The following is a 144,179-nucleotide window of genomic DNA, read 5'->3' as shown; positions in this document are numbered from 1 at the left end:
GTGCTTAGGGTCATTGTCTTGATGGAAGGTGAACCTTCGGCCTAGTGTGAGGTCCTGAGCACTCTGGAGGTTTTCGTCCAGGATATCCCTGTACTTGGCCGCATTCATCTTTCCCTCGATTGCAACCAGTCGTCCTGTCCCTGCAGCTGAAAAACACCCCCACGGCACGATGCTGCCACCTCCATGCTTCACTGTTGGGACTGTATTGGACAGATGATGAGCAGTGCCTGGTTTTTTCCACACATACCGCTTAGAATCAAGGCCAAAAAGTTCTATCTTGGTTTCATCAGATTCAGGTGTTTTTTTTTTTAGCAAACTTCATGGGGGCTTTCATGTGTCTTGCACTGAGGAGATGCTTCCATCGGGCTACTCTGCCATAAAGCCCTTCTCCCCCGACAGCTCAGTTTGGCTGGGCGGCCAGCTCTAGGAAGGGTTCTGATCGTCCCAAATGTCTCCTATTTAAGGATTATGGAGGCCAAAGTGCTCTTAGGAACATGTAACCATGGCCAGATCTGTGTCTTGCCACAATTCAGAGTCTCTGAGCTCTTCAGGTAGTTTCTTTGACCTCATTTGCTCTGACATGAACTGTGAGCTGTAAGGTCTTATATAGACAGGTGCCTGGCTTTCCTAAGCAAGTCCAATCAGTATAATCAAACACAGCTGGACTCAAATGAAGGTGTAGAACCAGCTCAAGGATGATCTGAAGAAATGGACAGCACCTGAGTTAAATATATGAGTGTCACAGCAAAGGGTCTGAATACTTAGGACCATGTGACATTTCAGTTTTTCTTTTTTAATAAATCTGCAAAAACATCAACAATTCTGTGTTTTTTAAATACAAATACAGATCCAGTTGCATTACAGACAGTGGTTGTTTAGTACATTTTTGTCTGTACAGACATGCAGTTTTGTGGGAAATATTCCATTTGCATATTTGAAAAACAGTTTGTACTATGACTGGCCTCTGAGGCTCTATATCTGTGAATCATTAAAACAACCACCAAGTGTTTATAAACCAGAAAAACCAGTGGTCAGTGGTTAGGATCAGGTTGTGTATCCTAGATAAAGTGAAATAAGTGTGTGGAAATAGCATAAAACACCAGCCAAGTGTCTGGGTGTCCCAGTTACTGTTATTCTAGTATCATTGAGATATTATTATAGTTTTGTTAATATATAGAATTTGTTTTTATTTTTCTATTTTGAGTTTTCATATTAATTTAAGATATTAATTTAGTAGTTTTTGTCATATTTTTTATTTATAAAAATAGTTATATATTATTATTTATTTCAGTTTTTAATTTTAGTTATTTTTGAACATCAATGAGAGCTGTTGCTCTGACAACTAGCTAAAAAATTGAATCAAATATAGGCTATATATATATATATATATATATATATATATATATATATATATATATATATATATATATATATATATATATATATATATATATATATATAAAATAAAAACATGTTTCAGTAAAAGTTCATGTCTTTTTAAATATCTTTTCTGAAGTTATGTCATAGACTGACATAGGTCTCAAGCAACACATTAAATCCAATAACAGTAAATCTAGTACACAGTATAGATTCTTATTCTTATTATTACAAAATAATTATGGTATTTAGATCCGATAATATATAACAAAATAAATTAAAGTGATGAGGAAAAGTATTTTTTAAAAAGTGAACTCACACTGCAGTCATGTCTTATTAAACTGAAGAGAAGCCCATTCTCACGAGTCGACAGGAATGCACTCAACATTTGTGACATCTCAAAATTCGTATCCTCTATCTTTGACGATTCTTTTCTACACTGTGCTTTTTCTGTTTTCTCATCTGCTTTACACTTCCTAATGCAAATACCCTGGTGTCAGGAATACAGAAAACAGGAAAACAGAGTTAGCCTATATTCACACAACACACACAAGTCATTTCTACATTCATACTTCATACTGTACATAAAAAAAAAACAATATTGAGAGGAAATGTTACATTTATTTATTAAATCAAACATCATATCATGTTACAGAGGAGAAAATGTTGAGAGGAAAAAAATCAAAGACCTGTAGCTAAAGAGGTGTAGCTAAAAAAAGAAGCGCATAATCAGTAGTATTTCAGCGTTTGCGTGCCGCCATCCAAAACAACAGTCTAATTTAATTTTAGAATTTAAATTTTACAGTCTATATAAGCATTCCATTGTCCAACTTGATTGAACAGAAAAGTACTTGTGTTACTTAAACAGATTTTTTTTTTCCTGAAGTGTGTTCATAGACACTCATTCTGTAGCATTTTAATGAATAATCTCATATATCAATAAGTGTTTAGTCTATCCCTGCAGTGCACGGTCCAGAATTTGATCTTCCTCTACAGGGTTGGGCATTGTGACTCTCAGCTGACGCTGGTCCTCCATGGTACGTTGAATTGTCTCATAAGCATTAGCATTTCCAGACCAGCATCTCCGTGCCACCTAATGGATATACATACACATCAGTATTTATATATAACAGTATAATAAGTGTATATATAAACACACACATGAAGATACTCACCCCATTAGAGACATCCCAGTTTAACATTAGTTTAGCTCTTTGCCCTGCATCTTCAGAACCATCCAGAACCAATCCAAAACCACCATTTATCACTTCCCCCCTAAAAATAAAAATAAGGGTCAATAATCGACGCCCTACTGATTATTAACGAAAAACTTTTTTCAGGTGCATTTTTATTATTTTCTGCTCAATCAGTAATACACAACTGCAAGCCAATTAGTGACTGAACTAGAAGTAATTTCTAAATGATTATTCAGCAATAAATAGTCAAATCTCTCCTTACCATCCAACTCCTCCTCCATTGTGCAAAGCGACCCATGTGGCACCACGAAATGCATCGCCAACAAAGTTCTGCACTGCCATGTCTATAATAAATGCCCAGACATATTATATATGATCTATCATATTTTAAATACGCTCTCTGAAATACATACTTCTGATTGTAAAATTCTGATTCTTTTTATTCTCTGAGTAGCTGTGTAATAAGCAAGATAATATATATTCAAACAGTCTTTCAGGATTATACAACACCACTTCTGATCACCTTGTCAGGTTTATTTTACAATGTCATTATTGCTACACTTTATCCCTTAGTAAGTAGAGTTAGTATAAGTAATATGAGTTCACTTGTATTTCTAGATGTGTCTGTTTGTACCTGCACAGAAGGCAGAGCCATCATAAACATTGGATGTCTCCCTGAAGGGGCTGTCTGTCCCGCTGACATCATGGTGGTCTCTACTGATGACTACTGGAGCCTGAGGAGGTGAAAACACAGTTGCACTATTATGTTGCAAAGTGTGTATTAATGAACCGTAGTTAAACGAGTACTGAAGTATGCACACTTAAGTAGTTTTACCGAGACTCTGCCCTTAGCAATGGCTTGGTTTATGGCCAAGGCGATGGATACTCTTCCTCGCTGGTCCGAATAGAGTATACGGGCCTGCGAACCCACAACCTAAACACAAAACTCAATTGTACTATGCAAATAGCAACCTAAATATGCTAAGCATTATTATAACACATAACCTAAAAGATCCAGTACATTTTACATGTTTAATCTTAAAGAACTTAATTAAAACGTATGTTTAAAATCATAATGCTATACCTATTATTGGAAACTGAATTAATTTTGTCTTACTGTGAATAGCACATTTTCACAAAGGCATCATTTGCTTTGATGTTATGCTGCATTCACTCCACTTGATGTCAGTATAAATTCAAGATGATCTTTAAATAAATTGATGTGAATACAAAATGAACATTGTGGTGATGTAAAATTGGGTGTCGCACTCGCACCATTTTGTGTTTCCCAGCTTCACGGATCCAGCGGATGTTGTCATTGTACTGCTGTCGGACTTGTTCGGTTACTGAGGAACTTATCTCTTCTAGAACAGCCGTGGCGATTGCGTCAGTCTCAGCCAGGTCAGCAGGGTCACCAGAGGTACAGACCCAACGAAATGGCCCAAAACCCAGTGAAAAAATATCTCTACAGCAAGGGGCAAAGATTACAACTAGACTGTGAGAGTGTGTAGTTAGGACATATATGTGTGTAAACTTGCGAATGGTCACTTACCCCATTATGTGTTGGACATATGAGGGATATTTAAACTCAGTAGCCCCTCCCCCTTTCTTCTCTACCTCCGCACCTTGAAGAGAAAGAAGAACATATTTACTAATGCACTTTTTGTTTTTAATGGATTTGTTCGAGGTTAACTATCCATACTTTGAAGTTGAAAAGGTTTTATTATATGGCTCACTGGAATACGTAATACTGACTGGATAATTATGGCATTTTAGGACAAATTTCTATGGAAGGTTGTTTGCATCATGGCAAAAAAATGTTAGGTATTAGGTTCCGACTTTTTGCTCTCAGGATTGCAAGATATAAATTCAGAATTTTCTAGATATAAACTTGGATATTTGATTTTACATTGCACCGTTCTGATTGTATATCTTGCAATTTTGACTTTTTTTCTCTTAATTCAGAGTTTACATGTCCCAAAATTTGTTGTTGTTGTTTTTGCCATGATATTAAAAAAGGTAATTGTGACATTTGATCCCACAATTCTGACTTTTTTCTTACATTTGCGAATTGCGAGTTTATATTTCAAAATTACACTGACAAAATTAACAGAATTAAACTTGCAATTCTGAAAAAAGTCACATTTGTGTATATAAACAATTGTAAAAAAAAAAAAAAGTCACAATTACCTTTTTTCTCTCTCTGTGTAGCACAAATGAGCTTCCATAAATATCTTTGTATTAAGGCATTAATTTCTTATTAACCTATTTTGCATTTTGCTACATAACTATAGCCTCTTTCTTCTCACTAAATGAAATCTATTTATTTATTTATTTGGTAAGTAGCAATGTAAGGGCAGCTGACTCTTTACTTGCCTGCTCTCTTGGCCTCTAATAGAAAAGCATTTCCGTAGTCCCAGAAGAACATCCCTGCATCCGACAATTTACTGATGGCAGCCACCTGCCTGCGAAGACTACACAAGGAAGTTGCAGCTTATGTAGTTTTAAATAACTTAGATTTATTTGTGAAACCCATATCAAAAGATTTCAGTGTGTACCTTTCATGTACAAGGGTTTTGAAGCGCTCAGGGTCGGTGTTCATGAGCTGATTGGCTTGTCTGAAGGCTAGTTGCACTGGGTAATATCCTCCACTGAACGGATTATGAAGTGATGTCTGGTCAGAACCCAAATCGACCAACAACTCTCCTGTCTTCTTATACTCCTGGTAGAGGCACTCCCTGAAACATATTGCACTTATAATTTACAAAAAAATGGAAACTATTGCAAATAAAATATGAAGTACACAACTTACCAGAGCTCCACAATGTTCCCATGGTAGCCTAAACTCAAGGCCATCTTTGCTTTTCTGGCCTCCCTATAAGATTAAGCATAAATTGAAGATATGTCTGTGTGTTTCAATGTGTTTCTCTGTACGTTTTCTTGCATACTGTACCTGATGCGTTGGATACAGTGGCTCAAGTCACTAGTGATCTCCATCAGCCAGCCCTGCTCATGCCTTTTCTTTAGTGGCACTTCATCAACCTGCAGAGGTCAGATATGATGGATTGTGCACTTACGGTTTTTCACATATGGATCTTTTAGGGGCATAAGGTTGTTTTGCAATTTAGACTTTACAAGAATCCAAACTAATTTTTAAGCGATTTGAGCCACTTTGCTCAAGAGTTTGACTGAGGTTTGCTATAAGTCCTGGACTAAAATTAGACATTTCCATTTCTATGGCCAGGAAAAGTGTGAATGCAAAACATTGGTCCATTTAAAGTTGAGACTGGATTAAAAGACACCCTTAAACAATGTTGGGACATTTTCTTTGTGATTGAATCTGAGGTGGAACTCAAATCAGGGTATCTTCCGTCTATACAAATCCATTTTCAATTAAAAAAACAAAAAACAAAAAGACTCAAGAGGATTCAAGTCTTGTCCATGTTCTCTCACTTGAATCCTCTTGAGTCTTTTCGTTTTTTTATTGAAAACTGATTTGGAATGGATGGACGATACCCTGATTAACTCATTGACTGGTTAGCAAATTTGTTTTTAACAGGAAACTTGAATAAACTGACTATAGAATATATAAAAATGGTGTGCATTTACTATAGCCATTATCTAACCTCTGCAATGACCCCAACACAGCCAGCAATGACCGCTGCCTTTGCTTGTGCTCCGCTCATGCCTCCCAGACCAGATGTCACAAACACACGACCCCTCAGGTCACCTGAGCCCAAGTATCTCCGTCCTGCATTGAGCACTGTCAACTATATACACAGAGATATCCTTGTTTAGATCTGTTTTTTGACGTTTTATACAGCATTTGATAGAGAAGAATGCATTTGTTACCATGGTGCCGTGGACGATGCCCTGTGGGCCAATGTAACAGTAACTTCCAGCGGTCATCTGCCCATACCTGACCATAAACACAGAGAAACATACACACTAGACAACACAGACTATCACCCAGTTCTTCAAGGATGCATTATATTGATTTTAAAGTTACAGTAAAAATATTAATAATGTATTTGTTACATAAATTATATTTGGAACTTTCTATTGAATAAAGAATCCAACAAATGCATCACAGTTTCTACAAAAATATTAAGCAGCACAACAGTTTTACACATTAATAATGTTTAAGAAATGCTTCCAAATCAGCATATTAGAATGATTTCTATATATATATTTGACAATATTACTGTTTTACTATATTTCTGATCAAATAAATGCACAAAACTTATTTAAAAAAAAATCTCAGCACCCTCAAACTGGTAAACTAGATTAGTAAAGTACATATGCACATTTTCAAGAAGAGACTAGTTGAAAGGTATTGGTGAAATCTCACATTGTAATGCCCAAAGCAAACATCTTCTCATATTCCTCTCTGGAAGAATAGTTTGGAATGACCTGAAATAAAACAAGAAGATAAAGAGATGCACCCTGGGTAAAAACAATCCATGCTCGTGCATAAAGGCCTGTGTGTACCTTACCATGCCGTTTGTGATTACACAGCGTGGAGAAGAAGGGAGGCTGGGAAAAAGACCCAATGGATGACCACTATACATCACAAGGGTCTGCTCTTCAGTCATGGTGCTCAGATAGTGAAATACCAACCAGAACTACATGTATACAAACACACACATAAACAGTATACATGTAGAGAAAGGTGTATAAAATATGACATTACAGATACATAAATCTGTAAAAATCTACCTGCGCCCAGTTGCTGAACACCTGTCCGTTTCCTCCGTATGTGACAAGCTCTTGTGGGAACTGCGAGCAGACAAGCATTAAAATGAAAGCGTATTTTAGAAATACAGTACTTTCACCATAAAATATTATCTTCCGAGAAGGAAAGGCAGATCTATAGGTCTAAAAGAAGAGGCCCCCTTGCTGAATAAACATCCCAGCCATTTCTGGATGATCACATATCACATGTGAAAGTGTACCTGTGCTACAGCAGGATCCAGGTTGTTCATTATCATAAGCATGATGGAAGCAGCTTGCCTTGTTCTACATGGGTACTGATCAATAGGATAGGCTCTATAACACACACATACAGTCACAGATACGGTGTGAAATGCCATGGTCAAGACATGGTATATTAATACAGTTGTCCATGTATGCTGTGCAAATGCTTATTTTGTACCTCATACGTAGTGTAGGACAGAAGCGGTACATGTAAATGTGTCCATACTGTCTGAGCTCCTGCGCAAACTCTGTAGCCAGAGTCACATGCAGATTTGGAGGAAAGTATCTCAAGGCATTCCTCAAAGCCAGCTAGAGAGACAGAAAAAAAGACTATGACAGAGACCAAGAACAGGAGAGTTCAGTAGAGGTTAACTGAAGGGACAGACTGAGTGATCATGATGCAATCAAGTTACAAAAGATTTTGGTCTCTGTCCCTCATCCCCCATTTCACTGAGCATTCGATCCTTTCTCTCTTACAAAACTCAGACTTTTATCTTCTCTAATGATTGACAGGGCTCACAGTGTGGAAAGATTTGGAACACTTTGTATTTTTAACCAGTGCGTAGAACTGAAACCAACAGTTCTACACAGCTGAAAAATCTACAGTTCAAAAGTTTGGGGTCGGTGAGGTTTGTTTTGTTTTTGAAATAGTAATATTGTGAATATTACTGTAAAAACTTCACTCTCACAACATTTCTAATTATTATCTCCAATATTGAACAGTTTTGCGGCATAATAGTTCTGCAAACCATGAAATATTTCTTTCATTACTCTTTGACAAATACAAAGTTCAGAAGAACAGCAATTACTTCAAATAGATTTAAAAAAAAAAAAAAATTTAATGTATCCTCGCTGAACAAAAGTATTAATTTCTTTTACTTTTGAAAACGTGTATATTCCAGAACAACATTTCATTATAATTTGCATTTCATATTTTTGGGCTGTAAATATCCATCTCATTACTACTCAACCATAAACGAATAAAGACATTTTAAAGAAATAATATGATTCAGAGGCGTGTGATTTGTCAGAATCAAAAATGACCAGATTTTTACAGAACATCAACATAATCTCAGTCTGTTTCCAACACAAAGTTATTATATCGCTTCTAAAGATTTGTAATATATCTTACAAGTCATCTGCATTAAATATATGATGCTTTATGGTTTTTGTCCTTTTTGGTCATTGTATGAAAGGAAGCAGATAGTATATTCTGCAGATTTTTATTTATTAAATATTTGAATTATAATAAATGACCAAAAAAAATGATACCCACCCGTTCTTCTGCTGGGGTGAAGTTTGGAGTACGGACAGGTGCATGAGGTATGCTGGGGTCTCTGCCAGGGTTCGGAGGAAGAGGATCAAGGGGTAATCCGGCACAGATCTCCTTTAGGCTGGACATCACTCTTATATTCACAGAGGAGGTATAAAGATATGATTTATCTCTGTATCAGTGGTTTATATTTACAAGTTCTCTCAGGATGCGTCTGTAGTTCACAGGAAGAATGAGAGAGGTTTATATGAACACTGCCCGCTGACCCTCTAACCTCCTCCCTATCACTGCATTGGTCAGTTCACTTGGTTTTCCCTCTCGTCTCATCCAATAAGAAACGTCAGATATCTGTCAGGCAATCATTGAACAAGCCAAACATGTTGTGGCACTCTACAAAAACAACCAGTTCAGAAACATCCATTTCATTTTACTGACCTTGGATGATTGACTCAAAGGCGTGGATAAATCTAAAGCTATCTTCTATTTCATTTTTTCCACCAGGTGCAATATTGGCTATCAAAATATATCATTTAAAAAGCCTCATTCCTGTGCTCCTCCTTTTAATAGAACTCATTTATATATGTCACTAGAGCCATGACTGACAGAATTTGCTATAACTGAGAATATTTTTTTTCACCAAAAAACATCCATCACAATTTACTCAGCCTCATGTCGTTCCAAATCTGTATGACTTTATTTAATATCTCATGTAGAATACAGATGTTAGACAGTATGTTTAAATCAAAGATTTTAAATTTAAACTTTTTATGTAAACTCAAACTTTTGGACCCAGTGTGAAAGGTGATTTATTAACCTCATTTAAATTACTTCGATACTGTTTGACTAAAGCAGCACACAATTATATACATGTATACTAAAATGGCCAAACAATATAAAATTTATGAGTTTATAACTTTATGAAAATATGATCTCACATTTTACACACAAGTACAGTAAATCTCAGTAGACTTTAAATCACACACTTTTACAAGTTACACTTGGATTAAGGTGATCAAAGGAACAAAAAAATAATAAAGGAGTATAAAAAAGAAAAGAAAGAAAAACACAATGTACAAACATGTAGTTGATATTTTTCAGAACACACAATCAGAGAGAGTTTAACAAAACATCGATGTCTCACCATTTTTTAAGATATCACTTTATATTTTTTAGAACATCACATTCATCAAAAAATATGTTGGAAAAATATATAGTCCATATATTGTTACTTTCTGCATTTATTCAGTGTCCCTGTTTCCTTTATGTCTCATCTTAAAAGCATATTTAAATATAATAAAGTAAACAAAAAAGTGGAATTAGAGATGGAAATCAGTTGTTCTCCAATTTTAACTAGCTACGGGCAGCTGTGAAGGCATATTGTTCATGTCAGTGGGCAGAGGGTCAGACTCTTTGCTTGTGCTGAAGTCAGAGATGGAAGAGGAGTCTTTTTGTTCGGCGTTTGATTCGGGATTGGCACTTTGAAGATCATCTTCCTGAGGGAAGAGTTCAGGATGAAGCCGAAAACACTCCTGCATGCTGCTGAACTGCTCCAGACAGTCTGAACCCTTCACCTCTTCTTGACTAAAGTGGAAGCAGGTGAATGCAGTCTTAAACTGCTCGCCACACACTCCACTTGCCATCCCCCCCAAACACGGACAGTCCCAATTTATCTCACCGCTTGGCAAGATGAGACCTAAACACAAAGAGAAAGTGAGGTGGATAGAAAATGACAAAGTTACAGTTTCATCTCAAAAAGGAAGCATATCTTTCCATCAGTCACCTTTTTCTTCATGGTCCTCATTTGCATTCTCCTCATCCAGTTTCACAGTGCTAGGAATTTCATGTTCTTCCTTGGTGACAAATATGACTCGGTCCTTCCCTGTAAAGAGTAAATGATGGCAATTCATATTTGCGAAGTACGCAAGTAATTAATAACAACTTAAAAATAAAACATACCTTTATTTCTTATTAATGGTGTAAACAATGTTAAAAACAATGTTTTTTTAAAAGGTTGTGGTAAACTACAACATTCAGATGTACACATTTCACCATCCTATTAATTATTTTTTTTTTGTTATCTTAAATTTTTGTTACACTGTTAGTTTTAAGTTTTGCTATTACATTCATTGTGTAATGTCCATATGACTCTTGTCTATTTCTGTCAATGATGTGTTATTCCTATTATGTACAGTTTATCATGTGTTATTGTGACCCTTGACTCTTGTAATAAAACATTAATAACAAAAAAGTCCTTAATTAATTGGAATAATATGGGTAAACACATATAATCAGCTTTGAGAAGGTTCAAATATTTTAACATTGAGTTTAGATTTCCTTTTCTTTTCTTTTTCAGTGTGGCATCAGTTTTCACGACAAGGTCATCGCTATCACTCTAGTCTTGTGGCTAGAATTAAGTTTCAGAGCTTACTTTAAACTTTAAGAACAGACTGTTGACAACAAAAATCAATTTTGAAAAAAAAAAAATCAATTTTTATCTTCTCAATTACCTTCCTCGTTGACTGTAGTCATGTCTTTCTATACAGAAATTATAAATGTAGCAAAAGCAGATACAAATGCAGTGCTTGCGCTAATTTCCCCGCGCTTTATCATCAATATTTTGCGATATCAACTCCAAAAATATCAAATATCACCCGCTATCTGATCCGTTCCACGGTCATTCATTGGTCATGCCGCTTTCAAACCACGTTATCAAATCTAATATGATGACATCATAAACAGGAGACGAGGACCCCACATTTTTGCCTCTCAGATTGCCTGCAAGAAAATAATAAACCCATAATTATTTTAAGTTTACGCTTTAGGAAATTAATTGAACAGTACTGTTTAAAATGAGAAGTTTAAACTACTTTAATCATGAAGACTAAAATTCTGAACATCCCATCAGTGCTTAAACTAATTTCACAACCGTGACACCCACAGTTTTATACTTGAGTTTTCTAAAACATAGCATTTTCTTTGTAGTTAAACATAGCTAACTAAATTGAGAGGACTTTTAAAGAGTATGATGATGATGTTTGTACAGTAACCTGCATAACAGCTCAAACTTTAACATATAATTTGTGAAAATGTATGGAGCCATTTTTACAATCACAAAAACATTTCGTTTTATAATCTCTAATGTTAAAGGTCCAGTAAAACGTGTTCACAAATAAAACGCATCTTATCTCCCAAAAATGAGTTTTTATTGAGAATGATCAGTCTTTGCTGAATATATTTGTTCGGAACATTTCTTTTTACATAGTTAAAAAAACAAACAAAAAAAAACGTATTTTACACTGTTGCGCACTGCATTTAAATGTCATATATACAGACACTCAATGATACAGTAACAAGGGCTGAGTTTTCAATGCAAACAGACTTCAGGTGTAACCAGTTCTGTCTGCAACCAAGCTCTCACTATAGACCGAGCACTTTCAAAAACAGAAAATCCTTTAAGCCTACTGTGTAAAATGTTTTCTGTACAAAAGGATTCCAGCGTAAATGAGCACACACACACACATACACTTGCGCGCCACTGGTGCCACACTGTGCATTACATTTCCTCTGTTGTAATGTTGCCTTGTTTAAAACTGACAAGCTATTCTGCTGACAGATCTTTTGCCAAATCTAAACCATCACATTTTGTATGATTAAATTCAGTATGAGGAGTCAGAGTGAGCCTAACAGCTATTTTTGGAAAAAATAATCAAGACGTAATAGAAACAGTGTGTGTGTATGGAGTCAAACTTGGAAGTGTCAAGTGTAAAACAAGTCAATCACTCAACATTAGCAATACTTTCTGGAAAATCCTTTATACCTGGCATAACTAGGATCAGACAAGAAAATAAACATAAGGGTGAATGAAGGAATTCAGTGACGCGTGAAGACAGAGGAAGGACCGACTGAGAAGGGAAAACTCCTGAATATTCCTAATCAGAGCTCCCAGAGTCCATCTTTGCAGTACCATCACTGAAGTTTAGCTTCATCACTGAATTTTAGAATCGTTTTGCCACTTCTGACAAACAGGACAACACGCTCAGCTGGAACTAGCGTTCTCCCAAGACAGCACTTGTGACAGACCATTTTAAAACTCACTGAAATAAAAAAATGACAACAATAAAAAATAAAAGTGTTTTATAATGTGTCAGCAAGTATGTTTGTGCGTGTTTGGTGAGTGTCTTTGTTTAGAAGAGTAGCGCTCCCATGCTGCCAATTTCACTCTGTTCCTTAACAAATATTTCAAAGTACTGATAGATGATGGTAACAGCCAAAAGGATCCCTGTTCCAGAACCGATGGCTCCCAGGAAGTCAGCCATTACTGAAAGGCCTCCGATACACAGTCCACCAAATGCAGCCGCTGTGGGGATGTACCTGAATAACAAAGAGAATGTATATTAATGGAGGTCCTGACAAGCAAGTACTTCAAAAGTTATTGTGTTTGTAGCTCACCTGTTGAGTTCATGAACCATGGAGGTCTCTCTGTGTCCCCTCATCACCATCTGCTGTTCTTTCAGCTGCTTGGCCACCTAAAAACACACATACAACCATTACTTCAACTTCATATCAGATATTCAAAAAAAACTCTGATAAATTAACAAGAACTGGTAACGCACATCTTTGGCAGATGATCCAGAAACTTCAATCCAGGTCTTAGAAAAGAAGGCACAGGATCCGAGCATGAATACAATGTAGATCACTGCATGGACTGGGTCATCAAGCACAGAACCAAATGATTCCGGAGGAGACAGATAGTAACACAGACCCCCTACAGGGTAGGCACGGGCTGGACCACCAGATGTGGCATCCTACAATAACAACAAAAAAATAATAATAATTAGGAAGGAAAATCAGGCTATTAGGAAGGTTTATTCTTCCATATCTAGTTCTATTTTGTTTCTGGTCTGCAACCTATAAAACAATCTCTGGATTTGCACTTTTAAATTTAGCAGAAGACATGGTACACAGCAACAAGCACTGGTCACACTTACAGACCAAGTCCCCAGTAGGTTGACCAGGAAATTTCCACTGAAGCGGGTGGAGAGCATCTGAGAAATGACGTAGAGGTTAGAGACCAGAGCAGACTGCAGGATGATGGGAATGTTGGAGGTGTAGAACAGCTTGATGGGATAGGTGTTGTACTGGCCACGGTAACGTGCAGACTTGATAGGCAGGTCAACTCTGAAGCCCTGTGCAAAATAAAATGCATAAATATTTTGTCAGTAATTACATTTTAAAGCACCTTATTGGTAGGGCTGTCTCGGTAACTGCAATATCACAATAATTCGCTATTGACGATCAAACCGCAGAGGTATTCAAGAACAGCCGCAACTGCAATTTTTGCGGTTTTCTTTTTTCGGAAAGTTATTCCCTTCTCGTTTTAGACTTCATGCATGTGGATTGAGTATTAAACAAGTTAGTAATGATAACAATGTGTGCCATGCCGATTTGTACAGAGGCTCCATAGATTTGCACTTAACAAGCCTAAACAGACAATGAATAAGAGACAGCTCGACTGAGCGTGTGCGATTACTTGCGTCTGTCCTCCATATAGATTTGTGAAAATAGGTTATGTTCAAGAAAAGTGAAATCTATGTCCTAGCATCGATGCATTGCAGGTCGGCTGAGCCTTCTAAAGTGGCACTCAAAGTTAAAATGACTTCATTACATTTTAATTTGAATGAATGAACCAGCGTTTTTGAAAGAGTTAACCCCCACCACCGTGAGGCGCAACAATCTAACTGAACTGACTGACAGCCCGTCTAGAACGCACACAGATGGAAATATCAATAGAAAGTATCTTGGTGTCTAGTCAGATTAGAAGATAAGATTAGAAATAACTGTTATACATATAGGCTAATGATAGCCTAACAATCTTATTGCCAGGTTCATGTACTGTTATGTGGACCATAACTTCACTTGCTGTTTCAACGCTATTTGGTTTCGATTACATTGTTTTCTGAATATGCCCTCGTTAGTTATAGAACACAGACACACACAGATTGTATGTATGCATATATAAATTGTGGTATTACCACCATATACAGTAGTCACCTTTATTTATATAGCTCTTTAAAACAGATTGTGTCAAAGCAACTGAACAACATTAATTAGGAAAACAGTAGTCAACTATTGAAAACATTCATCAAAGTTGTTCTAAGACAAGAACAGGTTTTGGTTTTACGACAACTTTGGTAGATTTTGATCCACTTCAAATGTTGACTACTGTACGCATGTATGTATGTATGTATGTATATATATATATATATATATATTTTATATATGGCAATAATACCATGCTATTGACCCACTCAAAATTACAACAAGGGGAATTCCCTCACCGCGACTGCCCTATTTATTGGATTGATTATGTAAACATATTGATATTAATGTTCAATATTGCCTAAGCATTATACACAAAACAAGTAATGACATACAGTGGGTAATATAAGTATTGAATGTCAACAATTTTCTCATTAAATATATTTCTAAAGGGGCTGTTGACTTAATTTTCACCAGATGTCGGTAAAAAGTAATCCATACATACATACAAACAAAGAAAACGAAAAAAAATAAGTTCAAAAATCAAGTTCTGTGTAATTAAATGGAATGACAAGTAGATAAAGTATTAAACACGCTTACTGAAATTGATTTAATACTTGTTGGTAATGACATCTTCAAGACCCTTCTGTATGGACTAACTAGTCGCATGCATTGCTCAGGTGTGATTCTGGTCCATTCATCCACACAAACAAGCTTAAAATCATGAAGGCTCCATGGGCCTCTACTATGAACTGAGAGTTTCCTTTGCTGTGTTTGGGATCATGGTCTTGCAAAAAGGTCCACCCTTCTTTCTTCATCATCCTTAGGTGTTGGGACTGAACCAGCTAAATTTCCACTGACAAGGGGCAGGATTGCTTTCTAATAACTAATAGATTTCAGCTGCGGTCTTGGCTTTCTATCACTTTTGCACCTCCCTTTCTACATGTTACTTTTTCCCTGTGTCATTCCATTTTATTACCCAATTTAGTTTCTGAATTTGGTTTTCTTTTCTTTTTATGTATGGATAACTTGGGTTGTTACTGGCATCTGGTGAAAATTTCAAGTCAACAGCACCTTTAGAAATATATTTACTGAAAAAAATACTTATTTTACCCACTGTAGAAGACTGAAGTAAATAACAAATATGCTAAAATAAGTAAAGAATGCAAAATCAATCATTATAAACAACACAGAGTGAGATAAAAAAAAAAACTGACCTGGAAGTATATGACCACAGCAAAGACGAAGACTGTAGAGATGAGGTTCATGAGATTGGGCAGGTTCTGTCTGTAGAAGGCCTCTCTCAGTGCTCGCACTTTATCGGTACGAGTGGCCAACAGGTGGAACAGAGCAATAATGGCTCCCTCAAACTCAGTACCTGTACATACACAAACAACATTCAGTCAGCATCACTGAAGTTCAAAATATATTTCAAACAGAGATGCTGTGTCCTGAACACAAACCTCTGCCTGTGTTGACTGTGGTTGGGCTGAACGCCTTCCATACGATTGTCTCACAGATGTTGGTGGCGATGAAGAGAGAGATACCAGAGCCCAATCCGTAACCCTTCTGCAACAACTCATCCAGCAGCAACACGATCATACCGGCCACAAACAACTACAGGGAAAGCACACAAACGCAATTACGTCTCTTTTAAAAACAAACAAAAAACTCCTGTGTTGTGTGTGTACATGCTCTCTTACCTGAATGATGATCAGCAGACAGATGCCAGCACCCATCTCTGAAGGGTCACCATACATTCCAGTCATGACGTAGACAATAGCCTGGCCAATGGTGATGATCATACCAAACACTGGAAAAAAATAAAAAAATAAATTGCTATTAACAAAAATGTTATCCATTACAACTAATCTAAAATTATTAACTATTGTTTAATAGCATTTACATGCAACACACTCAAAACAACAAAAACATACATTTCTGGGCTCCATTGAAAAGCGCTCTGTCTTTTGGTGTGTCTCCAACCTCAATGATTTTAGCTCCAGCCAGCAGCTGCATGATCAGACCAGAGGTCACAATGGGAGAGATACCCAACTCCATCAGAGTACCTGAAAAGCATAGTCATTAGTAAACTTCACAAGCCACAATATGTTTGCTTAATAAATGTATTAGACTTACTGACCCCAAAGTTCTGAACGACAGTATATATTACATGCTTGAATAAACTAGGTATGAAAATAATTAAGATTACCCTAATATCGTAATATTCCATGTACATAAAAAGACTTACCTCTGTTGGATGCCAAGATGACTCTCATCCAGTAGAATGGATCTGCGGAGTCTGAAGACATGATCCCAAACAGTGGGATCTGAGATAGGGAGAGACGTCACGTGAGCTCTTAACCTCATTTTATACACTGAGCATAACTGGAGCACTAAAGCACAGGCAAGTGCTATTTTTATACATTAAGAAATCAAACTTACCTGACAGCAAACAAGAAAGATGAACAATGTGATGGCAGTCCATAGCACTTTTTCTCTGAACTGGATCTGAAAGACAGATAGAAGTATAAGTTCAAAATGTAGGTTTGTGTGTAAACTAGTTAAAAACCACACACATAATATATGTAGTGTACAATGTTATACCTTTCTTTCTGGTTTCTGGATTTCTGGCAAAACCACACAGAACGGTTTTATAACCTCTAAGAACTTAACTGGAAATAACAAAAAGCAGAAATGTTAAGGGAGAAATATGGTGCCACAAATTCCAATTACACTTAATGCAGCATATTTACTAAACTACATACATTTTATTTGATCACCACAGTATGAGGAGAAAATTATTAGCAGTAATACAAAATTAAGACTGATGAATAGTCCCTTTCTTCCCAAATCCCGTGTTGAGCTACTTATGACAACAGTAACCAATCTAAAGCGTCGTCATCATTAAACTGATTGGCTAAAAAGCATACTTCCGACCTTTTAAACAATGAAATACTATGTGACAGGAGATCAGATCTAACAATAATACATAAATTTTCTCTGATTGTGTATCATGCGTATTCATGAACTGCCAAGCAATCAAGTTAAACAGAATTAGATTCGTTTACCAGTATTAGTTTTGCATGTCTGCTAGCCTTTGTAGTATTTGATATCTTCCCTCTGGTCTGGCAAGCCAACAAAATACTAAACGTGTTTATTTCCCAGTATTCGCTTTTACATATCTTAAGTATAGTTAGTTGTTTACAATTTTGTAGTTATAAAAAGGCATACAGAAGTGTTAAGAAATTAGCTAACAGGCTAACGCTAGCTGTCCGCAGCATTCAACCATTAACCACCAGAAAAAGCCATGTAAATACTAATTCACATACGAAACACAAGAAACGAAGGAGGAACTGAAATGCATTTCACCTGCAGTAAAACACAGATCTTAATAAATCTTACACCTTGTCTCTTAGGTTTCAACTGAAGAAAGCTACCTAGCTAGTATGGTAACCATGCAAAGAGAACTATACCATGATATAACAGCAGAATCGCATTGATTATCGTTTTAAAACACTTCACTCACTCCCCATGGTGACGGTCTCCTGAATTTACGGTCACTATCTGAAAACCCGGTGAGCTGTAAACGGACAGTCCAGCGCTGCCGGTGCGCTCCGCCGCCGGTGTAAAAGAAAGAGAGAAGCGAGAGAGAGCTGAAGGGAGGAGAGCGCTTAAAGACACGTCAACGTTACACAGACTCTACCACACGTCAGACGAACAGAGAGCCGCGGTTGATCTTCTGTTTCACGTTATGTAATATAATCAAGTGGCCGATATTCTTCTTTTTATAAGTTAATTTCCTATTCATTTTCCCACTTCAGTTGTATTGTTGGGATGCTAAAAGTAAACAAAAATACATTCGTGTTAAAAGTTAACTTAGCGTACAGTTAAAGTGGTTAAAATAGTAATAATATGAGACATATGAGAGTATATGAATACTCATTTATAAATATTAGTATTTATTTTCATTGAATGTAATGAAGTTTATATTTATATTAATACTATCTCTTAATGTCATACATATATATGGTTACAACTGAAAAGGGATCTACTTTTAATTAAGAAAGATCAAATAGGGAACGAAAAACAATAAAATGAATACAATATACTTCCGGGTAAGCTTGGCTTACGCTTTGATCTATCAAGCACAAATGGAAAATGGAATGGGGCACTTTTGATGTGTGAAAAAATTTGTAAGGTCTGTCATAAATTATTTTCCAGTTCAGTTATCAAAAAGTCAAATTCTGCTCTAGTACAGTTGGATATAGTGAAACAGAGAGGAAAGATTCGTTAATTTATCGACTGTCATCAGTGATATGGAAGCTTGATTTACTCACTAGCATTAGGCCTACCTAAAATATAAAAATAAATAAAACAAAAGCTTTTAACGATGATACATGAAATTAATTAAAATCCAATTAACTCAAACGAGAAACTTGGCCAGTAGGGGTCATATAACCTTCAGTGTAAAGTTAAAATAAATTCATGTTTCTCTGTTCAACAGTTTATTTCTCTAACCAACAGAGGGCTCCAGGTACTTGGTATATAAATGTTTGTCTAGTATTTTCTCTCATTACACAAGGGTGGATATTCTCTCACTGAGCTTCACAATCGCATTGCAAGAGTTGGTTGATTTATTAAGAGGCTATATTTGCCCTTATAATTGATTTCATACTATGCATCCCCCCCCCCCCCCCCGCATGTATGTTCATCATCAATAAACAAAATTTTTCAAGCTGTTCACAACATTTAGCTGTTACAACACAGCTACTGATTCACATATTCTACACAACATATTCAAAACCCATAGTTTGACAGGCCTAAAACTGAACAATAAGTACACACACACATCTACTGTATATCACATGACATATAAACAGGAGTTGTATATGGTGCATTTTTTTAGCTCATATGTGGCCAATAATGTTTAATTTCTGACCCTGGTTATTATAAAAACAGGGCCTGTTGTAAATATTGTTGTGATTGGTGATAATGCTTCAATGTGGAATTGATCATAGGAATATATGCTATGTAGTATTTTAGTGAGGAAAATTCTTTCTCTCACACACAGATTTCTGTCTATTTTTGGAAATAGCAATGAGGGTTTCATCCACTGCAATTCTGCACACTGCTTTCTGGCTGCATTTTCCAAATAATGCAGAGTTTCTGCTGTCAGTATATACAAACACACACACACACAGAAAGTGACTGCTGAACTATTGAACTGTGGACAGTTTTGTCCATTGCAGTTACATAACCTAATTTAGCCTTAGAGGACAACATGCCAATGTATCTGTCATTTCTGGATCCCATTTCCCTCTTGTCTTTCTTTCTACAGTCAGACTAAAATTCTGTCACATTCCAGATACTGACACATTCAATCAAACTGAATTTTAAGTAACCAGCCAAGCAATGTCAGACATTATTTGGTCAGTCCTACTTTCTTAAAATGTCAAAGTTGTTGTTATCAGTATTGTTTCAGCCTACACTTCTCCTTGGCAGACATTTATACCTTCTTATGTGTTACATTTGCATTTTCCAAAAAAAAGGGACCACAGATTATCAAAATGTTAAATCTGAGAGATTTATTGGGAGTTCTGAGATCACTGTTAATTTCATGTCACTCTCACTCAGTTTAAGTGACAATAACAAGAACAGTGTTATCTTTCAGCCACGGACTCTCTTATTCATACCACATTATAATGAAAGCATGGCTTGTATGATACACAATAAACTATAAGCACTTAGGCAAGTCATTGATTTGAACTCAGACAGGACAATAGTTACAGTTATTCTCAACGCAACACTTTATTCAACATTTCAGTTTTGATATTAGATATTTTGATGTAAATGATTTACCCCTTTCACTTCAGTGGGATAATTTACAAATGAATGTTTCTATAAATGATTTACATACAGTACAATTATGTATAATCTACACACATTTTCAAAAGTCAGTCTCACTATCTGCCTAAGGAATGTGTGGTGTGTGTTGGTCACACCCTTTTCTTTTCCATGATGTGTGTGTGTGTGTGTGTGTGTGTGTGTGTGTGTGTTTTACAGAGAAGGAAAGGGAGTGACCACCAAACGCCACATGCCAACACAGTCATATTATTCTCAGAAGCAGAATTTCCATTTTAATTTCTTCACCCTCATGCTGTTTTCAGATAAGGAGTAAGGTTGTGATGTCATGGGAGATGTGATGTCATATAATTTGCACAAGTGATGTGACATTTGTGTCATGTGAGATGCACATCTATAAGTATGTAATAGGATCCTGTAAACACCTAAACATTTTCCAGAACAAACAAAGCAGGTTCTGGAAAGCAAAGTACATTTACATTTATGCACTTAGCAGACCTTTTTTTTTCAGTATGTGTGTTCAGTATCAGTATCCTCAATATCATGTGTCAGTTATTGTTTTTTTTATATTTTGTAATAAATTGAAAGATGTCGGATAACAAGGAAGAAGTAATATGAAGACCACAATTGTCTTTTGTCACCAGTTCTACTTGGAACATCGCTCTGAGTAAACAGATTTGGATTATAGCAGATTATTCCTTCTTATAGATCGCACTGCCTCTGATGTCTTACATGACACACACAGCAGTCTCTGTGGGACTTGTGGTGTGTGATGATTCATTAGAAGAAAACTTGGACGTCATGTTGAGTTTGTGAAATGTGTTAGTCATAAATCACAACTGTAAGCTACAGTTTACTTTAAATAGTGTTGAACCTTATGATAAAAAGACGGGGAATCAGTTATAAAGTAGTTAAATATCAGACCATAACAAAGTATACTATTGGTGAAGTTATATGCATATGTGTGCTCTTTGCCCTGCTGGCAATTTATACTTAACCTGTAACATTTGTCAGCAGTTCAGTGAACTTTGACCAGTAGAACTGAATGAACCGAACTCTCTCTCTTCCTTCTCACTGTCAACAATATATCACTTTGTCTTCTTCCTACTTTATTCATCACTCTCATGTTATCATTCCATCTTTATGCCGTTTTAATCTTTTTTCACTGTCATGGAATGGATGGAGGCAATGAACACCTGTCTGCTGTTCTGTGTTTGGTTGAATCATTACCTCAGGGTGTCCAGCTAAATGTACTGTCACTGTGAATAAAGTGCGTACATACTTTCTTTAAAAAAAAACTCAAAGTACTTATAAGGAACAGGTTAAAAATATATATATATACACACACACACACATATATATACATCCTAATGACTTTCATGTTGTTTTTATTCTTATATTAAAATAGAACAAAGCTATGTTAAATTTACAGTAATAACCTAATCATATTTCACAGTATAACTGATTTTATTTTTCAAATAAATCCGGTGAGAATGAGAGACTTCTTTGAAAAACAATATACGTTGTAAATCTAAATAAATACCTTGTATACATCAGTGCTACATATGCATATCAGCATTACATAACAGTGAAGATATGGCCTCTATCTTCTAGTGTACTTGTGCATTTTTCAGCTTATGCCCCCAAAAAGATTTCTGGGTTTTTGGGACAACTACCTTTTCTCCAATCACATTATGCATCTAGCTAAAAATACAGAGATGGTTGCCATAGTAATCCATCATTTATAAGAAAACCCATGCTCACAGCAACAGATGAGGAAAGAGGATGTTATGGGAGTTGTAAAAAGATGATATTCATGCAGACAGCACACAAATGTTCAGAGAAAACTATAAATCCATCTACTTTAGTCAGTCAACATGAAATTACACCCTAATGCCAGCAATTATAACTTTACTAAATTATACTAAAAGTGAATAATTGCGATAAACCAATACTGTAAATAAGTCTAGGTTTCAATCACCACATTTCTGTGGAAAAAAAAAATATATACATGAATGTGAACTAGGCTATTTATTTAACAATCACAATGACTGATTCCAACTATTTGGCATCTTCCATCCACACTGTTTGTATGACTCCTGCACAGCATTCCATGTATATTTTCAATTTAGTGTTTGTTACCTGGTAACATTTTTACATTTCAAACCAGTTGCTCTCTTAGAGAAAGCATTCACATGCCGACTTGATTCAGAATGTGCTGATGGTATTTCCCACTTACGAGTAGTTTTCCGGCATTTGGAATGTAATCCAGAGATTTACTTGGGAATGTGAGTGTTAGAACAGCTGAGGCAGTCACAGACTGCACAAAGGACACAAGAGGGCAAACATACACGGTGAATGACCAATAAAACAAGAAATCTACTAACACATTATTCCACATCCATACACAACATCCTTACTCAAGAGGAGTCACATGAGGAAACACAAACAAGACACTACAGTCTGCATGTACACAGTTCTAACATAAAACCCAGCCCAAATCCCTCGCACTACTGCCCAAATACACCCACAAATAACAGGCTTAGAGCGTGCTTGCAGAAAGCTTTTAGTGAAAGGTTTAGCAAATCTGTAATATGGCTGCTGGGGCTCTGCCAAAGCAATGGTGAGCTGTACATCTGGTGTCCGAATCCAGGGCCCTCTAACAAATGAAAGCGATGTTGCTTATTTATATTTTAGAAAAGCTTTCGCTGCATTGTATCTTGTATCAAAAGCATACAGCCTACATTTGAACCATGCACACTGAGCAGGGTCTGAACCTACTGTACAAGTACACTGCTGTTTACACATAGACAGACAGACATAGCCATAGACTTCGACCAAGCTTAATTTGCTGCATGGTTATTGGTTTCTAGTAACATATTTGCTAACTAGAGTGCTAATATCAGCTAGATTTTGTAGTTGTCAAAAAATTAAGTCTAATGTCAAAGGACCATATCATACACACTTATGCTATAATCTTAAACACACAGGGAAATAAACAAAAATGTACCACAACAAAACAGATTTCTTTTTATTTTGTTTCATATTGTCAAAAACAGAGAAAACCGTGACATAAAAATCATTTTTCTATCTATATCACTTACATCATACGATAGACCTAGAGATGGAATGTCATATTTCCATTCACATTTGATAGAAATATTCTTATAAATAAATAGGATTCTCTTTAAAGTCTCTGGAGTGAGGATGCTAATCTTCAACACGTGGTTATGGAATGAAGAGGAACCAAGTCAATATAATATATATTAAAATGTCCAAGAGAAAAAGTCTTTAAGGATCAGGAATGTGAAAAGGATTTTGTAAACTCCCTTTTCCACACACCCGTCATTCCCTACAAGAGCAAAGTCTCTTTCCTTGAGTCCTGCTTAGTGTTTCTAAAGCACCTTCATGTATGTTGCTTAGTTGCTTGTCATATCAATTTATGACTATGTGCTACCATTGCTACAAACCCACCTCTTTTTAAAGGTGTGTAGGACATCATATTTTGCAAATGTCTTTTTATGTCTCTTTTAATGCAAGCATCAGTTTATTTCCCTTATCTTTCAAAGATGATGAGAACGGATAAAGTTACACGAGCAGATGAGATGTCACAGAAACTCATCTACTGCCGCCCATCTGCGATTCAGGGCGAGCAGAAACAGCAGGCATGGAGAAGGACCACACTTCTTCACCTCAGTGAGAAATTGCAAAAGAGTTCAGTCCCTTCAGCTCCGGAGGATTTCTGGGAATTCGGGATTTTCCTTTGACCCTCGCCTGCATAGCCGCTCTATGCTAGAGCTATGAAAGAGCACAGAAGGGCGAGCTAAGTGTGAACTCTAAACCCTGATGGCATGGTCAGGATGCCCACGATAAGCCTTGGCTTGGCAAATGCACAGTAAGATACCGCACAAGCATTTAGTCGTTGCTGTGCTCTTCAAGCTGTGACAGAATGCTGATGAGATTCTGCAGGCCGAAGATGTAGCCGCTGTCACCACCTTCATGAACAATGCCGTCCTCTCCATAATCACGACACGTCGTGTGAGCGAAATCGATCATTCGGACGTCCACCATTGGTGAAGCGCTGCTGGAGTGATCGCGACGCCCTCCGTAGGCTCCCTCCTCATCGTCTTCATCCTCATCTTCATCCTCATCATCTTCCTCCTCTCCTCCACGAGAGGGCCGGGATCTAGATGGGCCAGGGGGTGGAGCCCCATCGTAGATTATGAGAAGAGAGGAGGAGAAGAAACGGTAGCTCTCGCAAGCCTCCAGCACCGCTCTCATCTCTCTAAGTCTTTGCAGCACGGGGGTCAGAAGTTCTCTGCGCAGAACTCGGCCGTCACTGAAGAACTGGCACAGAGCCTCTTTGAACCCGGCCAGACTCAGCTTACGCCCGTGATACTTGTTCATGAATATCAGCTGCCCTGTAGCGCTGTGATACATCTATTGGGAAAAAAAGACAGATCAGAATTAGACTTGGGGTTGTACTAGTCACTAAAACCAAGACATATCCGATGTAACCCTTTTTAGCACGTCCATGTATGTAGACTATTTAGAAGATATAGTAGTTACCTGCATCCCACAGAGGCGTACTCCAATAGAAGAGGAAGTGCTTTGTTGGCATTTGCGAATCTGGTTTGCTTTCTTCTCCTCAGAGGCATCGTCCCCATGCTGACGTGTTCCCATCTTCAGATCGAGAACGCATGGAACCCGGTACCCGCCATGTTAGATTCTCCAGCAGAATAAATTCTGTGAGGGGTCATGGGTCAAGGAGGAAAAACTATAAAATTGCATACCTACTTGTATAAATGAGTTTAAATGTCTTACAAATGATTATACAGTTTTAATTTGGAAGTGTGTCCACTCGTTAGAAAGGATACTGTGCTGGTTTCTGTGTTTGGAGTTCTCCTTCATCCTCTGTAGGTGTTGCTGGTGACACTGCAGACTCCAAGGGTTGTGTTTGATCTGAGGAACCACGTTTCCTTTCTCCAGACTGTAGGACAAAACCTCTGCCTTATCATCCCGATTACTGTAAGATCAAAAGAGAGAGAGTTAACAAATTACTATCATTATGTGAATGTGAGTGTGCCAACTACTGAATTATATGATAAGGATGTAGACATTACTGTTCAAAAGTCTGGGGTCTGTAAAATTAGTTATCTAAATGAAAAAAAACATACCACCAAGGGTTTATCTATTTGATCAAAAATGACAGAAAAAACGCAATATTGTGAAATATTATATTTTAAAATAACTGCTTTCCATTTCAATATATTAAAAAATGAAATTATCATCTCTGACGACGAATCTGAATTTTCAGCATCATTATTTGAGTCTTCAGAAATCATTCTAATAAGCAGATTTGCTGCTCAAGAAACATTTCTTATCAATCTTAAAAACATTTGTGCTGCCTAATATTTTGTGGAAAACGTGGTACTTTAAAAAAAAAATTATTCAAAACCATTTTTTTTGTAACAATGTAAAGATCTTCACTTTTTAAAATCAATTTCATGCATAATTGCTAATTAAATATATACATTTCTTGTTCTTTAATCATATTGACCCCATACTTTAAATTTAAATTTTTAAATTTAATTTTACTTTTGAACAGTGGTTTATTAGCCATGTGTCTTTCCTTACCTTTTGCCCTTCTCCTCTTTGCGACTCTGTCTGGCTCTCTCGTTTTCTGGTAGTAGGCCTGATGGTTTATTTTTCCCCCACTTAACAAGCTTATTCTTGGGCTCACCGTCAGCAGAGGGCTCTTTGTTTTCCAAATCAGCTGGATCACTGTGGAGCGGGTATGCTATCAAACACAGATTCCCCTCCTCATCTTCCTCAAAACTCACCGACACCACACCTGGAGAGAACATGAGGGAAAGAAAGACAAAAAGAGAAAGACCATGAGCACACTGGACGCTGTATTGACGCATAAACAACATATGATTCAGATATGATGAATCATATGATGATTAAAAAAAATTTGCTCTTACCCACGCCGGCTTAAACTGTAATTTAACACACATAAAACATAAAAGAGAAGCAGGTGGTTGAAAAGGGAATGAATTTGTGTAGACAGAGAATATGTGAGAATGACGGAGAGTGTTTAGCATGCCTTCTAGTGCTAAGCAGAAAAAGACACACAAAAAACACAGGAGGCAGAAGGTACAATTCAATGAGCTTTTTTATTACCACTCAGTGGGCAAACCATCTGCAAGATTCCCACATCAGATATCAAATATAAGAAAGCATTTGACAACTTCATGGTCTGAACGTTACAGAAACCGCATCACTGAAATTTACAGAGAGCAACCACTTGGAAAACTGCTTTGGCACATTCAGAATACAGATCGATACATAACATACAAAGCAAAAATATACATATACACAAGTAGCAAGTGGCCTAAGACATGATTTATGGTGGTATCCCATGATAACCATAGATGGAACTTAGCATCACAAGGGGATTATGGGTAGTTGAGTGGGGTAGGGGGGTAAATACAGAAAGAAAGAGAACTGCAAAACCTTTTCAACATTGAATGACATACTCAGGATTAAAATATACAATTCTTATTTCAAACACATAAGCTTTAACCTGTCTGTAATGGTTGTGTGCAAGTATGTATGTGTGAGATTTGGGCACTAGGACCACTCAACCTCTGCAGTCATGGTAGAACGATGACATCAACAGCGGTGATGTCACGTCTCTGCACCAATGCTCATACACACTCTGGCTTATACTTGCTGTGTCAGAGAACTTGAGGTTAGTCTCTTTCATTGTGTGTCTGGCTTTATGGTGATTAAGAAAAACACAAATGAGTCTTATGTTTGTGTAAGAGAAGCGTGTTAGAATGAAAGCATCGTAAGTATGCACAAACATGCGAGTGTGTCCACATTTACACAATCCTACACCCTTGCCCAGTCAAACACACTGCGACAGATGCCAGTGTGTGTGCGTGAGTGTTTAAATATATCAGACTAAAAGAACTGAACATGATATTCCATCTGATGCCATGAACATAAATCTTTGAGCGACCAAAAGTGTTATGAGAGTGTAAGAGTGTGCATGTACCTTATAACTATCTATGCAACTATGTATCTTTATATGTATGTCAATCCATCTGAAGTTATTTTGATTATCTATCTATCTATCTATCTATCTATCTATCTATCTATCTATCTATCTATCTATCTATCTATCTATCTATCTATCGCAATTTAACTGTCATTCAAAAACGGCCATCCAATCAGTTACTGCATATGATGTGTGTGTGGCCTTGTATAGGAGTCATGCTGCACATTAGGAAATAAGTCAGTGTAATTTATTCATATAAATTCTTCAAAACAATGATTTAAAGCACTTGTTACTAAATTTTATGAATAGAGTGAGAAAAGAAAGCTTGAGAGAGGAAGAAAGACTTGTCACACACAATAGCATCCAAACAAGTAAGTGGCGGATTGGTTGTAATGTCCACCTACCTTTGTACTGGGGCGTAAATTTGCGGATCTCAGGAGGCAGGCTCTTGTAAAACTGGTGTTCTCGGGGTATTAGTGGTTTACAAATGGTCTGTTCCCCAAACCGCAGAACACAAGAGTGGCCGCCGACTTGATGGACAAATGGTTCCAACATCACTCCCTTCTTCATTTCTCCTTTCCCTGGGTATCTACACCCCTTTATCAGCGCTTCTAAAGCCGGACTCATCTTCCGTACACATCTGTCTCTCTCAGGCTGATCTATAGCTTTCTATTTGTCTATCTGTCTTCCTCCTCTGTTGTTCCTGTTTCCTTGTTGGCAGTTCAGGCACAAAAGGCTGAGAAAACCAAAGAAAAAGAAAAATATTCCTGTATCTTCTGGTTAAAGGAATATGGAAACGATAATCCAGAAGGTGTTATGTTATAATTTTTTCTTTTTCTAATGCGTAGCAGGGTTATTTAACACTGCGGACAGACTGTGAGACTGTATCTGTCTCTGTCTCTGCTGTAAATGAGAGAGCTGTCCTAAGCAGGCAAGAAAGATATCACAACAGGTCACATGGTTCCACCCCCCTCCTGAAACTCAGCCAATCACAGAAGAGCAGCTGTTGTTGGGTGGGAAGTGAGAAAGGAGAAACTGAACAAACAAAGGGACAGGAGAGAGAAAGGGAGAGCGAGAGAAAGAGAGTGTGTGTGTGAGAGAGAGATATGTAGGGAGTTGTTGGAGTTAAAGACCAAAACAAAGAGATGAGGAATCAGGAAAGGAAAGTGAAACCCTACCCTTTCTCAGCAATTTCCTCCTGCTTTACTAGGAAACTGAGAAAATGTTGAAGCATGGTAAATATAACCAGAAAGTCCAAGTCTGTATTTACAATGGACATTGAAGGGGATGCGTTCCACTAGTCTTCAGGATTTCTCAATGAGTAATTCATAAAATTTTTACATATGGTCCTCTTAATCTTAAATATTTTAGTTACATCCTTGGAATATGCTTGTCAGGTCTTGTCAGGTCTTCTCTTTGTGCAGGTATACACGACACAATGCGAAATCGAAATTTTAATTGCTGGGTACTTTCACACACACATTATGTTTCAACAAAATCCCTAAATAATAAATCAAAGCTCAGCAATGAGCAGTACTGTAATTTAGTTTAAAAATGAGGCGGCAGGCAAGGATGACGCTGATGGTTACATAAAACACACGCACATACAAACACATTAAAGCATCCCTGAGGCCCTGGGACAACAATGGGACAACCGGAGAGTGAGACAACCATGGCTTTGCACACACACATCTCTCTACACACAAACACTTTAAGTAATCTATTCTGTGCTACTTCCCTAGACTGGGATTAGTGTGTGTGATCAATGAACATTGCATGAAGACCCAATCCTAATCCAAAGCCTTTGACACAGATTATAATCTATTCATCTAGAGGCACTCTGAGTAAATACACAGAAATGTCTTTTAAAATCAAATAATTCAGTTTAAAGTTTTAAATTCTGCCCTCATATAATCTGTGGCATACATTGTACATTTTCTATGTATAGCTTCGCTGTTTCTAATCAGCATTACAATTACTGTACATAGCTGCCAACAATCATCACCTGAGTTTTAAAAATAGTCCTTTTTGATTCAAAGATTGTTCAGCTTCTTTCATGAGCTATTGGAGGTCTGTCACCAGATTTGAACAAATTACTGAGTTTGAGATTATTTTGCATTTGCATTGGATTTCCTTGTTATAATAGATTAACAAATATTGGTATTACAAACGTGTGTGTAAAATTGTGTGTTTACCTTGTATAAATGACTTCAAAAATAAGTCAAAATACCAAACTTTTCATTTTGAGAAGCACTGCACAGACTGTAATCACTATGGGATTTCCAGCTCCACTCTGGGTTCTATGTTTTCTACTGCCCACTAACTGGTGAGAGAATCCTCCCTCAGTGCAAGAGAAAACATAGATGCGCTCCAATCTCCAGGCAAATATCAGACAGCTCATTGCTCTGCAAAGCTCAGAACATACTTCTGGCCTGTAACGCCCAGAGCAAAGACAACCAGTGATACAAACAGTGAATGTCCCAAATTTTTTGGGCCTTTTTGGAATGTGTCCTGAGATTAGAGACCCAGAAATATTTCTGTTTTAGGTCAAGTTCAGTCGTACAATTGGATGAGATTGGGTTTGGTTTTGACCTAGTACTGATGTAGACCTTTAGAAAGCATTCAGCCAGCTGATGGAGGGTGATGGTGACTGTTGGACTGCAGTTGATGTTAAATGTGACAATTATAATTTTGGATCCAAATACAAAGGATGTGAGACCTCGATGATGAAGCATTACTTTGATTATGATTATGAGAGCAGGCTGCTGTCTAAATGTGATTATGAAACATTTTGAGACAAGGTCTTTGGTGTTCTTCGGTTCTGCCAAACCATAATCCACAGACAATGAGAAAGTAGGCCATTGAGCATGAGCCAGTTTGTGCATGACTGACAGCAAGGGGCTTTTTGGTAAGAGTCATGGTGTATGAGCGCATTTGTGTGTTATGTTACTGGATATCAGGCTGGCACCCGGTAGGGGGTGGGGGGCTTACACACTGCTGTGAGCCCAGACAATGCAAGCTGGCATGAATGGAAACCAGCTTATGCAACCAGGAAAGGTCAACATGGACAAAGCCAGATCTTCTTACACCACCTATTCCTGCACTGCAGTCATCCGTGAAACGGTCTGAAACATTAAAGATAATAAGTCATTTCTCATGATAGGGTTTCCACATTTGAAAGATTGAGAGACACCTTATGTAACATCAACAGACAGAAAAACCTGAGGAGATCTTTAGAAAACACAAACATAAAAATAAAGCAGCTCCTTGACACATAAACAGTCATTCGCATAATTTGCAGATACAGGCTAATTGCGGGCACCTATGAAAAATGCAATGCCTACTACACATTCAGAAATATAGTACAAATGTGACAAGGACACGATAAAACAAATGGCTAATATTAAAATGCTATAATACGGCCGAGATCTGGAAATCTCATGTAAATTAAAAATATTTTATCACCATGGGCATTTTTCAAGCTCTAAATTATTTCAGGGAATAAAAAGTACGCAAAATAAAATATATAAATATCCTTTTCATTTTGAAAATCTCAAATCCTTTTCCAGTTCACCACAAACAAATGTATAAATCACAAATATTGTTGTGGACAGTGAAGCTACTGAAGCTACCTCATCACATACTCATAAAACACTTGACACTTGTCATAAACTTGTAATGCTGAGATTGTAAAGTGTGACAGCGAGCGTCATAGACACCTATCATTGTGCGTGCGTGCTGGATTACATGACCCATATGGTGTTAAAATTATTAATGTGGATGATGGACATTTCCTGCAAATGACATTTTCATTAAACCTGTGTCTATGTGACAGGAAGAAGGATGTGACAGAGACACAATGACCAACAGATTCACACCTCTTCTGTGGTCAAATATAAACATGTTGATTGTGTGATGAGGTGAGAGGAGGGTACTGACGCTCTGAAATAACCCACATGATCTCACATTGACACAAACAAGTCAGATCCAAGCCACTGCTACCAGTGTTTACGTTCTCTTTCTTTACACCTATACAATTTTACGAGCCAAAAGTCATGGTTTGAGCCTCAGTAATCCAAAAAGCAACTTTTTGTTTTACATCAAACATTTTAAAATATTCAGTACCAAAAGTCATAAACAGTACTTTAGACATGTTTAAAACCATGCAAACTAACGTGAGATGAAGACTGCAGTTGATGACTTAAAATATATTGTGATGGGACCCTCTATGACCCACTATGATGGAAAATTTTCAGTTGTAGAATAAATCATCCTCAATGTATTCCCCCATATTCCTACAAAAGCAATTTTTGTGTGGTATTTCAGTTTAAGGGCACTACTGCTTCACTCGAGAATTACTCGCTGATGCAGCTTTAATCCAGACCAGATCATTTACATGTGGAAAGTCCAAGTCTAACGAAAATGCAAGATGAGCAACTATCCATAAACACCTGCATACACTTATATTTGGACATTTGAAGTGTTTTACAAACATAAGCAGAAAAAAGTTGTCAAAATACAGACATTTTGCGTCATGGAAACAGATGGGACCGATTTCATGATAAAAGAAAAGCCTCAAGGATAGCACACGCACGCACACACACACACAAAACACACTTTTTTGAGTTACACACACACACACACACACACAAACTATTCTGGTTCTGACAAAGATATCAGTATTTTCCATATAAAGATGAAACGTGATGAATGGCACATGGGCACAAAAACGTTTGAAAGCTGTTTGTCGCTTTAGCAATGAACTGTAAAAGCCCGTATTTAGACTCATCATGTCCACTATTTACATACAACACCGCGTATAAGCATGTGCTTCTTTTGGACAAAAACAAAGTATCTTATTTCAACATAAAAGCGGAGGAAGAGTGATAAAACGTGTGAGGTTGAAAAACAGAGTGAAACACTGTTTAATTTTGTTTTCAAATGCATCATGAGGATTGGAGGCATTATGGGATTTCAAACCTATACACAGAGATGGACAGTTTATAACAGACATTTAAATAAAAGGTCAAGTCAGGCTGGATCAGACACATGTCTCTGCCAAACATTTAAACATTCAGAGAACATAAATACTTTAGGCACAAAGTTCTCAGACATTCAGACTGTTGAAGCAGACCCAAAGCCTGAACTCTGTGTGCGGCCTAGTTAAAGATATTTATTAGGGAACAATCATATCAAGTACATAGTTTAATCACTGAACTTTGTTTTTAAAAAAAAAAAAAAGGGAGTGGCACAACAGATTCCATTTTACATATCGCAATTCCTTCACTTAGACTACATATCCATCATAAAAGTAAACTCACATTACCATTTCTTTGTACCAAGTAGTTTCTTGAAGAAATAGTTTAAAGATGCTTTGAACATAATTTGAGAAATTACATACACAATGTCTAGTTTCAATTATCCAGCTTCATTTATTCTTTACACTTTAAAAAAAAAAAAATGACACCGGCAAAATGATTAGGACATTGGCAATTCAAATTCATCCAGGTATGTTTAAGAATATTACAGATTCAACAATTCACATTAAGGCCATATGGACTGAATATGTACTGCACCTAGGATCAAGTTGTCCTGATCAGACAAAAATAAATAAATAAATAAAATGAACTCAACAGTGGTTTTGAATTTCCACCAAGTTTATCTAAATGAGCCGAGTGAGATGCTGTGATCAGTCTGTGTTGATGCACATCAAAAACCATGCATGTGCATTGTTGTGTCTGGCTTTTGACCCATTTTCAAGTCCTTCTGCATCAATGCCTTTAGCTCTATGTTTAATCACCACAGAGATACCAATGATAAAGTTGGAGGCAGATTTTGACCTCTGTGACAAATGTCTGCAGGGAAAGTGCATTAAGCATGAGGCAAGCAATCATCCCCATGTGTCTCAATGCTAGTGAACTGTGCTCTGTACTATGGCAAGATGATGCAAAGTCAATGCTCTGCAGTGACATTTCTGACAAGGTACTATAAATATACCCCCAACCTCATATATACCCAAGACACTGTTGACATACTTTCCCACACACAGACACAAACAAATCCACCAACTTGTTCTGCACAACATCAGAGATTCTCTCATTTACACAAACACTTTTGTTCTGTTTTTTTTTTCTCAGATTATCATTAAAATATTTTGTTCTTGTGTTAAGATATTTTCTCTTCCTTAACCCCACATCTAATTTTAAACATGACCCATTATATAATTAGACTAATAATCTATAAACCATTTTCTGTATGGGGACTGTTGGATGGTCTTCATAATAGGTGGTACCCAAATAAAAGCTTTTTTAATGTCAGGAAAAGGTTCAGTACTGTCCTCTTTGAGATCCCTGAACATGATGGACCTCTCATACATTTAATCTTGGATGTCATCCATCAGCACCGTTAAACATACACCCCTGCGTTCCTGCCCCACTTCCTGTGAAGTTGAAGGTTACGACCATAGCTTCAGTTACACTGGAGATTCCACACAGATCTCCGTGGCCCCTCACTTGGCTTCTGTAATGGGCTGTGACGTAGTGCTGACGTATATATATTTGTATGTGAAGGACACCGCCCCCTCAATTCACTAGAAACTTGTTGAAATCTTTTCACTGTCTCCCTGGAGACTTTTCAGCAGTACTTCTACAGTGCATACAGTCACACTGTCTAATGCTATATGCTTAAAGTGATGGAGCCTTATTTCAATGCATGTAAGCTATAGTGTGGGACCTACTGTGCTTAGGCATTGTGGTAAATAATATAGTTTAGCTGGGTAAATAATTAAGAGGGGGGGGTGAAATGCTATTTCATGCATACTGAGTTTTTTATACTGTTAAAGAGTTGGATTCCCATGCTAAACATAGACAAAGTTTCAAAAATTAAGTTGTACGTTTGAAGGAGTATTTCTGTTCCAAAAATACTCCTTCGTGTTTGTCACAAGTTTTGGAAAGTTTTTTTCGAGTATGGCTCTGTGTGACGTTAGATGGAGCGGAATTTCCTTATATGGGTCCTAAGGGCACTTCTGCCGGAAGAGCGTGCGCTCCCGTATAGCACAGCACCGAGAGCCAGACATAACAGACATTCACTGATCAGAGCAGGAGCGTCGCGAAATTTCACAAAAGAAGTGTGTTTTTGGTTGCGAGGGCAAGACAACCCTGCACAGATTACCAAAAAAAAACAAAAAAAACATTAAGGGACCAGTGGACGAAGTTTATTTTTAAAGAGCATCAACGGAGTTGTGCAAGTGTTTATGTTTGTTCCCTGCATTTCGAAGATGCTTGTTTTACAAACAAGGCCCAGTTTGACGACGGATTTGCATATAGTTTATTTCTTAAGGATGATGCAATCCCAACGAAAAAGGGTCACGGTCGTGTGTTGGAACCGCATGCGTTGAGTTAAACTGCTTAAAATATCTCTGCCTCCTTGTTAGTGCGTCCGCCTCCCATGCCGGAGACAGGGGTTCGAGCCCCGCTCGGAGAGAGTCGTTGCTGCTGCTGCTCTCGTTCAGTTTCAGCCTCGGGATCTGATTCTGGATCATAAATAAACGGCTGAATCTGACTGTTAGCCATGGTTTGTTTTGGATGATGGTTTTTTTTTTTCCTCACGGTAATGTCACAGCTTCCAAACGCTCTCAATGCAAAAGCCTACTGGCGCTCGTGATTCTTTAGCTCCGCTCACACGTCACGCCTCCAGCGGCTTGTGTTTTTCCAAAAAATATCGGCACAGACTATTTTTCTCTTAGAAATATAATAAAACTAAAGACTTTTTGGAGATATGAAGGATGCAGTACTACTCTATAGGTACTCAAGATTAACAGGATATTGAGTGAAAATGAGCATTTCACCCCCCCTTTAAGATAATAAACTACTACTGGGAGCCTAATATAATTACTTTTATAAAGGGTTGAAAAAAAAATAAATAGTGGGAATGGGTCCCTAAACCAAAGTGTTACAGTATACAATTATCACATGGCAAAATGAATGGATGTTGGTTTATGTGTTTATGCACAGAGTTAAAGATTTACAGTCATGCTGTAATGAGTAAAGGCTTTTCACATTAACTTAAAAACAAGTTCGAAATCTTGATTTTTAGGGATCGCAAATGCTATTCTATGATAGCAGACCTTGTCTATGATCACAGTAAGAATAAATAAAAAAAAAAAAAAAAAAAAAAAATTATATATATATATATATATATATATATATATATATATATATATATATATATATATATATATATATATATATATATATATATATATATATATATATATATATATATGTGTGTGTGTGTGTGTGTGTGTGTGTGTGTGTGTGTTCCTGTAGCTCAAGTGGTAGAGCATTGCGTTAGCAAGGTTGGGGGTTCGATTCCCAGGGAACACACATTAGGTAAAAATTGTTAGCCTGAATGCTCTGTGAGTCGTTTGCGTCTGCTAAATGCACTAATTTAAATTAATTAATATATAAAAAAAGAAGTGCAGTATAAAAGTGAACTACATTAAGTTGCATCCATTTGCATAAGCACATAAAAAAAATTAAAAATCCATTAAAACCCCAAATCCATCCCAGATTAGGGGTTTTGAATGACACATCACTTTGCAATCTATCTGCATGTCTACAACAAGAAGACATCCTGTTCATGCACTCTGTCTAAAACCATGGCTGCTCCTGAAACCGTATGAGGCAATGACTTTGCAGGCAGCATTTTTGAATGAAGGCACCTCATGAAACTGATTTCAGACAGACTTCTGAGGCAGTGTAACGTTTTAATGATCTACATCAAAATAGAATGAGTTTTTGTGATAACTTAACAATTATTTAATTACTATAATACTGATTTTTTGCTAGAACTAACATCAAAAGTGCAAAACGTTAGTCAGAAATATACATTTAGAGACCAACTGACCACCAAACAAATTTCAGATGCCATCTTTCTGAATGGAATGCACAGGATTGTGGACGTAGCAAAGGATACATCTATGCTGACTTCAAAATTTGATAAGAAGAAGGTACCTCCGGAGGCAGGAGGTAAAGCAGGATTTGGATTCAAACGTGCTTTGATGCCTTCCTGCCACAGACATCTTTGCTTTCATTTATTTTCAAAATCTGAGGTAAAATATCTTTTGTTGCTTTCGGTATGGATGTAAAGTTACACAAAATTATAATTAAACTCATATTAGAAATGTTTAACTTTGAATAATGCACATAATCACCTGAGATTATATCTACTGTCATACAGTTTGTATGTTATTGTTCCAACCACGACGTCGCAGAAACAGAAACCGTTTCTAAATTACAAATTTCACATGTCGCTGCAAGTTAGGACAAAAACTTTGATTAACATGGAAAAGATACCTTTTATCGCGTGTTGCGTCACATGTCGTTAGGACAAGGTGTTAAAAGTTCAAGTTCACAAACTTCTGCCATTTACTATGTAACATTTTCAGGCCTGCTGTATCCATTCCATTCCTCTTGGACTCAAGAACGCTCCCTCTGGCCACACCACCCTCCCACTCTCTCTTTGGAACTGTACTTTAATTCAATCCATACGGCCTGAAGGTACTAAAGCAAAATAAGCACGTGGATCAGAAGGGCTCACGTGGAAGCTCTGTAGAGAATCCTGGCCTGCCAAAAAACCCAATCACATTCACAGACAATAATACACATATGCACACACTAATACACACCCAACAATAACAGATGGAGACATATAAGCAGAGCAGCCAAAAGAATACGATCTTACCTTTAGAAAATATATGATACTACATACATAAAAAATTGTTGTAATTATCTGAATGGAGTTAATTTTTTACCTGTACTTGCAATAGGCATCCTAAGTGCATATGCTCTTTTTGTTGAATAATAATTAACTTATGTGGGTGGCTAAATAATTAATAAAGGAAAGCATTTTGCATACTAGGATACATATGTATCATATAATGCCACATAAAAAGAGTTATATTAAGGAAATTATATTAATTTTATTATATTAATGTTTATGCAATATAGCCAACCTGTGGCCTACTGAAATCACAAAATATTACAATGAGATACGCTGATTTTAAGAAAACAAAACATTACGAGCCCTATTTTAATGATCTAAACGCAAAGTGTAAAGCGCATGGTGCAGGTGCACTCAGGGCATGTCCAAATCCACTTTTGCAATTTTAACGATGGAAAAATGGTTGGCGTGCCCGGGCGCATGGTCTAAACGGGTTGTCCCGATTCTCTTAATGAGTAATGGGTGTTTTTAGGGTGTAACGTGCAATAAATCAATCAGAGTCTCATCTTCCATTCCCTTTAAGAGCCAGTTGCGCTCGTGCCATGACGGATTTGCTTTTTACACTGCGGAATTTGGCAAACGCAAAGACAGAAAGCATCTCCGAGATGAAATGGAGCTGTTTGTGTGCGAGCAAATAGATAGCCTAATTCTGATACATGTGATGACTATCCATTATGAGATGTAGGCATATATATACAGTACAGACCAAAAGTTAGGACACACCTTCTCATTCAAAGAGTTTTCTTTATTTTCATGACTATGAAGATTGTAGAGTCACACTGAAGGCATCAAGGGCTATTTGACCAAGAAGGAGAGTGATGGGGTGCTGCGCCAGATGACCTGGCCTCCACAGTCACCGGACCTGAACCCAATCGAGATGGTTTAGGGGTGAGCTGGACCGCAGACAGAAGGCAAAAGGGCCAACAAGTGCTAAGCATCTCTCGGGGAACTCCTTCAAGACTGTTGGAAGACCATTTCAGGTGACTACCTCTTGAAGCTCATCAAGAGAATGCCAAGAGTGTGCAAAGCAGTAATCAAAGCAAAAGGTGGCTACTTTGAAGAACCTAGAATATGACATATTTTCAGTTGTTTCACACTTTTTTGTTATGCATATAATTCCATATATAATTCAACATGTGTTAATTCGTACTTTTGATGCCTTCAGTGTGAATCTACAATTTTCATAGTCATGAAAATAAAGAAAACTCTTTGAATGAGAAGGTCTGTCCAAACTTTTGGTCTGTATTGTGTGTGTGTGTATATATATATATATATATATATATATATATATATATATATATACACACACACACACACACACACACACAATACAGACCTGGTCTCAAACCTGGTCTAAAGTCTGGCGCAATGTTTTTTCTTTTTTATTAAACACAGGGACGCACAGCAGCATACAAACATGCCAAATATAAAACATTTAAGGATTGCAATGCATAAGATTTTTTGTAGGCTATATATATATATATATATATATATATATATATATATTTATTTATATATAAAAACATTGCACCAGACTTTAGACCAGGTTTGAGTTGGTCTATGGCGCAGTCTATTTTCAGCACCAGCAGTGCGCCTGAACACACTTCGTTTTTAGACCAGCTCCCCCATGGGCGCAAAAATGTGCGCAAATGCATTTGCTAATTAAACGACGTGGCGCTGGATGGGAAAATGCAAATGGCACCGGACTGAAACTAGCAAACACGCTTGTGCTGCGCCTTGCGTCACATTTTGCCAGGTGTATTATTGGGCCCTATATTAAATACAAAAAAAATAGTTAATAGGTCAAATGCATGCATCAGTATATGGACACATATCAACAAATATTGTTTAGATAATAAACAAAGAGATACATTTATGAAGCAGATGAAATCAGACAAACTGAAAAGCACATAAAGACAAATTTAAATGCACATAGAAACCAAGCAAGATTTTCCTGAAAACAAATGTAAAAAAAAAAAAAAAAACCTGTCAGATACAATACATCAATTCCAGAGAACATAAAGGAGTGAGCCAAAGTTTATAAACACAAAGTCGCACATGCACACTCTCTGTGAGTTCAGTGAGTGCATAGCCAGCTGATGTTTGAGGCTCTCAATGTTCCTGGACTTCTAGGAGTTCCCAAGATAAAGGCATGTCTACACTTGTGACTTTGTGTGTACTTATGTTTGTGTTATCTTGCAGCTGTGAATGTCAAAAGCAAGAGCTGCAAAACATTATTTATGTGAGTGTTTTCATGTTATGCATGTTGCCTCAAAGAAAAAAAAAAAGTAGTAGATCACATTTAACCAAGTTCAGGGAGTAGAAAACATTCAGGCCAAAGGTCACTGGCCAAACATGAAAAAAAAAAAACATATACAAATGTGCAGCGATCAGCAAATAACAACAAAGAAGGACAATCAACAACTGGTCATCTTATTAAAGTAAACTCCAAATGACATTAACAAGAAAAACCGATACTACATGGCAATGGGAGTTTTTTTTTTTTTTTTTTTTTTTTGGGTTAACGCTGATGTTGATAAACAGACATAAACAGATAAACATATTAACTAGGAATGACTTGAGCATTGAATCTCATAACCAAAAGGGTTTTGCCTGTAATATTTATCAATATGATAAGTATTTTTATTTTGCTGCACAAACAGGTTTAGTATTTTTATTTTATTTTGAGAAAACCAAAAAAAACAAAAAAAACAAATGCAAAATGCATCATGTAGCAACACTGACGCTCTTGGCATTTCATATTCCAGCATTCATTTCAATGCTTGCAGTTAGAGGCTTTTGTGACATTCACTATTTAAAAACTATTTTGGACCAGAAGCCATTTATATGAGAAGCAATTCATGGCCATATTCGGAGAGTCCGGCCTGAGCCCATCAGAGCAAAGATAGCCTGACAGACTGGGGCTTTGAATTACAGTATGAAGCTAGAGAGAGTTCAAATCAGGAGAGGCTACAACTACTGAAGCTGCTCTCCAAGTAACCAAAGCAAACACAAAAACACGAGAGTCCCATATCTCAAAAGAGGTTTACCAATTGCGGCAACCTCAATGTAAGAGGAAGCAGTGTGTGATGGGACCTCATGAGCCAAACAGTTGCCATATAGTGCATAATGGCTTGTCAGTAAGTTCAATAAAGCTCTGTGACTAAGCAGATCTTGGTTACAATAAGGAAAGACAAGGGATAAAAAACAAGGGATAATGCTCATTAAAAATATGCAGTGATTTGCTATGTTGATTAGAATCTGATTGAAAAGAGTACAACATAATTATTTAGTAACCAGAAAATTAATCCTTCAGGTATGGAGACTAGAATGTAATTAGTAAATAAACTGCAGAATGTTATGTGTTCATTCTGACAGCGCTGTGCGATGGTTCAAAGTCCAAAGTGCGAGGAAAATCTGCGTTGAAACAGCATTAGTTGCTCAGTAACATTTTTATTAATTTTTACAAGGCATGGATGTGAAAATGTGAAATGTGCAACAAACATCTTCCCAAATTCGTAATGAGAATCATTTATAACTACAGTATATAGTCATTTATTGTCAACAGCAAGTAGCACTGAGGTCCACCCAAATAAAAGCTCCATCAAAATTTATAAATGTTAATATTGTTTCTGTAAAATAAAATAAAAAATAAAAAAATAATATCAATTAAAACCACTCTGTAAAGCAAGACAAAAAGCACATTTTGGCTATTTAATTTATGCAATGGTGAAAAAATTGTCAGAGTACATTAAAGAAAAACAAAAACATAAAAAACCGTGTTAGGTAATCAGCCTTCAGCCCAGTGTTTCATTTTGTTCACCTTCTGCCAAGAATTTTCATTTTGATGCATCCCTAGTAGCTTTTTAAGCAATGTCACATTCACAAATGTGCTATTGTATTGAATACCAGTATAGATGTGATTCAATCGCAGATCTAGAAAAGGTTAACATTACATAACTTATGCCCCTGCATGTATTTTTCTTTCTCTGCCAAAATATAAAAAAAGAAGCCAATTCATCAACCTTTGCATGTCACCAATAAGTGCACAAAAAAGGAAGTTAAAGACTTGTTATGAGTTTCATCAGAGTTTACCATTAACAAACCACAGTTGACCATTACCAAAAATTCCTTGACATCAAGGCACTGTATTAAACCACATTGCAATGCTTTTAAGGAAACAGTATTTTAAACACAGACTGGAAAGAAACCTGAGAGTCTGACACCCAACAGGAGTTTTCAGAGTGTCTGAGCCAGAAGTTTTCTTAGCTCTTGCCATCTACATCACATTCCTCTGATTCCACAATTCAGAAGCACACAATCATGACACTAATATCAAGGAGAAAACATGGGTGATGAATCAGCAAACACATGCTCAGATGCACACACACAAGCCCTTCAAATGGGAGCTCAGATGGTAAATAAGGAGCCATGAATAGCTTCAAACTCCAGTCACCCCACAGCCTCCCCACCTACACTCTCTCAAACAAACTATTAGATACCCTTTAAACCACCAACCAACTGACATGAATTCATCAACATGGTCAAGAGAACTACGGACTTATAGCTAACACAAACACCAGAACCACAGTAAACTCATTCTAGAATAGGCCTATTTTCTCAAATTTTGGAAACTAGAATTTTGAAAAACTACAATTCCAGTGGACTGCAAAGTAGTCCATTTGAAAACTGCATACAGAAAATCCTTTCAGAAATTTCACTATATTAGCACCAATAGCCTCATGGCAGCACGCTGACATATTACGCTACAGGGATCCCGAATACAAATCCCGATCCCGTCCCCCTTTCTCTCTCCCAATTCGCTTCTGGTCAATACTTTCTGTCCTGTCCAAATAAAGGCAAAAAATACAACAACAACAAAAAGAGAAATTCCCAGAATGCAGATATCCCAATATACATTTGAAATACTAATTTAAAAAAAAAAAAATTCCAACCTCGCAACAGAGTAACCATTCAGGGGGATGGATGGATTGACACATGGACGTTAACATGCAATGAATGATTATGTGGAGTATGCCAACGCTATCTCACAACCAATTCATATTCATACTCTCTCGGTTTAAATCTAGATTAAAAACACATCTCTTTCGCCTAGCATTCAAATAATGCATTTCATAATTTGTGACTGCGGTTGTATCTAATCAAATGCACATTATTAATTTTTTTTGCTTGGGTTATACTAATTAATTTGACTTTGTTGGAACAGTAGCTAGCTACGCTAATTCTGTCTCAATTTACACAAGCTCCAGTCTGGATCCAGAACACCTGAGAAGAGATGATGCCAACCCCTCAGAGCACCTCAGACGATTCTAACCCTAAAACAACATACAGAACTAACAAATATTGCTACAAGTGTGATTGCATCATATAATAATTGCTGTTAATAGTGTTCATCGTCTGGTTGACTATGTATTGTATTCATTTTTTCTGAAAATTCCTATCACATGCACATAAACTGACAGTCACCACTTATAAGCTACTACTAGCTTTGCAATGACTTGTATTGTAAAAAGCGCTATACAAATAAACTTGAATTGAATATGTATTTTCCGAGGAGAATAATTCATAGAAATTCATAAAGTCTCACTCGTATGATTTTAGATGATTTCTGTGAGGGGTAGGTTTAGGGGCATGGGGGTGCTCATTCAATTTTTCACAAAACGTACAAATTTGTACGAATTACATCATACAAATTAGCCACCTATTAAAATATGTATGAATTGCCGTGAGATTAGGTTGAGTATGAAATTTCTGCACTACTATTGTCACTACTAACATAAAGTCTAAAATTAAATCTATCTTTTATTTTACAATTTAGCTATATTACAGCAACTGTAACTACTAACCAATAACTAGAACTATTGTTAGAAACAATAATTGATATTATTTTTATTTATATAACCTTCCTAAATCTCCTGGTTTGTATAACATCTTCCTAAAAGAACACTTTACAAGAACAAAGGGACTAATGCCTGAAAACAGAAGTAAATTACCAGCAAGTACATATGAAGCCTGTCAGATTATACAAAAGAATGATTATATAAACAGTACAACAAAAAGAAATTACAGTATAACAGGGAAAAAAAATAGATAAAATGGTATCCATTGGTTTCAACAAATGGTTATTGACTCTGTTTATGTAATTAACAGCTGTTTGTGGACAGTGCTATATACAGGTGTAAATGTAGCCCATAACATTTCACAACCGATCAACGGCTATTTCTAGCCATGCATGGATCCTATCTAGTAAAAAGTGTCTGTGTAACATATTAGAACTTATAACAGTATTAAACTTTGCATTTCTATGAATCAAATTATTCTAAATATCAGAATTTTCCAGCTACTGCACATTCACATTTTAGAGCATGTGTCAAACTCAGCTCCTTGAAGGGCCACTGTCCTGCAGAGTTTAGCTCCAACCCTAATGAAACACACCTAAACACGCTTATAAAAGTCTCTGAGAGTACTAGAACGTTCCAGGCAGGTGTGTTGGAGTTGGTTGGAGCTGAACCTTGCAGGAAGGTGGACCTCCATGCCCGAGTATGAGACACATGCTCTAGAGTAAGCAAACACATGACTGGCTCTTTTAACTGTAAGGTGTACCTAAATCCATCATTTAAAGCATTATGATGTCTCCCTTATTTCTGGCACGCCTGCTAGTAAATATTGAAGGCAATCCCAAACAATGTGTCATACAGTCTCTACGGTTGCTGGTAATAACAGAAAGACACAGAAACACAGTGAGTAAGACAGTGAGTAACAGTATCTGCAGACATTTCTAGAAGTGTCCAGGCTCACAGTTGGATGAGTAGTCTGCCCTCATTTATAATCTCTCTCCATTTCATTTCATTTCTTGATAACAGTTCACAATAAGGTCGCATTATACAATGCAGTAACTAACAATAAGAAATACATGAATTTTCGCTCCAGTCCATTAAACAACATTAACAGATACATCTTTTGATTGTAATAATGTTTTAATAAATGTATTAATATAAATGTTGAAATTAACATTGTTAGTTCATTCAACTAAAGTAGTTAAAGGAACATTTCACTTTTTTTTTTTTTTGTGAAAATTTTCATCATTTTTCAACTCACCTAGAGTTAAATAGTTGAGTTGAACCGTTTTTGAATCCATTCAGCCGATCTTCGGGTCTGGCGGTAGCACTTTTAATTTTAGCTTAGCATAGATCATTGAATCTAATTAGACCTTTAGCATCTCACTCAAAATGACCAAAGAATTTCTATAGTTTTCCTATTTAAAACATGACTCTTCTGTAGTTACATCATGTACTAAGACCGACGCAGCACCTGAAAATAGTCCCCAGCAACTCTACTACTGCTGCAACTACACAAACTAGCTGGGGACTATTGTCAGGAGTTGTGTAATATTACTGCGCCTGCTGCACCCATGGTACGGCAGCAAAGTTCCTTGATTATTACGCCGAAATGAGAGTATAGTACCTTGCCATATCGGCCTAGAAAATCACATCTTTTTATTTTCTGTTGGTCTTGGTACACAATCATTTTTGAGTAAGGCCTGGTTCACACGGGACGATTTTAAAATTGTCGGCAGATTTTCCAAACCTGAGAGACCCCACACACGGCGATAAAAAATCACGGGTCTAACAGTTTTGGTCGCTCCGTGTGTGGTGTGCAGCCACACGGCAATATCAACACATCACACACGAACCGATTTGACTCCCGAGCATTCCCAGGTCAGACGGGAAATCTCGCAAAATCCCTCGAGATCAAACGTTACTTTAGAGTAAACAATCATGGCGGACAAAGAGGATGCAGTGGCCATAGTTTGTGCTTTGTTTTTAACGGGGAAAAAAACATAAGAAAAATAAGAAAAGGCGATGGTCAAAGAGGTGGAGACGACGCGAGCATGGACTATACTTGCTATATCATGATATGGAGATAAGTTGTTGTTTTATCTCATAGAAATGTTGTTACGTACTACACAGATTAATAACCGTTGAAATAAACGTTCATATATTAGTTTCCATGTACTCTGGTGGACTGCAGTTGTGGATGTAGTTATGCCCATCGACTTTATTTGTATTTGTTATATTATATACGCCGGCTGTTTTGATTTTGTTTCCCGGTACTATCACTGCCTCGTCACCTCGCTTTCTGATTGGCTACACGCCACAGTCCACAGGCTGCGTGATTGTTTGTCCTCGGGGGACACCACACACGAGAAGAAATCGGGCAAAATAAATCCAACATGTTGGATATCCCCGATTTGAGATCGGAGCGGTCCCGACATTCTTCCGAGCAGAGGAGATTAGTCTTAACACACCACACACGGCAGGAATATTTGATCAGATTATTTTACGATAATCGGAGCATCCTAAGATTGTCGGAAGGGCTGAATCGGGGCTAAAATCGGCCCAATTATCCTGCCGTGTGAACCAGCCTTAAGCTAACGGTCTAATCAGATTCATTGAACTATGCTAAGCTAAGCTAAGTGTGCAACCACCAGACCCTGAGATCGGCTGAATGGATTCAAAAACTGTTAAACGCAACTGTTTAACTCTAGGGAAGTTGGAAAATGCCTGTTTTCAAAAAAAGTGGAGTGTTGATGAAACCCTAATGTAAAGTGTTCATTTCTGTGTATCTATCACTTTATAATTCCTTAACACTTGATTGCATATCTTGCCATGTACAGAAAATAAAAAAAAGCAATGATGAACTTTTTCAGAACAGTTACTGCCTTTGGCATGTGTTTCTCGTGCACGTGGACACCCACCACATCCACCCAACCATATGCAATGCACTGAGACTGTGTGCAAATATGCACAAGTGCTGCTATAGGTTGATCAATTTTATTTTCTAATTAACTGCATCTGTAACAGTCTGAAGGGGGAGCATCAGGTGTTGCACAGCTGTTTTAATGTGATTGCTAGGTTATGTCTCTTTATGTGTGTTTCACAATGTTCTAATATCCAACCCCAAAGCCAGCCTCTCTGTTCTACAAATGAGCCACTTTGTAAATTGAGAGTAATGTAGGTCTGCTGGGTTTTTATGTGGGTCACTGGAGATTAGGAATGGAGGATATGAAGTTTCTCTTAAATGCTCTCACTGGGCAAAAGCTGCAACATGCCAGATCACATTAACAAAATGAAAAATCTGCTCTTTGATATAATTTAAGTCCACCTTAAATTAGTTGAAAGTAAACACACTCTTTATAGATGCCCAAAATGGTCATTTGTTTTTGTACGAGTTATGAGTTTTGAGGTATGGGATCAAATTAATGCAAAAAGTAGGTCAACACACTTAAAAATGGTATCCATAGTCTTAGGAGTAAATTAAAGAACGAAATGGCATTCCATAGCAAGTACATCACTAAAAACAAACAATATAAAAGTTAACACTCTTTATTACCTCAATTCATTACAGTAAGTTTACAATAATGATTTATAATTTAAGTGATCTAGTCAGATTTTTTGTCATTCGATCTGGCATATTTTTATGAAATTTCCCTAAACAGAGAAAAGAAGGTCAAGCTACCAAACTAAGGCTGATGATACACAAGGTAACTTTGGGCAATGTTTCCATCAACGGGCAACCAAGTGAGACACAGGCCCCACAACCAATCTAAAGTCTCATGATAGAAATTTGTTCTCAGTGAGAAAGTCCCCAAGCAACATTGCTTGAAAAGGTGACTTGCAAAATTGCTCAAAAGTTGCCCTGTGTATCACCTCACCAGCATTACTCATCAGCAAATTAATGCCTATTTTGTGTTTCAACCACAGACATTGATAGAGGTCAGTTAAGAAGTGCAGCTTTAAAGGCCTTCGAAAGAAATTCGAAAGAACAAACTGGAATGACGTCATTTAGAACAAAATCAAAACAATGTTTGCTTGGGGTTTGTTATGGGGGTTTAAACAGCTTGCCACAGCGAAATTTCTGGAAAACCCTTTGACCTACCATTAGTCTGTGGTGACTGCATACACATGTAGGTGATGATGGTTCTAATTGGAAGCAACACTGGCATTGTTTTTCATTTTTAATATTGTAAAATGCTATAAAAAAATCTACTGAAAAAAAGTGCTGAATATTCATGCCTTTATGATTAGTTCTTTTAACTGTTGTATTCTCACTGCTGTCACTTGAGTTTATTTTGATATTAAGAGGAAAACACGTAACACATAATTAATTTCATACATATCACCAGCATCAGCACACAGCCAAACTAATTTTCAAAAATTCAGTTTAGAGTCCTAGAAATTTAAGGAAGAAACCCTCTTCGTACGAACAAACCCCACTGAGTGCTTCAAACGTTACTGACAATTGCGTTCTGTCGCTTTGTGGCAGCTCATTAGCAAAATTCTCTGGAGAATTCCCTGTTGTGTCTTAGAGAATACAGTCAGATATGGGCTGGTACCAGAGGGATGAGTGAGTCAGTATTGGTAGGCTATTGGAGGGGTACTGCAGAATTTTCACTGCTGCATGTGAGCAGAGCAGCACGTGTTTCTGCAGAGACCACACACACACACACACACACACACACACACACACACACAGACACACACTCTTCTGGTACAAAAAGTAGCAGTTCCCCTCTATCCTCTTATTATGTACTCAATCTATTTGCTTTTCACTCATCTGTCTCTCTGTAGCCTGTAACTACCTTTTAGAGGCATAACATGTTCAATCTCCTGTTCCTTCTCTGCAAAAACATCCACTTATATACAGTTACCTTCAATGACCAAACGGTCAACTGATATGGCTTTTTGATATTAGTGGAAATATCTTAAAAGACTGGCGGCCATTGGCCGATATACTGTAACTGCAACAGGCCTACAATACAATTTCACTAGACATTTGCTAAATTCCTGAAAGTAAATGCACAATACGTAATATTTACTCAAAATCCACAAAATAAACAGATATGTTCCGGTATATAAACATATGTGGAGATGTAATTTAATCAGCCATCACATACTTTCCAAAACATCTGAATCGGATTTTCTTATTGTTTCCAGTGTGATAAATTTTACATAAGTGAACATCAACATCTTTGTCATCAACAAATTTATTTAGAGCAAAATACACTTAAGTATACAGAGTACAACAATTGTGAATGCATATTCAAATCTATCTTTGCCGTTTAAGAAATTAAACGGATTCGCCTAGTTGATTTTATTAGGTGAGAATAAAACCTATAGAGTCAGCATAATCTTTGGACAGTAAATCAAAGAGCAAGCGTGCGGTTCGACCTGGCGCAGAACTAGATTACTCAGACTACCAATGAAAATGGCAAAATTCAAAAACAGGCCAAAATGTTTGAACGGATTTTTCATGAGAATGCTGAGGGAGCAGTGAGACCAGGGGCCTTAATAAACCTCAAAGTAGCTTATTGTTATTTATTCAGGGAGTCAGGCTGTTACTGACTGAATGTTTAACAAATTAACTTGGTCTGCTGTGGAAAAGCAGACATTAAATGACCTGAAAAGCTTAAAACCCAAAAAGCTGTTAAGCAATGTTAGGAGACTATGCAGAATCTAAACACTTAACCCTTAATCAGTGTTTGAAAAGGATAAAGTTTTTGGTGTTTGGGGTCTGATAGAATTTTTTTTTTTATTACATTTTTTATTTTTTAATTAGCCAAGCAACAGTGAGTAACAAAGTTTTATCAAGCCACTCCAGTCATGCATGACTAAATTACTTTACTACAAAAAATTGCTATATCTAGTTGATAAACTAAGCAGAATACTAGAAATAAATAAATAAAATCACTCAAAAACTTATGAAAAAAAAAAGATATTTCCAGAACACTGTTCTATAGTCCTACAGCAAAGAAACAAATGATTTGAAGAGACACTTTCCCTGTGAAAATCATTCTCTGAGTGGCTGCTCTTGTTACCAGAGCTTTCCATTCACATTATGTGCATTCAATTAGATATAAGGGTCGATATGGCCCTCTTTACACCATGGAATGATCTAATCTCATCTCATTACACTCCTCCTGTCCGTCTCACACTTTCTCTAGAACACTCTCTCCATCACATCTCTCATCTTCACTCTCTCCCTCCCTCCTGCTATCTCTCCTTTTCAAGGATGCAGCATGGAATTTTCCAAGCAGAAAGCAGCAATATATGTGACCAGTTACCCGTTGAAAGAGCTCAGGACACAAAGAGGATGCAGAGTGGAAAAATACCAGCTGACAGGGAGACGCACACATAAATAAACTTCAACACAACACCTGCACCATCAATAGAACAGGAGGCACATTTCACACAGACCACACGTAGCCGTTCGCCCATATTTACTGTCAGTCATGCTGTTTCTCTTCATATACATGCCTCCTTTACATCCAAAACAAACTCATATAAGAATGACACAACAATAACGTCTTAGCATAGGAAATCTGACCCCATCTGCCCTTAAAGTGAAATTGGTGTTTTGTAAAGATAAATGGAAAAGTATAGTGCCTTACTTAAAGGGATTTTTTTATGTTAAGATATGTTCTCATATGGCAATTTAATGTGCAGGGACAAATAAACTCTTCATATGTTGTATAAATTAGAAGCTTAACCTTTAAACTTACTCACTTCCAAGCTTTACTAATGACTCGATTCAAATTGTTAAAGCATCTAGATTCTCCTCACGTTTCACATGCTCTCTGTTGTCTATATTTGGTGTAGAAGTCAGAACCATGACTTTGTCAGCAGCAGAGTTGGGCAAAGTTACGTTTAAAAGTAATGCATTACAAAACTGCGTTACTCCATGAAAAAGTAAGTAATTGTGTTTGTGCTTTTTATGGAAAGTATTATGCATTTTGTTACTTTGTCACCTGGGCTGGTCTTGCTTATTTATTTTTAATAACAAAAAACCCAAATGTTATATTTTTGGTGACTGTAAAGACCCTTTCACATCAAGACTGAAATTAATAAGCCTCAGGCTGAAGAAAATGTCTCTTCACTTACTCCCAATTTCAGTTTTTTTAATAACTGAAAGTACACTTTTTTAGCATTAGTCTGTAAAGCATTATAATATGATAATTAAGGATTATTTAAGGGGGGGGGGGGGGTGAAATGCTATTTCATGCATAGAAGTTGAGTTTTTTACACTGTTAAAGAGTTGGATTTCCATGCTAAACATGGACAAAGTTTCAAAAATTAAGTTGTACGTTTGAAGGAGTATTTCTGTTCCAAAAATACTCCTTCCGGTTTGTCACAAGTTTCGGAAAGTTTTTTTCGAGTATGGGTCTGTGTGACGTTAGATGGAGCGGAATTTCCTTATATGGGTCCTAAGGGCACGTCTGCCGGAAGAGCGCGCACTCCCGTATAGCAGAGCACTGAGAACACAACAGACGTTCACTGATCAGAGCGAGAGCGTCGCAAAATGTCACAAAAGAAGTGTGTTTTTGGTTGCCAGGGCAAGACAACCCTGCACAGATTACCAAAAAAAAGATTTGCACATTGTTTATTTCTTAAGAGAAAATGTTTATTTTCAAACGAGTCAGTCTATTGTTCGTTATCTTGGTCGGCTCGGTGTTCATCACAGCAGTTCAGTCAGTGTACTGTTTGAGTAAATGAAATACTCTGGGATATTGTTTTTTTTTTAACTCAAATGGAGTGTCAGCCACATTAAAAAAGTTAACAGCTAAAGTAATTTGTGGATTAATGCGTATTAGAAATGCAAACCGTTTAAAATGATTCAGTTCGATTTGGTGAACTGAATGATTCGTTCGCGAACCGGAAATCCAGCTGCTTTGATTTGAACTCTCTCTCACAACAGACACCGAAGAGAAGACAATGCTGAATAAAGTCGTAGTTTTTGCTATTTTTGGACCAAAATGTATTTTCGATGCTTCAAAAAATTCCAACGGACCCTCTGATGTCACATGGACTACTTTGATGATGTTTTTCTTACCTTTCTGGACATGGACAGTATACTGTACACACAGCTTCAATGGAGGGACTGAGAGCTCTCGGACTAAATCTAAAATATTTTAAACTGTGTTCCGAAGATAAAAGGAGGCCTTACATGTTTGGAACAGCATAAGGGTGAGTTATTAATGACATAATTTTCATTTTTGGGCGAACTAACCCTTTAAGGACAATGCAGTCCCAACGAAAAAGGGTCACGTTGTGTGTTGGAACCTCATGCGGTGAGTAAAACTGCTTAAAATATCTCTGTGTTGTTAACTTAGCTATCGGCGCGTAAGCACATCAAGTAAACAACATGCGATGTTGTTATCAAACTGCACTTTCCACATGTACAGCTAAAAAAAAAAAAAAAAAAAGACGACAAAGTGGAACTTAGTCATTTTCCAAAACCGCTAAGCAAATATATACAGTTTCAGTACATACCACATAGAGACGTCGTTGCTGATGCTGCTCTTGTTAAATTTCAGCCTCTGGATCATAAATATACGCTGAATCGGACGGTAAGCCATGGTTTGTTTTGGATGTTTCTTTCCTCACGGTAATGTCACAGCTTCCAAACGCTCTCAACGCAAAAGCCTACTGGCGCGCGATTCTTTAGCTCCGCCCACACGTCATGCCTCCAGCCGGTCGTGTTTTTTTTTTCTCTTATGAATATAATAAAACTAAAGACTTTTTGGAGTTATGAAGGATGCAGTACTACTCTATAGGTACTCAAGATTAACAGGATATTGAGTGAAAACGAGCATTTCACCCCGCTTTAATGATATAACTTTAATAATTAGAATTAAAACGTGATAACCAAGATTGAATGCATAGAAGTCATTTTAACTGAACATTTTAACGGGACTGGTGGTGGTACTTTTTTGGTCATTCAGTGTTAATGTAAAAAAAAAAAAAAAATACTGATTAGATAATAATGATACGAATTCCATAATAAGAACAATATAAAATGCACTAAGGATTAATGAGCTATTATATTCATGAATATGAATTCAGTTGTGTGCGTTCGCTCAAACTGATTTGCTGAAATTAATACAGGGACGATAATAGGTGAGCGCCAGCCAATGAGATTGCCGTTTGTGCATTAGCTCCGCCTACTACCGGAAAATCCGACAGTTCTTAAAAGCTGAAAAATTCCAAAGGAACAGCGTTATTTTGACGGGAAAATACAACAAAGAATGTAATTAACATGTGGCATGTCAATTCGCTCTCTCTTGCTCTCTCTGCTTGTGTGTGAGACAAAGCGACGGCGAAGTGTTCAGTGCGCCTTCACACTAGAGTTTACCACACGTCAAATACACAAACACAGGTGTGCTGCAAGATATCACATATCACTGATGGAGAGTGAAACTCTAAAGCTCTCAATCAGAGTGTTTGGCGAGTAAAAATATATCTGTGCTAAACTTTTACTTAGCCTCCACACTGGCAAATAAAATCTGAGAATGTATTAGCCACTGGCTAATATTAGACATCATTTAGTTGCCCAGAGTGAAGATTTAGTCGCATATGCGAATGATTTACTCGCAATGTAGAGGGTTGCTTGTAATGCATTACCCCCAATACTGTTCATCATTTACTCACCCTTATGGTGTTCCAAACGTATTTTCTTCCATGGAACATAAAATAAGCTATTTTGAAAAATGCTTTCAAACTGTTAAGTTTTTACCAATATCTACTTTTTTGTTCTCCAGAAGTCATTCAGTCACATAGGTTTTCCATATTTGGGTGAACTAATATAATACACTGAAACTATTTTAGGCAAATTGCCTAAAAAAAGAATAGCTTCACAAGGTTTGGAGTCAGTGTCCTCTAAATGGCCTTAAATGGACGAGTCATATTCTGAAAACCATTCTGCAGTCTCCTGCCAAGGTTATGATAAAGTATGTGTTCCAGTGTAGTGTCACGAAGTGCTGACACTGCCGTTTTGGTGGTTTATTGCTCAATTTACACAGTGTAATTGTGCAGGCATGGCTGTGATTGGACTGTTATTGCACCTGAGGGCCGACTGGTGTCTGTGACGTCTGTAAAACAGCCAGAAGTGACGCAGTTTCAGCTGAGAGTGTGGAGGCATGATTCAGACTGCAGGCTTTCAGCAACAGGAATGAGGTGAATAGGAATCTTACACAGCAACGCTAGTGTAAAAATTACAGAACCTCAGACACTTTGATATTCTGAGACATATAATAGACATACAGTGCATTAACATACAGACATCTGTTCCCACATCTCACTGAGAGAAAATGCCGGAAACGCCTCTCTCACTTGTGCAACAGTTCCTTGATCTCCCGAGAAACAGACAATACAGACATACACAGGCATCTTTGAGACACCCCACAAAGTGGAGGTGCAGGAAACGCCTCTCTCACATATGCAACAGTTCCTTCTCATCCCCTTCCTTTCCTTCACCTAGCTCACTCAGAATGGTCAATAGTAGAATATAATGGTCTACATTAATGCAAGTGATATTTACAGTCATGCTTGCTGTCATTTGAATTGTCCCAGGAGAACAGGTACAATGGTCTCAATTTTACAAGAAGTAAACTAAAAGTTGATAAAGATCATAAGAGTTAAGATATATTTTTCTCACTGTAGAGGGTGTGCCATTTCCCAGCATCTTTCATGCAAAATGCCTTTTGTCTCACAAGGTGATAACTCTACATGATCAATGCAAATTCCAATGGTTCCTGTCTCCATCTTGGGGGATGTTTGTCTTGGTCCGAGGTACTTAAAGAAATGTGGCAAGAGGATCAGGGCCTTCTGTAGCTAGAATTAGCCTGTGAAGTGTGTCCACATACTCAATACTATTTTCTAAAAGTCAGGTATGCATCTTTTACTCTTAGATTCACCTTTGAGAGAAAATACTATTGGTTTATTAGCATGGTTTGGGCACATTTCATATTAACCTCTGGTTATTGTCTCACTATATTCGAGTTGCTATATAATTCAATTAATTATAGGGGGCTAGGTAAAACACAATTGGAATAGCATATTTCACAGTGCTAGTCATGACCTCTAATAATTTTTTGAGCTTTAACTAAGTTGTTACATAGGTGACTGTGGGGGCTAAATAGAACCACTATTTAAAGAATGACAAGCATGAGTTGGTCTATTAAATAGTTAGTCACAACCTCTGACTAATGATCAGACAGGAGAGTTTGTGGGGTACATGTAAATATAAAGTAAAGAGTTAACTAGAATAATCAAATGTCAGAATAATAATAGTAACTAGATAAAAAAGTTCGTCAAGACAAACTTTAAGTTGGCTTGAGAAAGCCTGACCAGAAAGTCTGAAAAAGTTTGAAAAGTTTGAAAAGTTTGAAAAGATTGAAAAGTTTAAGTTTAAAAAGTTTTAAGTTTGATGGTTTTCAGTCTGAGATATATAGATAGATAGACAGATAGACAGATAGATAGATAGATAGATAGACACAGTCAGAAGATAGATAGATAGCTAGATAGATATATAGATAGATAGAGAGATAGATAGATAGATAGATAGATAGATAGATAGATAGATAGACAGTCAGAAGATAGATAGATAGTTAGATAGATATATAGGTAGATAGATAGTTTGAAAATGTGAAAAGTTTAAAAAGTTTAAAAAGATTTAAGTTTAAGAAGTATAAAAATGACAGTGATTAACATATTGTTAGCATTACAAGCAAGTGACTATCATGTGACAAGCATGTACTTAGCATGATTAGCAAGGTATCTAGCATGTCGCTAGCATAATTAGCAAGTGACTAGCCATGTCGTTAGCATGATTAGCAAGTTACTAGCATGTCGCTAGCATGATTAGCAAGTTACTAGCATGTCGCTAGCATGATGTTAACATGATTAGCATGTTTCTAGCATGCGACTAGCATGTTGCTAACATGATTTTAACATGATTAGCATGTTGCTAGCATGATTTTAGCATGATTAGCAGGCGACTAGCATTTTGCTAGCATGATTTTAGCATGATTAGCATGTTGCTAGCATGATTTTAGCATGATTAGCATGCGACTAACATGTTGCTAGCATGATTTTAGCATGATTAGCATGTTGCTAGCATGATTTTAGCATGATTAGCATGTTGCTAGCATGATTTTAGCATGATTAACATGTTGCTAGCATGATTTTAGCATGATTAGCATGCGACTAGCATGTTGCTAGCATGATTTTAAGCATGACTAGCATGTTGCTAGCATGATTTTAGCATGATTAGCATGCGACTAGCATGTTGCTAGCATGATTTTAGCATGATTAGCATGTTGCTAGCATGATTTTAGCATGATTAGCATGTTGCTAGCATGATTTTAGCATGATTAGCATGCGACTAGCATGTTGCTAGCATGATTTTAGCATGATTAGCATGTTGCTAGCATGATTTTAGCATGATTAGCATGCGACTAGCATGTTGCTAGCATGATTTTAGCATGATTAGCATGTTGCTAGCATGATTTTAGCATGATTAGCATGTTGCTAGCATGATTTTAGCATGATTAGCATGCGACTAGCATGTTGCTAGCATGATTTTTAGCATGACTAGCACGTTGCTAGCATGATTTTAGCATGATTAGCATGCGACTAGCATATTGCTAGCATGATTTTAGCATGATTAGCATGTTGCTAGCATGATTTTAGCATGATTAGCATGTTGCTAGCATGATTTTAGCATGATTAGCATGTTGCTAGCATGATTTTAGCATGATTAGCAGGCGACTAGCATGTTGTTAGCATGATTTTAGCATGATTAGCATGTTGCTAGCATGATTTTAGCATGATTAGCATGCGACTAGCATGTTGCTAGCATGATTTTTAGCATGACTAGCATGTTGCTAGCATGATTAGCATGTTGCTAGCATGATTTTAGCATGATTAGCATGCGACTAGCATGTTGCTAGCATGATTTTTAGCATGACTAGCATGTTGTTAGGATAGATAGATAGATAAGTTTGAATAGATAGATAGATAGATAGATAGATAGATAGATAGATAGATGAGTTTGAATATAGATAGATAGATAGATGAGTTTGAATATAGATAGATAGATAGATAGATAGATAGATAGATAGATGAGTTTGAATATAGATAGATAGATAGATAGATAGACTAGCATGTTGCTAGCATGATTTTTAGCATGACTAGCACGTTGCTAGCATGATTTTAGCATGATTAGCATGCGACTAGCATATTGCTAGCATGATTTTAGCATGATTAGCATGTTGCTAGCATGATTTTAGCATGATTAGCATGTTGCTAGCATGATTTTAGCATGATTAGCATGTTGCTAGCATGATTTTAGCATGATTAGCATGTTGCTAGCATGATTTTAGCATGATTAGCAGGCGACTAGCATGTTGTTAGCATGATTTTAGCATGATTAGCATGTTGCTAGCATGATTTTAGCATGATTAGCATGCGACTAGCATGTTGCTAGCATGATTTTTAGCATGACTAGCATGTTGCTAGCATGATTTTAGCATGATTAGCATGTTGCTAGCATGATTTTAGCATGATTAGCATGCGACTAGCATGTTGCTAGCATGATTTTTAGCATGACTAGCATGTTGTTAGGATAGATAGATAGATAAGTTTGAATAGATAGATAGATAGATAGATAGATAGATAGATAGATAGATAGATAGATAGATAGATAGATAGATAGATAGATAGATAGATGAGTTTGAATATAGATAGATAGATAGATGAGTTTGAATATAGATAGATAGATAGATAGATAGATAGATAGATGAGTTTGAATATAGATAGATAGATAGATAGATAGATAGATAGATAGATAGATAGATAGATAGATAGATAGATAGATAGATGAGTTTGATAGATAGATAGATAGATAGATAGATAGATAGATAGATAGATAGATAGATAGATGAGTTTGATGATAGATAGATAGATAGATAGATAGATAGATAGATAGATAGATAGATAGATAGATTAGTTTTAATATAGATAGAGAAGTTTGATAGATAGATAGATAGATAGATAGATAGATTAGTTTTAATATAAATAGATAGATGAGTTTGAATATAGATAGATAGATAGATGAGTTTGATTATAGATAGATGAGTTTGATTATAGATAGATAGATAGATAGATAGATAGATAGATAGATAGATAGATAGATAGATAGATAGATAGATAGATAGATAGATAGATAGATGAGTTTGATTATAGATAGATAGATGAGTTTGATTATAGATAGATAGAAACAGTTAGATAGATAGATAGATAGAGTTTGATTATAGATAGATAGATAGATAGATAGATAGATATATAGATAGATAGATAGATAGATAGATTGATGAATATATATGATATGATAGATGAGTTTGAATGGGTTAGTAATAGTACATACAATATGTACATAGTACATAGACTATGAGTTTAATGGGCTTCAGTGTGTTTAGATTTGAATTTTTGACAGTTGGAGTTTGACGGAATGTTCAGTTGAGCAGAGGCTTTTCAATGTAAGTCTATGGGAGTTTTTATGATTTTTAATCTTCAGTTTTATGAAAAGTCTAAGTCCGATCAGTCTAAAAAGATATAGCAACTAACTTCAGATCAGTCTGAAGAGCTGGGCTGAGTTTGGAGTTTGTAGAGTTAAAGCTCTAGGAGGAGTAGCAGTCAAAAGTTTTAGTCTCAGAAGAATAATAATAAGAAGTTTAAATACAATATCAGTAAGTTGGCTCTCTCAAGCCAACTTAATTATAATTAGGCTCAGACAATCAACCAATTTGCCTTTCAACCTAAATTCGAGGTCATACTAAAATGGAATCAGATTAGTTATTAAAATGGAGTCAGAATTTAGTTTAACCTAAATTGAATAACTCTGTGTGCTAAAAAAGACCGAACACACAGGAAACCTTCAGCCAGCACTGTATACCTTCCTTGGACCAAGTGCATGGACCTTACATGACACTGATGGCTGCACTATTTCTCTTACCTGGACAATATGTTTGTGTTTTTATAAAGATGACAGCTAGATGAGCAGTGTGATGATATTCAGCCTTGCTGCTGCAGCTTTTTCATTCTTTCCTAAATCCTGTCATCATTCCACTCCTCCAACTGAACATCATTCCTCCTCTCTGCTATTCTTTCATGCCTCATGTTTGCCCAGCCCAGTAAAAAAAGAAAATAATTTTTCTAGGACACAATAACATTCCGCTTAACCCGAGGCGTCACACTTCACACACAAAACATTCAATTCCATCCAATATAAACCTCAGGCAGTGTGTCCAGGCTTCATGCTTAAGAGAGTGTATGTTATTGAGTGACCTTTTGTATGGAGCATAGTCTGTTACATAATGCTTAGCATTGACCTACTAAGACTAGAGATTAATGAGAAAGAACAACAACAAAAGAAGGACAGAAGGCACAAAATATGCAAGGTTGAAAATGAAAGACACTGAGAATAGAAGGAAACTCGCTAGTGACCTTCTTGAATACAAAAAAAAAAGAAACCTAGATTTGTCATCAGATTGCTAAATAATAATCAACACAAAATTTGTACAATTTCTAATTCTGTACATTTAAAATGTGTTCATTTCAAGTCAATGAAATTCAAGTTCATTTGTATATTTCGCATTTTACAACAAAATTAATGTTTCAATGTTACAAACAGGAATTACTGGTCAGAGATGTATATAAGCTTGTTTCCGCCACTGAATAAAAAAAAAAAAAGTTAATTGTGTATTTTTTATCTCACAATTCTGACTTCTCAGGTATGAGTTTACATTTGCAACAGTGAGTTATGAAGTCAAAACTGCATGATGTAAAATCACAACTGGACATGCCGTGATACTGTAATATTTTACATTTACATTGTTGATATTTAATAGAGCATGCTTATTTCCCTTGTGCCATCATGTGACAACCACTCAAAAATAGTAATTTAAAAACACTGTTAAATGTAATTTTTAGCACATCTTTAATTATAATTTTTGGTTGAATTTCAGCTTTTAAAAAAAGTATATTTTAGTGTTTTTAAGAAAAATTGGCTTATTATTGAGCTTTAATATCAGTTCATCCCTAGTCATAACAGCCTACGCCCAAATCTAAAGATAGGGTCTGTACACTGTGAAACACACACACAATGAAGTCACTGTAGTGTGAGATGGTGAAATTCCCATTACTGTGGTTAGCGCTCAACAACAACATTAATCATTGACATCTTGTGTGATAACAAATTACAAAAGTTTTCACTGGAGAACATTAGGCAGCGGCCCCCCAATTCCCCCTCTCCCACATCACAATTAATGCGGGGCACAGAAACCTTTTTTTCTCAAATTGAATTAGAACATCTCTTGGGAAACCATGAAAATCGCTTTTCTAAAGACATAAGTGAGAAAAATAAAGATTGCATGAGCTATTACAGCTCTAAACATAGATTGTGTAACTAGCAGAGGTAAGTGCATGTTGCCGCATCATACCAGGGGTTTAATGGTTCTCACTATTCTGTCTGGCATCTTTCAAGGCTCCCCAAAGACCGTCTGTGTGTACTAAGTGTGTGTAAATTAGTGTATGTGTGTGTGGAGGAACTGGAAATGGGATGACGTTCCACAAAGGTTAATGGATCTAATTCCTGCATGAGAATCAGAATCAAATGAGACTTGAGATCCTCAGCCAACATTTTCCAATGCATGCGCAAACACACACACATCAGCAATCAAGTAAGATGTATGGAGATGTGGTGTGCCATGAGTGTAATGAAACTGCTGATCCCCATCAGCATATTTGTCATGACGGCAGAGTTGAGATGCCACAATTTTTGCTGCCGAGAGACAAAGTAGCTCTCTTATATAACCCTGCATGCAAACATACACTCAAAAGTACACACTTAGGTCAGGGAAACTCCAGCTAATGGGTCTCCTCTCTCTACATAATAGGTTCATAGTGCAGAGAGATCATATGACACACTCCATAAATGTCCTCGGAGTCTGGATTCATCACTGATAATAATAAACTTACAAAAATAAGCAGATTATTTTACACCCATATCATTGTACATTATGCTAGTGCATACAAGTAATGTTTGTGCATTAAAAAGTTTTGGCATCTTAAATATAGATGATTCATCCTGCATTTTTGTCCAATCACATGTCTCTAGAATAAGAAACTCTCCTCAATACACACACACATACACACAGATTCCTGGTTTGTTTTAATCGCTAACCAGACTGCATTTATTTAGTAACAAAAAAAATTGAATTAAATAAAACGGTTTTCTATTTTAATATTTAGTTTAATTTATTATTGTGATGGCTAAGCTAACTGTTCAGCCACTAATACTTGGAGTATGTATCCTTCAGAAATCATTCTAATATGCTGATTTGTTTCTCAAAAATATTTATTATTATTGTCTAAGTAATTATTGTTACAAACAGTTGTGCTGCTTAATTTTGTGATAAACTTTTTATCAGGATTCTTTGATTAATCAAAAGATAAATAGAACAGCATTTATTTGTAAAAGATACATTTGCAACATTTTACTGTCTGTACTGTCACATTTATTATTTTTTGTTTTAAATCTTACTAACCCCAAACTTTTGTTTACTGACAATGTAAATGTTTAAATGCAACTTCCTATTGAACAAATATGGAAAAACTATTTAATTTAGCTTTAAGGATGTTAGGATGTTATGAGTCTTCATTTACCATGGATCAATATTCTTAAAATGTGATATGGTCACTCAAAGTGATATCACTGCCCTAGTAAATTTGAGATATTACAAAAAAGGACTTTTTATTATGCTGAAAGACAGTTAACTGCTGTTTTGAAGAACGAATAATGGGAGACCATAAGATTAACCAGGCAAAGAGCCAGTCACGCAGTCGTCCTGTGGAAACTCCACAGACTCACAGACGCACAAACATTCTTCACACATTACGCTAAGCTAAAAGGGAAACCACCTGATACTCCACTTGCTGTAGTGAACAAACGGCCTCCATGACAACAGTTGCATTCCAGTAATATAATCTATGAAAAATAAATGTGGTCAAATACTTGCTGATGGTGGCTCTCAAGGTAGTCATTTTTCTAAAACACAAGCCCTGATATTGATTTCACCAAATACTCTAAGGCTGTTCATATCACAGTTGAAGGTGGCCCAAATCTATTTTTCTCTCACATGTGACATCGATGTATTTTAGTAATATTTCTGACAAACTTGCACGTGTCAGATAAGACCACTGACAGTCAATCTATATCTACAGTAGCTCTCTTCAATACAAGCACAGTAAATCCAGCACAGAGCATAACATTACTGGAGCGTGACCAACAAGACCAGACAGAACAGAATACAGCAATGACACCACAGTCACAAGTCAAAGTTGTGTGACAGTTAGCGAGAGTGAGACCTGTTATTATTAGCGGTGTTATTTTTGTAATTCCTTCTATATTAAAAATAGTAGTAGTATCATACGATCACACAGACACTTTTCATCTCATCACTTATTAAATTGGAAACTATTAGACTTAAAGGGGTCATTTGAGGCTATTTAAATTTTTCCTTTCTCTTTGGTGTGTTACAAGCTCTTGGGACAAGAAGAAGATCTGTAAAGTTGCAAAGACTAAAGTCTCAAATCCAAAGAGATATTAGGCGTTTCTCAATGTCAAGGAAGGATCCTCGGAAGCCAAAATTTCGAGGATGCTACGTCATCGACATCCGTCGAAGGACTGTTCCAATGTCGAGGATCCTCGGAATTTCAACCAAGGACTGAGTCCTTCGTTCGAAAAATATCCCATACACAGGAAAGGATGCATATGTGTATCCTTCGCACTCTCAAATCACCCTCAATCCTATGCGCGCAGCTTTGCTATCTTGTTCAAAAATTCAAAAATGCCGAACGTTAGCGGAGTTAACGGTTTTTATTTGCGTTACCAAACATTTGTTATAACTGTAGTAAATATAAGTAAAGTTTAACGTTTAAATGCCAGTACAAATTACTATCATATTGATATTGTAAATTATACAAATGGATAACTGAACCGAACCTGTCATTTAACAATTGTTAGCTTGGTTGCGTCACCGGCATTTCTTTTATAAATAACTAGTTAAGTTGTCCAAAGTAATTTAATGATACCATTCACAGCGTTATTCAAATGGACCTTTTCACTGACGTAATGACGCAATTAAGTGCACTTGCTAGCCTGTTCAATTTACGTGTTCTCCGAATGCTAAAGAGGAGTCTCGCCTAGCCTCTGAAGGAAGTGACTTGGAAGGACCAGTCCTGCCAAGGAAGTATCCTTGATATTGAGAAACGTCTATTCTTTATCAAAGTTAAGACTTTGCCACACCCCCCTAAATCCTCATTCAAACACGCCCCCACATGTCTACGTCACTATGTGGAAATATTTGTGTAATGCCGCCCAGATGTTCAGGCAAAGAAAGAAGGCATGGTTTCAGTAACCGCAGTAAGTGTTGAAGCAGTCATGTCAGGGAGATGCTGTGTGTATCTCGGCAAAAGCAAAAGCACTTTATATGGCCTTCCGGAAGTAGATGCATTTAGGAATCTTTAAGATGACTTACAACTGAACAGCTACGCATTTTCAGCTTCATCACTGTCTGTTACGCGACTCTGTTCCCCTTTCGGGCTTGAACTAATGGTAAAACTAAGGACATTATTATCGGTCTTTACATTTATTTTGAAAGATGAAGCTTGCGATTATTTCTGACGAGAGCTTGTGGTGTTTGGCCAATCACAATGCACTGGTTCAGTTGGCCAATCAGAGCAGACTGCGCTTGTCAGAAGGAGGGACTTTGTAGGAAACTATGCGTTTGAGAGAGTTGGGGCATAGAGGACCTACAATAATGTACAGTATTTAAAAAATAATGTGTTTTTGAACATTAAAAAGCATTTCAACATATTCATTGTGCCCACAGCATTACAGTCAATCAAAATTAATAATCAAACAAGCGCTGTGCCCTCTCTATTATGAATCTTTTAACTGCTTTTTTATAGCAAATCAATACATTCTGATGGATCATTTCAATGAACATGATTAAAACAGATTAATCTGAATCCCTGTGTGGCATTTTAATAAACTTGTACTTTTTTTTGCTATTTCATTTAACGCTGTTTTGCTGTTTACTTTTTTAAGTCAACAGTATATTTTTTTCTTATATTAAAAATATAGTTTTATTAGTTGTATCTAGGTTTTGTTTCAAATGAACATTGCTAAGGCAAAATAAAATTAATAATACTAGCATTCAAAAGTTTGGGGTTGGTAAGACTGTAATGCCTTTGAAAGGAGTTTGATTAATTTATGTAATTTATTTCTGTGATTTGGTTCTAAATGATGTATTATTATTTTTATTCGTGTTAAAAACACAAAAATTCTGTGGAAAACATGATACCTTTTTTAGGATTGTTTGATCAATAGACAGTTTAAAAGCACAGCATCTTTTTTAACATTATAAATGTCTTAACTGTGCCAGTTTTATGTGTCTTTACTGAATAAATATTACCCCATACAGAAGTGTACAATCCAATAGTTTGTACTTATAATATTAATATATAAATCACTATATTAGCAATTATTAGGTGCTTGAAATGCAGTTGAACTACTTATTAAATGGAGATTTGCCCATTTAAATCTAAAGTAGCTTCAGAAGATACCATCTCCAGCACTTCTATAACGTCAGTAATAACACTTGTTGAAATATACTTGCCTTATTTTATTACTGGAAAAGGGCTTGATGATCCATCAAGCATGTACAAACAAACTGTGAGCAGACCATCACAGAGTTTGTCATTTCCCGTAATGTCTGTGCTTGTGATCGCAGTGACATTTGTCTACAGCCTACAGTTTGTTTGAATTCAAAAGGTGGATCTAATGGGATGAAAGGGCTGTCATGTTTTGCCGTTATAGTTGACTCATTTAACAACACTGTCAGTAAAAGAGATTAAAAAGTATTCAGTGTTAGAACTACCGGAAACTACCCTCTTTTTTTGCAGTTAAAATATTTATGCCAGCTCTTGTTAAGTCAACAACCCTTCCTGGCATCCAGTGTTGTGCTCATTATTGCCTCAGAGCACCATTAAAAAGAGTAAAGCTGAGTCTTTGCCACCTTGCTTTGGTTTTATGCATGCAGCTCAGTGAACAGACTTACAATAAATTGAGTTTGGCTGCCTTCAGGAAATCTTCAGGGAAAGCTAAATAAAGAACAGGATTTCTCTCACTGCCTAATAAGCATTTCAAATCTATTTTGGCTATCATTATTGGGAGCATCTGTATAAACATATTATAGCATAGAAGTGCCCTTAAAGGGATAGTTCACCCAAAAATGAAAATTACCCCATGATTTACTTACCATCAAGCCATATAGGTGTCCTGTATAAGACTTTCTTTTTTCAAACGAATACAATCAGAGTTATATATATATATACACATACATACATAAATATGGCTCCTCCAAGCTTTATATTGGCAGTGGATGGTGTTTAGCCAAAAAAAAAAAACAGCATCTACACAGCTCAGGAGGTGTTAATAAAGACATTCAGGAGTGAATCAATGAGTCAGTGTAAGAAAAAAATTATTATAAAGTGCCGTTCCAGCAAATGATGTAGCATAAGATTGGTGAGAATATGCTAGTGTATATATTATTGCGAGAGAGATTTACTTTCATTTCCAGCAGAGATTTACTTTAAGTAATCTCATGTGCACACAGCTGAAAGAGTTGTGCAAATCTTAAGAGCCCATCTTTGCCTCTCCGTGCCAAACACGTGTGAGCTACATCTCAGTATTCCTTGCAAGGCAAGCAAACACAGAGAGAAAGAGCTGGAAGGGAAGAACAGGATGAGTGATTACTTCTGTTATTCTCCACTTCCTCGGGCTGTGTCTATTCCAAGACAATAGCTAAAGTCACAATGGTATAACCTAACATGAACCAGGTTCCTCAGCTTTGGCAGTTGCTATGGTAGATTGCCAAATCCTGCTATTCTTAGGTCAGCTATCAATGCTGAAAACATTTGTTTGGTTGTTATGTAGAGCACGTTAAGACAGATGGCCCCTGCAGCCAGTCTGGATCACTGCCAGTGAAGCCATTACACATCAAAGATGACATCAAATAAAAGAGGACCTGCACATGCTCACAAACACAAAACACAAAAACAACAGGGCGACAGGTGACCTTGCTCTCCATTAAATCACACTAATACACACAAGGACAGACCACTAACTTTATATATCACTGCAAATGGAACAAAATAGTAAAGAAACCACAAAATAAAATAATTTAACTTTGCATTAATTAAGACAATGAAGTCATCATTGTAGATTCACATTATCAAAACATTATTCCATATATTTCTTTAGGTTTTGGGGTAAAACATGAACCCATATGTTCATGCGATTCAAACAGAAGGAATTTCAAACCCTGCAAAACTAGACAGACCTGCCATTAGAAGATACTTCTGCAAGACTAAAGGACAGTCTTTATCGGTTTCGTAGATCTGTCAGCATCTCTCTCACGTGTTATTACGTGCGTTCTGTCTGAGCACATCTCTGTCATGCTGTCCATCCAGCAAAACATGTCTGGATAGGCAACCAAATTTAAGTTTGTAAAGACTCTCTGCTTCTTAAATGACACCACTGGCTACTGAAAAACAGATTAGATGTTAGCCAGAGAATTAAATATAGAAAAATACTAGCCAAATGATTGTTATTATTATTATTATATTATCTTTAATGGTGATGAGGTAATTTTTCTGCAATTACTTAGAAATTAAGCTTAGTTTTCCAGCCCAAGGCCAAGTTCATGTGCTCTAACCAACTCAAAACATACTCAGGCTACGGGGAAAGAAGGAATAATTTTGACCCTTAACCTATTTTCAACTCCCTCTTCACTCTTTGATGCCTGAATATTGTTGTGCATTTAAAAATAATAAACAGAAACTTCCTGGAATTATTAAACAAAGAAAAAAAAACAAGATCAAGGAAGGCTAAAATGTACGATGGGTGGGGTGCAGTTTCAGTTATAATTAATAATTTAATGATGCTGTTTTTTTTCCAATTTATTTAAGAACAAGTAAACACACCGGGTGAAACATTCAGCATTTCTGTTTAAAGAAGATAAATCTTTTCCTTATTGAGATTAATATTGAGCTTAAATTAGACTAGTAGCATAAAAACAAACCAGATAAGACAAGAATGATATGAAAACAGTGACATATCCTTATATATAAAGAAGCATAAATCAACCTCATATTGAGGTGTGTTTATGACAGTAACTCCACTGGCAATAACAAAACAATAACTCAATTGCAGCTTCCCCGGCAATTTAAACAAAAACAGAGCACATAATACAGGAAAGGGAGTCAGACAACAACATACAGTAAAATACTGCAAAACTAACACTTTATTTTATATATATATATATATATATATATATATATATATATATATATATATATATATATATATATATATATATATATATTAGTTTAAATTGTTTTGAATTCATTCAACGCGTCGGTGCACAAATGTATTGATTTCAATTTTAAAGCTATGTGAATAAAGGCTTTTTCATTTTTTCACACTACTCGAGTGCCTTGGATTTAAGAGTATTTTGATTATACAAAATAATCCTGCATCCAAAGAGCACCGATTTATGGATTTTTACATCCGAGCAGCAGTTTTTTGCATAACTTTGAATGCAAAAGTTGAATCTAAAACTAAAATTAATCAAAGCTAAATCTCAATGTTTGAAAAAAATAAATAAAAAATAAAGTTGTGGCCTAGTGGTTAGAGAGTTTGACTCCTTGTGGGTCCGAATCTCGGGCTGGCAATACCATGACTTAGGTGCCCTTACTTGGTTGAATGTCACTTTCACTTCACGACATAAAAAGTAGTATTTCACACATAGACACCCAAGTTGAGCAGGTTATAATGAATGTTTATCTCTTCATGCATGAGAGAATGCCTTAGTTAGAGCATAAAACCGAGGGTGACTAACTGCTCCACGTATGTCAGAACTATCTGCCTGGCACTGATACTACCTTACAACTACTTTTATGCCACTGCAAGATATCCAAGGGTTATAAAGAACCATAAAGCTTTTAATGAGAAGTCAGTTGGGGACTGGACAATGAAACTGGAGACATTTTATGATGAAGACAGTTCTTCTGGTACATACTGTCCAAACTGTGAAATAACCTACAATATATTCCACTTAATTGTGTCCTGCACTCTCCTAACAACCAAAATTAAAAAGACACCAATGTGCTTTGCAGACACCCGATGCTATATCTACAAGTTGGAAGACAGAAACTTGGAAGTAGATACCAGTCTCACATGTCAAATTAACAGTTCATAGGGTTCAGAAACCTCCAGAGATTATGAGTAAAAATACATTTGTGAAAAACTTAAATAAACTGCCGCAAAGGCATACAGTACAGAATGTCAAATATGAGAGCTTGACTGACAAGAACGTGATGATCGATTTAACATGAACAACAGAAGATGTTTCTGTGTGCAAGAGAGACTGTGGAGACGAGCAGCAGCTTTGGGATGTGGCTGGCCAGTCTTTAGCTACGCAATACCAGTTTCCAAAATGGGTTACTGGGAATTTGTGTATGTGTGCTAAATGTGAATCATTGGACTCTAAAGACATGTTTACACGTGTTGCACAGGAGTTTCAGTTCTATTACAAGTGAAAGTACACTGACAAATATCAAATATTGGATCTGAAATTTCTTGTTGAGGGTTTGCATTTCACAGAATTGAACCCATTCAATAATCTCAACTGATTTATGAGTTTACATTATCACAAGCATATCATAATTACATCCAAGACAACACATACCTGCAGATAATAATACAAACAGAAGAAAATAAGAATTTTTTAATTTTAAAAGAAGAGTTCACCCCAAAAAAAATGATGGACTGAGGTTGTGTGGATTACTTGTGGATTATTTTACCAGCTGTTTGGACTTTCATTCTGATGGGACCCATTTAATACCGGTGGATCCATTTTATCAAGAAATATTTCAATACAATAGATAAATAAACAAAGAAACAGATACCCAGAAGAGAAAACATTTGTGCTGAAAATATGAGATGTCAAAAAACTAAACAGACGGCGACTCAAACTTCGCCTTTTATCCTGTGGTGTTATGGTAGCCTATGTAACAGACCAAACATTTAAGCCAAGAAGCAGCATATTGTGAGGTACAAAGAGGTCTACAGTAAGTTGAGCTGTATTCGTCAAATCAGGTGCACTGTGCTCAATCTGTCATACTGTACGTACTGTACCTTCATGTCACGTAATTTTGAAGTCCTGCTACTTTTCTGGTCAGCACATTTTTATATGGTGGCCTCTCTCGCTTTTTCCACGAGGTAAGACTACTGATTTGTTAAACGATATCGCCCTCTGCTGCAATTACAGCAAAATCGCAGGGGCGATTAAATGAACTAAAGAGCGACATCATCAGGCCACACTACCTAACCGGAGAGAGTGGAAGCCCGTAGGCCGATATACAGCACTCACAGTTAATAGTTTCATTGGCTTTGCCTCTGCATAACATATTTTTTATTTTATATATGCACCAAGATGACATAAAGTTTACTTTTTAGCATTCTGAGACCAGAAAAGCTTTGCCGAAACCCGGGATCGAACCAGGGACCTTTAGATCTTCAGTCTAACGCTCTCCCAACTGAGCTATTTCGGCCTGTGAAATCGCAGATTAATGTGATTGATTTTCTTTGAGTGAGATATACAGTATATGTATTGATGCGTCGATATGGTGGCGTACACCATAATAATATTAAGTATAATAAAAGGGAACAACATTCATATGTAGTATTTTACATGATTTGTTTGATAGAACTAGCCAACCACTAAGTAATTTATTCTTGCTTTTACAGCAAAATACCTGACTGAAGGGTGATGATTGAAAAAAATGATCGATTGAAATTTAATTTAATTAATAATGCATTTAGCAGACGCTTTTATCCAAAACGACTTACAGTGCATTCAGGCTATCAATCTTTACATATTCCCCTTGTGTTCCCGGGGAATCGAACCACCAACCTTGAGGTACAGGAACAATTAAATATGGTTCTGGTTGGATGTTATTTAGCTTCTTTTGGTATTAATGTATTCGCACAGGAAAAGTACAAGCATTTTTGCAAAGGTTAATATAAAACATAAGGCCATATGAACAAGTAAAACCAAGAAAAATAATAAATAAATGAATAAACGACACGAAAACTAAGAGGTCATAACGTTTACATTGTGAATCTATGAGCAACACACACAAGGGAATGTGTGCTTGTTGCCTGATTGAGTCAACATGGGATTCAGCCTTCTGTAAGTTATTCCACCCACACGAATCTCTCTCTCTCTCTCTCTCTCTCTCTCTCTCTCTCTCTCTCCCACTCTCTCTCCCACTCTCTCTCCTGTCTTCCAAGGTGACTTTCCCCTTGCAATGGCAGATCTTCTTTGTTCTTATGCAAGTCTAGAGAAGAGAGGAGTGAAGAAAGAACGAGGGAGCAGAAAGCATGGCAGAGTCAGTGATAAAAAGAAGAAAGATGATGACAGTGAGTGGAACAGATGAGATTTAAAAAGATGCACGTGTGAGAGAGAATGGTGGGGGAGGAAGCAAGAGAGATTTTAATGAATACATGGCAGTATTTTCATATTGCATACAGTAAGAAAAAATATTTCCCACCCACCCTCTCTCTTTTTCCTTTTCTCTCCTTGCTCATGAAGGCAAGCAAACAGAAAGAAACCATACTAATCAACATACTTTACTTTTCAAAATTAAAAGGGGGAGGGTGGCAGACAGAAACAAAAGAGAGATGGGAATAAGATGTTTATTAAACTACTTAATATGTTAAATGTAAATTTGATTAAGTACACTATTTTTCCTCATTTGGAAATAAATGAACAATTCCAATTAGAATTAGATCATTTGAATGCACAGATAATAATTGCCTCAATTCGATGTTTGTACTAAGGCATGTGCATCCTCACATTGTTTTTCTGAATAATAATAATACATTTATTAATTTACCATATTTGGCATGACCTCTCATAAATTAGTGCCAACAGTAGATATGAGCATTGACCAAAGAAATACAATGGAATTTTTGAAATAGTATACACTACTATTCAACAATTTGAAGTCAGTTTGAAGTTTTTCTCCTTTTTCTTTTTGTAAAATATAATAACAGCTTTATTCAGCAAATATAAAATAATCAAAAGTAACCGTAAAGACTCTGTCACACAAGTCAGGCTTGGTGACAGACAAGAAATTACCTGGACTTGATACACATGCACACATCATTACTTGATAATGCCAGCATTTACCATCTTTTTAAATAATCATGGTGTTGTGTAATTGTTCATCTCTCGAGTCCTAGTTTTTTTTCCGCGTCGTTCATTCATCCCCTGACAGACCCATAAGCATAACCAATGCACCCTTGAGCCGGAAAGAGAATGGATTAGTTTATCTTCGGGTTTTTCGAGCCATTAGTTCATCAATTTCTCTATCCAATGCTGTCACGTCATGTGACAAAAAACGAACGATAGGTTAAAGCTTATGGGGCTGTCACGTGATGAAGGAATGATTCAAACCCAAAGACTCAGGATATGAACTAATCAATTCTATTTCCAGCTCAGACTGCATTGGTTAAGTTTATGGGGCTGTCATGTGATGACAACTCAAACTCAAAAACATGTCAGATAAGAGCTGAGGTAAGCTAATCATAGACTGAAGAAGACACAGGTAAACAATGAACTAATCTTTTCTGTTTCTTATAGCATTATAGTTTTGTATTATTTGTAGTGTGATCAACATTTGTGTAAGTAGTAAACGTGTTAGGAAACTAACACATAACATTTTAATTATATTTTGAGAAAATGAACGAAATGACATCCAAATGAGTCTGCAAAATGATTTGGACCTCCCATCCCTAATCTCATGCTGCACCATCAAACAGGCCATGTGGATAAAAATTGTATTTTATCATGCCCCTTATTGGACTGAACCATTAACCACCGTAGTTTTGTCTGGCGAAATGGGCAATAGCAGCTGAACGATTCTTTATTTTTATTTTTTTCGTTTTTCATTTTTATATGGTGTGTTTAAGTACCCATGGGGTTTACACAGATTGTTATTTGTGTATATGTGTAATGTTTTATTATGTTCTTTTCTTCTGTGTACAATGTATTGTATTTATGGACCCTGTTTGTTCATTGGGTGCAGTCTGAAGAGGAGCTAGCCCTTTTAAATAAGGAGCTATAGAGCTTTATCAAGTCAGTCTTGTTTGCCGAAAACCAAAGGAGAGACCCTTTTGCAAATGGGGCGAAAGTGTTTGGTGTAGCCTTTCTTTGCACTTTGCTGCAGTTTTGTTTTGTACAGTTATTTTTTGTTGTACACCTAACAGTAATAAACCATCTTTTTGGGATCCTCTAAATCTCTGACCAGCTTGATTGTAACCACTTGGCCATTTTTTACATGTATTTTCAAAATTGGGATGACCCTGATCATAAACAAGCTGGATTTTTTTCCATCTTCTGTTTCTCCAAATTCCACCAATGACTCAAGCCCAGGGCATACCTTGCTCACCCGAGCAGTGGAGGAAGAAGAGGATTTAAAGGAACAATACTTCCCTGTTCCTCGCCAATCTGCTCAATTGGACTTGAGCCAACTGTTAGAGCATAAGAAACAGCAAGTACTGGACCTAATATCACCGGCTTTATTTAGGGAAATATCTGGTCTGACCAACCTGGTATCACACCACATTACCCTACACAGTTCTCAACCCATTGCTGTTTAAAGAATACCAGAACGACTCCTGCCCATCTTTAAAGAGGAGTTGGAAACCATGCAGAGTGTGGAGTAGTCCAGTCATCTTGATGCCCAAGAAGGATGGCAGCCTTCGTTTCTGCCTGGACTTCAGGAAAGTAAACAGTGTCAGCCAGTTTGACTCCTATCCTATGTCCAGGGTAGATGACCTTGTAGAGCGACTGTGACAAGCTAAGTATATCAGCACCCTAGACCTCCGTAAGGTCTATTCACAGGTCCCGTTGACCCCATAGAGTCAGGAAGTGACAGCCTTCCGAACACCATTTGGACACTCCCATTTCTGTGTTCTTTCTTTTGGACTTCACGGAGTGCCATCCACCTTCCAACAAATGATGGAACAGTTCCTTAGAGGTACCGAAGGGTATGCAGCCATCTATCTTGACAACATTGTCATCTATAGCCTGTCATGGGAAGAACATCTGCTCCGGGTGAAGGATCTTTTAGAGAGGATTAAAAGTGCATGTCTCACTCTTCTTCCTAAAAAGTGCTTTTTGGCCAAGCGAGAGTGATTTGACCTCAAATCAGCAAAATTCAGGCTATTTAGTCTGCTGAAAACCACAGACTAAGAAACAGTCCTTGTGCTGTCCTTCCTAGGCCTCATTGGGTGGTATAGACAACGACATTTTATACCAAACTTTTCTGCATGAGCTGCTGCACTGACCACCCTCAACCAAAAAAGGACAAACCAAACAAGGTGGTGTGGACTGATGAATGTACTTGTTTTTCAGGACTTAAAAGACTCTCTCTGCAAGATGCCAATACTGAACAGTCCTGATTTTGAACAGACTTTTACTATACAAACAGATGCTTCTGAGCACGGCATTGGAGCCGTTTGTTGCAGTAAGATTAAGGACAACTAAGGCCAGTAGCTTTATATATAGATACTCTATGGTGGAGAAGGAGTGTTTGCCTATCAAGTGGGCCCTGGACTCCCTACATTATTTGCTGGGCCGTAAGCTTGGACTAGAAACTCATCATGAGGCCCTTTCCTGGTTGAGTAAAATGAGAGACAGTTTGTTCATTTGGTTCAGTATGAAGAGGGAGCAAGCCCTTTTAAATAAGGAGTTACAGAGCTTATCAAGTCAGTCTTGTTGGTTGAAATACAAAAGATAGAACCTGTTGCAAATGGGACCAAAGTATTTGGTGTAGCCTTTCTTTGCACATTGTTGCAGTTTTATTTTGTAGTTTTTTTGTTTCTACTCCAGTATGTGAAGATGTAGTTGTTCTTAACCTTAAGGTAATAAACCACCTTTTTGGGATCCACTAAACCTCTGACCAGTTTGATTGTAATTATTCCCTCTGACCACTAGGCCATCTCTTACAGACCCCAAACTACTGAACAGCAGTGTAATTACATGCATTACGTAATCATTCAAAACCTCATCACACCACAGTACCATAGTAGCCTACTTCCACCATATTTTGGGTAATTTTTACTTACATATTATGAAACCACATGCTACAATTTCATATTTGAAGTGGTAGGAAGATGCAAAATAATTATAATTTAATTATGGAACAGTAGAAGCAACCTTCATTAACCTGTGTGGTCAAGCGTTCTTTACATGTCTATTAAGACGGGCATCTACATCTGTGTGCAGGACCCCATCCCCATTATGGGCCCTCCAGTTATTAGGCTCCTGCAAATGTCAGTGTGTGTCATCAAACATTAATAAGTGTTAATATGATCATACTTCACAAGTGGAGTGCAGCTTCTATCACGGATAATGAGGAATGATAGTCTCCCATTCACCCCACACATATTGGCTGAACCGCAACCAACTCTTTAAAGATTAATAACATTTAAGATCTCTGAATCAGACAGAGAGAGTTTGAAAGGCTTCCATTTCACTGATTGAACAGGTACTTTACTGAGTATCCCTCATATGGCATTTGATCTTCTGTGTGAGACTGCAAACGCTGACAGAGACACAGGAGGTTCTTAATTGCCTGTATGACTTTTATCAACTGGGATGAAGTCAGTGAACCTTTCTCAGCATGGACTAATTGTATACATTAAAGCAGCATGCACTTCTTAATAAATTCACGTTATGAAAAGACACCAATTAACTATCAGAGCAAGTGGCTCAGACTGATTTTAACTATTCAGAACAGCAAACATTTTTAATCAGGATGAATCAAAATAGAGTTCAGTTTTTGCTTCTTCACTCTGACCTAACAAACATCAACTTCTTTGGGAAAGATTAGGATAACCCAAAATGGATTCAAAGAGATTGCAGAACACTTTGAATTCACTTTTGTTGAAACAATGTTCATTTGAAGAGATAAAATAATAAAAACTGACCTCATATTTAAATATGAAATGCAAGTTGTATTAACTTCAGTATAATGTATGTGTCTTTATAAAAGTAAAAGTTCTTCCATTATACAAAAATAAAATGAAATATGTGCACATGAAATTTTATATGCTTTTCTTTAAGAGGTATGAATTTTGACTGCTGAAGTTGGGAACAAACAATGCAAACAAGCAAAGAGGCTGAATCTTTTTATTACTGTAATTCAGACTTATTGCTCCTCTATTGTAAAGTGATACAATACCCATCTCAAACTGAAATAATATACAGCACTGACAAGATACACATATACGCGACACAGATAAAATAAAATAATTTCAACTTGGAAAAATTTGTTTTGTCAATATTTTCACAAACTGATCGAACCAGTATGCATGCCCTTGGTAGAGCCGAATTCAAATTGGCTGCAGTTTCAAACCACAGGAATATTAGTGACTATTTACATCCCTGATCATATAAATTAATAAACACATGATAAATCTATTATCCTCTAGACATCAGTGAGAAGGACAATGCAAAATATGTGCACAAGTATGTGTACTGGTGGATACATGGTTTCTCTTTACATCACACAATGAATGCCAATAAGTTGGTATTAATTTATATGGAAATCATGCGATGCATAACCTGGATTTGGAATTTATTGCACATGGCCTCTGGCAGACTCACACCTGTAGGTATGCTCTCTCAATCTCGCTCTTTTCTCCTAGCACCGTGGGAATATTTGTGCTCTACTGGTTAATTAGACAGTGCCTTGTTGACCTCAGAGTTCAGTGTGCTTTAGAAACCCTGTGCTGATTAGTTGCCAATGATACTAAACACTCGTGGACAATAGAGACCTACCAATGTCTTTTAATTTCCTTTATAGATGTAAGCAAGTCACACATATCATCTAACACATCTAACACATTAATGGTTTCCTGCACACACCTTTTACCTACAGTCATAAATAGGCCCAGGCGGAATCTGCTGACTTTTTCTTTTTCTTTGACATTTTCTGCACAGATTTGTGGGAGAAATCTGAGAAATGCATTTAAACAGGGCCGTAACCACGGGTCCCCTCAGTAATCAGATATGGCCAAATTGCCAACCTCAGTATTTGATATCCCTTGATGCTGTTTTGCTGTGCTCCATTACACTTTCCTTGGTTTGTTGGTAGGATGACAAAAAGTTACATTTTTAGACTAGTCTGCCTCAGGGGACTTATGGTGCTCATCAATGTCAAAATAACTGATTTTGGCTAATTAGTGGTGAATTTGTACATTTTGTGGTCATTCGTAGTATTTTAAGGGTGGACCTTCATGCTTCCCTTTTTTCTGAAAATGATGTTTTCATGTGATTCACAAATTTTTTTCTATTTTCGTAATTTTCACCATCAACATTGTGCAACATCAGCTGTCCTGATTTTTGTGTCCACACAGATTTTTGTGTAAACAACGGCACATATTTGTGTTATTTGAAAGCTTGAAAAAATGTGTTTGTCTATTAAAAGGCTTGCATGCCTTTCTGTACCTGGGCCTTAAAGGGCCTTAAAGGGATTTTTGGACCAAAATGTATTTTCGATGCTTCAAAAAATTCTAACAGACCCTCTGATGTCACATGGACTATGTTGATGATGGACAGTATACCGTACACACAGCTTCAATGGAGGGACTGAGAGCTCTCGGACTAAATCTAAAATATCTTAAACTGTGTTCCAAAGATAAACCGAGGTCTTACGGGTTTGAAACAACATGAGGGTACGTTATTAATTACATAAATTTGCTATCTGGGTGAACTAACCCTTTAAGTGAATGTGTGTGCCTATTAAAAATAAATAAAATAATATTTACAAATACTTAATAAATTATAGTTCTTCTTTATTTTTCTTTGTTCTCTTAAGTCTCTTTCAAATGTTTAAAATATGGTTATGCTCTTGGTTTTAAACATGCTGAAATATGTTAAATGGAGCTGAACATATAGCAGCTGAAAGCAATTAAATTATCCAAAATATTTAATAAAAAAACAAGAAAATGACAGATTTACACAGATTCCGTGTGAGCCTACTTTTAAGTCACAAACACACAAACACTCACTCTCTAACAGCCTCTGTCAGGCAGCGGTCAGTAGCATCACTGCAAACTGCCCTGTGCTTGCGGCGGATCCTGGTATTAGCGCAAATTCGAGTCTGCGTGTTTTGCGGCCGCAGCCTGCGGAGACGTGTATGCAGAACTTTACGCAGTTTTTGCCGCGTGAACGCATACAGCAGCGGATGTAGCACTACCGTCCAATAAGCAAGCACCAGGAAGCAGATTCTCAGGCGTTCTAGCCAATCAGAGGGGCCAATGGCCAGCATAAGAAGGGGCATTATGGAGAGAGGCGCCCAGCATAGCAGAAATGAGAGGATTATGATGACAGACATGCGAAAAACACGCCTTTGGCGTTCCCGCCGATCTCGGTGGCGCCGAACTGCTCGACGCAAAGCCAAAATGGCCGATACTGATGCTCCCACGCCCATACTGGGCGGACCCTGAACAGGGGCGGGGCTTAGCTGAGTGGTTACTGTGGAAACAGTGGGCATGGGGCTCAGAGGCGTGGCCACTGATGATGTAGCAGGGCTGGGGATGTGAGGGCTACTTATGACGGATACAGATGGGGCAGGGTTCAAAGGCGTGGTTACCATTGAAGCAGTGGGGGTGGGGCTTAAAGGAGAGGTTATCACGGATACAGTAGGGGTGGGGCTAAGTGGCGTAGTGAGTGAGGGAGTGTTCGTCTCAGTGTTGATGGTTACTGTTGTAACTGTATCAGAGGCGATTAGTGGTCCGGTTGAAAGCGGCGGTGGGGAGGTGGGTGTGTTTCTCGTTGTGTGATTGGGTGACCTCGCTGACTTTTTACGCCGTAACCAGAGGCGGTGGACAGGTCGTTTGCTGTCTCGGTGGGACCTGGGTGTGCGTCCGATGCGGATGCGCAGTGCCTGAAGAATTCGAGAGTATGTAAACAGCATCACAGCGAGAGAGCATAGGAACACGGGAACCTGTAGTAAAAGATGAGCCTGTAGAGTTCCTCCCCACTCTGAGCAAAGCACAGTGCTATTGGAGTGCATAAACACCCCTTCGCCTTGCCCCGAAATAAACCCTGCTTCCACGAACGGTAGAAGGGGCATGGCCAAAGAAACTGCCCATACTCCAACAAGTAAAATGGTGGCTCTTCGAGGTGTCAGCAGGCGATTGGCTGGCCGGACGCTGATGTCATAGCGATCTAAGCTGATGAGCAGCAGGTTAAGTGCGGTGCCCACACTGGCGAAGCTGGCTGCCGATTCGTGAAGACAGCAGAGAAGGGCGTGGTGAGGAACCGAGGCTCCGCCCAGAATGAGGAGCGTGGCAGTGATTGGCAGGCAGAGGAGGCAGAGCAGCAGGTCAAGGGTGTGCAGGCTGAGAGTGACGGCATGACTGACGGACTCCAACAGGCTGCAGTGACCACAGTATAACACCAGCACGGTCAGATTGCCACCCACTCCCAGGAGCAGCTCCAGCAGCAGCACAGCACTCACTGTAGCCCGGAAGCCGAGCCACGACCCCTCCTGCTGAGCGAGTCCGGCCCCCACGCTATCTTCAGCCTGTAAGAGGGACAAACCGTTGCCCCCAGTGAAGCTGCCATCTGTCTCCATGGACACCATCGAAACGTGCCTTCAGGCATAGTAACGCCAGCCACTCCTACTGGCCATGCTCCACCTACTCAGGTGTTGTCTTGGGGCGTTGATGAATGATTGACAGCTCTATGATGGGAAGACAAAAACAGAATGAAACACATCCTTTAATGAACAGGCCAAAATGTACAGTATTTACTGGAGCAGGGCACACTGAGATCCACTGTGACCCCTTTTCCACCGACAGGGTGCCAGGCTTTTCTTATATATTATGTTTATTAAACCACATATATTTTTATAAATACTAATAAAAATAAAAGACAAAATGTAAATTCATTTAAAATGTTCCAATATATTATATATATTAAATTTTATAGATTTTTTTTGTTTTATTTTAACAAAATAATTCAAGTTTTATATATTTCTATCTATCTACCTAGGTATCTATAAAATATCTAAAACATCAAAAATACATATTTTAATACATTTAAATGTACTGATGTATTTCTAGTGTTTTTTAATTTTTAATTTGTTTTGACTAAATATTTTAATGTTATCTATCTATTTATCTATCTATGTATCTATATATATATTAAATAAAAGAATAAAAATATATGAAACTAAACATTTAAAGCTTTTTATTGTTTTATTTGAGATTTTGATAAAATAATATCAAAGTAGAATATCTGCCAGTTGAATATCTGTATTTTAATACTGGTGCATCCCTAGTAGTATCATTTAGTCAGTTACGTCATCGTCACTCATTCAAGAGCAAACGCAGGCTGGGACCAAGAGAGATTCACAGATGCAGCCAACCGAGCGCTGGCATCACTTTGGTGGAACAGGGGTATGATTTGTCCTTCTGAAGGGTAATAAGGTATTGATCTAGAAAGACAGGACAATAAAGATGAGTATGATCTATACGTGAGTCATCGTGTATGTGTGATTCTGCAGTCAACCAACTTTTTGTGTCCAAAAAAGAGAACAACTCCAACAGATGAATTACAGCACAAAATAATTGCTCACACATGAACAAGGACACAAACGATTGCTGAAACCTTGATGAATTTGGCTATGGACACAGTGGTAGTGTACACAGTGCACTGCTCAACATCTGATTTAAAGTGTTATTTTTCTAATAAACTAAAAATCTAACATACATGTCATCAAAACAAGCAGCACTCAAATTATAGGCTGCGCAATCACAGCATCCTGTCATTCCCAAAAAAATCATAAATATATAAATAAATAAATGAGTTCAACTTGAGACTGATCCCATTTCTAGGATGGTTGTTACTATGGCAACTGGTTTACAGTTTAAGAGTGGTCAAAATACAAAATTTGAGAATTTCTGCATCCGTGGCTGCTCAAGCAGAGCTGAGACTTTGCCTTTTGAGCACATCTGTGATAATGACCACAGGAGGAAAGTTTTGATGTTTAACACAATGAGACTGCAGACGGGGGGAGGGCAATACGGTTGGCGTGCCAATGCGCCCCATGCATGCCATGCTGGTAATGAAAAGAGGTCAATGCAGTGGAACTTTTTAGTGAGAGTGGAAGACATAGATTTAGGGCTCGGATTCTGTGGTACGAATAACCGAAGCTTGACATCTTATGCTCACAGAAGTGAGACTGAGGCAAAAATAAGCAAGACTGACTTTTGTCAGAGATGGCAGATCACGGCATTGCATGTAAATAACTAAGGAGTAGTAAAAGAGATAGAGAGAGAAGGAGAGAATGAGAGACGAGTGGGAGGCCCAGGTGCACAGTGTGTTGTGAAATCGCTGGAGGAGTTTGTTTCTACCTCCTACCCTGCATCCATCACTATGCTATGCTTGAGATCCATCCATCTTTCTTTAGACTAATCACGCTGTCTCAGCTCTTTCTGCCATTTATCAGACTCTATTTCATTATCGTTGTTTTCCAAGCCAATTTGGTCTGTCCACGCTGGTTTGTAGCCTGCCTGTTAAAGGAATAATTCACCCAAAAATGAAAACTCTTATTATTTACTCACCCTTATGTTATTCCAAAACAGAATGTTCTGTGGAACACAAAATATGTTCTTCATGGAGCTTTTTTCCATACAGTGACAGATTACAATCAAGCTCTAAAATTTAAAGAATACTATCCACCTTTTTCCTGATGTAAAAATGGGCCATTCGCCATTTGTAAATTCTATGGGTCTAGCTTCTGGTCTCATTTGCATCCAGCTATTTTTAGCTGTACAAAACAGTTTGTTTTTCTGCTTGAAATTGACAGTTGATGTGCCTATATATATATCATTTTAGTCTGCTATCTTAATTAAGAATACACTGGTTTGTACTGCAAAGTTTAACCATTTACTGAATGTTATTATTCTATTCGTTATTTACCTATAGAAGCTAATGAAACTGAAGTCTCTTACCCATAGGCTTACTTCCGCATTGAGGACAAAGGTGGATAAAAGTGGTCCATGTGAATTTTTTCTGTATTCCATGCATCTTAAATCATGTGATAGCTTATTGTGTAGAATTTAAATGTGAGCTAAATTAAATGTAAGCAATGAGATATTATTGAGATATATTTTGAATTAGTTTAAATTTTTGTACTTTCTGTTTTTACATTAAATTTCTGTTTAATTGTTTAATTTGTCATTTTTTAAAATATGTCTATGTAGTTTCTATTCATTTGAGTTATTTTAGTACATCAAGTTAAAGCTGCAGTCCGTAACTTTTTTTTGTTGTTAAAAATTCAATCAAAATCAGAAAATTCAATTCAAAATCAATATTTGAGCAAGTACATAACCAGCCAGTGTTTGAAACTATTGCCTTACTTCAGGCCGATTCACAACAGTTAATTTATAATAACGTTTTCTAATTTTAGTGGTTCGGCTAGTTTTTCACAGGAAAATTCAAGCATGGCACTGCGTCATTACGTCATGTCTGTAAACATAAAGAAGTTACCCCAGCTAGTATCGCATGTGAAGATCCTGCAGATGGTGGATCGTTCAATCATAGCCTATTCCAACAGCAGCTGGAATAATGTCAAAAAAATCATTTTGATTGCGGATTGTAATCAAGAAAGATTATATGTGAATTAAATTAAATTATATTCCAGTTTTAAATGTGCTTCTGATTACAGATAGCCTGGGTTTACACAAGATGTGCATTTTAAAGTCAACCAGTTCGATGGGAGCATAGCTTGCTTTTTGGGTTAAAATAATTTCTTAATATGAAATTCGAATGATGTGACAATTAGAGATTAGACTGTACAGAAATCAAAATTTACACACTATTAGTCTACTCATCATGCAATTCTGATATTGTTAACATTAATAATTTGAGAATAAAGTATAACAATTTATTGTAAAGCTTTTTTCCTCAGTTGGTCAGAACAAAGCATCGAAGACCTGTTAATTACTTGTTCAAATGACAATATATGGTGAAAATTCTTATTTGGGTCATAGATTCCAAGACGTAGGCTAGAATCTGTGATTACTAAATTCAGTGAATGTCCACACCAGGTGTGGTGACTGACAGCTACACAATCACCAAAAAACTGATTCATCCGCGCTGGATGACAGCTAAGCTGCAACCTCCCGCTCTCTCTTGTAAAGCCTACAGTAAATGGAAGTGACTTAAACTGTAGTTCACTGACTGGCCGCCAGAGGCTGACTCCAAAAGGGAGTCAATCCCCTAGACTCCCCATGTTAAAATGCCCAAATTTATAGCAGAAAAAAAAAGTTTACAGCCTGGTACAAAAAGTGGTGTTGGTCTATATAGCAAATTTTGCCCTTCATGACAACTGTGAGGGGGGTGATTTTTTTATAACTCATCCATTTAAATTACCGTAATTCCTCAAATAAAAACCGGTAGTCAAATAAATTCTGGGCCTCTTATAGTGGCCGGGGGTGTGGTCAACATGGACAAATAAAGGCTGGTCTTAAAAAAGGCCGGGGGAAAATTTGTTCAGCAGATCCAGATAACGAACGTACACATCCACTGCCGGAGCGTTTCTCGTTCTCAAGTCAAGAACCGGTTGCATCGGTTTTCGGATCACCAGTACACTGAACCGAGAAGCATTTCTGTCAGACGTGTCTGATTCGAGAGCTGACGAGCTGATGATACTGCGCATGTGTGATTCAACGTGAAGCAGACTGACTCACAGCCAGTCCGAACCGAACTGATTTTTTTGGTGATTGATTCTGAACTGATTCTGTGCTAATGTTATGATCTCTGTCCACTGGAACGCTTTTAATTTAAAACGGGTTATTTAAAACAGTTACTTATCAAACAGATGGAATTAGAAATAAAGGCCTGCCTTTAATAAAAGCCTGCTTCAAATAAAAACCTGTTACCTTCTGCAGTTCAGGTAAATAAAGGCCCCGGCTTTTATTTGAGGAATTACGGTATACTAAACCTTAAGATTGTGCATAATTAAGGGCGTGGAAACTTGAGTGACAGGTGGATTGCCGCTGTTGTCACCGCGGTCGAGCTAAGTGGGTGTGGTTTCAGCAACCAGCTCTCGCCTTTAGCCCATTTTCGATTATCCACGAGTGACGCGCAGTGACGCGCTGTCAGCATGCTCTGCCCAATTTGTGCTTCAAAAATGCTCTTCAGGATTCTACGGGTGACGTCATGGACACTATGTCCACGTTTTATACAGTCTATGATCACAACCTACGCTTGGAATAAAATATGGAAAAGAACTGCAATTCCAGGTTTTCAGACATAGATGGCGACAAAGAAGCAAAATTTACGAACTCCAGCTTTAAACTATAGTTAAAGAAATGTTTCTTTGGCTATAGCTGATATAAAAAATAAACTCAGATTGTCTTTGTCTTTGTTTTTTTACATGACAGAAGGCAGCTGTTTGTTATAATTTTATATTTGGTTAACTATAATATCTTGTTCTTTATTTTGCATATTGAAACTGGCACATAAAGGTCAAATGATGATATGAAACCTGTAAAGCCGTATCAAGGCTTTTTACTTTGTGTTGCAGAGAAAAAAATAAAATAATAATAATTTTAATATAGATATATATATATATATATAGAATGACATGACATGTGAGTAAACAGTCACAAAATGTTCCTATTCCTTGTACATTATAGGCATTCGAACCACATATGCATGTGATAATGAATCTGTTGGCGTGTCTCTGTGGATAAAAGGGTCCTACAGAGTCAAAATTGATTTATAACGAGCTATATCAATAGTGGAATGAATATGCAAATCCATTAAATTTGTTTACAGACTATTTGGAAATGAGACAGCCTGACGACACGTGAAACTACAGTCATTACAGAGGGAAGAACCAAAATAACTCCACATCTAAAAGGAGCTAAAATAGCTGATGATCTAGATTCCTCTTTCCTTTCATACACATTTTTAACATATCAGGGACACTTATACCTGCTCCACACTCCATTGTTCCTCACTGTTGCTGCCTGTCCTAAAAACAAGCTGTAGCCTTTAATCTTATTATAAATGTACACAGACCATCTCATACATCCTCTTCTCTTCTTTTCCTTCCTTCAACTGGCTTCTTGCCACCTGATCTGAAGTGCATCTGAAAATCCCCCTTTGACTGCAATCAGTGAGAATGTGCGTGAATGTGGGAGCAAGATGATGATGATGATGGGTGTGATGAATGTCAAATGATTGACGCAGGCTATTTAACTTTTTCCCCCTCAATAATTTGCTGGAGTCACGTGTCTCTGAGCATGTGCATGTGTCCAGTTGTGTTTGAAAGCATGAAATGTGAGAGGACGATGCCCTGCTGCAAACTGAATTGTCATGAAAAGCAACTCATAAGCATAAGAGTCCATTGTGACTGATGATAATGGCGATTCAAACTAATGGGGAAAAAAAACATTAATTTGCAATATATCTATTTAAATTACACCTTGAATTTCACACACACGGACTGACCACAGATAATAGGCAACACATGGATCTGTTCGGTAAACAAATCATCCGTAGTGGCGACATACCCCGCATTTGACATTGCTGCCAATTTTTGCAGTGTAAGGAGTATTAGTCAGATCCAGATCAAACGACACTGCTGATTGTCTCTTATCATTTCTATTCCCAGGCGCGCTTTGCCAAAATGTACCACTTAAACAACCGAAAACGATTGAAGAGTGATGGTAAAATGGAACCGAATTAAGTGAAAAGATCAATAGCCTCGTGAGTAGTGTGGCGATGCATCAAGGAGGTTTTTACTCACCTTGCCCCGCGCGCCGGGAATCCCCGCTACATTCCACTGCGGTCCGTTCAGCGCGCGCTACTCTCTCTCACTCTTACTAGAGTGCGAGCTTCCGTGGGGCTTCAGGACAGTCCGCTGTCAGGTACGTGCCCGGAATAAATGTCGCACCTTCAGTGGTGCTAAACGGTGATAGAAATCGCTGCTGTGCTTCTGTGAGTACCCATGAGTGCCGCTATCCTGTGTACTAGACGAACTGAACCCGCTCCCTCTGAGCTAACGCGCAAACACAAACGCGCATCCACGTCTGCTCTCGCACGATCCTTACAAACCAATTTATAAGATACGGGCTTTGTGTTAACAACACTGTATTACTTTTTTCAATTGTTTAATTTCTTTATTTTATAACAAGCACCACATTAAACATGCGAGCTGTAAACATTAATTTATATAACATTTTTATTTAAATACATTTTTCGAAGTTGTAAATAAAACAAATAACATAATGAGTACTTTTTTACAAGAAAAGACTACCTACACTTATAAAATACTACTAAAACTATCTAGAGAACATTTATACTACCCCCCAAAACATCCAAAAATTCGATTACACAGACCAAGGAAGTTACAAAGGCAGACATATCCACATTCATCCACAAATACAAAAGCACAACATATCTCTCAGTAGAGTGAAAGGTATTTATTGCCTGTTCCAATATTTGGTTATTTTCCAGAAGCTGTATTAACAGATACCCAATTTTATTGTTGTCCTTTAGTTTTATAATGTAGGTTATTCTTTCCAATACAATATAATGTGCCATATATTTCATGATCAGTGGATGGACCGTCTGTTCTTCAGTAGAATGCTACTGAACATCTTGCAACAACTAGACAAAATGTCAATCATTTTAGTGTGATAATAATGATAAACGTACAAAAATAGACCCAAATCACATATTTCAGGGGTCACTGGAATTTTTTTTTTTTTTTTTTTGAGGAAATTAGTGTTACATTTTTGCCAGTGTCTTAATCACCTCACATCCCCAAATACAGTGAAATAATGTTTCCTTATATTTTTGGCATTTGAAACATATATCTGGGATGTTTCAGGGGTGACATAAGTACGCATCACCCAGTCATATTGAATTAACTTAAATCTAGTATTAATTGACTCTAGCAACTCTGTTGAATTCAGATGATTCTTTAGAGCTGTTAACAATTTGGCAATAAAGCAAAGAAATTTGATTGGTACTAAGATCCTTATAAAACATAAGCTTTTGTAGTTCTGATTGTTAAGGTCTATAGTGAATAATTTTGCTTGACATTTATATAGCTGTGAATTTGTAAGTATAAAAAGTGTCATTGCACTTTACAGGACACCAATGTATCACCCTTAAATAAATCCCCAATCTTAAAAACGTTTTTTTTTCGGTGTATACATGTTTCCTCTATGAATTTTAATGCTCAGCACAATAATGAAAGGGCAAAGAAATTGCTTTTCAATGTCAAAATCAGTGTCACCACATCTTTCAAAATGCTATGAACATAGGATATTTAGGAAAGGGCAATTTAAAAGGCATATGTAATGATCTGAGAGAATGAGGAATGCATCCACATAAAAGCTAATTTTTCCAAGTATTCACTGCACTCAAGGCTTGATTAAAACATAATATAAATTATTACATGGTTGACCTCCGGAGCACCACAGTGAATTTGATGCACAGCTGTCTGTGACTGACATTACAATAAATTCATTAAAATCCACAATGAGCAGAATGAGCATAATAAAAATATAGACTGGCACTCAAACAATGTTATTAAGCAGGCATGAAAATATCAAACAAAATACCCTGACAGATGGACTGGCTAAAATGCAGTCAATGAATAAATATGAGTGGAAATGAATATGAAAACAGTGTTTGAGTGACAGCCCTGGAGGAGTAGTAATGACTGTACGTTGGCATCTTAACAAGACGGTCCAGAATCATTACTGAATCATCAGATGTGTGACTAGGATTGATGCACAAAACAAACCCCCTCCACCCCACCCACCTCCCAAAAAGACAACACAACATAGAGTAACACCAAATCAACAGAGAGAGAGAGAGAGAGAGAGAGAGAGAGAGAGAGAGAGAGAAGAGAGAATGAAAAGACTATGTAGTTCTTTTCTAAATAAATTACAGGTGGTTACTGACCTTTTAATGGGGCTCTAGTTGGCATACTGTACAAGTCTAGTCAAATGTAGATCTGCACTTGTTGATATTCATTGTTAAAATGAGAGCTCCAGCACCATTACATTTCAGTCTTGTTTCAGGTTTTTTTTTTCTTATAAAGTTCAATGTTTATTTCAAGCAAATACAGAACACATGAAGAAAATATCACTTTAAAATGTATGAATGTATATTAAGAAAATAACTACTTTTTATGTGCTATTAAAACTGGCAGACAGGAAGTGCCTTGTGCAAAGAAAACGTTAAATTGCTCCAACATCATTTAATACGAACAGGACTGTAGAATCGATATACTATAATGGAAATAAACATGGAATATAACGAACGGAATATATGAAAACATTAAAACCAGTCAACAATATAAAAATATCTTTAAAAATAGCACCATTTGTCCAAGTAAACATGCAACATCTGATAACACAACAACATTCATTCTCATTTTCAAGCAGATAAAAATACAGATCTACATTTACAGTACGATTTTGTACAGCATAGACTTATTCTACGAACAAGTCTAAGATGAATTTGTTAAGAATATTACCATGTGTGTGTTCTAGTTTCTGTTTTTAGCACCTGAGAAAATGTCAGTGGGTGTAACTTTGTGACAACAAGGATTACGTGAGAAAGGAAAGATAATGTGGTGTGCTATTAGTGACTGGACTTATGTACGTGTGTGTGTATGTGTGTGTATATATATATATATATATATATATATATATATATATATATATATTAAACAACATATGTAGATTAATCCAGATTGGAAGGAATATTAACAGATGTTTGGCAGCTCATCAGACACAAAATAAATAAACAAGAAAAACCTTAAAGATCTGATCCATATTTAAAATTTGCTTGTTCCGCTGAGGAAAAGGTGTTGACATCAGTCTTTACCTTGATCTCTTGTGCATGATGGCAGTGTTCAACACTGAGCTTTAGCTTTTTTATATTGCTGATGAGTTAGAGATCCTCCATTTTCAGTCAACTCTTGTCTTCAAGCTAAAACACAATTCTATAAAACATAGAATAGTTAGAATTGAGAGTAAAACACAATAGAGACAGATTTACATAGATGCAGTTCAAAAATCACATCTCTATCCCATCCAATTCATAATTGATTTAGAAATATGCATTAATGCACCATTTGTTACCTTCAGCCTTTTCTATTAATCAGTGTGTGTTAATGTACCTTCTTATTGTTGTAGACAGAGTTTCTCACAATCTTCCTTCTGTAAAAAGCGGTTAGCGTTTCCTCCACAGCCGCTGTAGATAAAAGGTCTACAGACACCCACCTCAGAGTTAAAGTACCAACGCAAAGTAAAGCGGGAACAATTACCCTCTTCCATGGGCAAGATGCAGGAGTCTAAAAAGACACATTAAAGAAAAATAATTAAACGGTTGAATGGTAGAGGATAATCCCCAATTCTTCCTTTGTTCCATGGAAAACACTACCATTCAAAAGTTCTATCCTGAATTAAAGCTGCAGTAGGTAACTTTTGTAAAAATATATTTTTTACATATTTGTTAAACCTGTCATTATGTCCTGACAGTAGAATATGAGACATATAATCTGTGAAAAAATCAAGCTCCTCTGGCTCCTCCCAGTGCTCCTATTGCCATTTGCAGAAATACATCGCTCCCGTTAAGAAACAACCAGAGCTGCGGTCCGTAACTTTGTTTGTGTTCAAAATGTATATAATAAGCGAGTACACCATGAATCCATTTTCCCAACCGTGTTTTTAGCTTGTCCTGAATCACTAGGGTGCACCTATAATAAGTGTTTATATTCGGACTATTTTAGATTGCTTCGGGGGTACCGCGGCGGAGTAACCCAGTACCTTTGTGATTCTTCATGGACATAAACAGAGAGAAGTAGTTCCGATGTTCTTCCGCTAGACGCAAGCAGTTCTGTTTATTAACCGCTAGAGCGTCAAAAGTTACCAACTGCAGCTTTAACGCGATTTGAACAATATGGCAAAAGACACTGTTGAAATGCACAAATGCACACAAGGCAGATTCAACTTTTAAACTTATCATTATTGCATAGCTCTATAGTTCAAAGTGCCACAGAGATCTGTAGAAATGTCCAGCTATTTTCTGTGGCGGGACAGCTGCTTGCAATCTCATACTAAGAGCTGTCATACAGATGAGTCAGCGGGTTGACAGCATGCAGAAGATACACAGAGAAACAACAGGAAGTGAGAACAGCAAAGAACAATAGTATGCAGCAATTACAGAGTGCAAAAATGATGATAATCCATCATCACAGAGTTTTGTTAAGGGTTTGAAGAAGATGACATCTATATAAGTTTAATACATTACCACAGATAGCATTTTTAAGCATTTTGTTCCCAACAAAGACATGGAAAAGCAGTAAAAATGAGGAGAATAAAATATGCTCCATCAATACTTTTATTCCCAGAGTAAAGGCTCCCCAATATATTAATGCGTAAAGATGACTCAACGGAGCCTTTAATCTCCATGATGAATGAGGAGTGGCTGCTTACCTTCACCTTTCACCTCAAATGTTGTCTTTTCAGCTTTTAAAGAATCAAAAGAGACAGTTTGACCTATAAAAATATCCATATATTATAATATACGTCTGCACACGCAGCTACAAACAAACTGTTTTTCTACTGCAAATAAATTGGCATACCCTGGCTTTTATTGACAGTGGTGTCATAGTCAGCAATCTCCACCATTGGAGCATCGTCATCATAGGTCTCTATAGAGTAAATGTGCTCGTAGTCTGGATCATTTGTGTTCATCACAACACGCAGCTTCTGACCTGCAAAATAACGTGCATTGGATACACAAAGAAAGAATATGAGGGCTATTGGAAACCAGAGTTTAGAATGCTGGTATATCGTAGTTTGAGAGAATTCAATGTACATGTGCAACTGGATATGTTAAATACAAACATATATTTAACATATCCTACTTATGCTTAAGGCAGAAACATAGTTTCTGTTTAAAGGGGTAGTTTAAAGAGAAAAATTTAAAATTTGTCATCATTTAATCAGTCTGGTTTCTAACCTGAATGATTTACTTTCTTCCAGAGAACATTATAATGAGAGGTTTTGAAAATGTTGACACTGCTTTTTAAAATAATGCTGAATGACCACCATTGTGAAAAAGAAGCGCATTTTAACATACTTTCAAAAAAAGAGAACTTATTACATAAATAACATACTTGAAAAGAATATTGGAATACTGAAATGGAAAAAAATCATTGTGAACATTCTTCAGAATATCTTCTTTTGTGTTCCAGGTTTGAGTAAAAGATGACAAAATTTGTATTTTTGGGTGAACTGTTTCTTTAAACTAGTCCTTTCATAAATAGAGGACAGAGTGACAGGAGTTTTCAGTTTAGAAGAGAGGAGGATAAACAGAGAAAGAATGATGAAATGAGGATAGGACTCACCCTCCTCGTCCCCTTGGACTAGTGAACGCTCAGGGGACGTGGAGGAGCTTCGGTAAGCCTGCACTGCTACAGCTTTCTCAACTTCCTGAACACCTGAGAACACGCCCATAACGAATCACACAAAGGCAAGATAGTAAAACCCATCAGTGAACACACTCACACGGCATCCATGCATGTAAAGATGCACTCAAAGTTCATGCACTACATCAACAATTTAGCATGCACAAAACCTGGAATTCAGCCATGTGGACACAGACCAGTAATACTCACGAACATACTCAACAATGTTAATACAGACAGAGACCACATAAGACAGTCACACACATGCCTACTGTTAGTGAACTGTGTGCACATGAGCTGCTGATGCAACGATAGGAAAATGTCTAATGGCTATATTGAGGTTTTATAAAAGTCACAACTTACCTCCACAAGCTTAGGGAAAAAGAGAGAAAGATAGAGAATTGAATTCAAGGATACAAAAGAGAAATTAAAATCAAACATCAATCAGAATTTGCAACACACTGTATTTCTGTAAAATGTATTTCCAAGTGTAAAAATTAATGAAAGGGTTAGGATTTGTTTTGAAAGAGGATTTTTTTTGATTTCATGACATTAAAAGGAGTCATTGATGATGATGGAAAATTGTTTTAGATGGAGATAAATGATGATTATCCACTCACCACAATGCAGGTTCATCTCACTTCGAACATAAGTCCGAATCTCATCCTCCTTAAAGAATAGAGAGAGGATTGAGGATTCAATGAGAGACTCAAGTAGCAGAATAAAATATGCATGATGACATTACAATAAATCATGAATCACAAACATCTATTTGTTCTGACCGTCATGCCTGGTTCTCCTCTGTCTCCTTTAGGTCCATCAGGGCCAATCTCACCCTGATACAAAAACACAAACAGACACATTTAGTAATGAAAGATATGCAATATGGAGAAAAAATGCAGAGGACAAGTAGGTGTATAAAGTCACCTGTTCTCCTGTTACTCCTGGGATCCCAGGGATGCCACGTGGGCCGACCATAGCAGGGCCTGGAGGACCTCTTTCTCCCTACAATAAATATTCAACACGTAACATATGATGAACTAACCATGGCTCCTTGTGCATATGAATCAGTGTTTCCCGCAGTGCTATTCAGGAGCAGCACTGCACTGCTGCTGATTCTGCTCCAAATCAATACAAACCATCACAGCAAAAGAGGAAAAATAAATAAATAAATAAATAAAATAAAAAGAACTATACTTTATGTGATGAGAGAAAGACTCTGTAATGAATCTGTCAAACTAATTGGTAAATCAGTCTAAAAAGAACAGAGCAAATGGTCTGAATCATGGACTAAATTGGTACGACAGCTAAAATCCTCAGTGAATCGGCTCTGATTACTCACTTGTTCTCTGAACCACAGGTTATGACACAAAATGAGCACAGAACATTACTGTGCTATGTGATTTTTTTTTAAATGTAGAAAATTCATATTCATGAGGTTAGTGAAAGTTTAATTACTCATTGGTTGTCCATATAAAGTTATAGACATATCCACAGACCTATCGTAATTTAAAAAAGCATGCTGTGTTTTCCATTGTCAATAAAAAAAAACGAATCTATGGAAACAGACATGTATAACAACTCTTACAAGTTCACTCTTACTGATATAAAGTAAGTTTGATACCTTTTGTCCTTGCAGGCCCTCTGGACCTTTACCTCCAGAAGGTCCTTGAGGGCCTGTCAAACCAGGGGGTCCATCCGCTCCTCTTGGACCAGTGGGACCAGGGATACCAGGTTGGCCCTAAAGAAAGCAGGCGGAGGACGTTTTAAGGTGGAATATTGATAAGACGTTTCACTGAGATCAGCAGTGTTAGGCTTAAACAGCAGGGGAGCTTAAGGATTTGGTATACTCACCCTTTCACCTTTCTCTCCTTGTGATCCCTTCGACCCCGTAACTCCATCAAAGCCTCTGTCACCCTGGGCATAAACAGATGAATGTTACATGTTTTTTTTTTTTTTCACGTTACTTTTTGAAATGAGAAGAATTGCAGAGTATTTAGACCCATGTTGCAGTAAAACATTTTGTTTTCTGCTGGTTTATTCAGCAGTGATTTTAAAAGAATGAATACGTTGCTGCATATCAATCTTAGGAAACATTAAATATTTTAATTATTAATATTTAGATATAATTTTTTTTACATGTTCAAAGGCATATGTGTTTCATCAATTATAGTAAAACTTACTTTCGTGACAACACTATTATTCAGTATGACGTCAGACCAATATGTTTCAAATGCTATATGTTCTTACCTTGTCTCCAATGAGTCCTTCCTTCCCTGGACTTCCTGTGGGACCTGGAGACCCGACTTCACCCTGAAATAAAATTTGAAATCAAAACAAGAAAATGAAAAGAATTGCATACAAGCCTCATGCAAAAATAAATGCATTTGAACACATACCTGCTCTCCTTTCTTCCCTGGCAATCCCGGTCTGCCATTAATCCCAGCATCCCCCTATGAACACACAGAAACATTTCATCACTTCGAGCAAAACATGGCGACACAACAAAAACTTTCCTCAAGCTCTCCTTATTACTCACCTTGTCTCCTTTCGCTCCGCTTTGTCCACATGCTCCCTTGGCGCCTCGTTCTCCCTGTAAGCCATTAAAGCTCAGTCAAACTGTCAATCACTCAATGTTTAGGGAGTAATGACACTAGAGAAACGCTCCCTGGGAGGGACTATTTAGAAAGAATAAAGCACCATTCATGTGTCAGTCATGCACACTCACACACAAACTCACACACACCCTACAATTACTGTCTTTCTCGTTAGTGACAACAGATAGAGGTCTGAATCCAGATAAAAGTTCTCATCTGCTATGTGAGTGTGCGCGTCTATGTTGCCGCTGGCTGAAGGGCAGCTAGTACTGTCAGCAGCGGCCCATGTATCCCTCAGAGGAATGATTCATAAGCAGGAGTCTTTCATGTGCCTCACTGCACTCAACAAATCAATTTCTCCACACATGCACGTATGCGCACACACATATTCACACACAAAAACTTTCATACGGTGGCTCTGAGGTACATACGCAGATGAATGTCAGACACAATGGCCTGGAATCCAGACTGTGGCGGAATTATAAGCAGTGTGATCATCTGGTCTGAAGGGCTACTCAAGGTTAGCGATAAAGCTAGCAAGAGTCAGGTTGAGTTTTAATCAAAGAGACACACACACACATACACACACCTTAAGGCCTCGCGAACCTACAGGCCCAAACTCTCCCTTTTCTCCTCTCATTCCAGGCAGACCATCTTTACCAGGTGTTCCCTGTAGAGGACAGATAAAAAAAAGAAGCAGTCATAGGGAAACAGCTGAGTCTGGGGACTGCATGTGCCAGTCATGCGCTGATGTTGTAGGCATCTGAATAAGAATACGCACTGCTTCTCCTGGGACACCAGGCTGCCCTGCTTCTCCCTGCAAATGATAATTAAATATTTGATCAATATGTGGGTCATGCACATTGTTGTAAATATGCAAACATACCCAAATGTATTCAGGCATATGCATATGTTTATTCTTGTTCATTTGTGATGAAAGAGAGTGTATTTTTCACCTTCTGACCACCAGGACCACGGGCTCCCCGGAAGCCAGTGGAACCTCTCTCTCCCGGCTCTCCTCTCAGGCCCTGCAAATGTGATAGAAAAATCACAAATGAGATCTCTTTAATATCTTTGTCATTTCACTCAAACAGCAATGAGATTAAAGAGGGAACAAATTGCGTCTCTTGCTTCTCAGATTATTCTGCTGAGAAGAGACCCCAACATGTCTCAACCACGTCTGTAATCAAAATGAAGAGATTTCAGTTTACTCGTTCTCATCAAATTCTTTGAAGACCAGATTTTCTGAGCTAAGCCACATGAGTTTTGTTTATGCTCTTATTTTTGTCTATATTTCATTCACCTAAGGAATTTTAAGAGATTTCTGAGACATAGATAAAAAGAAATGGGTTCTGAAAAACTCACCTTTCAAATGAATCCAAAGAGAATGACAATTTTATTTAGCAAATAGCAGTAAGATGATATTTTTAGTCATGTTGAGACTGATAATAAATAGTCCATATAAAATGTTATACTATTTTGTCTAAATTAATTAGACAAATTGAATTATTTATTTAAATAGCACAAGAGATTTAGGCATCACAACATTATATTGTAGTTGTATATTAAGAAAAAATAATAATATGATGAAACAAGAAAAAACATTCTTACCTGTTCTCCTGGTGGTCCTTCCTGTCCCTTTGCACCCTTTTCACCCTGTGCACCTTTAGGTCCTCGCTCCCCCTGAGGAGAGCAGCGATCAATACAACTGATTAGTTGCTTACTGACTCGTTAACAATCTATAGATCTCAAAGCAGACACACATGAATGCTTTATGACCAGTTCTCATAGGCACATGTTCTCAATAGATGAGAAACCTATAGCAGCCTAACCTTTATTATTGGCCTTTAATCTGAGTGACCCAAAAGCATTAATAATAATATTAATAATTCCTTACATTTATATAGCGCTTACTCAAAGAGCTTTACATAGAAGGGGGTATCTCCTCATACACCACCAGTGTACAGCATCCACCTGGATGATGTGACAGCAGCCATATTGCTCCACAACACCCACTAGCTTATTGGTGGAGAGGACACAGAGTGATGAAGCCAATTAGCAGATATGGGGATTGTTAGGAGGACATGATGGTCAAAGGCCAATGGGCACCACCTCTACTCTTTTTGAAAGACATCCTGGGATTTTTAATGAACACAGAGAGTCAGGACCTCAGTTTAACGTCTAATCCGAAAGACGGTGCTTGTTGACAGGATAGTGTCCTCATCACTACACTGGGGCGTTAGGACCCACACAGACCACAGGGTGAGCACCCCCTGCTAGTCTCACTAACACCTCTTCCAGCAGTAAACTAGTTTTTCCCAGGAGGTCTCCCATCCAGGTCTTGGGCTACAGGATGACATGGCTGCCGGCCATTAAACACCTGACACAGCTTAATCAATACAATTTGACTCACAGTTTCTCCTTTCACTCCTTTCTCTCCTGGAGGTCCCCCCACCAGCTGAGTATCTCCCTTAAAGATAAAAAAATCAAATGCAGCAGTATGCAATCTATTACATATGCAAAAATAACAGTATAATATATTCTATATGCACCCTTTTAGGGTGATATAAAAACCCACTACTTCACATAATAATCAGTTTGTTTTGCGATAATCACATGACTGTACATAATTCATCTTATTACATGGCTACAAATAAATAAATGCAAATGAACTAAATCATTGGTCGTTTGAATGATGTATTATTTAAGAAGAATTAAGTTAAATTTACCAGCTATCATTGAAAAATATTGGAAAGGACCAATCAGAATCAAGTATTTCAGGAGGCTGTGTAATAAAGAAAGATGATCAAAGCATTTTCCAAAAAGAAAAAAATACCTTTTCTCCTTTAATTCCTGAAGGACCTTGTTCGCCCTGTGAAAAATTGGTAGTTTATAAGTTTATAAAATGTGTGTGCATAAAGGAATGTATTTCATGACTCATTATTATTATTATATTAGCAAAGTAAGGAACAAGCCTCAGCCAGATTGAAAAGTTATACACACCTTATCTCCTCTGTTTCCTTTGCTGCCAGGAGGACCCTGTCAGTGGGACAGACATATAAGTAGAGGAGAAATCTTATTTGCCTGAGAATTTGTATGCATTTTGTAGATAGAAGACGTGCTTGACTCATAATGGTTTTGAAATTGCAGCGAGTGGGAGACGAACACATCATAGCCCTGAATATAAAGTGTGACGAATACAGTGTTCATACAGCTACCGCTCTGCCTGCATCAGCCTTTCCACATCTAGACGAGGGCAGATCAATGACACCCATCAAGAGAGACTGACTGTTACTGCCTGACTGACATCAATATGTGTAGAAAACAGGATGCGGTGGGGTAAAAAATAATGAGTGAATGCAGAATGTTGCATTAGGAGTATATTTACAGAAGGGCCTCTCTCTCCATCTGTTCCAGACCGACCTTCTTCTCCCTACAAAAATTACACAGATACTCACATCATCACAATCTGATATGCATACAGACAAATGAACAAGAGATGGAGTGATTATGGACATTACCCGAGGCCCTGGGTCTCCTCGCTCTCCTCTTAAACCTGGCACTCCTACTCCAATTTCACCCTGAATGTGGAGGTAAAAGAGAGAAAAGGGGTAATGACTCTGTGTCTCACGCAGTGCACTTCATTTTTGTCCAATAAAACCGTCCTGAACAGCTCTGACTCACAGAGACACATTGGTTTCAAAGTTTTAGCTTTTAGAATGGCTTCCTTATTTCCAAAATAAACACAAATAAACTGGTCTTGAAAGTTTAAAACCAATTTTTTTAAATCCTTTCAATTAGTATTTTTCTACCTTTAATAACAAATTATATAATTAGTATAACAAGTTTAAGTAAAAAGCATGAATTTCAGAATGCCTTACTATTTGGTATATCTGTATTTGGTTTAGTGACAATATGCACTTATGCACAATATGCAGTTGTTTTCAGGTATAAATGAAAAAAAAAAAAATCCATATTTCAGATTTTTAACTATATGCTATACATAATATGCTGAAACATGAATGAACAGCCCTAAAAATATACAACAGCCAGGGCTCTACAGAATATTATTCACAATCTTTTTAATTAGTATACAAGTGCAAGTGCTCCTGAAAATTATAAGCCCTGCAAGCAACACATCACTTACTTTATTGCCCTTCAGTCCTGCAAGGCCCGCATTACCCTAATATGAAGATAAAGACATCATTGAATACCACTAAGGGAGAGACGCACAGTTATACTTGCTATAAGAAACACCTTAAATGCAAATACACAATTATTTTTTTTTTCAATTTTAACATGTCTGTGTCTTACAGGGGGTCCTGGGGGCCCAACACCTCCTGGTGATCCTGGGTTTCCATCTTTGCCAATAAATCCTTGTTGACCCTTACAAACAACAAGAGGAATTACAGTCATTGGATGCAGCCAAATTTAGCAAATGTTTTTGTCTATGATGGTATTTAACCTTTTTGTTTAAGTAGTAATTCTAAATGTGTTGTTTTTTTAGTGTACATTTGTTTCTATATGTGCAGTGACTCTACGAACCCTGTCTCCTGGTGGTCCAGGGGGTCCTGGCTGACCTGCTTCACCTCTCTGCCCTGCCAGTCCTGGCGTGCCATCCAATCCACGTGGTCCAGGAGGGCCCGGGGGACCTGGTAAGCCAGGGTCACCCTACAAAAGATTAAAAACTTTAATTTATTATATAAAGTAGATTTTAATGCTTGCCACAGAAACAATATAAGATGAGTTATGTGCCAAAGTTTACACTTAGGGCTAGAGGTCTGTTTGCAACAGTTCTGTAACAATAAAATGAATCAAATACCTTTAAGCCAGTGGGTCCAGGTTGTCCTGGAGGCCCAGACATTCCCACACCAGCTTCTCCTTTGACTCCTTTGAGCCCTGGTTGTCCTCTCAATCCCTGAACAATGAATGTGAAACAGTATTTTAATGATGCATATATTATAGTGGAGATAAAGTGGATGGTCATGCTGGCATTTCTGTCTCTAAAGTTACAAGTTACTGCAGGTACTCACATTCTCACCAGGATCTCCAGGATCACCCGCAGCACCCTGTGAGTAAATAACACTTTAAAATCTATTTCTACACATTGTGCATTGCCTTATTTGTGGGCACTCTTCTCATAATAACACCACTCACTCTTTCTCCTTTGATTCCCGCTGGCCCTTTGTCTCCCTTTGGACCCTAAAACACAAAACAGCCAAACAGAAAAATGTATATGTGTATGAAATGTGAATTCAGAATTTGTTCTACAAATGGCATTAATGACTGACGACGGAATATGATGGCAAACTGTGGGAACAAATAATGGGGCATAAATAAATACATCCAGATCAACAAATATAAACCTCAGAAATGTAATGAACAGAAACTCAAATAAATAAGCAAAATGAGTGAAATTCACCGGTGATCCAGGAAGGCCTCTTTCTCCAGCGGTACCTGGCAATGTCAGACCAGGAGGACCCTTAAACAATCATAGTTATATATGAGTTAATAATGTGGTATATTCATGTCAGAAACAACAAATCTATGGCCCATTATCTACAATCTATGTCATGGCGCAGTGCACATAAACCATCTATTTCCATCTATTTGGTACAGAATTGGTACTGTACCAAATGGATGGATGCATTGACTGCCTGTGTGCTTCACTTCTGTTTATTCCGTTCATGTATTTTCAGGAAATACTGAACATTTCTGAGAACACGCTGTACGTATTTTTCAGATATTATACACATTTCATCACTGGCGAAACTGTAGATGACATCTCTTGACAGATTAGTTACTCCTGAAAGTATTCAGCTGTACAATGAAAGCAGGTGATGGATTTTGCCTGTGCTATTTAATGTGCGACGGGCCACAATAGTTTACTTCCCTGTCCCTGTCCTGTAATAGTTTTGTGAGGTGGTAAATATATTTATGGAGCACATCAGTGCCAATATCTATATAAACTCATATACAATAAGGCACAATTACACAGGATTCGTGTCAAAGAGCTGGCAGAATTCTGAAAAAGAGGATCATAAAGTTTGCTCATAAAGTTTACTCACTGTATCATTTATTTAAGGTTTAAAATGCAGCTACATAGAGCTAAATCTATTAATCAGACACACAACGGCACATTAAATGATTTTTAAAGCTTAGTGGCATGCTGTCAGTTATCACAGACAATAAACCAAAACCACACTTATAGTAATGCACTCAGAATCTATAACGCAAGGCATTCAAAGCAGAAATAGGCAGCTTGAATTTTTGTTGAATAGATATGAATTCTTCTGAATAATTCGATTTTTAATGCTGTCTAAATAAAGCATTTGAGCTGAATTGGTGAATTAACTTCTGGTTATTCATTACCAAAATAGTTTCTGTAGGTGAATTTGTTAAAAAATAATCTGTTATCATTGCATGTATCTTGTGCAAATTATCATAATTACTAATTTACATTGTTTTTGTTATGAAATACATTCAACCTCTTTGTGTTGGCAAACAACTGAAGTGGCAAACACAATATCCAAGAAGTTAACGCAACTAGAAAATAGAAATACAAAAACTATACTGTCAAATAAAAATCTAAATTTAGTATGAAAAATACATACCTGAGGCTTTTTATCCTTAACAGTCATGAAATATTAGATTAAAGTTACATAAAACAGAGCCTCTCTACTTGGACTGAACAAATGAAAGTCTTCACTTGTCTGTGATTTACTTTAATACTTTGTGCCGCTCCTCAGTTGGCATTTAGGTATGACAACACTGAAAGATCTATTGAAGAGCTCACGTACATGCTGCTCTAACATTACGTTTGCTTCGAATGAGATTATCTGTCATGCAGGTGAGACAGGTTGATCTTCACACAGTGTTCGCTATGATGTAACCATGGCAACAACTCACCATCTCACCCTTCTTTCCAGGGGGTCCAGTGACAGACTGCAGAACACAGTGGAAATAAAGGGAGAGAGATAAATTGAGCGCGGTGGGAATTAAGAGCATAGTGTCAGTCAAACTATACATTACGTGCAAATCCACACATGCAGATTCACATATGGACGCACCTTTCCTGGTGGACCGATGTCTCCCTGCTCTCCTTTTAATCCTGAGGGGCCAATGGGTCCGGCAATACCCTAAAAGAAAGTGACAGAGTAATAATAAGATGGAGAGAGCAGTTAAGTAAGGAAGAAAAGAAAGAAGCAAAGAGAACATGAAAAAAGATGCAGAAGATAATGAAATTACCACATATCTTTGTAAATGTCAAGGGCATATGATCACTCACCTGTTTCCCAGATAACCCTGGCAGGCCATCTTTTCCTGGAACACCGTCTCTCCCTGGGACCCCAGGCTTGCCCCCCTCTCCCTGTTTATGCCATCATGTTAATCAAAGATAACCTTGTTACTCAAACGAGTGCCATGCCTCACAGTCGCATTGTCAGCAAACAACAGTTTTCATTATCACTCATCACAAACACAAACAAAATCATTCTAAACACTGAAAAAATACAGTTTATAAAGTGTAAGTTGAGTGTTTTGAAGTTGAGAGCAACTGAATGCATCACATAAACATAAAATATTTTTTGGCACTAGAATACTGACTTTTGTGGTGCAATGATATTTTCTAGCTAATCTTTAGTTAGGTTATAATTTTGAACAAGATCAATAAACAACTAATACACAATTAATTATGACAATTAATAAAATAAAAATACACTTAAGTATGTTTATGTATGCTCTAAATCTCAGAGAAAATGCATAAAATCATGTGTGTGTGTGCATGGGTATATATACTGTGTTATATATGTTGATGTATATATATATAATATATATAAAGTGTGTGTGTGTGTGTGTGTGTGTATATATATATATATATATACAGTACATATAGACCCCTTTTGCGCGGACGTCACAGGTACGTCACGGCGCTAGCTGGAGGCAAAACAAACGGAAAACTGGAGGCGGCTAATACAAACCAACACAGGGTCGGCTACTCAAGGAGCTTAAAATGTCGTCTTGTTGTGTTGTTGGTTGCCAGAATCGACGGAGAACATTTTATATACATTGTTGTGATTAATTGTGACCGGAATTTAAGAACATGGTAAGAAAGAATAAATACAGAAAGTTTATAATTAATTTGCAGTCTTTCTAGAAAATATTTACATCTTAATAATAATTTTACTTTAATGTCACTCTTTATTTAATCTAAGGATTTATATGCCCTCAGTTTCTCTTTACTATACACGCTCGGTTTCTCTATCAGGTAAGTGTAGATGTCAGGCCACTCAATCGGAGGTAATCCTGTCAGATCGTCCATCCAATGAGTGATTGTGTACGGGTCGACCAATCTGGTTCCGTCCGTTAAAGTTAACTTTTTCAAATAATTATCGCGGTCCCGGACAGTGAGTGACCTTAAATATTCAGATAAAGCAGATATATTCAGATTTTCTCCAGCCATTGTTAAAAAAACAAGCTAATAAAACTCGCTAGCTACCGTTTGTTCAAGTGTTGAGGGGAATCTTTCTGCCTCCAGCTAAGCCCCGCCCACACAAATACGTCACCTTGTTTACCAATTGTAAAAGGGTCTATATATATATATATATATATATATATATATAGTTTATTAAATGTCTATGTACAGGTATGTATATTAGCAAAAGAACAGGAGAACAGAGGCACTTCATATAAACTAGGTCTGAGTATTGCAAAAGAATTGCAAAATATGTGCCCATCTGAGAAAGTGAATTGTGGTTCAGTTTCAATCTTTCTCACACCTCATAGAAACAGTTCTGACTGCACTGTGAAACAGCTATATTGCTTTTCAAATCCAAATCCAAGTGCTCTCACACAGCTGATGCATTTCGGCTTTTATTGATCAAACATTCAACCACGCATTGCCTCACCTTCGCCATTTGACCAATTAGTTGAAGAGGGAAAAGTGTAATAGAGGATTCTTCATGATTTGAAATGCTCTGTAATACATGTTGGTCTGGTATGTTTATTTACTCACCACTTGTCCTGGAAGCCCTGGAGGTCCTTGTGGTCCCTGCAAACATTAGAAAGTGCTGCATTCATCCCTACTCAGACAAATATAAATCACCCTTATCTATAATGACAATATGTATATATAAAACACACAACAGTACACTGATATTAAAGTGCTGAAATAGGCCTACGCAAGGAGGAAAAACATTTTGCTTTCTGAAATGTAAGGGCAAACTGAAGATTACAAGAGTCATGGATAAATAAGGCACAGAGAAACAGAGCATGTGAAGAGGCTTTAAACTGGAGCTGCAGAGATTATCTAATGACCTCTGTGGAGAGACAGAGGTCAGACTCCAATGAGCTGTTGGAATGACTCCAATATTGAGTTTTTATCTTACTATTGCTCCTGGAGTGCCTGAAGGTCCAGGTAACCCTCTGTTGCCCTGAGGTCCAGGAGGGCCCTTGAAGAATGAAGAGGAACGATTGAAGAGTGAGTATACTCTGGTGGGTTAGTTATGTAACTCCAAAAATACATTGCTGTGTATCAAATCGCCTGTAGCAAAGTGTTCATCGCTACTCAGCTGGAAAACTTACTTGAACTCCAATGCCTGGTTCTCCTGGGTCACCCTAAACATCACACACAAACATGTGAACATATACACACACATTTTATATGTTATTTGCATCAGCTATGCCAAAGCTGAGGAAATCAGGACACAAATAGGGACAAAATAACTTATACATAAAATAACTGCCATGGTTGATTAATCAAGCTGTTATGGTTGATTTAGAATGATTGCTAATGAATAAAATTATAGGGTCCATGTCAAATAATGCAGCATTAACCTTCACACCAGGAGCCCCTGGGGGTCCATTTCCGCCCATAGGTCCCTGAAATATTAAACCAAAGGTTAGAAAAAGGATTTTTAATTTGAGTATGTACATTAAACTGAATACACATACCGTTGGTCCTCTTATTCCTGGTTCTCCTGGATTCCCCTGTTCAAAATACATATTTGGTATGAATATCAGGCTGATACAATATAAAGCACACAGATACACACATGCACATATAAACAGCACACACAAACTCAGAACGGACAGACATACTGTAAACTATACTTCTGACAAAGACTGTACAAACATTGGACACATATACTACTGTTCAAAAGTTTGGGGTCAGTAAGATTTTACTATTTAAACTATTTTTGAAAGAAGTATCTTACCCAAACCAAGGCTGCATTTATTTGATCAACAATATTGTGAATATTATTACATTATATAATTACATTAGAATTGTTTTCTATTTTACCGTATTTGAAAATGTAATGTATTCCTGTGATGGCAAACCCAAATTATCCAGTCTTAAGTGTCACATGATCCTTCAGAAATCATTCTAATATGCTGAGTTTATGCTCTGATGAATATAAAGTTCAAAAGAGCATAACTTATTTGAATAGAAATATTTTGCAATGTATTTATTGTCACTTTTGTACAACCTAATACATTCTCGCTAAATAAAAGTATTATTTCTTTAAAAAAAAACATACTGACCCCAAACTTTTGAATGGTAGTGTATAAATCTTACATTCACATGGCTTACAGAGACATAAAACAAAATATATACTTCCAAACTCTCTCAAATAACTAACAGACATACATGAATGCACAAATACACACAAACAAACTGCAAAGACAAGGACGGCCCCCTTCCCAGTGTTAGCAAAGCAGCCTACAATCTCAGCCACAGAAAACCTACCGGTCTGCCCAGCACTCCTGGGAACCCAGGCAAGCCCTAGAGAGAGGAAGGAAGGGATGGAGGGACAGGAAGTGTAGAGAGAGCAGAGGTGTGATGGTCCGAATTTCAGGTGGATGGGAATTAGAAGTTGAAGGATGTGGGATTACAAAAAGGAGTGGAGGAGCAAAAGGGGAGACAGAGTGGTTAGCGGATAGAAGCTGTGCTGCATTGTTACTTCTGTTTCTGTTTCTCTATGGAGCTTCAGGCAAAGGAAGTCAGCTAGTGTTCACAGCAAGATCTAGTACTCGCATCAGATCCCCAGGCTTTCCTACAATGGCAAGCCCAAGAGAGGCTGCCATTTTAGGGTGATGTTACTCACAGGTAGGCCTTGCGAACCGGCCGGTCCCTTCAAACCCTGCTCCAGAGGAGAATAAATAAATGTTTGAGTGAGAGTCAAAACTCTCCTCCTACCAACTAATGCTTATCTCTGACAGCATGTTTTCATACTGTATGGCTACTACAATATCATATACTTGACTAATCTATCACAGTAAGTGATGAAAAGCTTAAAATTTGAACTTAAATTTTAATCTGGTATTAAAGTCCTGCATAGTTCACAAAACATTACCAGGCTCTTAACTGAGAGCAATATTTGTGGGACTCACCGTTCTCTGGTCATCTTACTGTGGTTTGTTGTAATTACAGTAGACCGATATGCATGACCGTTTTATCCTACCTAGGAATGCATTAGGCATCATCGGATGGAGATGGCTGACTGTGCTAAGGCATTCTGGTTCACAGATAAGTATCAGGTCCCTCAGTATCATATACAGTACAGTTTCAGTTTTTATTACTGTTTTTGACCATTTTATCATCCACCAGACAAAAACTGTCACATCACTTTAAAAAGTAATACTTAGTGTATATATCTAATAAGTATAATGAAAACTAATAAAGATGCTTACCTTAGCACACATCAAACAATAACATCAACATTAATAATAAATAAAAGGCAACATAGCAACTGGAATTTGTTTCTCACCGGCTTCCCATCCGGCCCTGGTTTTCCTGGGTCTCCTGGACTTCCCTAAGATAAAAGTACCACAGTTTTATTGTAACATTAAACGAATAGACTAAATTATATTGTCAGTTATGGCTAATAAAAGGGTATACTCACTGGGGAGCCATCTTTTCCACTTTCTCCACTGGCTCCTTTGTCTCCCTTCTCCCCACGAGGACCTGTGTAGCCCTGTGAGAAGGACACATCACAGATCAGAACGTCAGTTAAGGTGACAAACATTTAAGGTAGCATGCTGCCACACATATAAACAGTTTATCTGCAGGATTATTTAGTTGATTAAGTTGAAGACATTTTTAAGACCTACACAAATAAAATTATCATATGAGCAGGGTATGGCAATGGTCTATGGTAACATGTTAAACTGTAAAATGACTGTAAAAAGCACAATTTAGAATTCAGTTTTTCACAAAAAGTTTTATTAATTTTTAAATTTCACATTTTAGCCTTTAAACGATTCAGAAGGATTCAAAAGTCAAAAGTATCAATTAATATAGTACCGTATTTTTCGGACTATAAGTCGCACCTGAGTATAAGTCACATCAGTCCAAAAATACGTAATGATGAGGAAAAAAATATATATATAAGTCGCACTTGACTATAAGTCGCATTTATTTAGAACCAAGAACCAAGAGAAAACATTATCGTCTCCAGCCACGAGGGGGCGCTCTATGTTTTCAGTGGTAGACTACAGGAGCAACGAGCAGCATAGAGCGCCCTCTTGTGGCTGTAGACGGAAATGTTTTCTCTTGGTTCATTTGTCTTAGTTAATTTCTCTTGGTTCATGTCAAATTCATTTTGAAAAATAAGTCACACCTGACTATAAGTCGCAGGACCAGAAAACTTTGAAAAAAAGTGTGACTTATAATCCGGAAAATACGGTAATTCGAACAATTATTATGAATCATATATATTATAATCATTATATTAATTTAATAATAATTTGCTGCGTAAAAATATGCATTGATTTTTACTTTGGTCCTAACAAAAACACCAGACTGGATTTTTTAAAATGTACATTCATTCTCTGCCAGCAGGAGGCACTTTCAGAATGACAGAAATATAGAGGTTTCCACGGTAATCACAGAACACAAAGCAGCGACACCTGACTTTGAAAGGTACATTGCTCAAATTTCTTCAGAGAAATCACATCCTTTTGAAGTTGAATTGTCACATTGAGTTATATTGCAATAATTGTCTTTCCATGCCCAAATTTAGGAAATTTCTTGTACCATTTAAGATTTTTTTTATCGCCTTAAATTTAATACAACTAAATCTAAGAATTTGTAAGGCTTTTTATGGACTCTGATAAATGTTTCTGAACCCTCACCCTCTCTCCTGTAGGTCCAGGAGGTCCTACTGGACCAGCCTCTCCTCTGATACCTTGGGGTCCTGGAAGACCCCTCGCACCAGGCAAACCACTCTGAGCAGATGCAGAATCCCCCTAAAAACACACACATGCTCAATATGTTAGTACACACAACATTGACAAAATTCAATTCTCAACTTTCCTTAGAGCACTACAAATGTGAGCTTTATTTTGTTTTACCTTTGGTCCTGGAGGCCCCCCTAAGCCAGGCAATCCAGCTGGACCCTAAACAAGAGAAGATTTATTCCATATGAAAACAAGAAAGTAGGGTTTAAACAAACACCAAGCCCCATTTATTTATTTTTGTTATTTTGTATTTTTTTAATTCAACTGGCATTAGCAAGTGAGGCAAAGTTAAATGTGGATCTTGCGCGAGCTGCTATGAATTATAGTAATGGTACTTACAGCTAGCCCTCTGTCACCTTTCTCCCCTTTTCCCCCCTGCAACAAAGACAAAGTTTAATCTAATTTCTACAATAACTTTATATAAAGTATTTTCTTTATTCAGCTCTTAATCTCCTACAAGACGTAAAACAGCTATAGTAACAAAATACCAATACTCTTCTTCTCTTTACCTTTTCCCCAGGTCTGCCAGCTTCTCCGAGTTCACCGGCTCGTCCTGGTACTCCTGGTATTCCTGGTTTTCCAGGTTCACCTGCCTGTCCTGGTGGACCTTCTGGGCCTCGTTCTCCAATTGCCCTGCCTGGAGGACCCTGTGGGCCAGCAGGCCCTTTATCACCCTGCTCTCCTTTCACACCTCGTTCACCTGGAAAACCCCTTGCACCCTGAATGCCAGTATGCAAGGAAGAACAAGGTTTAAAACAGAAAGAAGAGGAGAGGATGAGACAAGAAAGAAATATAGAGTTGATTGATGTTTTCTAACCAGAAATACATTTCAGCACCATGGTCAGCGCCCAATGTGTTTTTGCATGATTTTCATTGCAAAATGTACCATGACACACTACTCATCCAACTATTAAACTACCAGAGACCACTCTATAGCACATATGCACGTTTTAACTCACATCTGCTCCTGCAGGGCCTCTAGGTCCGACATCTCCTTTTTCGCCCCTCTTTCCCTTCATCAGTTCATTCAACTGTGATATCAGATTGCCTCTGTCATCAATTAATAGTTTCAGTTCTTTGACCTGCAGTGAAACGTATATGCAAAGAACAGGGGAGAGGGTGACAAGAACATCTACATACAAACTCTGTCAATGATTTTGATAAATTTCTCAGTACCTCAATGCCAAATTCTGAAAAAGCTTTCTTCACATCCTATGACAAAACAGGGAAAAACAACATTAGTCATCTTGCCAGCAATGCATGTGTGGCTGTGTGCTAGAGCATTTTGCTTACCGCTACATTTCCTGGTCTGCCATCCTCTCCTGGATCACCCTGTCAATCGAAAGAGTTGAATTATTACAGTCAGGTATGCTGAGGGAACTGCCTTGTGACAGCTCTGAGAGCAGTGACCACTAAAATACACATTCGTAAAAACACACTCACCACATCTCCTTTCAAGCCTGGCAGACCTCTCTCCCCCTAAAAAGGTCACAATATTATAACTTGCATCATGATATATAACAGCAACATATTTACTTGCAAACACACAAACCAACTTACTCTTTGTCCAGCATTTCCTGGAATTCCAGGTACTCCCTGTTTGATAAAAAGCAATGCATATAAAAGTCACAATTCACAGCTACACTCGTTTTGTCTGTATTTCATTCAAACAGTGATTCGATGTATGTACTTAGGCTAAATTTCTGAAGAAAACTTTAGTTGATTTTTTTCTAAAAAGCAAAAATACATAGTCTTGGACAACTGAATTTTACTGCTGTAGAGCCAGCAATGGTGGATGTTACTTACAGGGGCTCCTGGAGGGCCCTGGGGGCCTGGAATAGGTGTTGCTAGCTCCCCTTTAACATACACCACCTGAAAAAATAAAAAAGATTGAGATATACAGCTGTTTGCATACATTTAGCTTCCTCCAGAATTCACATGTGATTAACATATGCACAAACACAAACGCACATGTCCTGGTGGTCCAGCATTTCCAGGAACTCCAGGGGGTCCAATGGGACCTTGAGGACCAATAGGTCCTGCAATCCCCTGATCACCTTTCAACCCATCTCGGCCCTGAGAAGGGAGAAACAGAGAGAGGGAGAGGGAGATAAGAGAAATAACCATGATACAAATTAATTTCTTAATTAATGGGCATAAATTTGCACATCAAATAAACTCATCAGTGAAGAGTTTCTCCCATAAGGCTGCCGACTCATAATTACTGACTGCACTCGGCATCAAGCACAGGAAGAAGTGCATCCACGCCTTTAAAATTCATGAGAGAGTGTGTGTATATGTTTGCGAGTGTGTTTCTATGATTGAAAACATCCATTTAACAACAAATCTGATTTGTGCTGATGGGAAAATTAGCTGTGTGAGTAAAAAGTGAGTAAAAAGGGCAGAGAGACATAATGATATTGACTGAATCACAAAAAACAACAAAATCTGAGTACATTGAGTCATGTGGCCACAAATGGCAGGAAGAAAAGAGCAGGTACAGAAAAGGAGAACCAAATGAAACATTATCAGGTGGCACCTAAAAACTAGAACAGCCTTTACAAACCTTTTACATGCTTACCTTTGATGCAACACAGCGAATGCGATCCACATAATGGTAATAATAACATTTTACATAAAAAATGTCAGATAAGCCTTAGTTAAAATGTACATTTTGAAAGTGTTATGTAGTGCGGAGTATGATAAGCTGAGATGGACTTGTCTCATGCTGTGAAAGGCAGGAAGAGAGTGAGAACAGGATGATCAGGAAGATAAAGACAAGAGACTCACATCTCTTCCAGCAGGCCCCGACTCTCCTTTATCTCCCTGCAAAGAAGGCATAACCAGATTTGATCAGAGGCTAATTATCAAAAATTATAATGCAATCATATACAAGCTTTCAGCAATAGGTGTTTTATTACCTTTCGACCATCCTCTCCTGGCACACCATCCTCGCCCTGAAAAAGTTTGATAGAAAACGAGGCATTAAACACAGACATCTGGATGAGTGCGAGGCGCGTTTTCATAATTTCTGTAATCAAGACTTCCTGTAATTAGCTCTTCCTGTTTTGGTATGAGAACTCTTGTAATTTTGTGCGGCTCATTCAAGCAGTAATTTCTCTTCTAAACGCTTCGCGCGACATGCAACCTCGTATTACAGATATATGATGGGCTTCATCCAGCCCAATATAGCTCCTGCAATTACCACAGCTGGTTCAGGGTCTGTGATCAGTAAATCAGAAGAAACTGCAGGACGAGCGCGTTTAGCGTAAGCTCAGCTCCAGCAGCGCAATCTATCTGAGTCAGGTTAACCTAACATTAGTACACGGCTGACTGAAACTCCTCACATATTTTGACTATAAAGCATTTATTAGACAGTTACTTCCCACTGGAAGCTCATTAGGGTGCTAAGAGGGTGATTTATTATCAGCAGGATGGTTTAATCGTCTCATTTATGGAGGACAAGGGCTGTGGTGTGGTTACTAAACTGGAAAGAGAGTTTGCAAGCTGCATTCTAGATTGAGCCTTGATAACCAAAGAAAGCCTCAGGATTTAAGTGCAGGCTTGGAAATTAACACATGCTACTGATATACAGTATATCAACAAAGGTTTCTGAAAGGATTTTGGGTTTTCATTAAGATTTCATCAGTACTTACAGGTTTTCCCGGCAGTCCTGGTTTCCCATCCACCCCTGCTTTACCCTGAAATAAAGCATGACATTTTATTGATGTAATAACATGGGCTTAAGCTCCAGTATGTGAATTTGTATGGATAAATGCTTGCAATAGATAAAGCTTTGTTATTACTCACAGGTGTGCCATTATCTCCCGGGGGCCCAGGTGGTCCTAGCGGCCCCTGAGGCCCTCTTAGTCCCGCCAAGCCCTAGGAAGCAATTAAATGTTAAACAGATTAAATACTGGATTGATTTGTTGCAGCAAACAGTGAGAACATCATGACGCAACAAACAAATGATTTGACATATGGAGAGACTGGAGTACTCACATCTCTTCCAGGATCCCCTTGCTTTCCTGGGTCACCCTACAAAACCCAAAACATTTACAGCAGGTTTCAGACTGATTAGATCCTTTGAATATGAACCTGATGCAAGGACTGAAGCAATCTGACCCGTAATCCAGGAGCTCCAGGAGGCCCAGGTTTCCCATCCTGACCGGGTCGTCCATCCAAACCAGCCGCTCCTCTTTCTCCCTGCACACCATGCAGACATATAAAGAAACAATCAATATTAACTTGTCTGTGACACACACATACACAAAAAAACACTCAACATCACTGTCAATGTCAGTGCACACTGTCAGTTTCAGATTGCTCAGCATTGAGTTGTGAATAATAATGAGAATGGGTTTACTGACAGATCCAATTTTTTTCACTAATAACACCTTTCTGACAGCATCACACATATGCATGCCAAAAGCAGCAGTCATCAGCTTAATTAATGCCATAAAAATAAATCAAGAAACCTACACAATAATTATGAAAGGAACAGAGATCAAAAGGATAAATCAGATGAGGACTGGTACAAGTATACAAGGGTCAGATATAAACTAATTGGCTATACGTCTCTCTGACAGCAAGCAGATAGCCACAACATGGTTTACAATATTCCTCGAGACATCACCGAGATCTTGTTTTCTCATTTCCTCCCATTACGAAACAAAGCCTTGTTTCAATTCTGTAGCACAAATGTTAAACAAAGATAAACAGTCTCCCAGACAGCCAATAACAAATAATTGCAGCGCTGGTGAGACTTGCTATTTAAAACCCCAAGAGGTAAAACCTGACATAATGAAGTGTGTCACAGCTTCTGCAGTATAGAGAGATCGATGACTAAGCAGTTATATTTATACTTTACACTGATTAATGCAGCCAGTTGTACCATTTCAGCCATTTTTCAGCTGTCTACTGCTCTATGACACTCACTTTCAAAATATTGTCATTGCTGCATTTTAAAATAGAATGATTTTTGCAGGGGTGCTTACAACTGCTTTTGAAGAGATATTTAAGGAAGCTGCTTATTTTATGATGCTTTTATCCAAAGCGACTTACAATTGCTGCTATATATGTCAGAGGTCACACACCTCTGGAGCAACTAGGGGTTAAGTGAAGAAAAATTGTGTATATCATATACAAATACGAAGATTGTTATCACAGTTTCAATTTTTAGAAGCTTTTGGGCAAATGTTTTGCTAAATGGTGATTAACCTAGATACTGATCATAATTATTAGAGCTAAGAAAAACTTTTTTCTCACAAAATATTTTCCCTTTTTTTGTGTGTATGTGGTTTTTTTTTGTAAAAAAAAAAAAAAAAAAATGCCACACTGAAATTAAACTTTTAGAAACATTACATTAAAAAAACATTTAATGTATCCATCTGGAGCTGGAGGAACAACAGCCTGTTCACGTCTGTCAGAACCCTTAAGCAACCCAAAGCTTCCACATATGTTGAAAAGGCTCTAGGTCTAATGCATGATTTATTTAAAATGATTTGGGGCTTAAGGCACTGTTGAAAAATGTATGCATCAAATATTGTTTAGTAATCGCATCATGATTCCCTGAATCAAAATTTTATTGAATCGTGAGTTGCTGGAAGAATACTACCAAAATATAAAACTAATTCATCAGCCTTCTTTTATGTCAGAATCTGTCACTCAAACAAAGCTGATTTTTAACTATGTTTTTAAAAATGTTTGTTGTGCTAACTATGTTTTGTATTTCATGTCTTGAAATACATGTTAATGGTCTCAAATAAAATTGAGCGTGACGTCCCACAGTAAACCGAGAACATTTTTTACCTTGTCTCCTGGACTACCCCTATCGCCTTGGTCACCCTGAGAAGAAAAACAGAGAGCATAATAAGATGCACAATCTGCTATTAAAAAGAATGACCCCTGGTGTGGTACTACAGTGGAGATCTAATGAGGAATCTTTAGAATGTTTAGAATGAAATTAATTCAGTGTTATAATATGGCTGCCAATGTCCTAAATAACTGTGTTTGAATGGGATTAAGTATATCACTACATTTATTGCAGTGTGTTTGCGGCCATAGAGACAGACACAAACCGATACACATACAGATCAAAGAAATCTCTAAATAGCTAAAAGGCACAAAAGCAGTAGGAGGTTCTTACTCTGGCTCCTGATAGCCCACGCGGCCCCTCAGGACCCTAAAAACAAATAGGTTAAGTTACAAATCACATTATTTCCAATTACACATACTGTCTGATCACCATAAGGACTTACGCTTGGTCCTTGTGGGCCTGAAACTCCTGGTTCACCCTTCTGACCCTTACCCCCATGCTCCCCTGGGTCACCCGCCTCTCCCTGGTGTTAAAACAAGGGTATCACAATAACCAAACCAGAATATGCATGATATATGGAATTTAAACACTATGGACATTTTACTGTACCTTTTCTCCTCTGTCACCTTTTAGTTGTTTCTCTCCAGATGTCTAAAAGAATGAAGAAATTCAAAAAGAGTAAAAAAACAACAGGTAATTTAAATAAACAGATGTCGTAGAAAAAGTACAGTGAGACAATAATGGCTTAAAAACATACCACATCAGCAGGTGGCCCGGGGGGACCTTGTATTCCCTTATAATGACCCAAAATAAACATAGTTAGATGAAATTTTCAATGCTTGTGTGGAGGGCCAAACATTGTGTCGAGTGAGAAGTTTCTGATATTTCACCTGTTCTCCCTTTGGGCCTCTTGGTCCGGTGGGACCTGGGGTGCCCTGCACAGAACAAAGTACTGATCACCTGACTAGACAAAAATAACTCAATAATCTAAACCAACAGACCTAAAAACCTTGCAGCATTGATCCGGTGTAGTTTTGTTTAAAGGCAAGGTTGATGTTTTTAACTATATGGTTGTTTATCCAATAAATTCATTATCCAATAAAACATCAGTTTGGGGTTATAGGCCTGGATCGATGACCTCTTAAGATTGCAGGCTGTTATATACAAGGAACCATATTACATTTACATTTAATCATTTAGCAGACGCTTTTATCCAAAGCGACTTACAAATGAGAACAATAGAAGCAATCAGATCAACAAGAGAACAACAACAGTATAAAAGTGCCATGACAAGTCTCAGTCTAGTACAGAACACATAGCCAGGTTTTTTATTTTTATATAAGAATATGAAAGACAAGAAAGGAAAAGGTAAGTGCTAGTATTAGTTGATTAAGTGCTAATATATGATTTCATAGCAACTACAAATAAAATATGTAAATAGAAATTATATTTGCTGACAAAATGGGGATCTAAATATTCCTGTTTCACTATTAATCTATTGTAATATCTATTCTATTGATAGTCATGTTCTTTGTGCTTTAATGTTGTACCTTGTATTAACATAATTTCATTAATTATTTTATTCAAACTTCTGCTGATATACATTTAGGTAGCTATATGTCTTACATTTCTTCCATCTTCCCCTGGATCCCCTGTGTCTCCCTTTGGCCCAGACTGTCCTGGTTGACCTGGCAGTCCCTGGAATATTAAAACACCACTGTTAGGATATAGCTGGAATAGTACAATGATTCGTAGCATCGAATAACAAATCTGTGTACTCACTCTTAGACCTCTCTCCCCAGGTTTACCCGCCAACCCTGATTCTCCCTTAGAGGCAAGAAAAACAGAGCAACATTACATACAAAACACCAACATACTCACAAATACAGGAATGATGGGGAAAAAAAACTTACTGGAATGCCATCCTCTCCTTTGTCTCCTCGTAGTCCCTACAGAAACAAAATAACAGATCAGACTTCCTGACAATAGTTACTGTATCTAAGCTATGATAATTAGTCACTAAATAATTACAATGTCATGAATGATGTACAAATACAGTAGCTCTAAGCAAGTGTGGAGCAGAATCTGAAGACAAGGATTACCTTGACTACTTGTTACTTCAGTAAGAAAGATGTTAGAAGAAAAACAAGAAAGAGTTAAATGTTAAAAAAGCACTGAATAAATCGTATTACCAAAGCAGATCATTTATAAGGCTAATGTAGAAAGAGCTAACTTTCAAAACACCTGATATAATAAGGGTGACACACTTATGCCTAACAAAAGTTTAAGTGATGAGCATTAGTTGCAGATGAAGTTGTTAGAAGCAGCTTTTAGTAGTTTTAGTTCATGTATAAATGGGTGCAGACTCTTACATCCTTCCCTCTGGGGCCCATGGGCCCCTGTGGACCAGGACTTCCTGTCTCCCCTCTCTCCCCCGGGTCACCTTGATTGCCCTTCACATAGAGAAAAGAGACAACTTATTCAGGCTAATGCCGAGTCATTTGCATGAACATATGCTCATGTGAGTCATATGAGTCACTGGAGTGAGAAAGTTTTTTACTTTACCTTCACACCGTGTTTTCCAGACAACCCAGTGAAACCCTGTTTAAATAAATAAGCAGTATGTTAAATATTATGACAACAGCAGCTGATTCTATATTTCAATTATGTAAAACCAAAGCCTAAAACTGAATCTTTACCTTAATACTTTTACTGCCTTATAAACTTTTTAATTTGGCAATGCAAATCTAGTTTATATAATGTATGAAGACAAACTCACCCGATCACCCTGGTCCCCTTTAGGTCCAGGTTGGCCGGGCTCTCCTGCTCCAGGGACACCCTGTGGGATAGATTAGAAAATTCCAATCATACGCTTTCACAATTTCAGATGTATTTTGAAATCAATCTTATAAATTATTTTACAAATTCTGCATAATAATAATAATAATAATAAAAGCTTTTATTTAACAATTATGTGTGATAAAGCAAAGTCAATGTGAAAGAGTAAGTGTAATTTCCATCTTAAAATGTCCTAACTATCACATCCAGTCAGACATTTCCCTGATGAACACCTTCATTCATTCACAAAACTCACCCTTTCCCCTTTTTGTCCTGCATCTCCTTTATCACCTTTACTGCCAGCAAGTCCTGGGAGGCCCCTTTCACCCTATAGGAAGAAAAAGAAGAGTTAAAATAGTTGAAATTTTGAATAGAACTTCAACAGTAAAAATCGGATTTGAATGGGTTTGTACTTTGTACCATTTGAATGATAATATAAAAAGGACTTAACATAAGAATAAAACAGAAATACTGTTATCTGACATAGACAAGAGTTTCCGCATTGTTCTCAAAAGTCATACCCGCTCTCCTTTCTTCCCAAATGAACTCTGACAGTCCTAAAAAAAGCCACAGGGAATGTCAATGAATGAAATGTTCATATGAATTTGAAAGCATTTATATTATTTTCTTACACAGCTTCCTGGTTGCCCTTTTTCACCCTCAGCACCCTTAAAGCAGACAGAGAAACATAAATAAATAAAGTACAAAAATAAAGTAGATATCTGAGAACAATGCTGAAATCTTAACTTACCTTTTCTCCGGGAAGGCCACTGCTCCCTGACAATCCCTGAAGGCACATATCAATAATTTACAGCATGCATGTATACTTATGCATTTTCACATGGCTTGTGACTTATCATGGCTTGTGCAGCCACTCACCCTCAATCCTTGAGGTCCAGGGGGGCCAGCTGAACCTTTATCTCCCTAGCATACAAACAAAAACAGACACAAACAAGCACAGCATAATCCACAGCTCTCTAATAAGAATATACGGTACATCAGTGCTTTATGTATTGTAGCTTAAGGGCACACCTTGTCTCCTGCTGGACCTGGAAGGCCTCTGTCTCCCTAAAAAGATCAGAATAATACAAAGGATGATATAATATATATATATATATATATATATATATATATATATATATATATATATATATATATATATATATATATATATATATATATATATATATATATATATATATATATATTAGGGGTGTAACGATACGCGTATTCGTATTGAACCGTTCGGTACGACGCTTTCGGTTCGGTACGCGGTACGCATTATGTATACCGAACGGTTCGTTGGAGTAATTAATTATATTTGAAAAAAAAAAAAGAGAGAGAAAGAAATATAATGATATGCGTTCAACAAGGTAGCCCAATAACCCATACAACATAACAGGCAACGCCCCTGACACTCCCGAAGAAGAAAAAAACACCATCTTATATGTTTATGTTAGGCTACTCAGCAGGCGCTCGCTCACTCAGTACGCGCTGAAGGCTCGTTGCAAAATAGCCAATGCGTTTAACAGACTAGAAATGAGAAGATCCTCCAATAACCAACAGGTCTGGTGTTTGGGTGCACTTTGGATTCCCTTTAAGCTATAATGGTGATGGCAAGAGAGTGGTGGATAAAAAAACAACGGTATGTCGCATCTGCAACATGACAGGGTACACCAGCGGGATTACAAAAAAAAAAAAACAGCGGGAATATCTGGGATATATGCGTCAGTACTATCTGGGAAAAGACGAAAAAAAGGAGAAACATGCACGCAGCAAACTATCCCTGCAGCATTTAGACACTATAGCTTACAGGGAATCCAACCCAAACACCAGACCTGTTGGTTATTTTAGGATCTTATATTTCTGGTCTGTTAAATGCATTAGACATTTTGCAACGAGCCTTCAGCGCGTGCTGAGTGAGCGAGCGCCTTAGGGGCCGTTCACATATCGTGCCTAAAAACGCATGGAAAACGCTAAGCGCGTCTTTCTCCTGAGGCGTCTGTCTTTGCTAAGCAACAATGACGTGCTCTCTCCATGAGACGCGGAAATTTCAGCGAAGGATAAATGGATTTGCAGCTCTAAAAATCGCTTGCAGTAGCTCTGCTACTGAATTTATTTCAAAATTGCAATCCATATACAACTATGATCAGCTGTTCCTTCATTTTGGCTGAGCTCTCAACGTTGTTACGGGAAAGGATGAAGCTGATTGGTTGGTTCTTGTCACATGACCCGCGGTGCGCTTGCGGCATTCTGAAAAGTTGAGATGTTTTTACATTTTGCTGTATCTAAAACGTATCGAACCGAACCGAACCGAACCGTGACATCAGTGTATCGTATCGAACCGAACCGTGAATTTTGTGAACCGTTACACCCATAATATATATATATATATATATATATATATATATATATATATATATATAATTCAAACTCATTTAAACAGCTACATTTTTGTAAAACATTGTTAACTCCTTATCAGACCTTAAAATGCTTTTAAATAAGCCTGGGGAACACTAAAGAGCACAAGGGATATAGTACAAATCTAGAAACATTTATAAATAGAGGCTTCCGACCATGCATGGACATATACAGTAGTCACCTTGGCTCCGTCTGAACCAGGTGGTCCAGTCTGTCCTCGATCACCCTGAAAAAAACAATAAACAACAAAACGTCATCAACTGATTCATAGATTATGCATTCAGAAAGCGTGTTCATTGTACCTTGATGACACAAGCCACAATAAAGTCATGCACTGACTTCTGTTCTTTACCTTACTTCCGATTTCACCAGGAGGTCCTCGGGGACCCTGAAACAAAAATCCAAGAATGAAAGAAAAATGAGGAGGAATGTTAGCACAAACGTGAAATATAATAGTGAAAGCATTTCATACCCGATCACCAGGGTCTCCGGTGTTTCCTTGGGGGCCTGGTTTACCCTCAGTACTCTCACCCTGCAACACAATCACACATTTTACAAGACACAAACAAAAAATAGCTTAAAAGCAATGTAAAAAAATAATAGCAGAAAAACATACAGATTCTCCTTTGGCTCCTTTTTGTCCATTCAGTCCTCGTGGGCCCTGAGGACCAGGCGGTCCAGGACTTCCCTGAAAATACACACAAATGCGATTCGGTGCATGTGATAAAAACTCAAAAACACAGTGAAGTACACACAACCAATTTACAGCAGCACTCAGATACACACGTTAACATCCATTTACATGGCCACTTTTGTCATGAATAATGGAGACACTCACAGGTTCACCGCCATCTCCTTTAGCAGCTACCCCACTACCCACTCCGGGAGGACCCTGATAATCAGAATATGACAGAAGAACACATTTGCATTCAAGAAATGTGACTGATTGTCTTTACCCATTGTATTAGTATGCCATCAGAGAATTCTTGTGGTGCATTAGATTACTGTGCCCTTGCTGAATCCTTTAAACAACGTGAGGCGTTTTAATAAAATGTTAGAGTACTTGCTTCTCCACATCAAGAAATAATGGATTATTGCTTTTAAATTCCCTAAAAACACATAAAAAATAATTTTGTAGTGTGTGGTTTAATTTCTGAAATTAGTAATTTTCTTTTTTTTACCAGTGTACATTTACGTTCCATCTGAATACATGGATTCTGGGTTAAAGGTATAGTATAAAAAGACCATGTACCTTACACTTGGGACTATCAACATGCAATCAGTACAACATTTCTGTACGTTTACTAATATATGCTGAAAAATAGACAAAAAATGTGCTTCATATGGAAACATCTTAAGTAATTGATTCTACTAAAGTATAGTAGCTTACCTATGCACCATTTGATGTCTTATTTTATAATATTTGTTCTGTTTAATATTCAAACCAGCAATTATTTTTTCTCTCTCTCTCTCTCTCTCTTTCTCTCTTTCGCTTCCCTGTCTTCTTTTGAAGAAGAATTTATCTCAACTCACCCTCTCACCAGGGCTGCCTTTTTCACCCTGCAGGAAAAGTAAATGAAACACAAAAACAGACAGGTACATGATTGGCTGAAGGCATACAAGAAACTTCAAACAGTGAAAACAATGAATATAATATTGCATAACAATATCGATCTAGATAAAAATGCCTGTGGCACACTTTCACATATTTTCATAGCTGGGTTAAAATAAGAAAACAAACATGGCATGATATTACTGATTGATATTTGGTTCATTTCTCTGCTGTGCAGATGTTTTACTGTAGATCGATAATTTTTATTTTGACCTCTAACCTCTATCTTTAGCAGAAAAGATAAATGGAGGATGGCCAAAGATTATTAGGGAAATGATTTTTTCTCGTTTTTAACTCGTATTACCCACATGTCTACCGAAGCTTTTCCTCAAGTTTAGACTACATACCTGGATTTTATTGATGTCTCTTTAAGTAATATTTTGAGTTTTGGTATGTTTCTTTTACTTTTTTTTCACTAGCATTGTAAAAGATGGACATTGTCTGTTGGTTGGTTGGTTTGGATATGTTTATGTTATAAGTGTTTGAAATTTTAAAAAGATGCAAAAAAAAAAAAAAGGCCATGGATTTTGACCTTAATAGAAAGTCCATCAGTGCCTGGCAACCCAGGGAGTCCATCCAGTCCGGACAGACCTCGTGCACCTGGCTCTCCCTTCGCCCCATCCACACCTGAACGACCAGGAGTACCCTTAAAGGAAAGAAAGACATAAAATAGACAATGTAATAACCCTGTTGGTTACTTGATGACATGAAGAACTTGTACATGTATATGCTTCTTTCTTGTCATTATTCGGGTGAGAGTGATTTTCTTGTGTTTCTTTTCTTACAGGGATCCCTGGGATTCCTGGCTCTCCTTTACGGCCCGGTAAACCTCCTCCATCAGCAGATCCAGGTTCTCCCTGTAGCAAGTAGTAAAAACATATCATTTCTTGAACCAAAAAATGTAAGCTCTTGCTGTAAATGCTGTAACAGTGAATTAACAAATAAAATGCTAAATCAAGGGGTAGAGTAGAGCAGTTAGAGATTAATTTTAATATCAGTCTTACCCTTTCACCTTTCTCTCCTTTTAATCCCTGAGGGCCTAAAAGGCCTGGTTCTCCCTATAAAACAAAACAGACAAAACATTTAATAAGTGTTTGTTTGTGTATGTTTGTTTTTACACATGTAGAGTATGTGAATGAGGACTCACAGGGTCTCCTCTCACACCTGCTAATCCCTGAATGCCCTAAAACAACAGAATGACATCAGATAATTAACTCATGTTGTACATCAATTCATGAGATCTTTTAAGCTCTAATATTTTAAGTGGTACTGCACTAATGAGGATTAAATTAAGAGATTAATTAAGAGATCAATTAAAAGATTAAGAGTTTTTAGCATGCATCCAGACCTGATTATTATGCTATGTATACAGCATATCCACAAAATACCTGTTTTAACAGTACCATTTAATACAATTATGAATGATTTCATTCTTACAGGTAATCCAACTGCACCAGGACGGCCTGGAACACCTGGACTGCCATCCAGTCCTGGGAAACCCTGAAAAAGATGGAGGGAAACAAATAGAGAAAGAGAGAGCATATCAACACTTGTGATCTGTGTGCATATATGTGTGTATTCATATTTAAGTGCCACTTACTCTCTCGCCTTTCTCTCCTCTCACTCCCAGACTGCTGCCTGGTTGACCTGGTGGCCCCTCTGGTCCTCTGGGGCCCTCACGACCGGGTAAACCATCACGACCCTATTTAAAACAATCAGACAGACATTTACTTGAGTTAAGGATATAAAAACAATGTTTCTAAGCAATAAGTAATGGATCCCACAGTGTAGATGAAAAAAACAGAGTTAAATGTGAATGCAGATTAACTTACAGGCTCGCCTTTTCTTCCATCTACTCCATCTCTGCCCCTCTCACCCTATTATACACACAAAAGACAAGATGCATATCATAACATTTCACCAGAAAATTATCAAAAAGCCAACTTGGAGTCATTCTATACAACAAGAATTATTACCTTCTGACCCAGTTCCCCTTTAGCACCCTGCAACAAAGACACAGGTCAATCTCCTGTGAGGTGCATGTAGATGTACAAATGTAAACACAAATATGTAATTATGTCTTGGTGTTTCTGTATGTGTTAGTCTTTTAAGTACGCACTTACTTGATGACACTGTACAGTACAAGGCCCTGGCTAAAAGGAAACAACAAATCAAAATCCGTCTTTACTGCACCTAGTCTTCTCCTGTTATCAGTAAAGACTATCAATAAGGTTTAAAACCACCATCATATAAAAAAAACTTCTGCTGTATCATGACTCTAGTAAGTCTGACAGGCAAAGCAAGGATCATATATGTAAAAAATGATGACACAATATTTTTGACAGCTAGATGGATGGATTTTATCTGACCGTGACACTAGTCCCACGTGCAAGACCACAGAGGAGGTCTGCCAGGTCGGGGTGGAGGCCATAGAGCTGATCTGCGTCTTGAGCATAGAGCAGGTTCTGAGTGCTGCCATCCGTCACTGCCAACCGCAGCTCTCTAGTGTCTGCACGTCCAATTCCTACCGCCAACACTGTCACACCTGAGGGACAGTGATTACAGTGCTAACTCACTCTTATGGACATGGGACAGAGCAGCCGGGATGGTTTGCTCTGTTTTTGTGTACATTAATGTGCTGGGGCTGATTTTGTGTGGCTTACCATCAGCTCTAACAGCAGCAGCGGGCTGGCTAAGATCATCAGTTGACTTCTCATCTGCGATAATAACAACCACCCCGGGAACACTATACCGCCGACCTTCTGGTGCGCTCAGCAAAAACTGACGTGCGTATGTCATTGCTTGGCCTACACATAAAAGCAGAAAATATTAGCACACTCACATTCACATAATAATGTCATCTAAATGTCAAATATGTACAGTACATGCTTACAAATAAAACGTAAATATATAATATGTATATGTATATATATATATGTATATGTATGTATATAATTGTTAGGGTTTCATATATATTTTATTGTACTGCTTTTAAATGTAAGAAATGATTGCACTACCGTTACATGTTCTCTGTGCCTTGTCTGGACTTTTATGTTCACAGTGTTTCAGGTTCTTTGTTCACTTAGTCTTTTTATTAAACCACCTGCACTTAGATCCACAACTCTGTCTGTTTCCTTCAGCCTCCGTGTATAACAACTACAGTAAGTATGTCCGTAAAGGTACTAGAAATTATCTTCATTTTCATTACACAATATATATAGTATGCAATATGTAATTCCTAATTTTTATCCTCCATATGATTTTGGGTTGAAACATGACCTGGACATGTTTGTGTCAACTTGAAATACACATACTGGGTATTTAATGGGACACAAACATAAAATGAAAAAATTAAATGAGAAAACAAAAAAACACAAAACACAAACACACCTATATTATTTCCTGGCCTGTCATTGAATGGGGTGGTCAAAATATCCTGCAGCAGGGTCTCACTGTTGCTATGACGATTGAGGGGGAAGCGCACTTTTGGATCTTCACTGTACATCACCACCCCCATCTGGAGTAAACAGATATTACAAGCACTTCATTCACACTGACCAGCTCAATGCCTCATGCACTCTGTCAGAAGAGGGCACTTTCACAGCAATGTTTTTTGGAGACAGAAAAATTTATTAAAAAATTGGAAGACCACATTCAGATAGTACCAACAGAACTGCACCTGGGAGTCTCTGGGTCCGATGGAGGTTAAGGATCCAGCAGAGCTGGCAAGCAGAGACAACACAGGTCCCACCAGGCCAGAACGATCACGAGATGCGGGGACAAGGAAGACAACATCCAAACGCCCTCCCACACACACTAAAATGTGGATTTATTAAACATATTAAGCAAGGAATACAGCAGAAGAGTAAGTAGAACATTCTTGAAAATTATTTATTCATTTATGTAAACATAATTTTTGGGAAATTCATTGCAGTGATAGTGTGAAAGTACAACATGACATCAATCACTATGATCATCTGTCCCAAATGAAAAATCAGGGAGAGCATGTAGTGAGAGAAAAATCCCTCTGTGACTGACCAGTGTAATAATATGTTATTCACTGTACTCTCATTGCAAGCTATAATTTGCCTAAACTTCAAAGTCAGAAGTACTGTATGACATAATTCACACAAAATATTTCACCAGAAGAGTCAGATCTTTTATCTAAGAGTAAAAAATTAATATGTTAAATCTGTTACGTATATGCTAAACACAAATGCATTTAAACTAATCAGTCTATTTAATTTAAATTTGGTGAGATTAATTTAGGAAAAACCTGTACACCATCTTAGACTGAATGCAGTTGCTGATGAATATGATGCAGGACAACAACTGACTGTGTAATGAAGCATATGAGAATGCAGTAATACAATATGTTTCTAAAATTAATAAAAGATGGCAAAAATATCATTGTTCAATTTCGTTTTTGGCTGTTTTTCATGAATATCTGTATTATTGCAAATGTGATATCAATTTAATACAATAGTTCAATAAACAAAAAGTTAATATTGTATTACATTATGGTATGTATGGTCAATATGGTTCTTCTCAATTTCGCAAACAAAAATTGTTCACAGCAGAACTGTTGTACTATTCTGAGCAAAATGCAGCATAGTTTCATTGCTGAATAAATCCACATTTTTTAATAAATCAAGTGAACTTATGAGTGAGCCACCATCTACTGGCGATTTTATTTTAATATTTAGAATATTTCATTTTTAAAATAGAACTTGTAGTGCTGGGCAATGATTAATCACGATTAATCGCATCCAAAATAAAAGTTTTTGTTTATGTAATATGTGTGTGTACTATGCATATGTAATATATATATATATATATATATATATATATATATATATATATATATATATATATATATATATATATATATAAAAAGACACACACATACAGTGTATATATTTAGAAAATATTTACATGTGTTTAAATGTATGAATTTATATTCATATATATATACTGTCTCAGTGTACTGTGCAGCAAAAATTTACATGTGATTAATTTGTGAATAATTAATCAGCATATCATATAATTAATTAGATTAAATATTTTAATTGACAGCCCTAAAATAAACACTAAAACAACTAATATAGTATATTTTATTAAAAATTATTCTTAAAAAGTAGACTACATGCAAAGGTCATCTGTAGGAATCTGCAATTATCTTAAACAATCAGTTAATAAAATTTTCATCTAAATTGTTTAATTTGGAAAGATTAAATATAAAAAAAGGTATTTCAATACTCTATAGTTGAAAGAGAAAGAGACAGAATCTGTGTAACCTGTGCGTTCAGTCACGCTGGTCTCAGGTCCAACCTGGTTTTGGAAGGTGGGCTGCAGGGTGAAACGGTACTGACGGCCCAGTCGTAGACCTGTCACACGGTAAGAAGTGGCTGTTCCGGGCAGTGTTTCAGACTGACCCGTTCCTGTGTCTGAAGAAAGAGAGTATGTAACACACTAAAAAGTGCATTCAACTATAATTGTGCTTCTGATCCTTAAACCACACACTACCGGTTCCTAAACTTTCAGAAAAATCACCTTCTTTCTCTGTCCAGCGTAAAATATATCCTGTGGCTCCTGTTACTGGTGACCAGCCTAAAAGGACTGAATTCTCAGTACTGTCAGTCACAGTCAAACCAGTCACAGGTGGCAGGGCATCTAAAAAAAACAGAAAGAGATATACTAAATAAAATAGGCTAGAGAAAGACATGGATAATATTTAAGATACAATCTGGCATGTGTACCAGTGGTTGCTCTGATGGTGGTAGCTTCAGTTTCTTGACCCTCCACTATAGCAGACAATCTTACAGTGTAGCTCAGACCGGGTCGAAGCCCATCAAGGCTGTATGAAGTTGCATCGCCACTAATCAGACGACTTGATTCAGGTTCACCTAGTCAAAGCAAGCACATAACAACATAAAGTTAGTTGAGTCTGGTTCGTGTGTGTGGTTACATGTGTGACTGTATAACTACCTTGTGAGGATCTCCAGTAGATTCGATATGAGCTGGCTCCACGCACTGCTCTCCAGGTTATACGGAGCCCCCCTGGGGTCGAGTCCAAAACACGCAAACCCTCTACTCTTGTCCCTCTCTGGCTCCCTGTACAACAAACAGTGATATCAATACACTTTCGTAAGGAAACATCTCAGATGAATTCGATCTGATCCTTAGCCAAGCCACAATAAGAGATAATAAAATAACACAAAAACAATCATTTGTGTTCATGTCTTTATTTTGTACACTGTGTAAACATTAATTCTATGGAATATAAATTTACTGTATGTAAATAAATGAGATATTGATATTGTAAGCCCAGCCCTAGAGAATACAGATTAATGACTCCTCCATGTAAGTAAATCTGACTTGAAACAGAGAAACACACATCACAGACACACAGCACTCACCCGTAGTGACTCTGACGGAGACAGGTGGGCCTTCTCTGTTCCGAACTATAGCCAGGACCTTCACTTCATACTGTGCCCCTTCATCCAACTGCCTCAGATCCACTGAGGTCACGTTACCTCCAACCAGCTGACTCTGCTCCTCTCCACCTACAATCGCACTCACTATTTATATATGATGGCTGAGGCTTTCTTTTGACTTCTTTTGACTTCAATACATAATTTTTGAGCTGTGGCCCCTGGAGGTCACAAACCCTTGTATTTTACGATTCTCAATAAGACAAATAAGAAAACTGAGATATTAATATTTTCTTTCCTATAGGGATAGCGGTTCCCAAACCTGTCCTGGAGTACAGGGGGTACTCAGCCCTGCACATTTTGTATGTCTCCCTCATCTTTCACACCTGATTTAACTCATCAGCTCATAAGTCGAGACTGCAAGACCTGATGTGGGTGTGTCAGATATAAGGAGATATAAGGAGAAATGTGCAGCACTGGGAGTACTTCATGGAGAGTTTTGAGAACCCCTGCTATAGGATATGGCAGTTACACTCAGCTATGTGAGCATTTGGTTTAAAATCACTGTAAGATCTCACCATCAGTCCTCTTCCAGAGTATTCTGTATGAAGTCGCATTTTGAACTCCAACCCAGCTGATTCGAACAACCTCCCCTTGGGCCTCCACCACCTGTAAATTAGTGACGCGACCCACTGTGACCTGATCTAAAGCACAGAATAAGGATAGAGTCAGACATTCAGACTAAAAAAATACACTGAGATTAAACCTTGCTTCCTGCTGAAAGCTCAGAAATTACTAATCTTTAAAGTCGGCATGAAACTGAAATTGCAATCTTATTTTCTTCCCTGTATTCCTATGGAAAAAGTACTATATTTAAAATACATTTATTTCATACTAAGTATTGTACAAAGCTATTCAAATATTTACTGACATGTCGCTTAAGACTTACTGATGCAAATTATAATTCATCTTCCTTTGGAGTACTACTTAAACCTACAATGTGTTTTAATGTCACTATTGATAGTGATTGTATGATTTTTGAATAATATCGGCCTTTAAATGCAAAATATTTAAAGTGTACCTAAAGCATACTTGCAATAGTTCCACTTTTGCACAATCATACTTCTGTATACAGTAATTTTGGTTGGACTATTAATGTATTGTGTATTAACAGCATTAATGTACTTCCGCAATTAGAATGCTTTATGTACAGAATTAGTTGTTCCAATTTAGCAGGCTTTAAAAACAGCAGTTAAGTAAACCAAAAGTATAGTTTCAGGGTATTTGTTAGTACAAAAATATGTATAAGTATTAGTTTTGATGTTCTTTCATAGAGTCTCTGTGACCTGAAGAAGAAGAAGTGAAAATGCATGTGGCCTGTGTTTATCAGTTTCCTTATGTTCATTGGTTAAAAAGAAAAAGTAAATAAACAAAGGAAAATTCCCCAAGGTTTCTATAGATATCATGATATATCAATATTGTGAGTTATTTTGGCCACATAATCGTGGTTAACTGAATAAATCAAAATGCAAAAAGACAACTACCTGTGCTTGCTGTCACAGTGGCAGAAGGTCCTTCCCTTGAGTTAAAAAGGGCTGAGACTAATATTTGGTAAGCTGCCCCTTCCTGGAGTCTTTCAATGCCATAGAAAACCACATCAGCAGGTACAATCTCAGAGTCTTCCACTCCTACAATGTAAAAAGAAAACAAATAATTTTCCATGCCCATGTCAGCATACATTTATTCCACTCAAGGTATAGTTGTCAATACCATCACTTCGCCGCCAGATTATTTTATAGCCTGTTGCTCGAGTCACTGGAGTCCAGGATATTACTATCCTTGCAGATGTTACTTCAATGACTCTTAGCCCTGTAACAATTCCATTAGAACCACTGGTTCTTGTAGACACAGAGACCACTTCTCCAGTATACCCATTAACCACTGGGGCAACACCCACAACAACAGAATCATCTGGCTGCAAGCCGTCTATAGTGTAGGTAGTGATATCACCACCTAGGACACGAGATTGCTCTGCAGCTAAAACAGAAAGAGAGAGCAGTTGACAGATTAAAAACAACATACGTTTTGTGATATCAATTAAAGAAGAAAGAAAATCCTAATCATTGCATAAACACATCTGCATACTGTTGCTTTGTCTCCAGGTAACCCGGTAGCCCGTTGCCTCCGAAACACCAGTCCATGCAATCCTGACTCGTCGACTGTTGCTCCCAACTATTCGCAAGTTGGTCACCCTCAGTGGCGGTTCTGTTTAACATTCAGTTACTAGCAGTTATTGTATGATATAAAATACTGACATTATGTATACCCTACAGTGTATCTTTAGTAGCATTTACATTTTTATGGAACAATTTAGGCATCTGATATAACTTGACAATTTAAAAACACATCCTCACTTACACATCAGAAAAAGTATGCATGCACACACCTGTTACAATGTACACTGTTGCTTGTTCCCCTTCTTTGGATCCAATTAGTGCATTTACACTGACAGCATACCGTACACCATCTTCAAGATCCCGTAGGTCAAAAGTGGTCTGATTCCCAGGAACTCTTCTGTTCACCTCTGCATTTGCTGTAAAAAAATGGGTAAACCAATTTAAACAATCATTATAGCGACACATCTCATGCATAGCAAGGGTGTATTTGTAGCAATAGCCAACAATACATTGTATGGGTCAAAATGATTTTCTTTTATGCCAAAATCATTAGGTTATAAAGTAAAGATCATGCTCCATGAAGATATTTTATACATTTCCTACCTTACATATATCAAAACATAATTTTTGATTAGTAGTATGCATTGCTAAGAACTTAATTTGGACAACTTTAAGGAGAATTTCTCAATATTTAGATTTTTCTGCACCCTCAGATTCCACATTTTCAAATAGATGTATCTCTGCCAAATATAAACAAACCATCTTTCAGAAGATATATAAATCTCACTTTCAAAAAATTGTGGTCCAGTGTCACATATATCCCAAAACAACACTTTAATGAATATACTATGATACTGTATTTGTACTTAAAGGGAATAAAATTCTCACATTCTGTATTAAGAATAATGATGTTGTATTGTGTTGCTCCAGAGACTCCTGTCCATCCTAATCGAATTGTGTTTCCGAGTGAATCCACCACCCTCAGATTCGTGACAGGACCAACTTGCTGCTCTACTAAACACAAGCCATGCATCAGCATATGACATGAAAGGTATGCAAAACTGGAACAAAAACATTGACCATCACGTTTTACAAACTAGTTTAATGCAGCCAGGAAATTTTCCAATTATCAGTTTTAAAAAATACTATAATAATACATTGAGTAATGAAAAGAAAAAAATATATTTTTGTCTTTTTACCTGCAATACTGATCTTTAAAATGTTATCACATTGTAATAACATAAAATAATTGTTCTGACCTGTTGGTTTGGTTGAAAAGATAGTAGCTTCTTCTCGCCCCTCGTAGAGTGTGTATAGAGTAATGATGTACTCTGTGTTCGGCTGCAGACTTTTGAGCTCATAGTTGGTGGTACTTTTTGGGAACTCTTGCTTCTGAACTCTGCCTCCTGCGGTCAGCAGGACCACATAAAGATAAAAAAAAAGTGTTACAAAACAATTGTTCTACAGTCATACTGTACATAGTTTTTTTTTTTTTTTTTTTTTTGCTGTAGTCACTTTTATTTTTGTTTTGTAGTCTGCAAAGTTTATGTTTCAGTTCATTATTCATGTAAATGTAATTATATGTATGCAGATTTTTCATATTATAAAAAAAAAAGTATTGCAAACACCCCTTTAACTATTCAGACTGATCATGCTTATTTTTTTCCATGTAACATTGCAACTATTGGGTTCCGATGAAATTTCCATAAATGACTGTGTTCATTTACTGTGTTATTGCAGAAAATGATCTAAATGAAGCGTTGTATTGTAAGAATTTACTGTTCCATTTTTAACAATCCTGCCAATTTTTTAAGTGTGTCTGTGTTCTTTAATAACAGTTTCATACTCTCTCCGGCTCTCCATTCCAGTCGGTAGCCTCTGGCGGCCTGAATAAGGTTCCAGTTCAATCTGATGCTGGTGGGTCCCGTAGTCGTGGCTCTCAGGACCTGTTGCTCTGAGCGCTCTGAAAGCCAAAAGCATTAAACATCTTTTAGCTTTTTCTCCCTTCATGTCCCATAAAATATTAAAACAATGACTTTCTGAACTTTATGTCCTGTTATATTTATAGACAATTACTGCCTCCTTTCTTTTAGTTTCCTGCTCTAACATGTACAGTATGCTCATGTACAAACACCCTCATGCATTCGATTGCTGCAGTCTGTGAGTCATAAGACAGAAAACAGTTCTTCTTTTCTGATCTAGCCGACAGTGAGTCACTGGCAAAATTGAAAGCAAGCACCTCACTGTCTGCGTATGATAAATATATGTACAAGATGGAAAAAAGACACACATCTTGTTTCCTGTTATGCTGTCTTAAATTTTCTCTCTACACTCTTCTTAACTAAAGACCATCTGCGCACGGTCTACTAAATACACAACTGTCCAAATGAATGCTCTAGACCCTAACTGGGTATTTAGATTATTCATTTTATTTAGTGGTTGATTTTAGAAATATTGCCTAACTATTTCATGCAGAAATCATGTTCAAATCAGTGCATCCCTTTTAAAAATGTTCTCTGTCCTGATGGACCATTTACTGTAGATGTGTCTGCATGTGTATCTGTGTACCTATCTTAAAACGTGCAGTGGCTGCTGGTCCTTCGGCTTCTCCGCTGTACAGAGTGATGACTGTAACAATGTACTCTGCATCTGGTCTCAGATTCCCCAGAGTGTGAGATTCACTATCACCTCCCAGTTCTATCGTCTCCACATCACTTCCTGAAAGAGACATATACAAAAGAGACTCAGAAAACAGGAATCTGCTAAAAACACAATGAGAAATCATATCTGATATAACGCACTCATAGAAATCCTCATTGGGTGATTCATCACTTTATCACCTTCTAGGAAGCATTTCATTAAGAAGAGCCTCTTCAAAAATGTGCTGACCTGTGAAAGGGCCCCAAACGATTCTATATCCTCTGGCCCCTGCCACTCCCGTCCAGCGGACTCGAACACTGCTGCTTGAGATAGTCTCAACAGAAAGCTGCTGTACTCCCTCTAAACGCACTGCAAACACAGGCAGATACAAAGACAGAGCTTTATATATTAGCATGAGCATGTTTGTGATGCAGGAAAAGAAAGCAGTGTGTTATTGTGTCTGTGTGGTTTCATATACAATACTTTTCAAAATATAGGTTTGGTAAGATTTAAATACTTTTGAAAGAAGTCTCTAATACTCACCGTTTATTTGATCTAAAATACAGTAACATTGTGAAATATTATTACAGTTTTGGCAATTGATGGCAGAGCTGAATTTTCAGCAGCAATTACTCCAGTCCTCAGTGTGACACATGATTAATGTCAGTAAATATATTTTGTGGAAACAAAATAATTTATTTGAGAAAGTAATTTTTTTAGTATTATGAATGTCTGTCACTTTCAATCAATTTAATACATATTTGGCAAATAAAATTATTTATTTCTTTAAAACAAACACTGAGCCCAAACTTTTGAACGGTTGTACTCACATGTGCGGGCTGTCAGGGTAGCGGGTGAGGCACTGTTACGGGGGAACAGAGGGTACAAGCTGATCAGATATTCTGTATCTGACTTAAGACTGACTAAAGTCAGAGAAGTAGACTCTGCCCCCACAGATTGTTCCTGCAGCTGTGCAGCAGGCTGACCTGTTAATAAATCAATCAGGAAAACCAATTAGCATAAATAATGAATTATGCCATGCAGAAAAAATTACTAACAATGTTTTCAGCTATGGCTTGCAGTGTGGAAATACTGTACTAAACCTAGGAATAACTTCAGTCTGACAAATCCTTTACTGAATGAACTCACTGTACTCATCCATCAGCATGGCTGCTTATTTACAGTAGGTCATGACTCACTTACTAAGCTGCAAGCTCAACGTCAATGCATCATTAATTTAATGGACCATTTTCACAGACTGATTTGTTTTATTATTATTTTTTATATATTTGTAACATTTAAACTTTGTATTATATTACCTTGGCATTAAATTACAAGGAAAAGGTCATACTGCCACATAAGTGTTTCTAATATTGATAGAGGGTCAACAGTTTAGAATTACTCAAAAAATTGAATTAATTTGTTTTCCTTTGATTTTGTTCTCTCCCAAGACATTAAAGTGCAATGTGACCACACAATGTGCAAAAAAAAAAAAAACTGAGTTCAAAATTAGAAAAAGAGAAGAAAACCAACTTCTATATTTATAGTAATAAACAAAACAATGCATTTCAACAGCTACTCCACTTAGCAGTCAGTGTGTGTGTGTGTGTGTGTGTGTGTGTGTGTGTTCCAACAGCTCTACACCTCGCTGCCACATCAAGGGAAATAAAGAGTTTTTAAAACCCAACTATGTGTTCATGTCTTTATACAAAGTGTGTTACACAAGCAGAATCCGGGGAACTGAGAGCAGCTCCGTGATAGAGTAATAGCAAATGTGACATCTTTCTCTCTTCTGACTAACATAATAAATCTCTCATTATTTTGAAGAGCAAATGTATTGTAGATACATTAGGAAGCTCTTACTCGCCTTAATGCATCATCTGTTTGTTTGAGTACCTTGTTATAGGTATATTTTCATAACCAAGAAATACATTTTGTCTCCTGTTTCATTTCAAAATGTTTTGGTACATCTTCAGAAACATTTGGGGTCATGTACAGTGGCAGCAGCTCATAGCAGCTAATACCAGCTGGCCAACCAAACACAGCATATCATCAATATATGAGTCAGTTAATGACATAGTATAATTTTAAATCAAAGTTTCTGCATCTATTCATCTGCATGCAACATTAGGTTACGACAGGCAGGTTGAAACACCTTCCTCAAGCTTCAAAAACTGATCGGATTAAACACAGGGCCACACCTAATCTAACAGATCTGTTCTCTGCCAGCTCACACCTGGATACCAACCAGGTAAAGCAAACTGGCACTCCTTTAAGCTATTAACAAAAATGCCTTGGGGAAACCAAAACACACTCTCCCACCTCCCCATCTTCCTTTTATCAAAATGCTAAAAGCATTAGTTAGTGGTGCTTGCTAAGGCCATAATCACTATTACTATTGCTCACACTAAGAATTAAGGGTTTGTTCAAATTCCTCAACTACTGTTTGACGGTGGACTGTTTGTGCAACTAAGATGAATGTCCAATCGTGTGGCTTTTTGAGGAGAGACATGTATGTGCTATTTCTTCTCTGAATGATCAGGTGTAGAACTTTCCATTTAGCAACCACTCAACATTGTGGCGGCAAATTTTGAATATACTGTACAAACACCTCTCACATCTTCTTCAGAAAAATAATACAACTACTATGTATTACAGTGCTGCTTGGCCATGTCATCCTTTTTGGTCTTTATCTCTTATAAATTTATCTTCCAGAATCCCTTTCACTGACTCACACTACAAGTGTGGTATTGACTATTCAGAGAACTAAAAACATAACTGAAAAATGCAATAGAAGTATGGATTATTGTCCATGTGGAAGTGTGTCCGTCTCACCTATAGGTCCATAGGTGATTCTGTAACCCTGTACTTGGTCAGCTGGAGTGTCCCAGCCCAAGGCCAGAGTAAAAAACCCGGCCTGGATCAGTCGCAGTGCAGTCACACCTTGGAGAGGCTCTAGAGGTATTTGGGGTAAGAGAGAGTCAGAGTCTTTTAAGAGATCCTAAAAAAAGATGACACATATTTTCTGTAGTGTTCAGTTCTCACTTGTTTGGGCCTTGCCAGACACTGACTCTCCCAAGCTGTTTGGGTATTGAGCAATAACAGTGATCAGGTAGTCTGTGCCTGAATGCAGCTCTCCTGCAGTATAGCTCTGCTGGTCGCTTGGTATTGTTTCCTGCAGGTAAAAAGACATTTCAGTGGAGACCAATATGCTACACTTTATTTGATCCACTGTTGTTGTTATTGTAAACTTTTATATTGTGTGTATATATATATATATATATATATATATATATATATATATATATATATATATATATAGTAGATGATTTACTCCAAACAACTTACTAATCAGAAACATAAGCTATTTGTAACAAAGCCAACAATATTCATAGTAAGAAAAGAAATTCAGAACAGAAGAGAACGTTTTTGTGTCTTCCTCAGGTTTTATCATTAAATCATTTTTATCCCATTAATACATGTTTAGTCTGCAAAAAAAGCATTCTTTTAGCGCATTCTTCTCACCTGTCGAAGCTCTGCTGTGATTGGCTGACCCAGGCCAGATAGGGGCCTGTACTGGACCACATAGCCACTTACAGGCCCTCCTGCAGACTTCCATTGAAATCTCAGTGAATTGGTGGTCTCACTTGAAAACTGCAAGTCTGATGGACCACTGTAGGCTTCTGATGGTGCAACAGTTACACAAATCAATGATTTTAATATAGCAGGATCAATTAAACATTTAAAAAATATAAAAGTTCTAAATGAAAATACATTATTATTCATACATTCAATACATTTAATTGCTTTGTGTCTACTGCATGACAAGGCTTACCATCACTTGAGTAAGAGCCTCCAGTTGTTGTACACACACGTCGAGACACTAGGGGCAGCAATGAGCTGAGAGCTCTGAAATTCCCAATCTGAGAGGTGAATTCACTTTGAGGAGGAGAGGCAATGAGCTTCAGCTCAGCTGGGTCTGCACTCTTTATACCTGAGTAATGAAAAGAGAGAAAGAATCAACTATAAAATCAGAAGCAAACTATATTTTTTAACTTTAGTCCATAATGAATCCACAGGCCAAAGATGCACTAAAGTTTCCAGAAAAAGGTTGCAATAGTGGCTAAACACTCTACATAACAGTTCTTACCCACTGCAAATATTTTTACTCCAAGGCTACGTAGTTTTTGGGAAGGCTCCTTCACACTGTCCTGAGATTTACCATCAGTAATGAGAATAGTGATCTAAAAGAAAGAATGTAAGAAGCTGATGAGTCAAGAAAATAAAACTTAAGTATGCTATACTTGAGTAATTATTATACAAAGAATGAATCTTGTAAACAAAAACTAAAAAAAAAAAGTAATGTTTCTGAATGTAGTCTCTTAAATTCACCCAGGTTGCATTTTTTATTAAAAATAAAAGTAAAAGGGTAATATTGTTATTAAAATTCTAAATAACTGTTTTCTATTTTAATATATTTTGTCAGTCATTACCCCAGTCTTCAGTGACATGTGATCCTTCAAAGATCACTCATATATTCTCATTTGGTACTCAAGAAACATAAATGATTGATATCAATTATAAAAACAGTTCTGCTGCCTAACATTTTTGTGGAAACTGTGAAACGATTTAATCAGAATTCTTCAAAAAATAGAAAAATCAAAAGAACAGCATTTTTTAAAATAGCAATATAAGATTCTTTACTTTCATATTTGATCAATTTAATTTAATGATCAATTCAAAATGTTTCGACCAGTAGTGTACACAGTCAGTGTACAAATACAAAGCAAGAGCTTGTGTTGGATAACTCAAAGCTAAACAAAGTCATTTACACATTTGTGTTCCATGCCACAACTACAGATATGGCAAGTCAAACATGTGTGTCATAACCTCCAGCTCACCTTGGGTACATCTCTGATAGAGGAAGGGCTGAAGAAGTTGTCTGCGATGTATTTGAGACCAGCCCCAGTCCGCGTGTTTCCACCTTTATAGTTGATATTCTCTATGGCAGTTATGAGCTCGGTTCCATTCAGGTATGTAGTAAATGTAAACTCCACCCTGAGTATCATAAAAATCACAACAATAATCAACAAATGTCTATGATCAACACATACATCCATGAACCTTTACTGTACATAACAAATATAATATGAGCAGCCCCCTCATCAAACACAAAGTTTACCATAACATGTTCAAAATAATCAAAGAAATCTACCAGCAAAAAACAATATCAGCAAAACGACATACTCATCTACAGACCTGGCAGTATCGCTGTACTGTATGGTTCCGAAACGAATGCCACTGGGTCCTACCACTCTGGTAAAGGGTTTGACAATCCCTGCCATGAAATTCTTGACCAACACAAAGTTGGCCCGGCCAATACTGGATGATCCATCTACTAGGAACACAATGTCTGCTGCAACAACATTATTGCACTGGCCTGTCAACAGAAAAAAAAATAATACAGACTTACATAAATATGCACAACTGTGACCTTTCCACTATAAAAGAGATATATTTACAAATATTAGAGTAGAAGAGTAGAAGTCTTTTGAGTCTGGATATGTAGGTTTTCATTAATACAAATTTAAAAAATCCTTTCATCCTTTAAACAAAAATGGGTCAAGCACAGCAACTAACAGTAATAAATATGCATATAGGAAAAACATACAGTGCTTATACTCTTTATTTTCTTCTTTGCCTAAATTTGAACTCTTTTTATTTTACACATAAGCATTTTATTCTGTCATAAGGGCTAGACAAAACATTTCACTGCTTACCATTGTGTATACGACAAATACAACTGCGTACTTAAACTTCAGTTTTTCCATAAGCATTCACATCTGTGATCTATTCAATTCATGTATTCAGTAAAGGATTAGGGGAGGATCAGGATGAGAAGACACACGGGAAATGACCATCACCACCCAGTCTGAGAAGCCATTTCAAGGAAACAAAACATCTGGGCCCATTTATTCAGCGGCTGGTGTGCCATCTCTCCTTCACGCACTTCAGTATACAGCCAGTCATCAGATGTGTGTGACTCACCAGCTACATGAATGAATGCCCTTAAGTAGCAAACTAATTAACCTGCTGTGTTTGATTTGATCAATGAGTCACTGCGTTTTGATGGGAAGTACCCATAATGAGAACTGTCTAGTATGTGAGTACTGTGTACAGTGTACTGAAAGTGCAGAATTTAAAATTAGGGATGCACAATATACTGGGCCCATACTGGATATCAACAGATATTAGTGTGCGTGCGTGTGTATTTATCTGTATTGATTGATATTACATACTGTACTGTGTATGCCAAACTATGTGTGTTAATGGATAAAACCATATAAAATATAATTATAATAATTACAATAATTAAAAATAAGAGAAAAGTGGATTATTATTCAAAAAAAGTAATTAATAATTGTTATTTTGAATTCTACTTTTTCATTCAAACTGAATTTTTTATTTAGCAAATTTTAAAATGATTAATAAATATTTTCTTTCATACTATACTGTTACAATGCTGATTACAATTGATTTTTTTTGTGATTTATTTTTATTTAGTTTTTTTAAATAGTAGACATTTTTTAATTTCACATTTTTTTCAACAGCTCATCAGTATCAGTTACAATTAAATAATAATGTTAAAATATTACTTAATAACAATAATAATAACAATAGTAATGTGCTGATCTATGTGTGTTCATGCAAAGAAAAATAAAATAAAATCTATTACTTGAAAACATTTAACTAATAACAAACGTTATTTTGAATTCTATTTTTTTTTCTTTCAAACAGACTTTTTTCTTAATCAACAAATTTTGACATGATTAATAATCCTTTTTCAATATAGTAGTTATAATGTTGACTGGGGCTAAGTGATATGGTCAAAACACTGATCATGATAAAAAAATTATTATTGGTTGATATTGATAATTATTACAGTAAATGTCAAATCTTTCATTCTGTCAAGTTTAAAGGCAGATTTCTTCTCAAGTGAAAATTGCAGGAAATGTTTAAAACTTAAACTTTTTTTTTTACAGGACATGATAAACACTTGCCAAACAGGTGAACATTTCACAAAACTGAAGTACAATATTCCAAACAATTATAATAAGAAAATATTTTCCTACATCAAAATATGCACAAGTAAAATAACTGTAATATAATAACTTTTTGCATTAACAAAATATCTTAATAGAGAAATTAATACTTGGTTTCTGCATGTTCTAATGGCTGATATTTCAAATCATGAAACAGGTTTGTGTTCCCTGACTTTGATGGCACAATACAGAAAACAAGTAACATCTCTGAAAATGGTAACAACCTAATGCTGTTTCTTTCCACTTTTGGTGCATAAACATTTTATCGAACACTTCCTAAAAATAGTAAATTAATATTTACCTTGAGCAGTAGACGGTGATGGGAGACAAAGCAACACAGCAAGCAGCAGAGTCCATTGCAGCAAACACCCCATTTTCAAATCCTACACATAATGACACAAAAAAGAGAAATGTGTGTAAAATGGTCATCTAAACCAAAAAAGGATTATTCAGTTAGCAGTCTGTGTTGTTTTCAGCTTAAATAGCAGCAACATAATGTTCCTCCTCCAGGTGAACGGAGTGCCCAGATACCATGAACATCTGGCAAAAGCTCAAAGACAAGAAATTAAGAGAAGCAAGGTGGGGCTTGCACCATCACCACCACATAAAATAAATAGCAAAGACTGAGAGGAAGATGAGCTTGTGCAAGTTTGAAAAGCAGTTCTATTATTGGCAATTTCCAATGAAGAATGCATTTTCCAAGAGAGAACATTTGTTTAGAAGAACATTCCTGTAATATTGCTATTATGATTAAGGAGGTTACAGACTGTCATTTCTCAAAATAATGTGCTATTGTGTGATACAGAGGCATAACAGAGTTAAGGCATGTGCACGCTTACACACAGGCTCCTGCTTGCACTGGTGCTAAAACTCAGAGCACATTCTCATTCAGCAGATCTGCTCATACATTGCAGATATCATCTTGCACTTTTCAGACTTTTTGTTTGTTACTATTCATGAGGGAAAATATGTGGGATCGTTCTGTTTCTTTTCAACGGAAGTGGTCCAAACATGAATGAGTGTTTTCAAAAATGCAATTTTTTAAATATATTTCGGGCAGACGGGTGTGTTTTTGATCTTTTAATGAGAGGAAATCGTGGTCCACATTTGGAGTCACTCGGGTTTGCACTCAACAATGACTGCTCTGGAAAACGGCCTGCCTAAAAAACAAGGTTAAAAACTCACAGACAAACAGAGACGCATATAAAACACACACATGTACATCATTAAACCTTCAAAGACCTGAGTCAGAAATGCATAACTGAGTATGTATTGGTTTATGTCTCTGGCGTCTCCTACTGTCTAGGACAAACAAGAACAATTTTACCTGTATTATCCTCATTGTGGTGAGGACTTTTAGTTGGCAATTAAACCTAGTCTCATTTCAAATCTCAAAATGCCACAACATAAATTTTTTAAACCACTTTCAAAATACCCAGACCTCCACAAAACCTTAAAGCATCCCAACACACATGTCTATCTGGAGCACACAATTATACACAGACAAACAGACTAAACACTCATCTAAACAATCAAACCTCCCACATATGCACATGTGGGACTTTTGTGTGCTTTATTTTCAGCTGAGTGGACTTGTCCAGTGACATGATCCTTTTTATTGTGCCATTAATTAAATTATATGATGTGGTCCCTTTAAAAAAGTCTTTACAACAGTAATTCCTTATGGAAATAAAATTACTTGTAACATATACCGAATATAGTATACTACACAATAAATACAAAAGGGCCACATTACTAAATACTGTGAATATTAATATAAACAATGGATCAATTTATATTTTAACTCTCTCCCTTTTAATCAGTCTGCTCCAAGGAACACTGTCACAATTATGTGTTTATGGAAGGGTAATTATAGCATTTATAAGTATCCTGACTGAACCACGTTTGAGTTTGACCTGCCAGATTGTCTACGGCAGCCTCTCCCTTCCTCCATCTACACGCTGTGCATTCCGGCGCTCTCGCTCTTGCACCTATGGTTGCACAGAATTTTTTGAGGTGGCGTCATTGCACACCTGAGGTCAAGAGAGCATTGCTATGAAGCCGTCATTCAATGCAATACTTGCTAGATATCACATGCAATAATATATGTTTGATTTTGTGAAACCAGTTCAAACTGATTTCAGTCCTGACTTTTACAAGTAATAAAAAACGCTTTTTACTGTGTGGCTTAACATAAAAGTCTGAGGAATTTGACTAGACTAATAGGTTTGTGAGTGATGTTTCTTATGGTATCCAACGATGTATAATCATTTGTAATAGAAAAAAAACCTTTATTCTCTATTCTTTTGAAGAGATTGCAGTCAAATTGTTATTTACAGAAGATTACGCTTTCTAAACCTCTGGGAAGACTCCTTACTTAAAACAGGAAATTTATGATATAGCGAGTATAGTAGCAAACATATCCTTAAGGGATATCCTTAGTTTGCCCAAAAATAAAAAGACTGTCATCATTTACTCACCCACTTATGATTATAAGCTGTCCTATGCAGAAAATGACCTCATAGCACCACCTAATGCCCAATCAGCAGCATTACCAGTGGAGTCGGTTTGAACGCGAAATCCACTTCTCTTGTCACGTTTTTTGGTGGAACTACCTTTTTTTTGACAATAACATGTATGTACTTAATGTTTAATAATTTAAAAATTCAGATTCGGAACTATGTTTTTATACGTTTAAATAATATTTTGTGTGTTTTATTTTCTCTGATTTTATCCTAATTTCCCTCTTCAAATCGATGCTTCATGTAGGAGTCAAAGCCTTCATGTTTCAAACTATTTTAGAACAAGGAATAGTTCATGGCCTGAAAAGAAGATGTCCCAAAAGGGAAAGGAATGAAATGAAAAACATTCCTCCCCCTGACATGATGACTAAAGTTGATCCTCAAAATATTAAATTATGAGAGGTCGCTCCTTCAGAACACAAAAGGAAAGGGGGGGTCAAAGTCACACTGGTCACACTGCCAATTATTTCATTACAGTCTTCCTCCCACACTCCAGAACAAAACATAGATAGGAAGAAAAAACTAACTTCTTCTTGTTGGGTGTGGGGGGGGAGGTTAAAAGTAAGAAAGAAAACAAGCCGAGTGACCAACTAAAATACAGACTTAATATTTACTGAATATATTTACTGGATTTATGTATTTATTTATTTAAAAGAAAGAAATAAGAAAATAAATAGACAAAGTCATTGGAAAAAAAATGTTAACTAAGAGAAGAGAAAATGATAATGCATGGTGAAGTGCATGTATTGCCATTTATTAATTATTTTCTTGAATTTGTGATTTTACAAATCTCTAGTTTTTGCTACCAGTAAAAGTCTACACTTCAATAAAAACATTTCATATTAAATCTATCCAGTTTTGCCCTACAATCATTGCAGAAAAAAAATGTGTTGTTCACGAATTTTCTGAAACACACGCCTGAGTATCCAGACATGAACACAAGGCATTTACATTCACATGCTTCACAATGTATGTCATACAGTCTAATCAGGAAGCAAAGAAGCTATGGAGACTGACACGCAGATGTTATTGGTTATGTGCCCCAAATGTTGTTCACACATGTGAAAAATGTGCAACCAAATGTTTTCTACTGTATAAAAGAGTAGTATATTGACATCAAAAGAGCTGAGCAAGTTATCATCAAACACAGGGAAACTTTAAGGTGCTGATTTATAATTGTTCTTGAAATAATTATTCTTGGCAATATAATTAATTCTTGGCAAAGTCATAAGAAAATCTTGAACGTAAGACTACTGAGCATTCCAGCTGTACTTAATAATGACATGCATACTCTCTTACACAAGAAAAAAAGCCCACACAATAACATTCACAGTCTGACTATAGTCACTTAACACGAGCAACCCCTCGGCCTTGCTTGCATGTTCAGCAGGTGTCCACGGTAACCTAGACACTCCAGCCCTGCTTACCTAGTGTGAGATATTCAAAGTGACGAATCACACAAGTTCAACTGAGGCCATGCCCCGCCTCCTCTGACTGAACAGGCAGTTTAGAAATGTATATGATGCTGATGTGGAAATATCACTTTTCCACTTCCATCCCATCACCAGCCCATCATATTTTTATTTATAAGATCTTTATAAAAATGCCAAGCACACGTGGTTGAATCATGAACTGTATTTGGGTTGTGATTCCTTTCCTCTCGTTTCTGATAGGTCCTCTCTCTTCCCTTTTTGGTCTTGACACCGGCATGAATTAACAAACCTGCTGTGAAATGTGAAGCAGCCTAAATGATAATGAGGTTGTAACACAAGAGCAAAGAACACCCCAAGCAGCTTTGTACACATAAAATATGCAGTGATGATGTGTTTTAACACATCTCATGAGAACTAGATGAATAAATCTGATGTATCTGAAGCACATCTGTTCTGTCAAATAATAAGAATTGTGGTATTTTGTAGGATAACAAGCTTGTTTCATATCGGTGATCAGAAACGTTAATCAGACATTTTGCTTGACAGACTTTATGATTTTGCAGTTACACATTTAAGCTGTGTTCACTCTAAATTGTAAAACAAGGTAAGATGACATTCCATAGCTTTCAGAATGACTTCCATAAATCATTATTGCTTCAAACTCAAGAGTCACCACTCTATCCTGACGCTTCTTTCTACCCAAGCCTAGAGCTCTTTATTAGCACTGACCCTAGTGAACTTTCACTGACCTCAGTGCATTGCTTTACTGACCTTACAACTGATCTCAAAGAACTGAATTACTGACACTGAGTGTAAAATCACTAGTTCCCAAACTTTTAACTCCAAGACCCCCACACTGTCCTAAACAAAATATATTTATAAGAAAATACAGTTGCTCAAACTTTTGGAATTAAAATGTATCTAGTGAATTATTTACATTCATTATCTTTTGCTGTTAATAAAAATAAGAAGAAGCTTTTGCATCGTGACACATTAGAAAATATCTATGCCTACATGTTGAGGCCTTTGAATATCAAAGGGTGTCAAAAGGTTGAGAATTACTGCCTTACAGAATCTATCAACTTATCCTGTACTTCGCTGTATAACTGATCCTAAATCAGTTCTAATCAGTGGCACTACAGCGTGATATTGCTGAATAGAATTCCATCACTGACCACAGAACGCTCTCTCGTTTCAACACAAAGGGATTATAAATTACTTACCACTCAAAACTGGTCACCGAGGCGAAGCCGTCAACGACGTTGTCCTAGTCACGCATGATTTGTCAAATTCCCTTGAATGAGCCTGTATTTGTCTGGAAAATAGTTTAATTTATCTAACTACTCCTGCGCGATGCGCCTGCATCTGCCAACGGACTTTTTCCCTCCTCAAAACTGTGCAGCCTGCAAAAATCCTCTCAGTGACTAAAAGCAGAGAAATAAAATCATCTCCTTGGTTGTGCTATTAGCTGCAGTGAAAGAACTGCAGCCCAGACTTGTTCAGACGCCCGCAGCTAACCAAATCCATCACTAGACATTCACTCTGTTCTCAGGATCGTCTTTCAGAACTGCCCGCCTTCTCGCGCCAATCAAATCACGAATTAGCGGAGTTCGTGCGCTCTACTCTCGTGCCTGTACCTGCACAGGTAAATTGTATGTTGCGTTCATAATCAAATGTGTTATTTTTCCCGGGCCCGAGACATTACAGCGTCCGATAAAAAATATAATAGGTGGGACAAAAATTATTATTTAAAATTCATTCTAACAATCGTTTGTTATTTCCAATTCTTTAATAAATAAATAAATAAATAAATTGACAATGTTCAAAAGAATCGAGAAGCAAACATTCACGAATTGAGTGTAGTTTAAAATGAAGATTGCAGGTCCATTTGAGGGGGTGTTGAGGAGATTGTCAGATCTGTGTTACATTTTGGTAATGTAACATGTGATCTGTCATGTTACCACATTGATTAGCATTCCATAAATATACTCACTCTCTTCCTCTTTTCCTGCCTCTCTATCACATGTACACTTGTGGCACACCCAAGCATCTGTCCACACTCATCTGGAATCCAAGCCTAGAGGGCAGCCATCCTTTTTAAGACAATCTTTAATCTCACTGGTTTCCCTCTCTTTAATCAAAATTAATATATATTTGGAGATGTTTAAACTGTTCAGGGATTATTAAAGGATTTTAATGTACTTAACAAAAGAACAATTATCGTCAGAAAATTATCATAAAATTTATTCCGATGGCAGGCTTAGACTTGCCCTGGAAACAAAGGTTTGGACAGGGTGACAATGAGGTTTAAATTAGGCAACTGTTTATATTGGGGGCTTAAAGGGAGTGGTAGCAATGTTCAGTTTTAAATGGACAATGTTATATATGCATAACAGTATACCTGAAGCATTTCATTCATTTAAATAATACTTATTATTATAGAGAAAAGTATTTTAATATTAATATAATATTTCATCTTATAATGATTTAATACTGTATTAATAATAACCACATATTAAGAAAAATATAAATACTTGCTGATTTTATATATACTGTATATATATATATATATATATATATATATATATATATATATATATATATATTAGACACACACACACTAATAATTCACACATTTGATGCACATGTTGGATTTGCAAGCACACTATTATTGAAAGCATATTATTGTAAATTCATGCACATTAGAGTTGGACATATTCTCATAAAAAAAAGGAATAGCTTGAATGAAAATAGGATGCAGGATGCCACTCTGTATGTTAGTAAGTGTGAGAAAATAGGTGAGAAATGAACTGACGCCCACACAAGCAAATTCCTTCAGGACAGGAAGGGGGAACAGGCTTATTCAGTGTCAGCTGGGATGCTGAAAGGTGAGAACGTAAGTCACTTTAAGCAAATATGATCTGTCTGCAGCATCCCTCTGTACAGCAGTTTATTTTTTTATACAAAAAAGTAAAACAAAGAGATAAAAAACATGCACATATCCGACACCAAGTAAAAAAAGGGGATAAAAAGGAAGACAAAAAAAAGAAAGGTATACATGAAAAGAGGATTATTTTCTATATTCTAACCTCTACAAAATCTGGTTGTAAGGGTTGAATGTATCCAACCCATTTGCTCCATAATTTAACAAAAGTGCTGCTTTTAATGCGAATTGAA

General features: G+C 37.1%; 6 protein-coding genes, 1 non-coding gene and 1 pseudogene across 13 annotated transcripts in view; all 8 read right to left on the bottom strand.

Annotated features, from left to right (window-relative positions):
* Nucleotides 1-1,839, bottom strand: part of si:dkey-197j19.6 (uncharacterized) — a 6,480-nt gene extending 4,641 nt beyond the window's left edge. Inside the window, exon 1 of the mRNA XM_052558127.1 lies at nt 1,697-1,839. Within this exon, the coding sequence (XP_052414087.1) occupies nt 1,697-1,774 (78 nt within the window). The 5' untranslated portion in view covers nt 1,775-1,839. The remainder of the gene's footprint in view (nt 1-1,696) is intronic.
* Nucleotides 1,840-1,978: 139 nt separating this feature from the next.
* Nucleotides 1,979-9,071, bottom strand: uroc1 (urocanate hydratase 1). Of its 2 annotated transcripts, XM_052558124.1 has the most exons (19): nt 8,827-9,069; nt 7,729-7,859; nt 7,529-7,622; nt 7,293-7,352; nt 7,070-7,198; nt 6,925-6,986; nt 6,426-6,492; nt 6,200-6,343; nt 5,527-5,615; nt 5,386-5,448; nt 5,132-5,311; nt 4,950-5,047; nt 4,126-4,198; nt 3,849-4,038; nt 3,409-3,507; nt 3,208-3,307; nt 2,836-2,917; nt 2,553-2,652; nt 1,979-2,470 (listed from the first exon to the last, which is right to left on the bottom strand). In XM_052558124.1, the coding sequence occupies exons 1-19, from the start codon at nt 8,950-8,952 to the stop codon at nt 2,330-2,332; spliced, it is 2,028 nt and encodes a 675-aa protein (XP_052414084.1). In that variant the 5' UTR covers nt 8,953-9,069; the 3' UTR covers nt 1,979-2,329. The 2 variants fall into 2 exon arrangements, 1 of the variants encoding a protein (XP_052414084.1); XR_008154205.1 differs by lacking the exons at nt 1,979-2,470; nt 2,553-2,652 and having other exon boundaries at nt 2,868-2,917; nt 3,395-3,507; nt 8,827-9,071.
* A 424-nt stretch (nt 9,072-9,495) lies between these two features.
* Nucleotides 9,496-11,715, bottom strand: chchd4b (coiled-coil-helix-coiled-coil-helix domain containing 4b). 2 transcript variants are annotated; one of them, XM_052558827.1, is made up of 3 exons: nt 11,331-11,715; nt 10,604-10,702; nt 9,496-10,516 (listed from the first exon to the last, which is right to left on the bottom strand). In XM_052558827.1, the coding sequence occupies exons 1-3, from the start codon at nt 11,350-11,352 to the stop codon at nt 10,170-10,172; spliced, it is 468 nt and encodes a 155-aa protein (XP_052414787.1). In that variant the 5' UTR covers nt 11,353-11,715; the 3' UTR covers nt 9,496-10,169. The 2 variants fall into 2 exon arrangements, with proteins under 2 accessions (XP_052414787.1, XP_052414786.1); XM_052558826.1 differs by lacking the exon at nt 11,331-11,715 and having other exon boundaries at nt 10,604-11,324.
* A 289-nt stretch (nt 11,716-12,004) lies between these two features.
* sec61a1 (SEC61 translocon subunit alpha 1) lies at nt 12,005-18,587 on the bottom strand. Its single transcript, XM_052558825.1, has 12 exons — nt 18,392-18,587; nt 17,470-17,537; nt 17,308-17,373; nt 17,114-17,192; nt 16,800-16,931; nt 16,566-16,675; nt 16,326-16,479; nt 16,080-16,240; nt 13,812-14,009; nt 13,437-13,628; nt 13,273-13,349; nt 12,005-13,194 (listed from the first exon to the last, which is right to left on the bottom strand). Exons 1-12 carry the CDS (start codon nt 18,396-18,398, stop codon nt 13,008-13,010), a joined length of 1,431 nt encoding a protein of 476 aa, XP_052414785.1. The 5' UTR covers nt 18,399-18,587; the 3' UTR covers nt 12,005-13,007.
* A 5,147-nt stretch (nt 18,588-23,734) lies between these two features.
* LOC127959574 (inositol hexakisphosphate kinase 2-like) lies at nt 23,735-28,719 on the bottom strand (annotated as a pseudogene).
* A 40,388-nt stretch (nt 28,720-69,107) lies between these two features.
* On the bottom strand, nt 69,108-69,180 carry trnaf-gaa (transfer RNA phenylalanine (anticodon GAA)). The gene has a single exon. It is a non-coding gene; the product is annotated as a tRNA-Phe (tRNA).
* A 5,646-nt stretch (nt 69,181-74,826) lies between these two features.
* Nucleotides 74,827-84,736, bottom strand: LOC127959573 (G-protein coupled receptor 22). Its single transcript, XM_052558824.1, has 2 exons — nt 84,478-84,736; nt 74,827-78,393 (listed from the first exon to the last, which is right to left on the bottom strand). The coding sequence occupies exon 2, from the start codon at nt 78,292-78,294 to the stop codon at nt 76,711-76,713; it is 1,584 nt and encodes a 527-aa protein (XP_052414784.1). The 5' UTR covers nt 78,295-78,393; nt 84,478-84,736; the 3' UTR covers nt 74,827-76,710.
* Nucleotides 84,737-87,364: 2,628 nt separating this feature from the next.
* On the bottom strand, nt 87,365-142,571 carry LOC127959571 (collagen alpha-1(VII) chain). Of its 5 annotated transcripts, none has more exons than XM_052558819.1 (119): nt 142,226-142,571; nt 137,349-137,430; nt 135,204-135,384; nt 134,846-135,002; nt 134,095-134,188; nt 133,780-133,938; nt 133,470-133,627; nt 132,990-133,119; nt 132,780-132,899; nt 130,775-130,930; nt 130,194-130,313; nt 129,873-130,022; nt 129,151-129,267; nt 128,564-128,710; nt 128,193-128,318; nt 127,574-127,720; nt 127,273-127,392; nt 126,898-127,164; nt 126,672-126,815; nt 125,706-125,831; nt 125,113-125,259; nt 124,682-124,807; nt 124,453-124,599; nt 124,247-124,366; nt 123,991-124,140; nt 122,373-122,509; nt 122,084-122,210; nt 121,357-121,500; nt 121,063-121,238; nt 120,817-120,846; nt 120,670-120,696; nt 120,526-120,570; nt 120,294-120,395; nt 120,131-120,193; nt 119,841-119,876; nt 119,698-119,751; nt 119,479-119,550; nt 119,226-119,339; nt 118,615-118,641; nt 117,920-117,973; nt 117,698-117,769; nt 117,554-117,613; nt 117,434-117,469; nt 117,263-117,307; nt 115,693-115,728; nt 115,540-115,584; nt 115,412-115,447; nt 115,293-115,328; nt 115,182-115,217; nt 114,917-114,988; nt 114,602-114,661; nt 114,388-114,423; nt 114,195-114,275; nt 113,736-113,771; nt 113,605-113,649; nt 113,449-113,520; nt 112,713-112,757; nt 112,580-112,615; nt 112,432-112,473; nt 112,265-112,345; nt 112,153-112,188; nt 111,816-111,851; nt 110,130-110,210; nt 110,007-110,042; nt 109,815-109,886; nt 109,661-109,705; nt 108,926-108,961; nt 108,795-108,830; nt 107,976-108,080; nt 107,811-107,876; nt 107,565-107,600; nt 107,448-107,483; nt 107,298-107,336; nt 107,181-107,216; nt 106,964-107,086; nt 106,514-106,723; nt 106,344-106,379; nt 106,119-106,163; nt 105,900-106,013; nt 104,669-104,740; nt 104,534-104,578; nt 103,513-103,548; nt 102,717-102,752; nt 102,600-102,644; nt 102,348-102,380; nt 102,152-102,214; nt 101,779-101,814; nt 100,054-100,134; nt 99,836-99,904; nt 99,675-99,710; nt 98,188-98,247; nt 97,923-97,967; nt 97,799-97,834; nt 97,588-97,683; nt 97,311-97,436; nt 97,080-97,151; nt 96,913-96,948; nt 96,287-96,346; nt 96,154-96,198; nt 95,769-95,804; nt 95,602-95,637; nt 95,179-95,235; nt 94,377-94,448; nt 93,722-93,793; nt 93,547-93,582; nt 93,355-93,435; nt 92,708-92,761; nt 92,568-92,621; nt 92,419-92,481; nt 92,023-92,085; nt 91,793-91,909; nt 91,096-91,173; nt 90,951-91,004; nt 90,789-90,837; nt 90,109-90,540; nt 89,341-89,472; nt 89,192-89,254; nt 87,874-88,047; nt 87,365-87,696 (listed from the first exon to the last, which is right to left on the bottom strand). In XM_052558819.1, the coding sequence occupies exons 2-115, from the start codon at nt 137,419-137,421 to the stop codon at nt 90,521-90,523; spliced, it is 8,892 nt and encodes a 2,963-aa protein (XP_052414779.1). In that variant the 5' UTR covers nt 137,422-137,430; nt 142,226-142,571; the 3' UTR covers nt 87,365-87,696; nt 87,874-88,047; nt 89,192-89,254; nt 89,341-89,472; nt 90,109-90,520. The 5 variants fall into 5 exon arrangements, with proteins under 5 accessions (XP_052414779.1, XP_052414780.1, XP_052414781.1 ...); XM_052558820.1 differs by lacking the exon at nt 103,513-103,548 and adding an exon at nt 103,871-103,906 and having other exon boundaries at nt 142,226-142,570; XM_052558821.1 differs by lacking the exon at nt 103,513-103,548 and adding an exon at nt 103,871-103,906 and having other exon boundaries at nt 87,365-87,683; nt 142,226-142,570.
* Between the last annotated feature and the right edge of the window lie 1,608 nt (nt 142,572-144,179).

Source organism: Carassius gibelio, chromosome B6, assembly GCF_023724105.1.
Source record: "Carassius gibelio isolate Cgi1373 ecotype wild population from Czech Republic chromosome B6, carGib1.2-hapl.c, whole genome shotgun sequence".
NCBI lineage: Eukaryota > Metazoa > Chordata > Actinopteri > Cypriniformes > Cyprinidae > Carassius > Carassius gibelio.
This window is presented reverse-complemented; position numbering and strand designations above follow the sequence as displayed.

Bases quoted from the DNA above. Each gene is read 5' to 3' on its own strand.
- LOC127959573 (XM_052558824.1), bottom strand. From the start codon at position 78,294: ATGGTGTCCATGGAGACAGATGGCAGCTTCACTGGGGGCAACGGTTTG.
- chchd4b (XM_052558826.1), bottom strand. From the start codon at position 10,730: ATGAATTGCCATCATTTACTCTTTACAGGGAAGGACCGAGTCATATTT. The intron at 10,517-10,603 runs GTGACTGATGGA...CTTTGTGTTTAG, and splicing joins TGAGGACCATGAAGAAAAAG to GTCTCATCTTGCCAAGCGGT.
- LOC127959571 (XM_052558819.1), bottom strand. From the start codon at position 137,421: ATGGGGTGTTTGCTGCAATGGACTCTGCTGCTTGCTGTGTTGCTTTGT. The intron at 130,023-130,193 runs GTCAGCACATTT...TGTCTCTTTCAG, and splicing joins CGTTTGGGGCCCTTTCACAG to GAAGTGATGTGGAGACGATA. The intron at 117,470-117,553 runs GTATGAAATGCT...TTTTTGTTTCAG, and splicing joins CCGGAGACCCTGGTGATCGG to GGTCCCCGAGGACCTCCTGG.
- sec61a1 (XM_052558825.1), bottom strand. The intron at 16,932-17,113 runs GTAAGTCTTTTT...TATGCTTTTCAG, and splicing joins CATCTTGGCATCCAACAGAG to GTACTCTGATGGAGTTGGGT. The intron at 13,195-13,272 runs GTGAGCTACAAA...TTTGTTATTCAG, and splicing joins ATGGTTCATGAACTCAACAG to GTACATCCCCACAGCGGCTG.
- uroc1 (XM_052558124.1), bottom strand. From the start codon at position 8,952: ATGTCCAGCCTAAAGGAGATCTGTGCCGGATTACCCCTTGATCCTCTT. The intron at 5,048-5,131 runs GTACACACTGAA...TTCCTTGTGTAG, and splicing joins AAAACCCTTGTACATGAAAG to TCTTCGCAGGCAGGTGGCTG. The intron at 4,039-4,125 runs GTAAGTGACCAT...CCCTTGCTGTAG, and splicing joins TATGTCCAACACATAATGGG to AGATATTTTTTCACTGGGTT.